This window comes from Lycium ferocissimum, chromosome 4, assembly GCF_029784015.1.
Source record: "Lycium ferocissimum isolate CSIRO_LF1 chromosome 4, AGI_CSIRO_Lferr_CH_V1, whole genome shotgun sequence".
Lineage (NCBI taxonomy): Eukaryota > Viridiplantae > Streptophyta > Magnoliopsida > Solanales > Solanaceae > Lycium > Lycium ferocissimum.
The window spans coordinates 42,126,039-42,270,217 of record NC_081345.1 but is presented as its reverse complement, the minus strand read 5'-3'; the positions used below and the strand labels follow the sequence as shown (position 1 = coordinate 42,270,217).

The following is a 144,179-nucleotide window of genomic DNA, read 5'->3' as shown; positions in this document are numbered from 1 at the left end:
CCTTGAAATAACAAGAACAAGAAGAAATAGGAGGAATGGTTTCATGATACTATTAGAGAGCTGCTGTTTTCTAAAGTCTTAGTTAATATTATTGTTGCACAATTATATTAAAATGAGGATGATGAGAAAGATTGATGTGTCATTGTGAAACAAGTATGTGTATTTATACACATGAAATCTGAAACTAAGCAGTTTTTTTGTCTTCTACAAACAATCAAGTCTTTCTTCTCGTAGCAAGTTTTCTTGTTTGTGGAAGCTCTGACCATTGACTGTTTAGAGTTACATAGAAACTTACATAGGAAATGAATTTGTCTAATAAAAAATTAATAAAAAGTTTGAAGTCACTCACCTTTTTAACCATTGACTTATAATTTCTCACACGCATAAGCTAAAAAGTGTTACGTATTTTGAGGATTCATTCTTGATTTTGTTGGAGTTAGAGCCCGTTTGGATGGACTTATGGCTTTTGACTTATAAGCCAAAAGTCATAAGTTAGAGATTTTTGGATTGGCTTATTTCTATAAGGCATTATCCGTATCATTAAAAAAAAAATAAGTTGGGGTAGTCAAATTTATTTTTTTTATAAATTTTTCGGCTGGTAGTCATAACAAAGTCAAATGGGCTAAATTATTTTTTGAGCTTATTTTAAGCACAAAATGATATAACACAAACACTCAAAAAAAAAGCTGAAAACAGCTTATAAGCCAACTTATAAGCCAATCCAAACGGGCTCTTAGTAATTCTAAGTAATTCTAACTTATGATTTTGGTTTAGTTTTGTTGTTTTGGCTCAAAGACAAATGCTTAAAAACACTTTTTTATTTTAGCCAAACACTACAAAGGTGCTTAAAAGTTATTTTTGGCTTAAAAGACCTAAAATAAGCCAATCCAAACAGGCTCTTGTAGGTTTGTTATTAATACGCTTTTGTTATAATAGGACTTGAACTTTTTAGATTTTTTTTTTTTTTTTTTTTTTTTTTTTTAAATTGATTACATAGGGGGTAGGGGAAGGGAAATGGGGAGGGAATTACAATTTCTATATATTATATATATATATTTTTGAACTGTTATTTAAATGATTTTGACTATTGACTGTTGTGGGCTTATACAAAGAAAATTTGAGAATTGAATGGGTCACATAAAATTTGAGAATTGAATGGGTCACATACTTGGTGAGAGGGGAAATAAGTGAGACTCATTGAATACGCGCCAATTTGGTGATTCAAATAACAAGAAAAATGAAACCGAAAAAATACGAATGAAAATTATTGTACGGCGGAATTCATTTGGTGGCAAATTCAGGAATTTTACTAACAGATTTAATATATATGTATAAAACATTATGTTAATACTTATCTCTATTCACACAAATATGATTTTCTGGCGAAGGATAGTCAGCTAACTGCCTTTCGTTGTTTGTGTATTTAGTAAACACCTCTATAAACTTAATAGTAGAGTTGCTTCCTAACTTTCAAAAAAAAAAAAAAAATATGATGTCCAATTCTCACTTTGTGGAATTTCACTGGGTATGTTGTTATTGTTGTTGTATGATGTCCAATTACCACTAGATCTTCTTTTAGGATATAGTACATCCGTTTAATCAAATTCTACCTCTCAGGCTCAATTATACTTCAAAAGAGAGATTGATCATAACTCATATAACTAAGGAACACTACAGTTATATCTCAACACATTCAAGACGAACATTGTCTTTTTTTTGTTAGAGATGGACTATGAGTTTGTGTTACCGTCCTTTTACTTCAATTTATGTGTCTTATTTTTCGAAAAAAGAATATAATATCATTTTTTATATTCAGTAACTCTTTAATTCCAACATCTTATCTGACATGTTTAAGATCACAAGATACATTGATTATCTTGATATATTACACACATCTTTTGTTCTAGATTGTGGTCACACAATTTTTTGCTCTTCCTGGTTTTTATGCCATTTTAGCATTTAGATGTTTCTCGTAGGTCTAATTTTGACATTTTGATTTTATTTTTAGTAAGTTTTACTTTTGGAAATTGGAAAACTACGATAACCAAAAAAAGATTAATTGTTTTCAATAGAAAAAGAATTTATAAAATATATATTTTCTAATTTAGATTCTCATAAATAAGCTTTGGACTTTAGTATTTCCTTTTTTAGTTATATTCAAACTATATTCTAAATATTTGACTTTTTCTTAATAATTAGTTAGCTAATTTAAGAAAACCAAAAAAAAAAAAAAAAAAAAAGGAATTGAAAATGAAATATAAGAAAAAACAAGACACACGCCCCCACAAAGTGCACTGGAATTTTCTCTTTATTAAGCGGGAAAATAGAGATTTTTTAGTACTGGGAACTTTGCAAGTTAATGTGCAAACATCTGAAAAATGCGCTTTAACCTGTAAATATATATTCCAAATAAAATAAAATAACCTTTTCACTATTATCCAAAATTCAAACATATTGTGCAGGCACATTATTCTCTGTTAAGTATATGCATTAAATAAATAACTGTTACAAAAAAGGAATTATCTTGTGTGCAAAAATGTTAATAGTAGACACTAATTCACGAGTAGTAACCGTGGCCACACCAAAAAGTACATTATTCATGTTTAGTAGGAGGAAGAGGAGGAGCAAAAGAAACTTTTTTACTGTCAGCAAAGTTCTTTTTAGTAATCCCGCTTGCTATATTGGCACGATGTTTGTCGGTTCCTGGATTGGGTCCCAGAGTCCGAACCGGAGGACGGGGTTGCATAGACGATGGAATTAAAGGACGAAATGGAATTCTTGTTGCTTCATTTGTTTCAATCCTCGAAAGAACAAGAAGAAGAAGGAGAAAGGGTGTTATATTATAAGCTTCATGTTGATGTTGACATATCGTATACTATAAAATGATGAGAAAGATTGATATGTCGCAACAATCATAAATGGGTAAGCAAATATGTTTTACACACGAACCTAGAAATTGAATTTTTTTAATGGAGAATGAATCATAAAATAAAAGGCACTCACCTTTATAATCCTCTAAACCTAAATACGAGCTAGCTTGAAGTGCACGAATATCCGATTTTGATGCCACTGTTTAAGATATGCCTCGAGTTTATAAATTTTTTGCATGTTCACCCATTTCGAAACCACTTCAGACATGAGGTGTTTGAAGTTTTCTTCTATTAATGCATACTGAAATAAAGAATGTAAAATAGAATGCAATATACAGGCTATCCAATCTTTCACTACTGTTCAGTTGTTATATATGTTTTTGTGGTATATATATGTCGTTACCTTACGCTATAATTTACGTATGGCATTACGGCGGTCCGATTTGGACTAGCTAATCCCCTTTGAGGCCACTTATTATATTGTCACCATTTTAAAGTGTTTTTATGGTAAATCTTAACTAGTCTTGTATATAACACTTGGTATTTGGTCTAATAGAAATGGTTTATTCCTTTGAAGTACGTATGGTCAATTTGAATGTATTACTCGTACTGATCATCATATGCATGCGATGACTTCTAAGTCTTAAAGTTTTGAGGTTCATCCGAACTCGCAATCACTGCCACGTGTATCTTCTTCTCAATAAGTCTGCCAACGTTTCAAGACTTCATGCCAAAATAGAATTGAACAAAATGAAGAGAAAGAGAAGACGATATCTGGTTGAATGAATTCCTCCGCCACTTGGACGTGGCTATATAAGGTCGCGTAACCCATACGTGATGACTATTCTGTCTTGTAAATCTAGCAAGGAAAACAAAAATTACTTGACTTCTTTATTCTTTTTTTTTTCCTTATAATCATTTGGTATCCGGAGTCATTGGCTCGGATTAATCCGACTTGTATCGTGTAGGGTCCATAAAGGATGAAAAAGTTGCTTACTTGGAATATATTTTTGTTTATTTACGGTGCTTGAATTAGAAACTTTTAATTAAGGATGAAGTGGGATCCTATGCATTCCACAACATCACTCATTTACCACCTACCTATGCATATCGTCATACATAGAGAGTGGATAATAAAGAGATAAAAGGTGTTGATGATGACAAGGTTTGCAGAATCTATTCACACTTTGTGTTTGCATCAACTCAATGAATACATAGTATGTGTTGTTAAAGTTGTTATCGCTAACGGAAGTTAATTAATTAATACTCTTAGATCAATCTATCACTTAACTATATATGATAAACTAATTATATGATTTGACATAAATATTACGTACAAATAAGGTAGTATTATATTACGTCTTGTATACTTTTTGTAACACCTCGTACTTTCATACTAAACCATATCGGTAATATCCCGTAAATCCGAGTTAGATGTGAACGTAGGAAACTAGTATAAAGATCATATTTTAGCTATATGAATCCATTCGGGTGATAAACAGTCGTTTTGAAGTCAAACAAAAAAAGTGAAGTTCTTAAGGCCTTCTAAATTCGTCTAAGTCTGAGACAGTTGTACTTATGGCAAGTTTTCGGGTAGTACTGTTAGGAATTTGAGAAAACTCAAAACATGAAAGTTGTAGGCCTTTGAAATACCTTTCCAACCATATATTATGGAGCTCAAATGGAGCTCTGTGCTAGAAGTTATACCCGTTTTACTCGCGCAAGTGCTTGCGCGCGCGATCGCGCACCAAAGGCAAGATATTCTTGCACGCCGCCGCGCGGGCATAACCTCCAGGCGCGCGACCGCGCACCGACCACGACGTTTTAAGAGCCAAATTTCATTATATTCATTCCCACTTCGTTTTAAACCAATTTTTTTAAGGTAAAGAACCCTAAAGAAGTCTCTTAAGCCCCAGGACTAAGCTCTTCTCTCCCAACCTTCAAGAAACTTCAAGGTAAGCCTATTCCATGCAATCCAAGTCAATTCCAACATACGTACATGATCATTAAGCAAGAATCCATCATTTCTAACATAGGGTTTTCAAGAAAACCCATCTCAAGGTTCAAGAATTCAAGATTTTGGAAATCTCTTCAAAGCTCAAGTCTTTAATTCAAGTTTTGGAGCAACTAAGGTATGTAGAGTTACTATCTACGTGTGGGAACATCATTGTTTCTTCCCCACGCTCATAATCCATAAATTATGATTCTCTACTAAAACTAGGGTTTCTATACCATGCTTATGATAACCCTAGGTCCATGTCCATGATTATATTTCAGTATGAATTGTTATAATTCCATCATTGAGTTCTTAATATTTCTTTATGATTATTGAGAATACGTAAAGTAATCCATGAAAACCCATATTTTGTATTCCATGGGTTCTTGCATGCATGTTTTTGACTAAGAATGATTATTTCATGAATATTCTATATGTCTACAAGTTTTCATGCAATTAAATCATATAATTATTTTCATGCCATGATACAAGAAATATACATGCTAAATACAAGTTATTTCATAAAACCAAGATACAAGCTATGTTACAAGTTACTTCGTGAAATCATGATTACAAGTTATTTCACGAAAATCATGGGCTTCTTAGCCAACTATATTATGTTCATATTTTTGGGAGTTGCACAAATTACCGAGAAGGCTCAGATAGCCTGAAACTACGTAGCCACCGTAGGACAAGGATCGCTCCGTCCAGATAGGACGATACCTTAATTTTACACTGAATGGATCCATCAGGCACGATACCATCTTATATCCTGGCAAGGTATGAGAGCTCATTGGTCGCGGCGAGTAGACCGGACTCACGTACCCACGTGATAATATCACATGTCGGTTTATGAAATGCTCTCTCTACTTATCATGTTTTACTTATGTTATATATACATGTACTCATGCTCATGCTCATGTCCAGATTTTCAGTTTCAGTTCTTATCATGTTACTTCATGTCCCATGTTATTTCTTTCAGTTGCTTTACATACTAGTACATTCAATGTGCAAGTCCCCTTTTATTGCCGGGGCCTGCATTTCACGATGCAGTACGTATTTACGGACGCCGCATCCGCCGCAGGATTTGCTCGTATCGGCCTCATTGGTGAGCCCCATCTCATTCGGGGTTTAGTCAACTTTTATTTTATGATTAGTTATGCATCTAAGGTATCTTTGGGGCCTTGTCCCGCAAGTATGTTTTCCGGTCGACTCATGATAGAGGTTTCATAGACTAGACAAGTCGCTATGTTATGTCAGACATTCGGAGTCGTATAGCCATTTTGGCTCATTCATGTTATTTCCGCACTCATGTTTAAACAAGTATTTTATTAAGTATTATGACTTACTACGTTTTATAAAGGTTCATCATGCATTCACGTTATATTCCGCTCATGTTATGCCTCATGATGATTCAGCAAGCCATGTGGTTCGCTCGGTCACACGCAAGAAGGCACCGAGTGCCGTGTTTCGCCTGTGCCGTGGTTCGGGCGTGACAAAGCTTGGTATCGCAGCCCTAGGTTCAAGTGTCTTAGGAATTCTATGAAACAAGTCCGTGGGGTCACTTTTATATGTGTGTGGCGCCCACACATATAAACATTGACCACCAAGACATTTAAGATTGTCTCACTTCTTTCAACTCTAGATCGTGCAATGAGCTATGTTCTCGAAAATCACTCGGACTCGTGTGTTGTTTCCCATTCTACCGAATATGCCACGTCTCAATGGATGAGGATGATGTAAATCCAATCCTTATCGATGTGTTGCTTTCGATGGAGTCATCGGGAATTATTCTAATTCGTGCCATGCGCAGCTTAGAGCAATGAAGTAACATTTTTTTTCATCGAATTACGAACGTATCAAATGTGTAAGCGGCAAAGAAGGAAATTCGAGACCCAAGACTTGCCAAATAGTGCGTGGTGTGTTTATCGGGTTTTAGTACCATTTTAAAAACAAGTTTCGGCATGGCAAAGACACATAAGTTATATACCTTACAGAATAAGTTTATTTGGATTATCCGGCCATGGAGCTACAATATAAGGATGATAGTTCAGATTTAAGACCCTACAGAGTAACATGTTATGAAATTAGCTGCAGCAATCATAAATTTTCCACGGTAGTTTGTTATACCCCATTTAAACGGGTTAAACTAGGTACAACATATTGGTGATTCCTATATTGTTTTATTTTTTTGGAGTCACCACCTAATTGATTTTAAGGTGAATTAGGGCACCTATGTTAACTAAGGTAAGACTAACTAAACCTTGTTAATGGTCTACTTAAGCTACGATTCTAGGTAAGGGTTCTAGATTATTCTAAAGGGAAGGAGTTAGGCATCCTTTAGATCCGTTAACTACTGGTTATCCGATCAAACTTAGGTTAATTAATTAGGGCTAAAGACGCAAATATAATATTTGATATTTCAGAAAATAGTTTGTTAGTGCTAATAAGGTTTTAAAAGAAAACGTAATAATGCCGTTTAAAATAATACTTATAAATATTATTAAGGTTTTAAATGAAAATGCTATTTAGAATAAAACTCATAGAAAATATGGTAATGCACGTAAATGCCAAAAACTTGTAAATATTGCTAAGGCTTTAAATATAATGCTATTTAGAATGAGATCTATAAATGCTGTTAGACTTTGAATGAGAATAGTGATGTTATTTTAAAATAAGACTTATAGAAAAATATAATATTTTGCATAAAAAGAATATTTAGAATAAGACTTACAAATATTGCTGAAGCTTTTAAATAATAACGCCATCTAAAATAGAGACTTATAGGAAATTATAATAATTTATATAAAAAGGTTTTAAATACAACTTATAAATATTGCCAAGTTTTGAAATAATATGCCATTGAAACTTTGCAAAATATGAATAAATTTCACATAATTAGAAACTGGTAAGAAAAGATTAGCCAATTTAAACTTGAGATAAAATTACATTATATGTAGAAAATCTAGACTTATTATAAACAGGGTGCAAGAGGTTAAAATAAGGTAATCTAATTTTTTTTTTTTTTTTATGAACAGAATGCAAAGGGTGATGAATTTCTTTCTATCTTCCCGACTTTATTTAACTAGGCTCGGATAAAATATGTTTAGTTGGATAAACCTTGAAAACGATGTTTTATGAAATATACTTACATTATTATCTACATAGTAATGATGATTCGAAATCTTTAAGATAGTCAATATGAATTATGATTCCCTATAGCTTAAATATATAATTATGCCACTTTATAAATCAATTATTCTAAGAAATATAAATGTTATAGGTATTGTAAATAATTTTGATATAATGGAAGAGAATGAAACTCGGGAAATTAATTATTGATCTTCCTAACTACCCGTCACTAAAACTAAACCTACTAATCTTGCTAAGGTTCATTTAAGCTAAGAAAAATAAAACAAACAAAGAGTTAGCTGCAAAAATTGAATACACAAAATAAATGGGAAGTGAAAATATAAATGGCACAGCCCATTTTTTTTTTAAAAAAGCTGCTGCAATGGGACTGTTGTCGGAAATGGGTTCAGCCCATTTCTTAGGCCTGTGGGGACTGTTCACGCCTGTTGGGCTTTGGCCCAAAATTTTGTTTTGCTATATATATATTTTTTGCTCTCTTTGCTACGAACAGGTGGCTGGACAGAGGAGATTGCGTTGGTCTTTTAGCCCAACACCGAATGCGGAAGACGAACGAGCCCCTCGGACTCATATGCGATGGTCATGCAAAAAAAAATAAGGGAAAGGATTAGTATCTAATCAGTGAAAAGTTAAATATATAAAATATAAATTTAAGACAATTCAATAGATTATGTATATGTATTATATATTCAAGTATGCCTTATGTATACACATTCATAGGGATATATAGAAGGTTAATATTGGAAAGCTTTCGCCCCCGTCTTCCCGATGTTGCACAAGTTCCAAGGGATTTCGTGAATCCCAGGCATGGCTAACACCGGGGAGGGTTTAAGCTTGATCCATAATGACCAATCTAACCTCCCCACAAACGTATTAACTAGAGAATACTCAAGATATACACACATATGCATAATCAGAATACAGTATACTTGCAACCCGACCAAACAAGCAAAGGAGCCAACACCATAGCTAGACATGGTGAGCTAAACAAACGAACTGGGCACGCTAAACACTATAACTAGCATAATGAATTTAAACTGAACCATTGAACAACTGACACTATAGTTAAACAGAATGGACCAAACTGAACCCAAACTTAAGAGTTTAAACAACCTCAGACTAAACAAAGAAAGAAAGAGATAACTGACTGAAAACAGAACTTTTCATTTTCTAACACATACCACACGAGAAGATCTATTCAATTAATAACACAGTAACTAAAGAAAACAGCCAGAGATCATCTTAAATTAGAAAACAATCCAGCTAGACATGTGAAGGAAGCCAACCCTTGGAACAAATCTACTCCTGAAGTGAGACCAAATCTTCCAAATAATTTAACCAAACTTTAGTAATATACAGAATGTTGAGTGCACTACTCACAGTATCAAACAGAGAAATAGTTAACCTATTTCTAGAAAGAGGAAACCTGGTCTTTAGGACCAATACCTATTTTAGGATAGTTTCTTATATACACTAGCAGGGGGAATAAAATACCAACCAAGCAATCTCTTTAAGCCAATTTTGATATTAAAATAACTGGCCAAACAGTGTCATGTTTACCAGCCAAACAGACCCTCTAGCAGTACATATTTCGAGGCAAATACACAAAGAACTAATTGTCAACATCATGACAATACCATTTAAACTCAAGAGTTCAAGCCTAGCATGCATTTCTATACCCTTAAATGACATCAATAGCGGATATCTGAATTTCACAGAGGGAGAAACTTCCGAAATAAACTATCTTTCTTCAAGTTAGACTCATCCACCACAAAACAGATTCATACTTTATAAATCACCTCCCACAAATATAGGTAAACATGGACAGTTTTTTTAAGATAATAACTACGCTGAGTTAAAAGAGATGCCAATTCATAGCTAAATTAGCTTAGAACACCATATTACCAGGCTTTAAACAAACAAACCTTAATCATTCTTAAACTACCTCTACACGATTTAACTTCATCATAAACTAGCCATCAACTTAGCCTAACCCATTCCTAACAGCATCATATAAAATATAACATCAACAGCAACTGAGGAAGTTAACTAGTACTTGCTTAAATACATAAAAGACTAAACACTTTAAAACTCATCTAATAGATGTACAAATTAACCAAGCATGATTAAGCTAAACAAAACACATGAAGCACAACTAACACTTAAGACCTAAACTTAACAAACTAACACATGAACTAATAACATACTTAAAGACTAATCACGACAACAATAATTAAAACTAACCCCAAACTGAACTGGGCTACACTAAAGCGATCATGCAATAGCCACTAAACTAACATATAAGTAGATGACACTATATTAAACTAGAACAAAACCGGCTTATACTGTTAAAACTGTTAACCATACTAAACTAACCATTAATTTAACCATTAATCACAAATATTAACAAGCACATAACAGACATGAAATAAAACAAACACATAATCAAACTGAAGCAAGCTGATCTAAACACCACTCGAAATAGACATGCTTGTAGACCCGAATGTAAGCACATTGTTTAAAGGAAGAGAAATTACCTTCTTCGGGTGTAGCGAAGTGGGTTTGAGCTTCCGATCTATTTCGAACACCACGAATCAACTCGTATGCACTCGAAATCAACAGATACCAAGGTGAACCAAACAGAAAATGATGTAGAACTTTTGACTCGACACTTCGAACTACCACAACGTACTAATAAGAACTAAATTTAAGGAATTTTAGGTGGCTCAAGAACTTGTATCTTTCCTGAAGATTTCGCTTACTGAAGGACTTATACTTTTGGGGATTTTTCGATCTCCCCTCAAAATGAGCCCAGAGACGATTATTTATATCAACGGATTAGGGTTTGCTAGGTTTTTTTTTTAAAACGAAAATTGGGCGGGCTCGAATTCTTTTCAAAAAACAAACGTATAGGGGTTCTCGTCTGTCTTTGACCAGAAAATCAGAAGAAGGAGACAAGAATCATAAAAACTTTTGTACCCGAAAAATAAAAAAAGAACTAATAAAGACAGATTTACTTCACAAACAGACGAAATCCATTAAAATGCTCTCAGACTTAAAAGCAGAAGCGGGAACAGATGACCCAAATCCAAACTTTCAACCGTTGACCTCTGAATCGGATATTAATTGCCTTCCCCGAAATGGCCATGCAAGGCCTGAGGAAGGCGAAATAAGCCTGTGATTTTGCCGTTTTGGTCGAGAAATGCAGAGGAGAGAAAGAGACAAAAGGGAAGAGAGATGAGCGAGGTTTACACGAGAATGGGAGGGGGGTAATCTGTCCATGGTTAAAGGGCGATTTGGATCTTCTCCAAAAACGGAAGGGAAGGGAGAGAGGAGCAAGAGGTGCGGCGGAGATGAAGGGGAAAGAGAGGAGGTGTGGTGTGCGGCGCTGAAGAAAATGAGGGATAACCCTAGTGGTTTCCCTCTTGAAGGGAATCGGGTCGGGTCGCCCCCTTTTTTTTGGATTGGGTTGATTAATTAGACGTGGGCCGGGCATTAAACGAATGTGGGCTGATGGCTGAATTAAATGTGGGCTGATTAACATGGGCTAATGATATTGGGCTGGTTATTAACAGGTAGGGTACTATTTTAGGTGACAATGGGCTTTCTAATTCTAAATATAGACCTTTCGCGTGTTAAAATGTTATCTGATATAAAGTACGTGTCAGATAAAATCGTATGACGTCGTAATTGCCGTGCAATATTTTGAAAGTCAACAGTAAATAAAATATTGTTATTTAATTGTGCGGAAACAAATGCGATGCATGTGCATAAGATGGTAGAAATGCTGAAATGATAAAATGCAGATTATCATAATACCGGTAATGATAAAATAATAAAATAATAATGATAATAATAATAATAATAATAATAATAATAATAATAATAATAATAATAATAATAATAATAATAATAATAATTGTAGTAATAGTGGTAGTAGTAACGGTAATAAAACAACAAGATAATAAAATGTCAGTATTAGTAAAAGTCAATAATTATAATAAAGTATAAATAATCATTTCTTAAATTGCCAAAATTACTATAAATGTAAATAAATATTTAGGGAAGGCGGGACAAAATTGGGTGTCAACATAGTTTTGAGCAGGAAATAGCCTAAGAGCCAACCACCTGTAATACTAGAAAGTCTTGATTTTTTTTAAGGATATATATATTTTTGCCATATGATCTATGTACATGACTAGGAAGGGATTGATGCGATAAGAAAATCATGAGCAGACGATATTGAATTTTTTTTGTAGGGTTAGTCATAATTTATTTAAGCTTATTCGAATCGGACCTAGAGAGTATGATGTTAGTGAGTTACTACAAGAAGCAGATATTACTATGAGATAAAAGATATGACAATTCCCTCTTAGGTTATGTGATTAAGTATTTATCCCTGATGTGTATAGTATGATATAATTTTGAAAGTGTATAGGGAGTTTGGGGTTAGTTGTTCCAATTTCTCATTTGAGACAGATGAAATTTCCCTAGGTGTGATCCGTGTCTATAGTTCAGAAAGATAGTATACAACCCCAGAATAGAGTCGATAAGGAGGAAAAGTTAGAAATAACCTTATGCTTCACTTTAGTACTCAGAGAAGAATTAGATAATGTGATGCTAGCAAGTGGTTAACAGAAGCATAGTAAGTAAGTTTGAATAGATACAGTGAATTAGAAATTTTCGGCAGAGTTAGTAGAAGCACGATTTGAGTTACTTAGTCAAGTTAGCACTACTAAATGGATAACTGTCTGAGTACACCAAAGGCGTGTTAGAACCCAAAGGGTTTAAGTTAAATTTGAGGTATAGAAATTAGTGAAAGAAGAAAATCATCTAAGCAGTAAGAGAGCAAGCTACAGGAGAAGAGCCTTTAAGAGTTATCAGAAAAGAGTTTTCCTCAAGACTGACAAAGCTAGTATGCCAGTTATGTACATTAGAAACCCGTTCATTTAAGTAATCCAGTTTTCCCAGTAAGTAAGACTTGCTTTAAGTAAGCAGAAGAAATGAGTCTTCAGTATTTTAGAGGAAATTAGCAGAACCACTAGATGACCACTTATCGCTAACTCGAGAGATCCACAGGCTTTAAACGTCAGCTCTTGAACTAAGGGGGAGATCGTGCGATAAGGTGCCGATATAGATTATGTGTTTTGTAAGTTGATAGGTTAAGGGGATTATGTCAAAGGATCACAATTTCATGTAGCCAAGGTAAGGTGCGTAGAATGCAATTTTTGTCATGCCCGTTGAGATCAAGTACTAGGTAATTATGTTATGAGATAAAGTTCTAGATCGAATAGCGGGTTTTAAAGGTATAGCGGTTCCAATTTCTGAATAATTCATGCACTATGTAGTACCAATGCCCAAATGTACTCTACACATGCATAGCATACCTATCTTATGCCCTTGTTAAAGCTTTACACTCCATGTTTAAGATACAAGAATTAAGTCTCCATACGATAGTAAGCTATGCGAGGGAATGTTCTTTCATGTTTCTCACATCAGGTTGTACTCATGTCCAAGGTTAAAGACCGCATTCATGTCTCACGTATCTATCGTGCTTTTATACCCATGACCACGTTCTAGCTTCTAAGTGCTTTCCGAAAATGATGTTGATTTTGATAATGATTGAGGAGAAGGTAACACAATAGTTTAAAGACTAAGAATCCTAATGCCCACCTGGTCCTTGAACAAGGGAAAAATGCCTTAGGTAAATGATTTATTTCAACTCCAAAGTTATGCTACCTACGTTCTCACGTACTCGTGCCCACGACCGACTTCTTTGAGCATCCACATATAGAGATAGCATAACAGTTGGGTTGGTAGGTAATGAGAAGAGTAAGTCAAGATGGATGTCCTACCCACGATTCTACGTAACTCATGCTTATGTTCCTCTCGGTTTGTTTTTAAAGCGACTCGTAGCTTGGCACAAAGGATGCCATTTTCTTTTCCGAAGTACTTATGCCCGTTTAAGTTCAAGATAACTTTCTACTTATGCCTTAGGTGCTTGACGAACGAAGCATTTATGCCTATGATCCTTGCCTTCATGAGTCTTATTTTATAATGAGAGTGTCGACTTACAGTAATAAGAGTAAACTATGTTGAACCATGTCCCATTCTGTAAGTATAGCTAAGTTCCAAAAGTGATATCTTATCCATCCCCATGTACGTCTATGAGTGCCCAAGAGTGAGCCTACAATTGTACTCCACGCAAATCACGCTTATGTCTTATTAATAGCTCAATACTCATGAAATTAGGTCCGTACGCCACGATATGCATCCATGATGTACTCATGTAAATGTCAGGTTGCTCATGGTCCCATGCCCCATGTCATGCTATTCACGTTTCATGCCATATGACTCACGTTCCCATGTACGCATGTTCCACGTTACGTCCTCCATGTACAATGCACCATGTCATGTCTGTTCTCCAAAGCAAAGTATCTTATATAAATAGTACTAATAATTCCTTTTCTCTCGGTCCTCTATAATTAGCTCACGAGAATGAGCAAGATGAGCTAAGGTATTTATAATCATGATTAACAGCTAGCAAGATAATCAGAAGTAAGGTGCATTCCTATATTCAAATAGATATCTTTTCATGTGCCCTATGGTACTTATCTCGGGAGTATCCTACTCAGATTCGACGTATTCATGTCATGCCTATGCTAGAGATTTATGAACACCTATTTTAGGATCATATTCTTGTTATATGACTCAAGTCTGTCGCTTTCACATCGAGTTGCACTTACATTCAAAGCCTAAGTCATAGTTGCGCTTACATTCAAAGCCTGATTCATACTCCTATCTCATATTACCATGGTGACATACGAATGTCTATGATTAAGTCTCTAAGTATCCAAATCCTACACGCGCTTAGTATTCAACCCACATGTTGTAACAATCATGTTTTCGACATCCAGATTCCATGTTACGATATCCATTTTCACACGTATTCGTATCTCATGACAGTTTAGCACTCATGTATTCATGTCATCCAGTCTTCGTGTATTTATGTCCCATGTCATACATCTCACGCCCAGGTAATCGTGTCATGTTCATGCCTATTTCCAGTACTTATGTCATTCGTGCCTACGCATTTCTTCCAAACCCCATGTATAGTAATCATGTAATCATTCAACCAATATTCGTGTGTTCAAGCTAGCTCAGTATTTATATTAGCTACATTCAAGATCCAAAGAATCACGTTATGTCACATCATACGTATTAAGATGCTATGTGAGTTGTGTGTTGGTACTTCAGTTATTTGGCAGGCGTTTGAGAAATGTCGTGAGGGTCCGAATTATGAAGGAAGTCCTGCCATAAATTTTGTAGATTCCAAAGTTAGTAGCGATTCTTAACCACTAGTCACAAATCGAGGACAAATGTTTTATGATTCTCATTCATGTAGTCGCTACTCAGTTTCATGTTCCCCAAGTACATGTTTCCATGTAATCACGTATTTAGTTCTCATGATCCATGACCATGTTCCCACGTAACCATATCAAGCTCTTATGTTTTATGTCATATTTCCTTCATGTTCAAGTATTCAAGCCATGTCCAGTCCCAATCTTAACCACGACCCATCATTCGAGGACGAATGATCCCAAGGGATATTGTAACACCTCGTACTTTCATACTAAACCATATCGGTAATATCCCGTAAATCCGAGTTAGATGTGAACGTATGAAACTAGTATAAAGATCATATTTTAGCTATATGAATCCATTCGGGTGATAAACAGTCGTTTTGAAGTCAAACCAAAAAGTGAAGTTCTTAAGGCCTTCTAAATTCGTCTAAGTCTGAGACAGTTGTACTTATGGCCAGTTTTCGGGTAGTACTGTTAGGAATTTGAGAAAACTCAAAACATGAAAGTTGTAGGCCTTTGAAATACCTTTCCAACCATATATTATGGAGCTCAAACGGAGCTCTGTGCTAGAAGTTATACCCGTTTTACTCTGCGCGAAGTGCTGCGCGATCGCGCACCAGAGGCAGTGTTACTGCCTTCGCTGCGCGATCACCTGTGCGAAGTAACCTCCAGCTACGCGACCGCGCACCGACCACAACATTTTAAGAGCCAAATTTCATTATATTCATTCCCACTTCGTTTTAAACCAATTTTTCTGAGGTAAAGAACCCTAAAGAAGTCTCTCAAGCCCTAAGGACTAAGCTCTTCTCTCCCAACCTTCAAGAAACTTCAAGATAAGCCTATTCCATGCAATCCAAGTCAATTCCAACATACGTTCATGATCATTAAGAAAGAATCCATCATTCTTAACATAGGGTTTTCAAGAAAACCCATCTCAAGGTTCAAGAATTCAAGATTTTGGAAATCCTCTTCAAAGCTCAAGTCTTTAATTCAAGTTTTGGAGCGACTAAGGTATGTAGAGTTACTATCTACGTGTGGGAACATCATTGTTTCTTCCCCACGCCTCATAATCCATAAATTATGATTCTCTACTAAAACTAGGGTTTCTATACCATGCTCATGATAACCCTAGGTCCATGTCCATGATTATATTCTGTATGAATTGTTATAATTCCATCATTGAGTTCTTAATATTTCTTTATGATTATTGAGAATCTGTCTCGTAATCCATGAAAACCCATATTTTGTATTCCATGGGTTCTTGCATGCATGTTTTTGACTAAGAATGATTATTTCATGAATAGTCTATATGTCTACAAGTTTTCATGCAATTAAATCATATAATTATTTTCATGCCATGATACAAGAAATATACATGCTAAATACAAGTTATTTCATAAAACCATGATACAAGCTATGTTACAAGTTACTTCGTGAAATCATGATTACAAGTTATTTCACGAAAATCATGGGCTACTTAGCCAACTATATTATGTTCATGTTTTTGGGAGTTGCACAAATTACCGAGAAGGCTCAGATAGCCTGAAACTACGTAGCCACCGTAGGACAAGGATCGCTCCGCCCAGATAGGACGATACCTTAATTTTACACTGAATGGATCCATCGGGCACGATACCATCTTATACCCTGGCAAGGTATGAGGGCTCTGCTGGTCGCGGCGAGGACCAGACTCCACGTACCCACGTGGTAATATCACATGTCGGTTTATGAAATGCTCTCCCTACTTATCATGTTTTACTTATGTTATATATACATGTACTCATGCTCATGCTCATGTCCAGGTTTTCAGTTTCAGTTCTTATCATGTTACTTCATGTCCCATGTTATTTCATTCAGTTGCTTTACATACCAGTACATTCAATGTGCTGACGTCCCCTTTTATTGCCCGGGGGCCTGCATTTCACGATGCAGGTACGTATTTACGGACGCCGCATCTGCTCGCAGAATTTGCTCGTATCGGGCTATTGGTGCCCCATCTCATTCGGGGTTTAGTCAACTTTTATTTTATGATTAGTTATGCATCTAAGGTATCTTTGGGGGCTTTGTCCCGCAAGTATGTTTTCCGGTCGGACTCATGATAGAGGTTTCATAGACTAGACAAGTCGGTTATGTTATGTCGACATTCGAGTCGTATAGCCATTTTGGCTCATTCATGTTATTTCCGCACTCATGTTTAAACAAGTATTTTATTAAGTATTATGACTTACTACGTTTTATAAAGGTTCATCATGCATTCACGTTATATTCCGCTCATGTTATGCCTCATGATGATTCAGCAAGCCATGTGGTTCGTTCGGTCACATGCAGTAAGGCACCGAGTGCCGTGTTTCGCCTGTGCCGTGGTTCGGGGCGTGACACTTTTCCCTCAACATATATATATATATATATATATATATATATATATATATATATATATATATATATATATATATATATATATAGCCATAGGAATAAGAAAAAGACAGTTTAATTTGTACTCACCAGTGTTGGGATCGAAATAACCAGGATGTTATGCGGAAGCTAACATTGCGAACCTTTAATGACTATAAATTAGAAAACAAAAAAAATATACTAAAAAGGCATAATATGATTTGGTCAAGCGACATACATACTGGGAAAACTAATAGTAAAAGCATAAAACTTATTGAGAGAATAATCACCCCTAAACAAGATTACTCTTTAATGACTACATTGTGAAGGCTATTGTGTGAGAGAGATGAATCTTCAATTTATAGAAGTCCGAGACTTTTCCTCCAAGAAATGATTATTCAACTATGGAAGAAATCTTCTCCACCAAGGAATATATAATACACAATTATGGTAGAATCCAAATAAGGAAGGAGATTCAGGGCAAACCCTAACAATCAGTATATTGAAGCTCTCGTTTTATAAGTACATTAAAATAAATGAAATGATCAAAGATCCTATACAAGAATAAAATAAATGAATTGAAGATCCTAACACTGTGAGCCAAGGTATATAATCTAAGGTAATCCTGTTGTTAATGGCGCTTAATGAGGGCTAATTATCTTCATTGAGCAGCCAATTAGCTAGCTTATTAACTGCAACTTGGACCTTATGCTGTGAATACTCATTATTACTCGAAGAAGGAAGAGGAGGCGGATGAGCTACAACTTCTTTTCGACCTGCAAAGTTCCTTTCTGTAATTTGACTAGTCATAACAGTAGTAGTACGTGCACCAGTACCAGGATTAGGTGTAGGAGTACGAACCGGAGCTTTTTGCAGTGATGGTAATAAAAGATATTCTTTTTCCTTTAGAACTCTTCCTGCTTCACTTGTTTGGCTGCAAATTGTGAAAATAAGAAGTAATACTATGATTATCATACGAAGATGAGAGGAAACACTGTTACTTTGGGTTTTCATCATGTTGAATTTGTTGGGAAAAGTTGGGAATGAAGGAATTAAATTTTGATGAATTTGGTTATGAAGATGATTTTACTTTTACATATATATAAAAAATAATATATATAAAAAACTCTAATGCACGTATTTATACATACTGACATAATATAACGTGTATTAGGACTTTGATTTTTTCGCGTATAGCTAGTTTCATGAGAGGGCTTTGACCGTTGACTGATGGGCTTGGGAACGAAAATGAGAAAATTGAACTGAATTGGTCACATATTTTGGTAAAAGAAAGAAAGCAAAAAATAAAAAAAAAGAACTGGTCATATGTGAGAAACATCATACAAGCCACTCTAATTAACGTGGGAAAAAGGTAAGACAAGGAGACTCCAAAAATGAACAATAGTGATGTGTTATGTTGGAACAAGATTTAAAAGGATGTGTAATTATTTTTAGGTAGATTTAAGTAATATGCATCGATAGTGTAAATGATTTTTTTATCATCGGTGTAATTTAATCGGTTATTTATAGTAGGTTACTTCTTCATATTTTAGGTCATTATATATATTAGGCTTGCCATAAAGAGTTACGTGTTGTCATAGGTCAACTTAACCTTATGGTGTAAAAAATGTAAGTATACCGATTTAAACAAACTTTTGCTTAAACTATTAATATTCGTGTAGTTTTAAATTAATTATGTACCGAGTTTTTTATCATGATTTGTAGGTTACTAATATATGTTTGCTGTATATAGAGCTAGAATTTACTTGTAATTTGGTTCTTTAAACTATCAATATAACTTTTTTTCTAACGTAACGGATTATTACCCATATTTTGCAAGTTAATAATACATGTTTACTATAAAAGTTATTGTATTATATAATTAGTTGAACTCAAACAATATAGTAGTGGCAAATCACACGCAACTTGGCGCATTTAATTGAACAATAACAAAAATAGAAGAAAGCTTAGAAATAGATTGTTAGGTTAATTAAGGACTAAATTAATCTAATTGATGGTCTTTCTCTTTTCTTTTTGCTCACGGCCTACACTTCGTCAAAATGTTTGACAAAAGAAATAACCTAATCACGCTGTTTTTACTATTTTCAACTTTGAAAAATAAACTTTCTTTTATCAAATTCCTATAAACTCTACAGTCTGTACCCAAACACCCCCCCCCCCCCCCCCAAAAAAGAAATTAAAAAAAAAGATTTTACTCTTGAATTATAACTTAAAAAATCATGTGTTCCCCTTGAGCTTGCATGCAAATGTCGGTGAAGCATTTAGAACGGCTAATTTCAGTCCTTCCATTCGTAATTACAATCAATTACACAAATATTTTAGAAATATTATATTATTTCAAATTTCATACCTCCTTTTTTGACCTCATATAACAACATACGCAATAAGTACGAGAAGTTGCTCTAAGGTTTATTAAATTGGTGAAATATAGCATTAGTTAATTAGGGACGAAAGTAAGGTAAAAATTTATCTGGACCTGGTATTTATACCAAATTAATAAATATGTGCCTTTCACACATATATCACTTAACCGTTCATGGTTAAGCTAGTGATATGATATTTTTCGTTGATCTTTAACCGTTAATTAAGGTTGACTTTGATCTTTATTTCCATCTTAAAAAGGTACTTCTAATAGCTTCTTCGTTTTTCATAGTTCGTAAATTATTTATTCTTTGTTTTCCTTCTTCCTCCCCCCTTCTCCACAGTATAATCTCTTTTCAACTACGTACTAATATTTTGGCCTCCTCTCTTCTTCTATTTTGCTTCCTCTTCTTCCCCTCTTTTTTTCCCCATGTATAACAGACTTGATATTACTAGTTTAAAATTTGCAGTAATAGTAGTGATGATCGATAGCGAGTATTAGCGAAATTATTAGAAGCAGTACTAATACATAACCAATGCAATAAAACTAAACACACACTAAAATTGGGAAAAGGTGTTAGAAAAATATTATATTCTATTTAATATCTCAAAAATAAGTTACCATATTCTTTAATCTTTACTAGCCATTAATCACCTCACTTTCATTAGCCATTATTAAGAATATAATTATTCTTGAATTCCTAACATTGCAAAACGGTTTTATAAATTAAATCTGGTCATTTGACCAATTGCCTTTATGATCTTTTATGGCATTTATTATTCTTAAATCTTTATACAGCAAAAGATTAGAAGTTAGCTATATATATATATATATATAAACATTATGGGTTCATCTTTGGTAGAACGAAAAACATAGAAAAATATACTTTTTCTCATTTTGTATTGTTGGGTTTTCTATGAGAGACATAAACAAATTTTTCTTTATAGATTATAGTGTGCTGGGTTTTCTACTTTGTGAAATCTTTGTTAGATTCTGGCTCCTAGTTTTGTACTAGAAGAGCTTGTTGAATCTTGGAGGACACACCTATACAGGGTGAAATATCCTTAAGGACAGTGTCTTAATTGACATGCCTCAAGCTTTCAAGAATTTCTTGCAAGGTTCGTGATCAAGTATTAAGAGTTCTTTACAGTGTTCATGATCAAATATTTTCCGTAAGATTTCCAACAATCTTAAGGGTATTTTCTTACAAAAAATTGATAGAGAATAACTTAGTACAATCTGTCTAAGTTACAGGTATGTTTCTAAATTATATTATAATGGGGAATATATGTATAACTATCTAAAAGGAAAGTAGTAGTGATTTTGATTTGATTAATTTATACTTTTATTTGAGACTTTTAAGTTGTGCTTTTGATAGTAAAAATTATAATGGGTTTATTATAATAATGATGTTTTACAAGTTTGAGATTCTGTGGTAATAATTTTGATATTGGAGTATTATAAATATGTATAGAGCTCTCCTCTCGTTATATATATATATATATATATATATATTTGAAATGTTTAGACAAGGTTTATTGAACTATTTTACGGAATATAAATTATGAGACTCACTAATCATGAAGGGTGTTGTCCTTCAACTATTTATTTACACAACTATGTTTCCATGCTGTATACTTTGTGAGTAAAATGTTTTAGTTCAAAGAAAGAAAGAAAGAAAAAAATGAGATTGTCAACTATTCATGATGGATGATTTCATTTGAATGATCTTTCGTAGAAATAATATTGTTTGGGTGTATGGCAAAATATTGTCATCATGCTTAAAACATGCAGAAAAATGTGATTGGTTTAAACCTTGTTTGGTCCATTTTTGCGTCTTATAATATTGGGATTTATCATTCATGAATGGATTTGTATTGTTGGATATTCTCTGAGTTTGATGTTACTAGTCACTTACTACCATTGGCCCACTTTTTCTAACATGAAATCGAATGGAGTCTTCGCATATGTTTGACAAATAGCCAACGCACTATTGAAAGGTCAGTTATAAAGTGTATTGTTTGTGTGGAAGTTAAGTTCTGTGCTGCTTTTATATTTAAAAATTTCATGTTGATACTTGAATTTGGTAGTGAAATTGACGCTAACAAAAGAGTCTTATCATGTGAATTGTTGATTGCTGATTTGGATTCTTAAAATCAATAATGGAATTAACAACTGTTTTGTGTGAGGCAAATTAAGCCATCATACCCATAAATGTGGAAAAGATTCGGAGAAATGATAATTCCGCTAAGCGAAAATAAATTTGAATAAGCGGATAATATAATTGTTGTGGTCATTTCTTAAGTGAATCTTGTGATCACTAATGTGAAACATTGGGTGTTAGACGACTTTGGTGCTACTAAGCATCTTTGTGCTAACAAAATAATATTGTGTCACCCTAGTTGAAGAATAATAATAATTTATTTATGTTGGTGATTCAAGAATTACTCACGTTCTTGAAAAGAGAAAGTTCTTCTTAACTCATATTTGAAAAAAAATAAAAAAATGGAGTGAAGGTCTTATCTGAGTATGATAAGATCTTGTCAACCAAAGTAATATTTTTGTGATTGTTACCATAGTATATCTGTGCCAACTATTTTTTAAATAAATGACGAAAATATTAGTATTGATACTTATATCTTTTCATATTGATTTCTTAAAATATTTGTTGATGATGTCATAGGGTGAGTAAATTCTACATAATTATTTGGGTGAGGTTATATTATTAGCTTGTTATATTTGTAAATAAATGTCTTATGAGAAATTAGTAATACTTCTTATGAGTTATAAAAATATTATTCCCCTATCTTAAATTTTTGAAAATGTGGGGGTCATGGGGTCTTGCTAGAGTTATGTTGAGAGTGTTTTTTTTTTTTTTTTTTTTAAATATTGCGTGTGGTCTTTACTCAAAATGCTTTGAAAATAAAGATTTGAGAGATACCACAATTATGATGTTGATACAGTGTTGAAAACTGGATCTTTGATTCAGATGAGACAAAATTCAATAGAGGTTATGTGTTTACCCTTTGTGGGGGTGTAATAATATGAAAATCAGTCAAGTAGACCATATGAAATCTGAATTTATGGTTTGCAGTTGGCTAGTAATGAGGCTAAGATATTTCTTAGTGAATATTGAGGTTGGGATAAAACCAACGTGTCTATATATTGTTGTTGCCAAGCAGCGTTAGCTGTGGTGAATAAATAAAATTTTCAATGACAATAAACATATCCGTTTGAGACATAAAGTGATAAACAATGCTGTTGTGAGATGGAATTATTTCCATGAATTATGTGATGTCTGAGGTGAATTTGGCCAATTCATAAGACTAAAAGAAACATCGAGGGGAATGAGACTTTTGTCATTTGAGAAGATTAACAATGATGGTAACCCAACCTATGTGATTGAAGATTCCATGAATTAGGTTTGTATGGGTAATAACAAGTCAACTAATGATCAAAAGTGCACTATTAAATTATGTCTCTTCCTATGGTGTGTGAATATAGTGCAATACTGCAAGGCAAAATGAGATTGAGTTAAACTCTTAATCCAATTCATATCCTTTATAGGTGGTGTATTGCCTTACAGAGCATACTTGATGATTGGAACTATATGACTGTGGAGTGGTGCCGCTCCTATGAAATTGTGACGGATTTCTAGAGCACTCATGAATACCAGGACACGGGCATGGCCTCTTTGCGCAAAACCGCGATAACGACAGATTGTGCGAGTATAATGTGATAAAATAAGACCCTAGGCTTACAAAAGAATTCTTGATTCATAAAAGTTCTAAACTTCATCAATTGTTCTGTAAGTTTAATCTTGTTTTATTTAGGTCTAGTTCATAGTTTACGAAACACCAGATTCGACGCATTGTACTCTTATGTGAAGACCCAACAAAACTTCTTGTTTTATTTACTTTATTATTTTTGAGACATATGGGGGATTGTTAGAAAAATATTATTTTCTATTTAATATCTCAAAAATAAGTTACCATACTCTTTATTCTTTACTACCCATTGATCACCTCACTTCTTTAGCCATTATTAAGAATATAATTATTCTTGAATTCCTAACGTTGCAAAACGGTTTTATGCTCAAATATGTTATCCAACTATCGGATATGACTCATTTATGCCACTCGTCAATAGTTTGGCTCATTTATGCCATCGAACTATGGGAAATGGCTCATTTATGCCATCGAACTATAGGAAATGGATCATTTATGTCACTCATCAATAATTTGACTCATTTATGCCATCACTCGTTACCAAAATGACTCATCCATGCCATTTTTTATTAACACCAGTTTTATAATACCAGATATGACACATGACCTCCAATTAGAGGTCTACGTCATTTGATTAAACTAACCCAATTTTAAATACCAAATTAATAAAAAATCCGACCCATACACCTTACCCACCCACAACCATAATCCAGTTGGAAGTCATGTATCATATATGGTATTGTAAAATCAGCTTTAATGAAATATGGCATGGATGAGTCATTTTGGTAACATGCGATGACATAAATGAGTCAAACTATTGATGAGTGGCATAAATAAGCCATTTCCTATAGTTCGATGGCATAAATGAGTCATTTCCTATAGTTCGATGACATAAATGAGCCAAACTATTGACGAGTGGCATAAATGAGCCATTTCCGATAGTTGGATGGCATATTTGAGCCTTTTCCGTAAATTAAATCTGGTCATTTGACCAATTGCCTTTATGATCTTTTATGGCATTTATTATTCTTAAATCTTTATACAGCAGAATATTAGAAGTTAACTATATATATATATATATATATATATATATATATATTATGGGTTCATCTTTGGTAGAAGAAAAATATACTTCTTCTCATTTTGTATTGTTGGGTTTTCTATGAGAGACATAAACATATTTTTTCTTATAGATTATAGTGTGCTGGGTTTTTTACCTCGTGAAATATTTGTTAGATTCTGGCTCCTAGTTTTGTACTGGAAGAGCTTGTTGAATCTTGGGGACACACCTATACCGGGTGAAATGTCCTTAAGGACAGTGTTTTAATTGACAAGCCTCAAGCTTTCAAGAATTTCTTGCAAGGTTAGTGATCAAGTATTTTCCGACAAGGTTCGTGATCAAGTATTAAGATTTCTCTACAGTGTTCATGATCAAATATTTTCCATAAGATTTCCAACAAAAGGGAGTAACAGTACTATAGCAGTAAAATCTATAAAAACAATTTGGTAACTTCAAATAAATACTACAGTAGTACATATACTTCTAATTAATTATTTGCCTTTGCTTCTATTGTGAAGCATGATCATGAATTACATGTAAAACAATAAAATAATGAAAAAAAGAATTCGAATGATCTTGTATTATTGACAACATCTGTTTAATTACGCCTCAATATTTCCAAGTAAGTTGGGATCGACTATTTGAATATTCATTGTTCATGTCTCTCCATTTAAGATTGACCTATGCTGTCTGGGAATAATACGCGTCTGTAGAAGGACGAGTTGGTGTCTGAGTGGGAGGAGAATGAGCAACCCTACTCCGACCAGCAAAATTCTTCTCCATGACCATCGTTTTACTGGTGGCGCCGCTACTTCCAGTACCAGGGTTCGGCGTAGGAGTGTTAACAGGATTGTACAAAGACGACAACAAAATATTTTTGTTGTAATTCGTCCCTCCAACACTTCTTTCTAAAAGAACCCTAGTGGCTTCTGCATGTGGTACAAAAATGATCATGCTAATTATTAAAAAGATAGCACTAATTTGGGGTTTCATGTTGAATGTTGATGGATGATTAGTGTGGAGAATTTTTTTGATTTTGAATCAAGAAAATGTTTTTAAGAATTTATGATGGAATGAATAAATTTGCAAAATAGAGGGCTATTTATGTGCATGAAACTGGATGTGTTGGTACGTAATTAGGACTCTGAATTTCTATTTTGACGAGCTGTTTTAAGTCATGGGAAGGAAGTTTGACTGTTGACGGCTGAGATTAATGCGATGAGGATTTTAGAATTGAACGGGTCATGACCCCGTTATAACGGAGAAAAAACATTTAGAAATTCAATTGTCCACGACAACCAGTATATGATAAGAAAACATTTTTCAAAATGGGTGTGTTTCGTATGAAGAATTTTCTTCCTTCAGAAAACTATTTTTTTATTATGAAAAATAAGTGATTTTATTTTTTATTTTTTGGTGTTTAATTCAATATATGAAAAAATATGAGAAATATTATGGATGCGGGGATAGTGAGGGTGGCGGCGGCGGGAGGAGGTGGGGTATTGAGTTGTGGAGAGGAGACAATCAATAAGGAATTTCATTTATGAAACTTATTTTTCTTACTTTCTAAGAAAATCATTTTCTCATTTTTAAGAAACTTATATTTTTAGAATAATTTTTTAAATTTTTACCAACAAACGATAAAAAATTGAAACTGAAAAATATTCTTTTTATGCCAAACACACCCAAAATAAGTTTTTTTTTTTTTTTGATTTGTTTTGGTTGTTAAATTTTTCTTTTCCTCAAAGAACACATTTTTAAGCAAAAGTATAAAAAAGGACTAGGCTTACTTTAGGGCCGAATAGCTTGGAGTCATTTTTCGACGAAACTATTTCCGCTCATAAATTCATTCATCGATTCTTATAACTAACATTTAAATTAATCATTGTCAATCATTAATATCAAACAAAACATTCATCAAAATATTATCTGATTAGCTAATATTGTTATTATTTTTTAACAAGTATTTGAGCTTTCTTTGCCCCTTTTGTTCATCCGCAATAAGGATTTTGTGCAATAAATCAACAGTTAGAGGGTAACTCCCTGATAGAGTATTTGAACTTTCCAAATGATGACTTCATTTTAATTTTAAGTTCAAAATTTTGGACAAAATTTAGTGCAAAACTATCATATTTGTGCAAATCTATGACTCACATTCCATAAATACAACGTGTAAATCCCTTTCTGGAAATGTAACTTGTAATTTTTTTTTATATATAAATCGCGTTCGGCCACCTTGCCACCCACTACAACTAAATTATCACTCAAGTTAAACGGGTGCTTGTTGCTGCACCACGAGTTGCTCAGCAGACGCTAAAACACAAGTGTTTTGTATTGATTGAGAAAAATGAATTATACTTGTATTGCGGTATCAAGGGTGGCTCAATAAAATTATTGGCCTAAAGTCAATTCTTAATAAGAGACCTTAATTTTTAAATTTTTTTTTATATATACATATATATACAAATATATGCAAAAAGTTAGTATCATTTTTTTCATACTTGTTGTTTATAACTAGTTCTCAGGAGGCCCAGGCTTAACTCAGGATATAAAAGTAATTATTTTAATTAGGGAAAATTACGTGATATAACGATTTAAACCTACTAATTATTCGTTTTAGCAATACTTTTAATTTATTACAAAAAGTAGCTAGCTTTTTATTCTATAGTAGTTTGACTCTATGTATGTATGACGGCCAGTGTGTCTGTGTATGTATATACGACGGTCAGTGTATGTAAGTATGTATGCATGCATGCATGCATGTATGACTATATGCAGTGGCGGAACTAGAATTTTTACCAAAGAGTGTCAAAATATAAAAAAATAAATATACGACGAAATTAAGGGGTTCAATACATAGTATATATACATAAAAAAGTTCTTTTACATATTTACACAGTGTAATTTTTCGGCGAAGAGGTGTCACTTGATACTCCTTGTATGCATGTGGCTCCGCCACTGACTATATGTACGTATGACCACTAGTGTATGTAGGTATGTATGACATGTTTGAAAAAAAAGGGATAAGACATAGAAACACACTAAACTACATGGTGAAATTGCCAACTACACACCTAAACTAAGTTAGGGGTAAACCTAGTTATGATTTTCATATTATTTACCATACCCTATTCACTAATTACCTAGTAAGGAAAGTAACTTAAAACGCAGTGCAACACGCGCGTATTCAAAACTAAAAAAAGAGGTCTAAAGAGGTATTTTTTCTAAATTACTCTTAATTAAATAGTACTCATCAATTTAATAATTTTTTTTAATTATGTAAAAATCCACTTCTTTAAATAAGGATAAATTTGAAGTGAGAAATTAATACTTTTCTTAATTATCAGTTCACCAATTTGTTTGCCGAAGTTTTCTCTGTAGTTCAAAACATGGATTCAAGATTCAAGCTCATCGTAACAACCTTTTCAGTAATACTGGTACCAATATTAATACAGTATTTGTTACCAAATTTGCTATTTAGTTCATGACAAAAGTACTTTTTTAACTTTGCTACTAAGAAGGTGTACAAATCTGTTTTTGGATGCCGACGTTGGAGGCGGTGGTGATGCCGGTGTTGAGAATGAGAAGGAGCCGTGGTTTTAGAATTCGAACTTTTTTTTGACCCGTTATTAGCTTTCGACAATTCTTTTTGGTCAGAATAACAAGATTTAGATTCTCGAGAAGGCTTTTGCCTGTACTTTTCACTCCCTTCCTCCCAATATATATGAAGGTGTTAATAGGACATGAAATTTAAGAATGAAACGAAGATTTTTAAATTTATGGTCTAAAATAAGACATAAATTAAAATCTTTGAGTTTATAACAAACATATGGAAGTTATGTTATTATTAATACTGGAAGGATCAACTCAAATTAACAAGATGTTAGCCATTTGCAATATATTACCTTGAATTTTGTGGTAAGAAACTTTATTTATTAATATGAAGTTTTGATTAGTTTGATTCAAGGTCTAAAATATTTCTATTGTTAAAAAAGAAAAAAGAAAAAATCTTTCTTTCATTCTTTTATTATAAAGATTTTTTTTAACTCCATATTTCTCTACAAACTCCAATATTTTCTAAGCAAAAATAAAATTATAAGTTTACTATTATTTTTTTTTTTGATGCCCTGAAATTATGGGAGCCTAAAGCAAAGGCTTTACAAACTTTACTCTTAAGCCGTTGGGTGGTATTTGAAAACATATATTGAGGACGCCTTAAAGCGCTGATATCATTATGAATATACAAACTAAAATTGTCCAAAAATATACACGCCCAGTTGAGATAAGATATGATTGGATCACGATGCCTAATTAAGGAAACGATCTAATAAATTATACCGAGTAGTTGGATCAGAGTCTCTTAACATAAAAATGCATGCATGGCTGCATGCGCGAGAATCCACCAATATACATGTGATGCGTGAACTTGACAATTAAAATATGGGTAAGGGAGCATGGAATATATATAGTAAACTACAATAATACTTAAAGAGTATTACATAGCTAAGTTAAGGAATAATTGATCATGTAATGGCTTGTTAGGATCTCATATGATAGGCCTTTATGACTCCACCGGTAAATAAACCATTATGAGCATATACATGTGACACACTACTAAGAAAAGTATTGTAGTAGCTAGCGGAAAAGTGGTTTTTTGGTACAAATAGATTTATCCCACCCGACTTACAAAGTACTATACGAGACTTACAGATTGCATTTGCATATGCTTCATATAAGTACTATACTTCCTGTATCCCGAAATGCTAGTCATGGTCTGATTCCCAAAAGTTAATTTGACTAATATTTAGAGCAAAATTAGACTAAAATAATTCGATATTTTAAAACTAAATTTTAGATATTCGAAAACTATAAGAAAAATATTATAAGTTGTAATTCATCTCATATCAATATACTATATGATAAAAAATATCTAAAACTTTTGATCAAAATTCATTTATTTGACTCTCAAAAAGTGAACGTGATAAGTATATTGGGACGACGGAGGACTAGGAGTACTCATTATTAGAATAATTAATTAGTTTACTTTTAATAACGCATCATAAAATTACAACATTATATTTATAGTAGGTAAACTTACATAAATAACTACCTTATTGTCCCTTCTTACCATTCGTAGCTACCTTTTATATATTCGCGTGTATTTGACAGTGTTTGAGTGTACATTTTTGCTGTATTTGAGTGTACATGTTCACTTGTATCTGATGTCACATGTATTTGAACTTTATTTGAGTGTCTTGTATCTGAATGTATATGAAGTCAAATACATTCAGATACAAGACATATGAGCCAAATACATACGACTGGGTTTGAACCTGGGCGGGCAGGGTCAGAGCCACATCCAATAATCACTCCGGCCACAAAAGCTTGATGTATTTTACAAAATCACTGTAGCTACTAAATATAAATAAATTAAAAGATAGTTATTATCAATAATTACCTCTTAGAAGTAGTTATGCAAGTAATTATAAAAGTAACTAGTAAGGATATGAAAATCAAGATTTGTAACGTCTATAATGGGAATCCCATGCACACGGAGAAGAGAAACGAAAGAGAACCACAAGAAACACAAGAAAATAGGCCAAGATTTCTCCAACTCCTATTTCTCAGCGTACAGTTTTTCGACACGATGATTGTCGCAACCATTCATCGATCATTCCACGAGATCATCAAAATTAATCTCTATAACGCCGATCAATTAAATTTACCTGTCTCTATTAACGCCGATCACTTTATTATTATAAATACATCTCTGTTACGGCCGTGCCTTTTACCGGCGATTTTTTGATATCTGGAATTTTCATAATTTTTGCGACCAGTTACTTAATTTTTCTAGATGCGTATGACGTGGAGACGAAAACATTGATTAGATGTACATTAGCCTTAATTTTCTAGGATACAAATGGTGAGTCTTTTTTGTTTCTTTTTTGGTGCAATTGTAGTGGCATTATGTTTGTTCATTCTGTATTTTGTCATCTGTCTCTGAATACCATGAATTATTTGAAAAAATCGTAATTTTTTATGAATTTGTGGAATTCGAGTAGGGAATATAAAGAGAAAATAATTAGTGAATTTTACAATAGTTTGAAAGTAAAAAAAAGGAGGATTTCGGACTTTGTAAGAGGGATTGAGGGATCTAGTTACACTCCATTAAGATGTACTCTAGTAATTATATTCATTTGAATTCAGCATCAGAGGATGTATTCTTTTCTAGTTATTCCCTCCGTCCTAATTTAACTGTCTTAGTTTAACTAATCACGGAGTTTAAGAAATAAAGAGAGACTTATGAATGTCCTAAATTAAAGATGTATATAATGTACTAAAATGTCCTTATAATCTTGTGGCTATAATCTTGTCATGTAGGATGTTTTAGTTATCAACTTACTAAATATAGAAAAAACTTTTTTTTGGGACAGATAAAAAAGGAAGTAAGACACTAAACTGGGACGGAGGGAGTACTTTTTTATAATCCAACAGATATACTGATCCAGTAAGGGGTGAGGCTATGCTGAGTAAGGGGGGAGGCTATGTTGGGTAAGATTCGCTGCAGTTGAGTAAGTGGGGAGGCTATGTTGAGTAAGGGGTGAGGCGGTGCTCAGGCTTTTGCTAAGTTGGATTTAAAGAAGTCAAAGCAGGATAACTAGTGTGAAATTGTCCTTGGAACTCTTGTGTGTATGTGATGCAAGTGAACATTTACCAAAGCCTTGTAAAGTTCGCTGTCCTGTTTTTATACGTAGGGCATATTTAACATTCTGGGGCTACAAAGTAGTAGTTATTAAGCCCTTAGCATTTTACAACAGTTGCTGATTTTATGTCTGAATGTCAGTTTAGATGTGTCATCTTGGTATATCCATAGATCGTGCAAATTATATTCTCTTTTTATAAGGATGTGAATTGTGAAGTACTAATTCTTTTCCTACAGTAAAAAAGAATCTTAATTATCTATGCAGGGCATTCCAGTAAATATCACTGTAGGTTCTCATGTGTGGATTGAGGATCCATCAGTTGCTTGGATTGATGCACAAGTATTAGAGGTTAACGGACAGGAAGTTCAGGTTCAGACCTCTGATGGGAGGACGGTATATCAAACGCTTTTACATTGAATAGTATTCATTCATTAAGTTACTCTTGCTTTATTTGTTTTTCCATAGATAGCATCTTATTATGTACTCTAGACTCTAGACTCAATTATGTGACCAAAGTCTAACTTAACTGAAAAGCTGGTTTTCCTACAGCCTAATTGATTAAATTTCTAAATTGACTTGAAATATAGTATCCTGATGATGGAATTCAGAATGTCTTTCAAATACTAAGAATCCTAAGTATCTAATTCACTAGTCTCCTTTGAGTTATTGGTTTTTATATCTATACATGACTCACCTGGTCTTGTTTGATGCAACCTTAGGTAGTTTGCAACTGTATGGTTTTTGCGGCTTTCATACCCATATGTATCCATTTTCTTCATTCTGTACTTGAACTGTATTTTCATTTCACCCTTCTTTCCACAAATATTGGCACATTCTTTTAGCTATTCTTTGTTATATTCTAGTGGTAAAAGAAAGATTTACTGTAGTTGTTCTAATTTACTGCCATCTAACTCTCTAGTTTTCGGCTAAGAGCCCGTTTGGATTGGCTTATAAGCTGTTTTTAGTTTTTTTGTTTTTTTTTTAAAGTCATTTGGTTACTAAAATAAGTTAAAAAATAATTTGGCGTATTAAAATAAGCCTAAAAAATAATTTTTTTTTATTATCTAGAGAGCCAAAAAAAATAAGTTAGCCTCTGCTTATTTTAAGCCCATCCAAACAGGCTCTAAGCCACATTGACACGATCCCAATTGACAATACACATCTCTAACCTGGCAATGACCTGGCTTTGTGATGTTGTACATTTTCATTTCATTTCTTCTAGGTTGTAGCAACTTTATCAAAAACTTACCCCAAGGATGAAGATGCTCCCGATGGAGGAGTGGATGACATGACTGAACTTTCATATCTGCATGAGCCTGGAGTCTTACATAATTTGGCAACAAGATATCAACTTAATGAAATCTATGTAAGTTTATAGTCCGATGCTCAAAATTTAATTTAATTTAATTGATGTTCAGTTTGGTGAATGAAATGGTTGAAACTGCAGCTACAGATGGCTTTATTATAATATTATATCATACTCTGACATTATGGCAGACATATACTGGAAGTATTCTTATAGCCATTAATCCGTTCCAAAAGCTGCCTGATTTATATGATGGACACATGATGCAAAAATACAAAGGAGTACCACTTGGTAAACTAAGTCCTCATGTCTTTGCTATTGCTGATGCTGCTTACAGGTACTTCTATATACGACTTCGACTCCATATATTTCTCATGATAAATAATTCTATCGTAACTGAAATCTTGAAACTGAATTAGGGCAATGATCAATGAGGGTAAAAGCAATTCTATATTGGTTAGTGGTGAAAGCGGTGCTGGTAAGACTGAAACTACTAAAATGCTTATGCGCTATCTTGCCTATTTGGGTGGCCATAAAGGCACTCAAAGGCGGACTGTGGAACAGCAAGTACTGGAGGTAAGCTAAATGCAGATTTGAACACTTTTACTTCTTAAAATAACAAGGGCAGGTAGTTAGGAACTTGTACTTTCCTTTGAGGCTTGAATTCTGCACAATTTCAGCTATATAGACATATAATTGCATGACATGAGTGCATTGTCTAATCATAAATAAGAAGAATATATATGAATATGCAACATTATGTTTGCTTTACCAAACAAAAGAAACATGGTATGTTCTTGAGGTTATAGTTATGTGAAAGCGATGGAATGAAATTGGCCTGAATAGAGTGGAATAGATACAGAGAATTCATAACACTCCAACTAGTTAGGTTTGATTGATTAATTGTTGGAGATGTGAATGCGTGGAAAAGGAAATGAAGTATCATATTCACATAAAATGCGGAGTTCGATATAGGATTAAGCCAAAGAAAATGATATAAGGTTCAAAAACTGTGAGTAATTTTTTGAAATAAATTCAATGATTCTATTACTTTAATGAAAAGTCATATAGAATACATATAAAAAAATTATATTGGAAAAGAATCTGTGGACTTGACGTAAAACTCACGAACTAAATAATTTATAAGATATACAGTGAAGTTTTTGAATGCCATTCGTCAAGAGATGAAATTTGGTTTAAATGAATTTGCTAGTAGCTTTCTTAATTGAAAGTTTGTAGAGGGGTCAATGCGTATGTGAACATTTTGTAGAATTTTGAAGGCTTTTGCATTTATTTGAATTAAACGATTTCCAAGAGGCTCTGTTTCATATCTAAACAGTCTAAATCATGTGGACTGGGCTTCAAAGTTCAAACTGATAGGTTTCTCTGTCTATTTCTCTTAGAGCCTTCTCTATTGGTTATCTTATTCTTTTAACTCATGATTGTTATATCTCCAGTCTAATCCAGTACTTGAAGCATTTGGCAATGCCAAAACAGTTAGAAATAACAATTCAAGGTGAGATACTGCTCTACACATGCTCCCAATAAAAAAGTTTTGACTCATAATTGCTTCAACAATCAGTTGAAAATTTTTGCTTCTGAAAGCAACTTAGACTCTGTTGTTTACAGCCGTTTCGGTAAATTTGTGGAGATTCAGTTTGACAAGAATGGAAGAATATCCGGTGCAGCTATTAGGACGTATCTCCTTGAAAGATCTCGAGTTTGCCAAGTTTCAGACCCTGAACGGAACTATCATTGTTTCTATCTTCTCTGTGCAGCACCCCAGGAGGTAATCTGCATCAATGTTATTCCTTTTTATATCTTTCATCTCTTCGGTTAGTTTTGATTGTCACAATATCCTTTTGACAGTTTCCCATTTTTAACAGGAGATCAAAAGGTATAAGTTAGGCGATCCCAAATCATTTCGCTATCTCAATCAATCAAATTGCTATGAACTAGTAGGTGTTAATGATGCTCATGACTATCTTGAGATAAGGAGGGCAATGGATATTGTTGGAATTAGCGAGAAAGAGCAGGTAATTCTTTAGTTGCTTTTATCTGTCCTGCAACTCTCCTTTCTGATTCTAAGAAGCTACTCTGTTTCTTCTTCAGGAGGCAATTTTTAGTGTTGTGGCTTCTGTTCTTCATCTTGGTAATATAGAGTTCGCAAAGGGTGATGAAATTGATTCATCAGTTGTGAAAGATGACAAATCTAGGTTTCATCTTCAAACTACTGCCGAGCTTCTGATGTATGTTCTGCCCTTCATATTTCACTATTCTTCCTTTGCTCTTTCTTTCATTGAGTTTTTTATTTGATTTAATTCTTCTATCAGGTGTGATGTTACCGCACTGGAGGATGCCCTATTAAGACGTGTAATGGTCACTCCTGAAGAAGTTATAAAGAGAAGTCTTGATCCTGAAGCTGCAGCCGTAAGCAGAGATGGCTTAGCTAAAACATTATATTCTCGGTTATTCGACTGGTATGATTTCTACTGTTACATCCAGATTACCGTGGTCTTATCTGTTACATTCACACTAATAGCAAATTCTTTCTACTGTTCACAGGTTGGTGGACAAAATAAATAACTCCATTGGGCAAGATCCTAACTCAAAATATCTAATTGGTGTTCTTGACATTTATGGTTTTGAAAGTTTCAAAAGTAATAGGTAGGCACTGGTGCAAAAACAAAACAACTAGTAAATGTGATGTCTTGCATTTGACTCTTCTAACTTTTATTTCCAGTTTTGAACAATTCTGTATTAATTATACAAATGAGAAGCTGCAGCAACATTTTAACCAGGTATGGTAGTTGAAATTCTATAGAAGCAGTTCTGTGCGTTTTTGCTAAGCACAACTAAGCTACTGTGAAATTTGTCTTTTTTCAGCACATGTTCAAGATGGAGCAGGAGGAATACACTAAGGAAGAGATAGATTGGAGCTATATAGAATTTGTGGACAACCAGGATGTTCTAGATCTTATTGAAAAGGTAATATCATTTGGTTTATCGTGATTCCTTTTCTTCTCATGTATACAAATATATCTGTTGCGCATTGTAGTTGTCATTTGTCTATTATTCCATTGCTGCATGAGCAATGAAACTTGTGCAACTAATGCTAGTACTAATAGTTGACATGGATATTTATTTGGTCAGAGTCTTCTTGGCTTCTAGCTTTCTGAATACTATTGTACACGCCTGGGCAATACTCATAAGTCATAACCTTGAGAACAAGTTTCTAATTTTACATTGTTAGAAGTTGAATATGTTCATATCTCAATATAATCCTAGTATATGTAAAACTCCAAGTAGTTGGTTAATGTTAGAATATAATCTGTGTTATGCATTTAATATTAGAATATAATTTGTGTTATGCATTTAATATTCATGCAGCAAATTAAATGGAAAGATTCCCAGTTAAATAATTGTTGAATTAATTATAGATATGAATCTGTTAGGATTTAAAATCCTAAATCCGATTTGTGAATTAAAAGGGAAGATTGGAGGGTCACAAATTTGGACCATACCAATCTCCTTAGAACCTCTACGCCGTGATGTAGCAAGAATAAATAACACACACGTTTATAGTGGTTCACCCTCGATATACGTCCACGTTGCTGCTGCAGATCTTATTAAAGAAGAAATATTACAAGTGTTTACAACACTCAACCTCACAACCCCAATCCCAATTACACTCAAGAATTTTTTACTAAAAATTCTCTCAAAGACCTTCTCTTACTTAGGCCTTTCACTAAGAGTATTTCTCTTAGATTTTTCTCTCTTTGGGATGTGTTGTCTTCTTCAATTTGGTGTGTTAGCAAATGAAAAGCCTTTCCCTATTTATAGTGTGAGATGAACCTATTGATGTCATTGGTGACTCAAGCAAGCACTTGACAATTTGCCAAATACAAGGAAGATGTTTTCTTCCTTAAAACAAGCTTCCTCAAAACAAGAAAGTGTTTTTGAGGATGGACCCAACAAATCTCCCACTTCAAGACTAATTTTAATTTGTCTTCACACTTTGATTTCTTTTCTGAGACACATCTTGATTAATTATTTTCGAGTTTGCAATATCCACTTCCACGGATTCTTTTCGCTCGTAAATCGGGCCGACAACTAAAATACGTGCAAATCTTGTCCATTTTAGTTTGTCATTGAAGTATACGCTGATCCTTCGACAAATCGATCTCCAACCGATTAAGAGAAAGTACTCTTTCCAACCCATTAGTTTGTGATAGAAATCCCTTTGCGAAATGACCTTGCTTTATAATGCAGTTGATTGATAAACCCATTTGTTTTGCAATGATCCTTTGGCAAGAGATTTGCCGAAGTCCATCTCATCTTCATTGCAGATCTAATTCATCGACTTGATTTTCAAGAATGTGTTGAGGGATGGAGAGTACTCCGTGAATCGAGCCGATCTTTGGATGATCTGGCGTAGAACATTTGTTCTCTGTATCGTGTGCAAAGTCCCTGTCGGAAAAGTCCCCTCGAATCGACTATTTCCGATTCCTTGTCGATTACGAATTTTTTTACAACTTGTCTTTGTACGGTACCTCTTGGTACTGATCAAGACAACATTCCTGCATTTTGTTCATCCCAAAATCGATAACACCGCGCTGATAAAGTAACACTTTTGATTTTGGATCAAGTGAAATCATCATTATGAACATATGATAATAAACGTAACAACACGAGAAATGAAAGATTTGCAACTCCGGACTTACCGGAATTAATTCAATCCAAGAACCGACGGTCCTCGGTTAATTAAGAAAGCCGCGGTATTGATCGAGGTCTTGGGCGACACAACGTTCGTTCATTCTTTCATTCCTACTCCATTTTTTGTTTCCCGAATAGTCTTCATCATCTTCGCTGATTCCATTATCGGCACAATACCGTTTTGAAATCACCATCAATGTATTCTCCGCCATGTCGGACCTCAAACACTTCAACTGGGGTTTGTTTCATTCTCGACCATGAGAATACACTAAACACATCGGATTTATTTTTATAAATAAACCTTCGCACGGTTTGAATCATCGCACGTAGTTTGATCCTCGAGGGGGAACTCCCCGCATTTGGACCTTCGAAATCGCTTTTGTTTCCGAATACGTATGAAGGTCCACGTTTTAGAATTAAGCCATTTGTCACCAACAGCTTCATCCCGAGAGCTACCACAGGACGACTGGAGGCTGGAAATAGCACCTTTCGCCACCTTCCAAGACCCGTTACAAAATTGAGATCATATCCCTCATCATCACCCGGGGTTTCTTTGGAACATGTCTATTTTGTAATCTTCCACGAGGATCCATTTGACATAAATTAATGTCTCCGGAGTATGAATAAAAGATTCCCGCTTTTATGAAAGACGTCGATAGATTTTCTTCCGTGGCGGCGTGTTGTGTTGCCTTAGTACATGCTTTTCGTCTATTTGACCCCCGCCATTCCTTGACTTCGATTTTTCCAAATACAGTACCAAATTTCCGTTTTCAACATTAAAAAGCGAGTAACTGTTTAAATAGATCCCTAACATCGTTGAACTTTATGAAAATTACTAACGCTCTCATTTATGGAAATTAGAAAATCAATTTTTACGAATTGATTTACAATGGTATTAATTCATTTACGTTGCGGCAACACGAGCATTTTCCATCATCTTTACGAAATAGTTTCTTCAAGAAATACCTTATTATTTACCGGGCGTTTCTCATACATATCGACAATACCTTCATCATATCTGCGGTGTCTTTTCCTTTGCCAATATTTAATTCTTTCTCAGGTTCAATATAAATAATCTTGAGAATAAAATCTGCTACCATCCCGATGCCGTGCGTCGTACCATCTTCGCCTCCCGTCGTTTCTAAATCACAACACACCTTTGTTAGGATTTAAAATCCTAAATCCGACCTTGTAAGCGATAAATTTCACACGACCCCAAATGCTAATCTGTAGACAGAACCTACTTACGCCGCGATGTAAGCGAAGAATAAATAACACACACGGATTTATAGAATTCTATCCACGTTGCCATCTTATTAAAGAAGAAATATTACAATTATTTACCTATCACAACCCCAATCCCAACGACACTGAAGAATTTTACCACACAAAAATTCTCTCACTTTAGTTTTTTATTTCTGCATTTTTCTCTTCGGGATGTGTTGCTTTGTGTGTTTAGCAAATGAGAAAAGCTCTCCCTATTTATGGTGTGAGTAACCTATTGATGTCATTCGAGCAAACGAAACGCCAAATTGCCGAATAAAAGATGTTTTATTTCCTAAAACAAGGGAAGTGTTTTATTACTCAAAACAAGGGAAGTGTTTTCTTCCCTAAAATAAGGGATGGACCCAACAGAATCAAAGTAATTTCTATATTTATGGTAAGTTATTTCTTATATAGTTTAAGTTACATGTATAGCTTTAAGTATCTTTTAACTATTGTGAGTTTGCTACTTTTTTTGGGTTTCACATTTCTTTTCTAAGACACCTTGATTAATTATAGTTTGCACCCCCTTGGATGCTTCCATAAAATAAATCATTTCACCTATTAAAGAAAAGTACTCCCAACCCATTAGTTTGTGATTGAAGTATAGTTGATTGATGGAAAGAGAAGTATCTAAATTTTCAAGATAGAACAATTATTACGTGATGCATTTCATGAAAGAGCTTAAATGAAAGATTTGTTAGCGGGACGCTGGCTAGCCTTTGTCACATTGTGGGCTTCTCCTTACTGGTACTTTTTGGCCTATAATATCACGGTTTTTTGCAAACCATGGCAGAAATGGTGATAAGTTGGAGGACAAGCAGGTTGGACGCTAACAGGAGGAGGCTGGAAAGACAGCACCCTTTTCTGCATTTATTGGGCTATTTGGAGTATGAATAAAAGGCTTTTAAAAGAGTCGAGAGTTGATTCTGTGTTGCAAGAGTTCTCTTTTGTTCAATTTTGTATTTTTGTTTAAATAGGAAGATCAGCTTTTTATGGATGATTAGATAGATTTTTGGGAGGCTTAGTACATGCTTTTATTATTTAATTTTTCCAAATACAGTACCAACTTGGTATAACTTTAATAAATATTCGAATTATGAAAAATGTATGTAAAATTAAATTAAAACTAAGGAGCATTATTGACATATGAAAACTTAGGCTAAGGTCCAATATTTTGTTCTTTATCAGTAGTATAGAGAATAGCTGTCATGCGGTCCAAGAACCCTCCGTCTAGTTGACATTTCTTTATCTGAATTCATGTCCATGGCCATATCCTATCTCCCGGATAAACTCTACCTGTGTTTCTCTTTGCTTTATTCTTTGTAACATTGTTTAGGAACTCATCTGGAATCATACCTTTTAAGGTAAGCAAATTAAGAATCTGAAACTAGAACATTTAATATAGGAAACCCCTCATACAATCCGTAGATGGACTCTTTTTATATACATATTTCAAAGAGTCTGTGCAGTCTACCTTACCTGCAGTCTTGCAATCTTCTTATTGTTTATTCTTAGGAGTATCTCTGAAGTTTTAAGTGAGCTCATATTCAGCAAAAGCACCATGCTTTTGTTAGCTAGACTTGATTACCTTGGTTCATCCCTTACCAACACTACTCTACAATCGTAACACTTTATTTAAATCACTGTACCATGGAAGTGGCATATCATGAATTGACTTGTATTGCTGTTTACAGAAACCTGGCGGCATCATTGCTCTTCTTGATGAAGCCTGGTAAGATATGTAACAAGTCATTTTAGCTGTGGATATTATGCTGCTGTTGTGGCCCTACAATTAGTGTCTAAATGCTTTATATGAGCTCCTGAGAAAGAGAGGAATGATCTAATCATGTTTTCTTTGAAATGGACTTTTCCAGTATGTTCCCCAAGTCAACTCATGAAACATTCTCGCAAAAGCTTTATCAGATATTCAAGACCAACAAACGCTTTATCAAACCAAAATTGTCCCGCACTGATTTTACCATTGCTCATTATGCTGGAGAGGTAATATGACATTTTGTATTTTCTTAGAACTCTAGTCAATTGCTTCTATGGTGTATATGGAGCCTTATTGCTACTTGTTTTAAATGTTTTGTTTTTTTCTCAACAGGTTCAATATCAGTCTGATCAATTTTTGGATAAGAACAAAGACTATGTTGTTCCTGAACATCAGGATTTGTTAAGTGCTTCTAAATGCCCATTTGTAGTGGGCCTTTTTCCTCCTGTTTCTGAGGAGTCAACTAAATCTTCATCCAAATCTTCCAAGTTCTCATCCATTGGTGCTCGTTTCAAGGTAGTTACTAACTTATATACTTCTTATGAAATTTGGTAATCAATCAATCAATTGAGCATCAATAGCAAATTAGTTTGATCGGCTATATGAGTCCACAATATCCTTTCAGCTCCATTCTGTTTCATCCCAATGCTTAATAATTTGTAGATTAAATCAAATCAGGGTTGTAAATTGGGGGGGTTTTATAACTCTCAACACTGTTCCTACATGAAGTACAAATCTCTAAGCAAACCAAAAAGACTCCTGACAAACACGAGACCTAATGTAAGTGCAAAAACAACAACTAAGGCCTTAATCACAACTAATTGGTATTTCATATATGAATTGTTTGTTTCCATTGTGTTATGCTATAAGCTAAGTCCTCATGTATGTTGAAAGATTGTAGGTTTTTTTTTTAGACAACTTCCCCTTGTGTGATTTGAGGTCTACCGTCCACTTTTAGTACATTCAATACAATATCATTGTACCACAGTTGCAACCAGTATGTGTGAAGGCCCATATAGGACATGACCAGACCATCTCTGGCGACATTCTATCAATTTATCCGTTGTGTTCTACTTGCAATCTCCTAGTTAAGTATCTACTCATTAAGGAATATTAGGTATAAAAGTGCGGGGATATGGTCGTTCTAATCCTGTCTATTATTGTATCATTGCATATCCATCTTAATTCTGCGATTTTTGACACTCATCTCGCGGATATGGTACACTTTAGAGTCCAACATCCACTCTCATTAACATTGCTAATCAATAACCATAATAAACTTGCCTTATATTCGGTAGGTATTATCCTGTCTCATATCGCTATCATATCATTCTCCATTTCAACCATCTAGTTTTAATTCTATGTATTACTTTATCCATTATGTCCTCTTAGATTTTTGTGATCTAAGAATATTTTTCATCAAAAAACTAACAGCCTAGATCCTAGTATTTCTTTAAATAGATGAAAGAATCTAATTGTCCAATTTCACTGTTGCAGTTACAACTCCAATCATTGATGGAAACTCTGAATTCTACAGAACCTCATTATATCAGATGCGTGAAGCCTAACAGTCTTTTGAAACCTGCAATATTTGAGAATGTTAACATTATGCAGCAGCTACGTTGTGGTGTGAGTAAATTTCACATTTTCTTATGCAAAATTTCTTTTAATTCTTGAATTAAGTGCTTATATTTTGTTGATTGAAGGGTGTTCTAGAGGCAATTAGAATTAGTTGTGCTGGCTATCCTACGCATAAGACATTTTCTGAGTTTATGAATCGATTTGGTCTTCTTGCTCCAGAGGTCTCGGAAGAGCAGTAAGTACTGGTCTTGTTCCTGATCCCTCTCCACCCCCCCAAAGAAAAGGATCTTTGTGGTTTCCCCAAAAAGTTTGGTTATTAGAAGTCTGACTTCTTGACTCTCTGCTGAAATACTATCTTGCTTTAACTTGTTTGTGGGCAGTGTTGATGAAGAAGTTGCGTGCAAAAAGATACTAGAAAAGACGGGGCTTGCTGGTTATCAGGTTGATGTTTATCTTGCTATTTTAGAAAACTAATTTTATTTCTTAAAAATCGAGTTCAATAGTATCGAATTATTCACTTTTATGTGTACATAATTTTGTGCCATTTCATTCAGTGCTCTTTGTACTGTAGGGGAAATTTAAATTTCCTTCACCATCATCTTGATGAATGTAGCCCAATCCTTAAAATTTATACCAATTTTACCTACCTTGCAAGGCCTACCTCAGTTAAAAAGTCTCATCTGTCAAGTAGCAAGTTCGGATTTTTAAATAAAAGTTCTTTGTCTTTTTTTTTTTTTTTCTTTCCCTTTCTTGTTGCCAAAAAAAAATAAAAATAAAAGGAATTATGGTCATGCACTTCGAGCATGTCGGATAAATTGTTCTCAATATCTAGACTACTGATATTCTCTGTTTTACTTGCAATGATTGTATGTTCTTTTTCTGATAGATAGTTGCATATACTTGAGCATTGCTAGTAAAATTTGCTAATCCTATTACTAGGCGCTGCTGATATCTGTAGTTGAGTTGATGTTCAGAAAAGCTCTCCACAATATTGTCATTTACATGTTACAAGGAGCATTTTAAGTTTGATCGTTCTTTTTCTTTCATTCAAAATAACTTCCCAAATTCATGAATCGAGTTATTCTTCAGATAGGGTTGCTATAATTGTTTTGCAGATTGGAAAAACAAAGGTTTTCCTGAGAGCAGGGCAGATGGCCGAGTTAGATGAACACAGAGCAGTAAAGCTATCCGCTGCAGTTAAGACAATACAAAAGGAAACTAGATCTCATATTTCTAGGAGATATTATGTTTCTTTGCAGAAGGCTGCAATTTGCTTACAATCCTTGTGTCGAGGTTTGTTATTATTATTATTATCTCTTTGCCCGGTCTATCTCACATTGTGGACTTTGTTTTGAATGTTAGATGTTTTACCCATGTACTAAGTTTCATTTTTTCCACTTACTGGGGCATTTTGGTAGCTTAATCATGTAATCTATTGCTCCCTCAATTCCTTTACTATCCAGTTAAATAAAAGGAATTCCATTAGCGAGTTCTCCCCTTGTACATTGATCAGGTTGCAACGTGTTAACAAGAGAATGAATTTTATTTTAATCTTAGTATATTCTCTATTTTCCACATTAGGGAGAAGATGAGTAAAGATAAACCAGCTTGAGTGTATTAAAGATGATATTTTACAGGATATAATGAGATCAAAGAGAGATGGAGATGCTATTTTTTATTGATTGTTCAACTTGAATCAGTAGGATAGCTTTAAAGAACTCCATACATCTGTGCATGAAGATTTTAGCTACTAGGCTACACCTAGTAGATTTAGGCCTACAAAAGTGAAGGATGCCATGAAAAACTCGAGGATTTAAAAAAAGCATGTGGTCCAGATGATATCCCTATAATTGTTTGAAGGTTCCCTGTTTGAAGGTCAGAGTAGTATGGCTTACCAAGCTAGTTCATGCTAACAAATCAACTTTGCTTTCATATCTGTACTGTCATTTTTTTTTTTTGGAAATGAATAGTGCTTCGAGGGAGAATCGAACCTGCGTGGCCTCTATCTAAGAGGATGCCAGAGCTGACTGCTTGCCACTGAACCAGAGCCCATTTTTTAAAACTATCATCACTTTCTTCTTTGGACATTCCTAATAATATAATCAGTTGGACTTTCTTTCCTGGATAGATACTTCTTGTTTCTCAGAATATTTATTGTTTTTGCCTTTCACAGAGTTTCTAACCATTAATTAGATTTCCCATAATGTCCTTTCATCACATGATCTAAGGGCTCTTCCAATGTAATTTGGCAGCTTAGAATGTAACACAAGTGCTCAATTAGTTATGATAGTAATACCATCACTCTGACATCCTCCTCGTTAGGTGCTTATACTTGAATCACTTATGCATGTTTCGTGGTTGTAAAAATGAGCACCGCGGAAATAATAACTGTATATTCACGCTTTTTTAGAACTGAACACACATTTTGGAAAAAGCTTTTTCCCTAGTCTACCATTCCTATAGGCTGCTCAGTTTTTCTGCCTTCAATAAATTTATGTGCTCACTCTGTCATATGCTTCAGCAAGGTTTGCTTTCAAATTGTATGTCACCTTGAAAAGAGAGGCTGCTTCTCTCAGAATCCAAACAAAGTTTCGTGGACATTTGGCCAGAAAATCCTACACCAAACTTAAATTAGCAGCCATCGCTTTTCAGACTGGAATTCGAGTGGCAGCTGCACGAGCTAAGTTCAGATATGAAAAACAAACGAGGGGAGCAGTTATTATACAGGTTAGTTTATTGGGTATTATGTATTGATTCAGAGGCCTTACAAAGTTTGTTCCCAAGTGTTGACAAGATAAGATATTTGCAGGCCTATGAGCGTCGTCACAAACTCTTTTCATACTATAAGAAGCTCATATGGGCATCAATCCTAACACAATGCAGATGGAGGGGAATTGTCGCGAGGAGGGAGCTTCGCAAACTAAAGATGGTAACTTCTGGATTTCTATACTCTTCTAGAACCTGTGTCATATTTTTCCACTTTCCTTAGCATAGCAAAGGAGTCACTATTTGAATGAGCTGGATGATCTACATGCTAGATAGGGCTTGATTACTGAAGTGGTACACGGTTCACTTATTTGCTACTGTTCTTTACATAAGAAAAGTATATGAAGGGGTTGTTTAATTACTTCTCTGAAGGTTTTCGTGGAAAGTAACAAGTGTCTATGAAGATCCTGTTAGTGAACCTTGTGAACATGTGGTTAGAATGCATGAATGAGTATTAATAACAGATCAGAAGTATTCATATCTTTTTAATATAGGAACTGTACTAATTGGAAGTACATCGCTTACTTTGAATGTTAAAATATTTAAGTGCAAGTGGTCACGTCGGGTAAACACAGGTATGCACATTGTAAAGCATGCGTTTGAAAGAAAATCAGGCGTAAGTCATTAGTCTTAGCTAGTGCATTCTCTCTATTCTTTTCCAGTTTCATTTTGGTTTCATTTTTGGTGACATGATCATCCTAAATTTCCTGCTGCGAGAATCGGGATTGGCTTTTTCTACGTGAAATACAGAAGAGTGCGTCATAATTGTTGCTTGAAATTTGATTGGTTAATCTGTTGAATGTTACAAATATGTTCCTTAAATTCAATGGATTGCTAAAATACATTTCAAATACTTCAGGCTTCAAGAGAAACAGGCGCACTTAAAGAGGCAAAGGATAAGCTTGAAAAGCAGGTTGAAGAACTTAGATTGCAGTTGCAGTTGGAGAAACGTCTAAGGGTGATATACTTGTACTAAGCAGATAAAATCTTTTTTTCCCTGCACTACATTTGTTACACATATGGGGATTTTACTTGGATAGCATTAGTAAAGTAAGATATTACCTGAAAGTTTAAACAGACTTGTCAATTGGGCTTGTGGGTTACTATGAGTTTTAGATTTTGAGAAAGTTGAACTATTTGAAGCATTTGGCAAATCACAAATAGAAAAATCCCTTGCAGATGGAATTGGAAGAGGAAAAGGACCAGCAAATAGCAAAATTGCAGAATTCATTGCACGACATGCAAAGAAAAGTGAATGAAACAAATACAATGCCCATCAGGGAACACGAAGCTGCTCCAAAAGCAATTGAAGGAGACTCTTCAATTGTTGAAAAGAAACCAATAGACTCTTCAATTGTTGAAAAGAAGCCTGTTCCAGTTGAGGATGACGAAAGAATTGAAGCTTTAACTGCGGAAGTGGAAAATTTAAAGGTATGAACAGTCAGCTCATTGAGTGATCCCCACACCTTTTCAGCTTCACACCCTAAAACCCTAAAATGAGCAGAGAAGATATAGAAAAATAGGTGAAAGCATTCATCTTTTTCCAGTTACATATGGTTGATGTTCTCATGCTTATACGTATTGATAGGTGTTATATCAAAAAGAAAAGCAGCGTGCTGATGATTCTGAAAGGAAAAGTGCTGAAGTTCAGGAATCAAATAAAGAGAAGTGCCGGAAGTTAGAAGAAACTGAAAGAAAAGTTCAACAACTTCAGGATTCTGTTAACAGGTAGCTTTACTCGAATAATTGGTACCAGATTTAGTCCTTTCACCTTGTAAGAACAAAGATCACCAACTTTTGAGTCAAAACAGTAATGCTTCTTAAAATATAATTTGGCGGCAGGGAGGATTCGTTTTGAACCATCTAATACTGAAATCCAAACTCGAGAGTTCTATTTCTGAATGAAACTACCGGTTGTTCTTTCTACCAATTTCATGTGAGAGAGGATTGAATTTCAGGAATTAACTGCAGAAATTAATCAGGATTCTTTTATCAAGTGCTGACATCATGTTCTGCTTTTAATTGTCCAAATCTCATATGAACCTTAAATAGTTTACCTTATTATAATTGAAAATCTTCTGCAATTAAATATTTATTTGACAAAAAGAGGATAAATAGGAATCAAAGTGTATCAAAAGGAATCCAAAGATTGTGGTGGAAGGGGGGGGGGGGGGGGGGTTGGGTTTCAATTTACAGAAATCTAGGTAATCTCTTACACATGTAGGACATTCATAAGTCCAAAACATACAAGATATCAAAACCAATGAATTTGAAGAATAGAGTTCTCTTTCAAAAATCTGCTTTAGATAAAAGTGTTAGTTACCAGTTTGATTCTAAATATATGACACTATTTGAGTTAAATATTTGATTTGATTATAAATGAAATGATGTTATTTGAGTTCAATCATTGATAGATTTCTGTAAGCGGTTCAGAGGCATCAGATTGCTTAACTTCGTTTGCTTTAGAACTGCTTCTCATGGCAAAATTCTCAGCCAAGATAAGAATTGGCATATATTTATGTTAGCTTATAATATACACATATAAGATAACATAAACAAATTAGTCTTAATATCATATTTTCTAGATATCTTTTACAAGGAGTGCTGCTTGGGATGCTATACTCACGGCGCATAACCTGAGGAAGAGGGAATGCATCATTATAACCAGTGTTGTATGTGCAAGAAGAATTGAGAAGACACCAATCATTTGCTCCTTCACTCCAACTATGCAACAGAACCTTGGACTATGGTGCATTCTTTGTCCACTCTTGGGTACTCCCTAGAACTAATGCAGAAACTAGCATCTTGGAGGATAAAAGTGGGGATAGAGAGGAGGAAAATACGGAGGTTAGCAACCTTTACATCTTTTGGTTAATATGAAGAGAAAGGAAAAAGGGATGCTTGAAGGAGTCGAAAAGCACATGGATAATCAAGAGCTTATTGTATCTATACTGTCGGTGTAAAGAAAGCATTCCATTATGTATAGACAATGGAATGGATTTTTCAAACACCTTCGAAATTCTTGTAACTTCGGCATCACCTTGGTGCATATTAATGAAATGATTTATTTGATTCATCAAACGAAAAGAAAGAAAAATGAACTACTGAACTACTCAGCTTGGACGATTTCTTATAACAAACTAAATTGGTCATAACTGGTCGAATCATTGTGGACTACTTGATGGAAATGATAATTTAAACATGATCAACTTCCTGTTTTGCAAGATCGGGCTGGGGATCTAAAGGGTATATTGGCAATTATGTTGGGAAGTTTCTAGAATTTGTCAAGTTCTCATGGTAGGTCTTCTGGAAATTTTACGAAGTCCCAGATACAGGTGATATCTTGGAAACACTTGAAATGGATGTTTATTCACATGAAGAATTATTTCTCTCGTCATTTTCCTGGCTACTGTTGCATTAGATTCATAAGCTTTAGTGTTTGTGATGAACTGCTAAGTCATATTTGAAGCATCCTGTATCTAGAAAAGTATGCCTTATAGATGATTCATTTGCTATCACTCATATCTGTGGCGTTGTGAATCAAGATTGGCGGTGAAAGGTGATGAGTAGCAACATATATCAAGCGATACAATGTCTTTTTTTTTTTATTATTCGTACCTGCTTTTTTATTGTCAATAGTATTTTCTTACTTAGGACTAGGTTTTTTTGTTGGAAGAAGAATTAACCATTTTTTTATCTTCTTTCTTCCTCATGCATTTTCAACTTGTGGTATCATAGCTTACTATAAATGCATATTTCTTTTGTCTTTTTTATAAGATGCAGCGCCTGAGAATCCTCTATAACCTTCTATATTTAAATTGGGGTCTCCTTCTTGTTGTCCCTTTTGTTGTCATTGAAACTTTGGATCATTGGATGTGATCGTAGGATCACTAGTGCAATTGATCCCACCAGAACTCCAAATCTAAGCATTTTTTAGCAACAGTAGTATATGAAGGGGGACCCCTTGAGAAGTTAAGTGCTGCATCTTCCTTCGATAATTGAAACAAAAGTTTGCATCTTCCTTCTCCAACTAAATATAGAAAAATACTTGTATCTTCAGTAGTTTTGCCTTAATCATATAACTCTGAAGATGTTAGGTCTTACTGTAGTCGGGGATCCATCTGTTGGTTGTTGGCATTTGGCAACATATAACTTTGAAGATTGTTCTTGTCAACAATCTTACTAATAGAGATGTATGCTGATTATTTACGGTCTGGAGTTCTACATGCACTCCATAATTTTGTTGTTGTTTTTAGTTTGTTGAATTATATGAAGCTTTCAAGCTTATTCATTGGTGCAAAGGAATCCATCAAATTTCATGTCAGAGTTACCTCTGATGCTATTGATCCTATCTTAGAATTTAATGGATCAGACTGCCTCAAATCATTGATAGCTTCAAGCTGGTCCTTTCTGTAAACTTGCAACCTCCCAGTAAAAGACAACAGAAAAAGATCTTTTTGTTGTCCGTTCACTTTTATCTACTTTCTTAGTAATAGAGAAGATTCTCTTCGAGTCTTCGTTCAGACCAGAATGGAGTAGCAACATATAACTATATTTATGGCATACTAAATTTTCCTTTTTTTGCGTTCTTCTCTTCTTCCTCTTTTTTCGATATATTGTGTTTTTGTACTTCCTCTCCCGTTGCCCACTAGCATTTTCCCTTCTACTGAGGAAAGAAAGCAGAAATGTTTATCTTGGGAAAGATGTTTCCTTTCTAAGCTCTAATAAAATCCTTAGCCAGCTTATTGGTATCTATTAGCTCTTTTTCTTATGAAGTGCCCATTTTTTTCAAGTGATAGCCTGTTCCTGCTTTTATGTTGAATTAATGGAAACCTTGTGTGAATGTTTTTATTTTACGGAGGAAATCATTTTTGAGTCTTTGGTGAAATGGGATAATATCACCTAAATCTTTAATTAGTGACTTCTAGAATGCATCTCGAAAAGAGACCGGAATGAAAACAAGGGAAGGTATACTGTACTAGACAAATGGGACTAAGAATAAGTAAAGATAAGTAGGGTCATTAAGCTTTCAACCCCTTGGAAGACTTCTTTAAGATTTTTACTATAAGTTGGAGTTACATCTTATAGCTTCCTTTTTAACATTAGAATCTCGTGTCATATGACTAATACTAGATATGATCTAGTGTGCCTCAGGATGATTTACAAAGATATCAGACCAATTCTCAGAGCTGAAAATGATATTACGTCCCTCCTCCAGCCACAGTTCAGCCTCAGAAGTCATTTCTAGAGGTTATCCGGATGATGCCACATCTGCTTCAGCTGATGCTATGTCTACCAACTTTGACTTCACATTTCCAGCTCCGGGTTCGACTCCACCACAATTTTCTTCCCCCGATCCTCATGCTTTCCAACTTATGGTTCAGGATCTGGCAGCAGCTGAAATCTCAGGTCAGTATAGTGTCCCTTGGGTGGATTGAGAAATTTTGATAGTTCTAAAGTACGGCAAAATTTACCGAGATCAAACAAAGAAAAGAGTACCGGAACGTGCACCTGCAGAAGCAAAATGAGGAATTAAGATTCTTTCTCCATTTAGTAGAAGTCTCCCTTTCGTCCATAGATATTGATAGCTTAATCGTAGCTAAATACTTTGTTTTCTTTTACTTTATGGGTAAACTGAACCTGCTATAGAAACTTGTATTATATATCCTTTTTTTTCTCTTGGTTGGTTGCATTGTGCAGGTTCTGGTAACTGGGAAAATGACCGGGAAGGGGTATTTGATGACTTCTTCTGATGGAAATCGCTCTTCAATTTGTTATATCTCCATACACGCTATAGAGATGCTAACCCTAGACGGATAGCCTATGTGGCTCTTAGCACGCATCTCAACCAAATCTAAACAACTACCTCTGTACAGTAACATTCAGGTATAGTTTCTCTCAAACAAAGATTTCATTCTGGTATCGAAGTTTTTCCATTAACTACTCTCCTATGTCCTGAATTTATGTGCGATTAAGTAGGTAATTCAAGTAAAATAGTCAATTGAATGTAGACATACAAGAGCTGTTTCTGAAGCCCACTGCTCTCCATGAGTTAGTGTAATTCCTTTTGGATGCAAAACTCTTAAATACCCTTTTGTTGTATGGCTCCCAATATTATTGCGAATATTTATATTAGTAACGATTAATTCAGGTTAATAAAATGTTAGTCATTTGTTTTTAATACAATCTGTTGGATGGTGTGTATAAAATTTTATTTACTAATATAAAGATTTGAGTAGTTTAATTCAAAATCTTAAAATATTTCAACTATAAAGACTATATAGTTTTTTCATGATCTAGATCATGCGACAGAGCCAACAACGTAGGAAAGTTTGTTCCCGATTCTATCTTCTCATTAGAACTGCGTTTACGCTAACAAAAAGAAGAGTTTCAGCTAAACAGGAATGTGGGGTCAGCTCCGAGAGTGGATGTTAGGCTGATGTCAACCGCCAATGCGGGGCAGAAAGTAACAGATGGCACTCCATAAAAGCAGCATTGTCTCATTACCTGTCTCACGCTTTCATCTTTTATATCTTAAACACTCCGCAAGATATGAATGTTATGCTTCATCCAATTCCTATTACAGGCTGTTATATGTTGCCCATATTCCTATTGTTTTCTTCCTATTCTGCATCTTTGTCCCCCTCTCTAATTAGGTCTTCTGATGGTGCTGGCAGGATCAATTAGGGATATAAAAGTTTGGCCACAGACTTGTTATCACATCGAGTTCTTACCCAGCACAAGATTCTGAGCATAGTTTTAAATTCAATTAACAACTTCACATAAGTAGAATTTTAGCTTTTCTTTCTTTCACTCTATAAGTAAAACCACATCTTCTAAGAATGTCGCATGAAGATGAAAAAGAAGCATATCCATAATTCATTTGAAGTTAAGTTCTGCCAGATTGTACCATCATTTTAATGAAATCAGCAATTATCAACTTGACAGCACTCTTTGGGACAACAACAACAACATATCCAGTGTAATCCTACTTGGGGAGGGTAGAGTGTACACAGACCTCGTCCTACCTTGAAGGTAGAGAGGTTGTTTCTGATAGACCCTCAGCTCAAGTAAGACAGCGCTCTTTGGGAAGGAAACAAAAACTCTAGTGGGTAAGAATTGGTCAATTTATGGCAGGCAGAGATTCTGTTAGCCATGAAAAATAACTGGAATTTCTCAGTCTATCCCCGAAGAGAGGTCTTCAATTTGTACTGTTACAAATATCTAGGGTGTTAAACATACACTAAAAATAAAATTTGGATATTAAACAAGTTTGTAGCTATATTACGTTGTGGGCACTGATTGCTTCACCTACACATGCAATATGCATAATGTAGCAGTTGCAACTGCTTCTTGAAACATCTTTCCTTTATAATTAATTACTTCAGTGTCTTAATGATGTCTATATAAAAGTCTCAAGTTCAAATTATAGTTGATTACAGGCATGGAGAATTAAATTATTCAAATAGTCAATGAATGTTAATCTGTTTACAGTTTATGGAGTACTCATTGAAATGATTTCTTTGCGACTATGTTTAACATAGTTTTCCCCTGCTGACGCTGGTAAAAAGGATTAGAAAACACTATTTAACTTTGTCCCTCGACTGTTTTCATGGTGCTTTGTTTACATTAGTTCGTACTAATACTATTATGCTGTCATTTTTCATTTAAAGCAAAATTATGAACTGGTCTATATCAGTGTATGATCGCAGATTTATATCTTATCTTATTATGGATGTACTTAGTTATATTCTTTAGATACTCTCCTTCACCTTTAAAAGAAAACACACTTAAGCCGTCATTTCATCCATTCAGAATTGTCTTCTAAGTATTCTCGGCTACTTATTATTTTCAGCTATTAGGATCTTAAGTGACGCTTCCATCCTTTTCTTGTTCTTTATGTATTGGGTTCCACCACCCATTACCCTCCTAAAGCAGCCATGTTTTCTTCTTGGTTTGAACCATTAGTTTGGAAACTCTCCAATAACAATTGTCAATGCACCAAAATCATTTTTATTATTGATATCCTTGAACTACAAGATGGACATCTTGAAATAGTTGAATATAGCAGGATTTAGTTATGGACAAACTATTTGTCCTTTTTCAATAGGTTGATGAAAAGCTGACCAACCTAGATTCGGGAAAGAATCAGCAAGCTCTGTCAATGGCTCAGAACAATAGATGCTGTTCGGATGGTCCAGATCAATTATTCAGGTAATCCTGGGCAAAGTCTTCCTCATATTTGAATTTAGATTCTTTATCTTGCTTACTCTTACCCATTATGTGATATTGTTAGAGGACTGGAAGCAAAGTGGTCACATAGTAATTCAAAGGCTTGCAGATTACGTTGTCCTTCGAGTATTTTGCTTTCTTGTTCTATCGGTTAACTAAGAACTGGAATTTATAATAGGATCAGCATAGCACATCACTGAATTCAAGTGCTAATTCAGAGGTCGAGGGAAGACCGCGAAAATCACTTAATGAGAAAAGGCAGGAGTACCAGGACTTGCTCATTCACTATATGGCACTGCACCTGCTTGCACTATCTACAAGTGCCTTAGGCAGCGGCGGTCATTTGAAGTTGCGAGGACCCAGTATATTTGACAGTACAATACAATGGATTGGCAAGCTATTTCAGGTAGGAACTAAAGTTGTTAGAATTTTGTTATGTCCAAGAATTCATACGATTGAATAAAAGCAGGTTGCTTTTCCTTGTAAATGTGGTTATTAAAGCCTCAAGAAAATGATGATATATTAGCCTATTGGCTAGCTGACATATCCACTCCGTTGGTGCTGCTGGAACATACATTGAAAGCTGGTGTACTGCTGGGTAATACCTCACAGGCAGTCACATTGGCTACTGTATTCCATAGAATGACACAGGTAATATTTACTAGGTTTGAACTTTGGATTTTATCATTTAGCATATAACTCCCTCTGATGATAATTTTTTTTTCCCAGAACTATCATGGAACCCTTCAAGGTGTAAATCTTTCTCCCATTGATGGTGATTCAGCTGGCGTGCTGGATACCTGCGCCAGGTTGAAGGCAAATATCTAGCTTTTCTATTTGATTAGCAGCTAACATCATAAGTAGAAAAGATTTATAGACTAATCTGTGATGATTCTGCTTCTTGGATTCTGCATCTAGGTTCAGCAGATTTACATTATTCAATATAATTCTACAAATATAAAAGAGGACTTTAGATGTGAGGTTACCTGAAGCATTTTGATTTATTTCAATGATTGATTTAGGCTTCAAGATTATCCAGACCAGACATACTTAATGAGACTGCAAACACACTCGCCAGTGCTGCTAGTCAGGAAATTTGAGTGCTCACTGGCAACATGTCAAGAACCTTGCTATCTATCTGAACATGATGAAATCCAATCATGTAAGAGCTTCATCTAAAAGTTTGTTATTCTTCCACACTCTAATTTATTTTCTTGTTTCTTGCTTCATAATTGCGCGCTGATTTGACATTGTCTCTTGCACTTTTAGATTATTTGCTGTTTAACTATATTATGAATTAACTCATATCATCATGCCCTGCAATCATATTTACTGCAATATCTCTATCTGCTCTAACAAATTTTTCTATCTTCATGCACAATCAGCTCTTTTATGTCTCATTTCTTTCCTGTTTAAAAAATTACTCTGTTGTTCTCCTCTTTCTCAACAAGAAGAGTATCTTTCACACATGTGAGAGGGAACTGACCTGTTAGTGACAGACTAACCCTGCTTGCTAGGAACTTTAGGTGGCGCAATACCTGGCTAACATTTGTGTGAAAGAAGAGACACTAGAGAAATAATTGACAGAGTGTGTGAATACAATTGTCTTACCCTCTTAAAAATATTTTGCAGGTGCACCTTACAAAGTGCATAACTGTCTATTCATGATGCAATATATTTGCTCTTAGTATATCTGTATACACTTAGCTATTTATGATTAACTATTCAAAACTCCCCCTCAAACAAGTGCATACACGTACATACCAAGCTTGCTAGCTATATGACTAATTTAGGGACTGGTGAAGGATTTGAGTATTATGTTACATGGATTTGTTTAGGGTACACATCTGATACGGGTGTGTGTAAGTACTCAAAACGGGTAGTTTTTGGGAATGTCTAGTTTATTTGAAGGATCCGCACGTCGGCACAAAGTACCCACACCTTTATCACACCCCTTGTACTATACATCAAGGCCAATGAAGGATCTATGTAACAATTGTGAACATATCTGTAAGTTGATCATTTGGATTCAGAATAATTTGTGAGGATGTCTCTGTTTAAACAAAATGGACCTTGGACCTAACTCAGTCCGAAGAACTTGAGTAAAAATTGTCCTAAATCAATATAAAGAGACTACGACCTATATTCTTAATCAATGAAGGACTTTACAGAGCTGGACATCTAGAGTATAAATAGCATTATATGGAGCCTAACACTGAGTAACCGAACATTTGGGATAGGTTTGACTCTAATCTCATGTTAAAAAAATGGACTTTGGACCTAACTCAATTCTAAAAGCTAGCTCATGAGGTGAGAATTGTTCAAGACCATATGAAAGAGACTACAACCTACAATTTTGGACCTGGGACTATGATAGTCTTCAGAGAGCATATTTCTCTTTGATGACATGACAATTGATTTTTCTGTGTTTAGTTTGGAACACCGTATTCAAAACGATACGAAGAGCGGTTTTCATAGCGCAGGTCTCACCAAATATCAATTCATTGAGAAATTGTTTGGTCCATATTAGTTAGTTTCCACAACCATAGCTTGATATTCTGCCTCTACATTAGATCTAGCAACTACTTGTTTCAATCACTTTCAATCTCTGACTAGAACACAATATTCATTAGTAGAGAGTTTATCTGAAGATGACCCTGCCCAATCTGCGTCAGTATACCGACAGTCTTTGTTTAGGAAATGGCATACATCCTGATCTTAAATCAGATGAGTGCACACTTCAGAATTCCAGATTAATCTTTCCCGCGCTTTCTTTTAGTAATTTACGTTGGTTATGTGGATATTGTGTTGTTTGACTGTCCATCATTGTGATTGAACTTTTTTCCCTTTCTCTAATTTAAAGCATTTGATTTGATTCATAAGCAATTCTTGTTTGTGCACCAAATTCTTTTTCAGGTTTATAGCATAGCTGACAAGTTGCAAATTGTGGAGAGACCAGATGCGCTTATAAACACCTGTGAACTTTGGAATGCCTGTATATTTAAGAGAGAACACTATAAGCAAAATTTTGCCACAGAATTTTGCTAGTAACACACCGAGCACAATTTTGCAGCAGAATCAAAAGTTCAATAAACAATCAATCAACTAAATCTGTATCCAAAACTAGTTGAAGTAAATTTTATAAATCCTCTGTATGAGTTTAGAGGATTCGTCATAATTTAATTATTTTTACAGTGGGCTATCAGACTACTTCATTCCTCATCCTTTATCTCTGACTTGAGAAAAATAAAGACGTTGTTTGTACCAAATTACAGATGATTTGGTAGAGTGCAGCAGTTAAAGATCTGTCGCACTGACAATAACCTTTGTATATGGTAAGACTTTGTCAAAAAATCAACCTTAAGCAATACCTTAAAAGGATTTAAGTTAATACATATTGTCAGTGTAAAATATGTTACACCACCAGTGTGATTTAACATGTTACAATATGTTACCTGGCAATTATGCAACAATTACTTTTTAAATAGCCTGATTATGTGAATCCCCGGCACGACCAATTCATAAAACTCAACTCGTTCTTAAAACCCTTTCCATCTCTTACAGAAAATGCCATTCGAAAACCAACAACAACAGCTTTATTCATTTTGTTTGATTGTCTTGTATTTTCATTCTTTTCAACCACTTCAATTCTTTTTGTCTCCTCTTAAAGTCAAAGGGAAAAAATACAATACCATAAAATGTTAAGTTCTACCTAGAAATGGTTCAGAGAATAAAAAATTGAGTTATATATAATGCCAGTGTAAAAAAAAACACATCATTAATGTAATATAACAGGTTATCTATCATTTATTCTCTACTATGTTATTTGAGAATCTGTCAAAAACTCTTGACTTATTAATTCACAAACTTCAAACTCAATATATATAGGAATGAGACAAAACGTTTAAATTCAAATGAATAGGAACAAAGATCTTCGATAGAATTCAATCGACAAGATAAGATATTCATAATTTTTTTAAGTGTCTTTTAAAGGATAAACTTTTCAAGTCGCCATAATGAAAATGAGCTCAAAAAGGTTTTATAACAAATTAATTATGCTGTACACACCCTTGATTTGAATTACTATATGATAAGGTCATAATCATTGGCTCAAAATATATACTACTTAGCATTTTTAAAGCTAATTAAATATATGAGCACTTGCTAATTATGAATATTACAAGTGTGCGTAAACAAAGCTGGCCTGCAAGAGAGAGAGAGAGAGAGAGAGAGAGAGAGGGGTATTGCATAAGATCGAAGTATTGCTATCATGTCACTTAAAAATTTATAACAAACATATTCCATAACAAACTTGGCTATACAACCTGCAAATGTTAGTACGTAACCTATTATAGTAGGTAAAACTACATAAAAATCTTTTTTAATATTAGTGTGTATAATTTAAATTCTTTTCCAACTTGATTATGATGCATCTGAGATCATAGCTTTTATCATCGTTAGTATCATTAGTTCCATTACCAAAACTTTTGCCTTTTCATATTTGTTCCTCAGGAGCAGCCAGTCAGAACACGTACTCTGGAGAATTTCTTTTCAAAAATATTTAATATGGTGACACCAAGCTGTGATTGTACGGTGATTGCAACTGGTAATGACGCCATATATAGGATGTGTATTTGTTTAACCTAATATAAAGGAAAAAGAAAACACTTCAATGCTTATGAACAGACAAAAAGAAGCTACAAAACTGCAACATTGATCGAGTCATTGTTTTATATACAATCTCCTGGAGTCCTGGTCATGGAGGAAGCTTCCTGTCTCTTCCAAGAACTTAAATTAGGATTTAATTTATATGCATCGATAATGTTACAAAAAAAAATTAATAGCTGTGTATAACTTGTTGCAACAACTAACAAATAAGCTACCTTATTTTCCATGTAATTAATTATACTAAGGCTGAAGTGGTGAAAACACCCCTAAACTTGACACATTTTCGTACTTTAGCCCCTGAACTATTGACCTTCTTAAAAACACCCCTAATCTTGGCCAACTCAATTTAAATTCACCCCGTGTTAGGACACCTCAGCGACGTGAATCCACGCGCTGTCCACTTGGCATGTTCTTGCTATACCATGTGGCAACATGGGGTGAATTTAAATTCAGTTTGCCAATATTAGGGGTGTTTTTAAGTGTGGCAATAGTTTGGGGACTAAAGTAATAATTCGTGATAAGTTTAGGGGTGTTTTCACCACTTCAGCCTTATACTAGCTAATTATGGACGGTTAACTTATCATTATCTTTTAAGTAACCTAACAATTAGCGTAAAAACTTATTTATACTCTCATTGTGTAAAAATTAATCCCCTTTGATTTCCAAGTTTGCATAATGTTAGGGGGATTTAATTACTAGGATGGAGATCAGTGGAAATTGATGAAGAGCTAGCCTAAGTCAAGTCGTTGGAACATTTGTTTGTTTTGTTTTGACACTCCTTTTGAACGGGGTTCTAAAGTCCCTCATTCAAAATATTAACGATTAATAAAATGCTGAAATACAATAAGAAATAATATCAACATTAAGTAGCAGTTCAAAAATTAAAACTGCAATCCCTCAAACAAGTTAAACAAGTAACTCTTATCAATAATACAACAAGGAACTAGTATGACACTGAGCAATTAATTTAGTAACTATAACACTCGAATAAATCTTAACATTTCTGGAGAATATCCATTCAAGCAAATACTTCCTCCCTTTCATATTTGACGGCAATCTTTGACTAGACACAAAATTTACAAAAATAACGACTTTGGTACATGAATTATATAAATAAAACATAGTATAAAATTAAGTATGGCCATTAGAAATCTAACAAAAAATAGGAAATTTATGATACAAAGTTTTCAAATATATAAATATATATCAATCCCTATAAAATGAGAAAAACTGTCATATAAAACGGACAGTAAATAAAACAAGAAGTTCAGGAAAACCTCTTTAGTTTGTAGACAAACCTAATGTGTGGAAAGTAGAACAAAAGATTAATAATCTCACTTTAGATACTATTATTATATGTGTACCGATAGAGTGAGCATTTTTTTAAACTAAATAGCCGGCGTGGAATTACAGACTAGAGTCTGACTTCTCTCCATATTTTTAATTTCAAGAGAGTTTTAGTTTCAAAATGGTTTAAGCCCTTAATTTTCCTATCTCCCAAATATCTAGCTTCAATATCAGATCAAACAATATTAGCTACATATAAGCTTGATCTTGAATTATTGGGAGTCTTACAAAATTTCTTTTCAAAAATTTTAATCTCCTCGTTCTATATAATTTTAATTTCTTTTGACTAGGAAATTGGCTTCATAGATGAACTCCTCAAACGATCAAGATGTTGTCCAACAAGAACAAGATCACCATCAGCAAGAACAAGAGCACTACATGGGAGGTGTTGGCAGATTTTATGAGTGTGTGTTTTGCAAACAAGGTTTCAACACAGCTCAAGCTTTAGGTGGTCATATGAATATTCATCGAAAAGACAAAGCCAGCAAGAAAAAACCGAGTCCTACTCACACTTTGCTCAGCTCCAGTAATAAGCCTGATATCCAGAACAGCTTATCAGGTGAGTCGTATCTAAAGTTTAAGTTTAATAAGTTTCATGTTCTGAATTATTCTTTGAAAAATATGTATTCGAAATTGAATTTAGTAAGTTTTCAATTTATATAGTATTAGGGTTTTTTTTTTTCTCATACACATACAATCAGTAGTATAATTATCTTTTTATGAAGGTTGTTCAACTGACCTTCTTTCAATCTTTGTGGCTCCACTGCTGCTTACAATTTTACAACAACAACAACATACCCAGTATGATCTCACAAATGGGGGGAGGGTGGTATTACGCAACCTTACCCCTACCTTGTGAGAATATATATATATATATATATATATATATATATATATATATATATATATATATATATATATATATATATATATATATATCGAAAACAGTCTCACTAATTTCACAAGGTAGGGGTAAGGTTGCGTAATACCACCCTTTGAAAAATATGTATTCGAAATTGAATTTAGTAATTTTTCAATTTATATAGTATTAGGGTTTTTTTTTTTCTCATACACATACAATCAGTAGTATAATTATCTTTTTATGAAGGTTGTTCAACTGACCTTCTTTCAATCTTTGTGGCTCCACCGTCGCAATTTTACAACAACAACAACATACCCAGTATGATCTCACAAATGGGGGGAGGGTGGTATTACGCAACCTTACCCCTACCTTGTGAAATTAGAGAGACTATTTCCGATATATATATATATATATATATATATATATATATATATATATATATATATAAAAAAAGTTTTTAACACATTGTAATTTGTACTTTTGAAATTATGGTTCAACATTAAGTATTTGTTGAAATTTTTGTAATTTTTTACTTGTATTTTTGTGTTGTTGTAATTATTGGTTCAGTTGAACTTGTTGTTGGTAAGTTGCGTATGCCTATAAGTATTAAATTATACAGTATCATGGGCGCTGATCTCTCTCTCTTACACACAAATTTTTCGCTTGTATATTTATGTTTCTGAAAAAACTTATGGTTTGTAAGTTGCATTCTCCCCTGTGTTCTATATGTGGTCATCCAAGTAAAAAATGATGAGTTCAATCAAATAATCTACCTTCTAACACTATAGGTTCGCCTCTGCAGGTTCTAATCTTAGATGTTACAATAATGTGGCAGAGGCACAATCAAGTTATGCTCCATATTTTCCGTCATCTGCATCTACCTCTACAAATGGAGAGTTCTGCTTGAATCACAATAGAAGCAGCACTCGTATTGATCATCACAATAGGCAATGCTTGAATTTAATTGGAGAGGATTGGGGCATGAACTTAAGCTTGCAATTTGGTGAAGCTGCACATGTAATAGAAACTATGGAAAAGAAGAGTCAAGAAGATGATTTGGATTTGGAGCTTCGACTGGGCCATTATCCTCGGTAAATGACAATTCATTGAAATTTTATCTCTATGAGATCGTCATGTATCATGCCTAATTAGTATGTAGATTTACAAAGGACTAATTGTACAGCTGAGCTGAGTGTCTTAGTAACTTCATGAGCAAAAGCATTAGTGTCATTTTCATATCTTTATGGTGCTTTGTTGCATTATAACTCTATACACACATAAAGCTTATTCATGTATACCGGTAAGTAATTTTATGTTATATAGTGTGTATATGTTTTATTTCTTCAATAATATTGACCCTATTTCATTAATCTGTGTTAGTTAATACTTTATGAGTTGTGTACATCTGGTTGCTATTTCTACTAGCCCCTTATTTTTTATTTTTCACCTTTTGATACTAATGCAAGTTCCTTGACGTATTATGCGACCAGCCAAGTATTATTTGATTTAAGTGAACAACTTTTCATGAAATGGACATAGATATGATGATTAGCTACTATTATGTTCTCAGTCTCACAGTAAATTTAAGAGGAACATGGGATCGGATCATCAGAGTACATGTCTTGCATATTTTGCTTTGCTTTAGTCTACATGCATGTATACATAGCATAGATAGCGACATGTGCCGCATTAGCTCAGCGCCCTCATATACCTAATTATGTCTTCAACAATTGTGATGTATTGCTGGTAGTTGAACTCTGAAAGGAGATCTACTGTGCCATTATAGATAAATCCCGCATTGGAGTGGCATGGAAAAGATAGACGTGGTGAATTCAATATTTAAGTGTTGAGTTGCCTTTTATGTTAAAGCCAATGGGGACAAAATCGTGAGGCCCAAAAGCCATTAGGTAGCCCAAATTAAGTTACCTTGACTCGCTCTACGTCGTTACAAATGATGTATATTAGGGTCGGTGCCTCCCCTAGTACGACGATGGGTTAAATTTAAGCAAAAACGGTGAATCCCTAATACGGGTGAATGGTTGAACTCAAAATTATGGGGGTTTGCTGTGAAGCTTGTCTTCGACTAATCTCATGTTGTAATGGGTGGGGAAATTAAGCCATATAAGTGCAAGTTCTTGATTCAACGGCTGGGCACCATTTTGGTTTAAAACTTGAGGGAATAAACGGACCCAAAAGCCTTGAAGTGCTCAAAAAGATCGAATCAAAATGAACAATAACTTAACAGTTGAACCTAAGTCATTACATTACATAGATTCTCCCTGCCTAACTATTATGAAGATATATAATTAGGGTATTAGGAGCGTGACATTTTTTTCTGTATAGGTTGCACTTCTGTAGGCGAATTTAGTTTAGATAATATTCTTCGTACGTACGCGTTGGTGCAAAATTTGAAACATCCTACATGAATATTAAGGTTCGCCCATCTTTTATCAGTAAATAGTACTTCCTCCGTCCCAAAAAGATTGACACTTTTTGCTTTTAGAGAGTCAGACGAGTTGTTCTTTTTTTTTCATATGTCTTTTAAATATTTTAAATTATTAATTATGGTGACTTATAGTACTTTTTACTTAGTTTTCAAATATGTAAATCTTATTTTGAAAAATTTAAAGATTCTATGTCCTAACAAACGATCAAAATTAGAAAGTTTGTCTCTCGAAAAGTGAAAAGTGTCAATCTTTTTGGACAGTGGGAGTACTTTACAATCACCTCAACACTGGGAAGTGGGAACCCTAATTGAACAAAAACACGGTATGTACATGCCACCTTACTTATTTGCCTTGACTTGGTCGGACTGTTATTTAACATAGAAAAAGAAATGTTCCATTTGGCCTGCAGTGACACAGACAACTAATAATGTTCGTATTTATAACCTATAGCTATAGTAATTTATTTGTCTCTAGGTCCAACACCATGACTTGACCAGAAAGCCACACGGACTTGACTTGACCAGAAGTTAAGTTATACTTAGAACAATTTCGGAATCAGATTTTTCAACAAGGAGTTAGGGTTAAATATTAAAATCTCACACCCCCATCGTGGGTAAGTCAATTTTGTATTTCTTTGACAAACTAGTTCAAGATTTTTTCTGGAAAACCGAGGAAATAATTATATTAGGAACATTGTCATACACTCCCCGTTTATGTGTTTTTTTCCCTGCCCCATTTTTTTTTTTTCCTCTCTACTTTATTTTTCACTTTGTAGCATGGTATCTATTTTCCTTCAACTTCTTTTGGTTTTTGTTTTAAGAAAACTATGAAATAGTTCATAATTAGATCAACCGGAACGTCTTTTTCTTTCTTTTTATTACAAAGCAACGAATTTTCAAAAAAATTGAATTAACTTTGTTCCAATGTACATAATTAAACTTAAAAACACAACACCGGTGATAACCTAGAAAAATCAAAGTTTAAAAGCCTCCCTAATGAAATATTCAAAAAACAACAATCCTCGTAAATATATCGATACATACAAATAAATACTTTATAACAGAACTCTACAATTCAGTAGAATTAATTAAATCATAATATATATACATTTGCAAGTCATTGATTTTGCATTTAATTTCCTATCTATCGATTGCCCATCTGGTTTCCTATATACTAAAGAGAATGAAATCTCAGTTAAAACTTTCAGAAAGCTATTTTCAATAGTTAAAATTCTATGACTTGAATTATTCAGTACAAAATGCACAGCTCCAGACGTCATATTTAATTTATAGGCGCCAAAAAAAAAAAATTCAAGCACAAAATCAAGATAGGAAACCCGTTTAAATGTAAAATACATTCTTTTGAAAAAGGCAAATTCATTGTGTAAGAATTTCAGTTTATTTTCTATTTTGCAGCTTTGCCCTACTACCTGTCCTGACCTACTTCTAATTTTCTAAAAATGTGTTTTGACCCCACCCCCCCCCCCCGACCTGCACCGTTAGGAGTTTGCCCTGCCCCGCCCCGCCTTACCCCAATTGCCATCCCTAAGGAGATTCACATGTAAGAAAATAAACGCAAAAGTCAAGGAAACTCAACAATTAGTATATATACGTTAAAAAAAGTGACCTATATCTATACATGATCGATGAGGTAACTTCTCTTGATCTACAAGTTTAACTCTTTCATTCTTTCAATGTAGACATACTAAACGTTGAATTCCTTGACATCTTCAATAATTTTTCTTAATTTACAAATGGAAGTTATCACCCGTTTGGTTTCTTCCCCCTTTTATAGATGGGAGTTTCCTATGTTGGAAGCCTGATCAATGAGGTAACTTCTTTCGATCCACACCTACTTAAAGAAGCAAAATGTACATATAAATTACCATGATTATTTAGACAGCTTATATGAGACAAAACATGAAATGAACAACTAATTGCTAAGTTAATGACTGAATGTGGTGATATAAAATATCAACTGATAGCCATGTCAACAAGCACCAGTGGTCTAGTGGTAGAATAGTACCCTGCCACGGTACAGACCCGGGTTCGATTCCCGGCTGGTGCAAAGATGTTTTTGCTTTTCTTACTTGCTTGACCTCATTTTTTATGCCAATATGTATAGTCCAGAGCTGTAACTTTCATACCTTCTTAGCTAATAGCTAGTAGGATAGTAAACCACAAGTGTAAATATTCTTTGGCTTGATTTGGTATCAAAACACCAAAAAAGCAAAGAAACAGCTCATGTTAAGCAAACATAATCAAGGCAAGGAAAAATAGATTAAATAAAAAGGACATGCATGATGTTAATTACCATCTTAAAATTTATCCAAAATACCAGCAAACACTCCCTTTAAACTATTGAAAACAAATAGAAGTTCAATGTTAATGTGTTGTGCTGTCCTGCTGGGTAAGTGAAGTGCAGGCAGCTAGGACTGGACTGAAAAGCAGTTCAAGCCCAATAGGCCTATAGAATAATGGGCCGGTCTTGGATCGGTCTAACCCACTTGCCACATCCAAATGATTTACAGGATCTTCATATTTTTAGCCAGGTGACCTAAAAGAATAGGGAAAAGGACACACATGGCCATCGGGCCCAAGCTATTGGCAATCGGATGACCCAAGAAGCTTATTAGACATTTTTTAGCCTTTTTAAAATAATTTCATTTTGCATCCTTTATTCAACTAATTTCAACATATGTATAGAAACCGTATCATTGTTGTATCGAAAATGTATCGTACATATATAGAAACCGTATTATTGTTATATAGAATGTGTATTCCTACAATATGTGTTTAGAAAATGTATCATTGTTAAATAAATTTGTGTTTAATAAATGTTAAATCAACATATACTTACTAATTATACACATATCATACAATTATTATACATGTTTTGGAGATTTTTGAATGCTCAATCAACTCATACTTACTAATTATACACATATAATACATGTTTTGGATATTTTTTGAATGAATTTTTTTTGTCTGCCTTTAGTGACGACTTTAAAAAAATCTAACCATTTGTAGTGAATGACCTGTTGGGCTAGCGCTTGGCAATAGGCCGAACGGTCAACTCGCGACATTAAGCCCAAACATGGGCCAAACAAATTTCTAATGGTCATGTAGTGTCACACAAGTTATATAGCAATATGTTGATTGTATATTATATACTGATTTATTATAAGTTGTATTATATATAATGGTCATGTAGCGTCACATGAGTTATTGTATAGTTAGTTGATGGAATAGTACTTAACTAATGTAATGCCAAAAGACCCGTGTGTCCTCTTTTTTATAAACTAATGTAACTGCTCTCTTCCTCTCGAAGGAATGTCGAGGTTAAAATATAAGATGCATTTTTCCTAGACGAAGTTACTCCATATTTGAGCCTCTGAACTGTTTAAAATTCATCATATGAACAAATGGAAGTATTAAAAGTCAAATAAAGCTGTCGGTAAGTTCTAATCCGCGTGTCATTGTCTTATTAAAGAAACTAAAAGTCCAGAAAGGAACAAAAAAGAAGCAGCAGTTCCCAGGTGCGGCGATCGGCGGGGAAAATACTTAACAAATAAACATGGACAAATTATTTATCTTCCTTTTAAAAATAAAACGTAACCGTTCATTTTAATAACATGACAAATTACATAGGCCCCGCCACCCCTCATTGTTTATCTTCCTCTCCTAACTACTACTTCCCCGAGCAGAATTTTCGAGTTCAAATTGAGAGAAATAAACAATTTCTTCGTAGGAAACATTATTAAAATGGCTTATCTTCTTCACTTGGAACTAATATACTAATGGAGAACTCATCTAGTCTAAGAATAAAAGTTTAAGGCAATCATACAGTACTATAAAAATGGAACAATATAAAATTGCATCATACCATTGACTATCGCATAAGCCACTAATATTTGTCCCCTTCAAACCCTACACATAGACCTTCCATGTCCCCTCTTTCACACTTATATAAGACTTTCTCCAAAAAATCCACCATTAGCCCACCTTTACATTTCATTTCTTCATCATTTCCTAGTGTACTCGTGCACCCCATTAATTTCCCTTTTATTTATTTATTTTTCTATCTTTCTACCTTCTTTTAGTTTTTCTCTATTTGGCAATTGGCTATGGCTACTGGGACAGGGTCACCATGTGGTGCATGCAAATTTCTAAGGAGAAAGTGTGCTCTTGATTGTATATTTGCACCTTATTTTTGCTCTGAAGAAGGGCCTTCTAAATTTGCTGCTATTCATAAAGTGTTTGGAGCAAGTAATGTGTCTAAATTGTTGCAACATGTCCCTTTGGATGATCGTTGTGATGCTGTTGTTACAATTGCTTATGAAGCACAAGCTAGGATTAAAGATCCTGTCTATGGCTGTGTTGCTAATATCTTTGCTTTACAGCAACAGGTACTTTATCTTTAATCTTTCAAAGTTTAATTTAGTTAGTTCTGTGAAACCCTATATATGTCATATGTGGACAGTGTAATTTTTTTTTTTTAATATTGTCATGTTACCTAAATGATAAACTAACTAACCGCGCGCACCTGTAGAAAATTGAATTAGTAACTTTGCGATTTAACTTTCTGATAGTGTAAAAGGATTTTTGCATGTCTAAAAGATCAGTATATATTAAATGAAGTTAGATCATCCCTTTAAAAATTTATAATTAGCTAGTGTAGATTAGACTGATCATAGTGTAAAAGAATTCGATAACTAGTTCATGCATCTAGTTTGTTTTTATTTTTATTTTTATCTTGTTCATTCCATCGTCTAAAGCCCTCGCTCCACTCATTTTTGAACTTCTAATCAGACCTGGCTGAACTTGGAACGACATAGATCAAAGGGTCGTTCATTAGCCCTACTAGTCAAATACAGGAAAAAGAGGGATGGATTTCGAACTTGCTTTTTTAGGTCTCAGGCTAGCTTTTGTTTTGTGTCCTTTTTCATATTTGCATTTGTATTTCCTTAAAACCTTTGAAGCATGAAAGGGATCAACTTGCAAAAGATAGATTCAATTTAACCAAATTCTTGTTAATGGGAAAATCTCTCTCCAACTAGCTAATTAGAATGATTAAGAAATAGGAAAAGAGGTAATTCTTATAATTGGCCAGTTTTAATTATGGCTAGAAAGCATCAGTATGTAAAACAATTTCCTGCCATCATTTACATCCTACTCCATGATACTAAATAAACAAAAATGCCTGCATAGATAAAAACAAAATGTTTCAATGGGTCATTTTTCAATTAGTTTTCTAGTTTTTAGGGAAATTGATTTATTTATTTATCTTGATATATTTGTCAGGTAGCTTATTTACAGGCTCAACTGATGCAAGTGAAAGGTCAGCTAGCACAAAACTTTATCAATTCAAACAATTCAGTGAATGCTTATAATAATCCTCATTGGAGCAACAATATGGCTTTAAGTGGACAAATGGCTCCAGCTAATCCAAATTATAATAATGTGAAGTCCAACTCATCACCACAAAGCTCATCACTGGAATCTGCTGATCATTATAGTGATAGCCATGGGATGAATATGCAAGACATACAAAGTTTAGACCATTTCTTGGAGTATCAAAATTATACAAGTAGCTAGGAATTAGACATTTTCACAAACAAGAGCTTGGGTGAACTTCAAGCATTGGCTTTTAGGATGATGAAAATTTGTATCTTTTTTTTGTTTAATCTTTATTGGATAAAGTTACTCAATAGTTAAGCTAATACTCCCTACCCCAATTTATGTGGCACTATTTGATCAGTTTAAGAAAGAAAAAAAGACTTTCGAAATTTGTGGTCCAAAACAAACCTTAGATATTTGTGTGGTTGTAAATCATCTCGTCAAGTTAAATTGTTTCTATATTTAGAAAGGAGACATTTTTCTGGGACAGGCTAAAAAAAAAGTATGACACATAAATTGGATCAGAGGGAGTAACAATTAGTAAGTATCTAATGAAATAGTTATCCGTGCAAGTTGGTTCGGACGCGGTTAGAAGAATGAGTCCTCTTTCTTCGATCAACACGTTCAGAGTGGCCTTCCCTATCTCAATCATCATTCGTATATATAAGCAACGCAAAAGAAGGGTACAAAATTAAGTCGCTTGTTCTACCTCATGTTAACAAAGTCTAAAATAGTCATGTTTTCCACTTCGAAAGATTTGGCTCAAAATTAAATAAACAATGTGAAAGTGTGGCCTAACGATCTGCATTTTGCTTAGATAATGTAGACATCATTTGTCTTTTATGACTTATGAGAAGAAAAAGACTTAGTTATAATAACTTAATTCTTCTAATAATAGGTTTATTTGAAAAAATGATTGCATCTTGAGCTAGGTAGTATACCCTTTCTTTCAGAGGTCTACGTACTGAGGAAGTTTGACATTATATTCCTTTTCATATTTATTTATTGCACCTTAATCTAGTAGCTACCTGCTTAATATTGCAGGTGGTATGTACTTGTCATTCTACCGACGAATTTTCTATAATAATTTGTGAATCTAAATCAGTACATTAAGTTCTCAGATAGAACAAATGCGCTAGCAGAAATTTTTCAATTGGAAAATTTTGTCGGATTTTTTGGTTAAAAAAAAAAAAAAAAAAAAAAAAAAGGTGGCATGTTACAGTCTCACGATTGTGTTTCATATTCAAATAAACCTTATAATAATAATTAGTCACACAGGAACTAATACACAGCCCAGACTCTTACATGAGCGACAGAAAAAGAAAAAAGAAAAAAAATCGGCGAAAGAGAGCATGCCACACGGTAGATTAAAAAAAGAATTGTTTGAAGACGAGAAGCTATAATCATTGTGTTGAAGGCAAGCACACGTTGGAGGTGAGAAGTGTCTGCTAATGTCTACTAAATCAAAGGATCCACTAATTACCTAGGGTGAAAGTTGTAATTACTCCCTCTGTTCACTTTTACTTGTCCACTTTTGATTTTTTACGTTGTTTAAGAAACAATGATTAAGATAGATATTTTACCACAATACCCCTATTAACTAATACTTAATCTCAATAATTGAAACCCAAATTCTCATACATAATTATTAGAGCAATATAAAGTTCCACGGTTCACATTAAGTTTTTATAGATACTGGCACTTTACAACTCATCCATCTTTTTAGTGCTTCAAATTCTTTGGAGCCAAACAGTAAATGAAGAGGTTTGTGTCAACGGTCAATCCCAATGCTATGCATTGGTTAAGTAAAATTGACCATTACAATTTCTAGAAGTCTTGGTAAATAAATTAAGGTTAAAATAGAAAAAAGAAAATTGTCTTATCTTGATATGTGAAAAATGATAAGTAAAAATAAAAATTTATTTTAGGAATAGTCGACAAGTAAAAGTGAAAAGACGGAGTAATTAAGTAGGTTTACCTAACATTAAGTACTATTTTTAGAATTTTAATACCGTAATCATAAGCCATTGTAATCGAATTCTCAGACAAGATGTCCCCTTGATTGACTGCAACTTTTGTAAAATGATCAACAAATTTAATTAGCTCTAGCTTAGGCGAAACCAATCTTCCGTGCAGCATTAAGGTTTTGTTTTTCCTTCCAAACAAATTTAAGTTTTTAAAACATGTTTAGAGATGATAAAGACGGATTTCTATAAGTTGTTTAGTATAGACTCCATTAATTGAACTTAGAAAAGTAATTATTCCTTGAAGCCATTAGTTAAATAAGTAGATTATGGGTGGGAGGCTTTTGTTGACTAGCATTCAAGTTCAAGAAGACAAGGTCTTACCAAATGTTGCAATAATGATCAAGAAAAAAACTAAAAGGAAAATAAAGAAGTGCGCTTTCACAAAAGTGAAGCAAAGCAGGGAGACAAATTTGTCTAGTAGGAAATGAGCTTAGAATAGAAGAGAGAGAGACTATCACTTCATCATCTGGTTGGTCTTGCGCCCTTGCAGTACAAGACCAAAAGTAACATACATTAGCATGTTGTAATATTCAAAGTTCAAAAAATCTTGGTTAGCCATTTGGGTCATTTATGGATGGCTTTTGACCGACTATATAACATATGACGTGGGTTTCTCTTTTATCCTATTTGTCACTGCCATTTTATTGGTATCCAATTTTTTCTTAAAAAAAATATTTATTTATTTCAGACATGCTTTATGAAGTTAAATACAAACAAAAATGATTGAACTTAAATCATATATGCATGAACTTCAAATTAATAATAATTGAAGTTCTGGCAAAAATGTCTCAACTTTAGCCATATGAAACTTCAGTAAAAAAAAGTTAGGCTTTATCAAGATTAACTTCAGATATTGCTGTTGGGTTTAATTGATAGGTTGAATGGGAAATGGAGGGAAAAGAAGTGGAGGGAAAAATGAGTTGTTCCCTCTTTTATGAAATAAGCATTTGTCCTCCGTAGGTGGTGGAAAGAAAAGTTCTCCTACTTAAAAGTAGAAGCACTCCTTCGTGTTGCTAAAGGGTCAAGAAGAGGGTCTCCCCTCGCGCCGTCGTCGTCGCTCGGCTTTGGGTTTGGGTTTGGTCAAATGATCTGATTGATTGATAATCTTTTTGGACCAAATTTCCTTTAATTTTAATTATTTAATTAATTAAAGATCCTGACCCGCGACCCGACCTGTTTTCTTTCTTTCCCGGATTAATTTAAAACATTTCCCTCCGTTTTTCCAACCGAATTTTTCTGAAAGGTTGCAAACCTTTTCCCAAACAGGCTATATATTTCTGTTGATCCTCAGAGTTTTTCCTTACGAAAATTTTCTGATATTCATCTTCTTCCTTCTCTGCACTTCTTAAAAACTCTCGTGTGATATACTACCTTCGAGTGATTCGTAGTCACTAGAATTTGTTGTACCGCTATTTTGGTGAGTAAATCGTTCTATCCTAGGAGGAAAGATTCCAAAACCTCAGATACATTGAGGGGAATAATTTCCTTAAGGACACACTGTGAATTCAGTGGGCTCGATTTGGTTTTCCATATCTTGTTTCATATTATTTTTCGGTTGTTAATTTCGTTTTCTACGGTTTTGCGAGAACCGGACAGTATTCTCGTTTTCATTTCGGGAATTAGTCTAACTTCTTGGTTCAAAGTATTCTTTGCAATACAGATTTAATAACAATTGCATGTCTGAAGTTGCTCTGAAATGAATAAATGTGCAAATGTTATATATTTATGCCATAACTTAAACAGTGACCAAAATCGGGTATCTATGCACTTCCCCATAAATAGTACTCCCTCCGTCCCATAATGAGTGTCACCTTAACCAAAAAATTTGTCCCATAATAAGTATCACCTTAGGAAATCAAGACATAAATTGACTAGTTTTTTCCAATTCTACTCTTAAACAATAAAGTAACATCTAAATGATGATTGAAAAAGCCACATAGTAACTTGATATTGTTGGATTCCCAATGTCAAAAGGTTTACTTCTTGTGCATGCTCTAATCAAAAGGTAAAAATAATTTATTTTTATTATATAGGGGTAATTTGGTAAACTTCACATTGCATTATTGGTTTATTAATATACGTGTTTTTTGCTAAGGTAACACTTATTATGAGGCGGAGGGAGTATTTATGTAACATTTAAGGGCAGTTGGTAACTTTCCATATTTTCAAGAACTACAATCACTTTCAGAAATGGTATAAGAAACAGGAGTTTAAAAGCCCCATTAGATTCTGATGTTATAGCTATTCCTCTATCGGTCGTTTTCTCGCTTGTTGTGATTGCCTTTTGGCTATGCTTGTAATAGCAATACAAGTATAAAAGAGCACTTCTATTGAAAAACAAGAAGATATAAGTTGAAAAAATACAGGAAGACGTCCTCGTATTATGGTATCACCAATCGAACCAACACTACAGTAAAGAAGAATTTATAAGCTGAAAATTACAACAATTCTCATCTCTGAACCTCGGTTATGAGATTCAAAACAGTGGCGAAATAGGCACTATGCCACTTGAGCTAAAATTATTACCTTCAATATTTGAGGACAATGTAAATGTTTCACCTGTAAAGCAACTGACGAGACCATTATTTTTTTTCTTTTTGGTACGAGACAGCTTGCACGCACCTCGACTATTCTAGAGGGTAGCAGCAAGCTCCCGCCACTGAACTAATGCGACCATTATTTTACACGGGCAGAGCAAATATCTGAAATTTATTCATCGGAAAACAGCTTCATCGCTTGAACCAGGCAAACCTTTAAGAACATCTCTCAATGCATAATAATGGCTATCACACTTGTGGTCAGAAATTATGTTATTTGATAGCAAAATCCTCTGAAAATGCTCCCCTGAGTGTCTCTTCCAAAGTGTGAAACATTCCGTGCTGTTACCTTTGCTTCTTGCATTTGCATTCCTCTTCAAAATATAAAGAGTTCCGGGCACAAACAACTCAACATCCCCTTCCTGTTTCACAATAGAAGATGTATTGCCTTTGGAGTTCGAGGTATTAGGAACACGTGGAACCGTAGACCCTGTATTGGTGATATTAACATGTGAGTATGTTGAATATATTGAAGTAGGATGGAATCGAGAAAATGATAAAAATGGCCCCTTATGTTTGATAGTAGGTTCAAAATAGTTCCTTAAGTATGCACTTTAACAGTTTTGATCCTTTAAGTTTGCCAAAAGTTAACACTTTTAGTCTCTGTAAAATATTTACCGAACTATATAAACATCAAGAAAGTCTCATCAAAATTAATACGCAACACATAAAAACTACACTAGACACTAAGAAAGTCTCATCAAAATTAATACGCAACACATAAAAACTACACTAGACACTAAATAAGATATAAAAAGTACCTAAAATTACACCTCAAAAAGCTGAACCACTAAAAAAAAAAAAAAGAACAGCCCGGTGCACTAAGCTCCAGCTATGCGCGGGGTCCGGGGAAGGGCCGGACCACAAGGGTCTATTGTACGCGCAGCCTTACCTTGCATTTCTGCAAGAGGTTGTTTCCACAGCTCGAACCCGTGACCTCCTGGTCACATGGCAGCAACTTTACCAGTTACGCCAAGGCTCCCCTTCAAAAAAAGCTGCACCACACTCTATAAATAAATTATAAATAGCAAGAACTAAAAAAATTGTAGCTCTAAATGCGAGTTTTCACGAATTTTTATTTTTTTCATAGTTCTCGTCAAATCTAATAGACAGAATTCAGTAAATATTTGACGGAGACCGGAAGTGTTAACTTTTGACAAATTTAAAGGACCAAAATTATTAAATGCATACTTAAGGGACTATTTTGAACGTACTATCAAACATAAGGGACCAATTTTTGTCATTTTCTCTCTAGACTCAGACAATCCAAAGGCCCCAAAAATTGTCAAAGAGATTGACAAGACATTGGTATGATAGAAGCATTTGCAAGTGTAATTGAAACGTAGGTTAGTAAGCCATCCCAGTGCTCATTAACATACCAGAGTGCTTAGTTTGGCCACGTAATTGAGCATAATCAGCAAGTCTCCGAGCTACATCTTGCACAGAAGATACGACCTGCTTTGCATTTGTAAACAAGTCTACGACACCTCTCCAGTCTTCCTTCTGAAGAACACTCACCCTATACAAGATAAAGAGAAAAAACAAAAGGTCAGCGAATGTGATCTCACTCGAATCATCTATTCATTTCTATAATTTTTTCTTCGATATCTCTTCATGTACATACATAAAAATGCTTATTTCAACACACAGCAAAGATAGGTCTCAAAGTCACTCTGCACTTCCCCCGAAGCATTTCCTCAATTACTACGCACTTCGTTGTGTTTTTTTTTTTTTTTTTTTTTTTCCGTTTTTCTATGTGGTGGCTACTGCTTCCTTTTTTCAGACTGCTCTATCATGACTTATTCGCTTTCTTTAGTTTCGTTTTCATTTTGCTTTAAACCACTTGTGCTTATCTAACCTTTTCTCGTCGTGTTTTCTCTTGAGCCGAGAGTATTTCGAAAACAGCCTCCCTATCTTCCGAGATAGGGGTAAGGTCTGCGTACATTTTACCCTCCCAGACCCCACATTGTGGGATTTCACTGGGTATGTTGTTGTTGTTCTCTGTAGCAAAAGATTCTCTCTCTCTAGCTTATAATAAAACATAAGATTCACATACCTCCCTATGCTAGAATTCACCACAGAATCAATTTTGAACTTCTAAAAGGTAAGGATAATAATAATTCACGGTTAACATATGTATCAAAACTAACCCCCCCCCCCCCCCTTTTCACCCCACACAAAGCACTAAAAGGAAAAGGAAATAGAAGAGAAAAGCTACTGCATTAACAATTGCAGACTTTTCATTCTTCATCTGTTTAAATGGCATCTGTGTCAATCCAGCCAAAATAAGCAAAACTCCATTCAATCCAAACAACATATAAACAAGAGCCAAAAGACTATTCAATTCCTATGTATTTTCTTTTTCAAGTTAGTAGAACAGTTCACAATACACGATTGATAGAAGTATATTAGACCATTCAACCAAAAACTTATTTATTCTCATAACTGATGGAAAAAGAACCAAGCATACTACTACCAAACATATAGAGCGTTACTGCATGATTATGGTATGGAGTTAGTGATTGGTTCCAAAAGTGATAACAAAGGGAATAGCAGATATATTAGCAGTCTAGCTTAAACATCGGAGATTTTGAATGACCTTAAAGACCAAATCTAACGGAGTTTTGGCGTATTGTATATTCCATGTGTTAGGAGATGTAAGCAAGAAAGTAGTTGTTATTAAGTCTTAATTTTATGAATAATGGGGGAGGTGGGGGTGGGGGAAAGGCAAAACACCATTTTGCAGCCCTATTAATTGTTACTCGTATTATGTCCTAAATGAAAGTCATTCTGACTTTCATATATTGTAGCAACTAGCAAGAAACGGTTGATTCTAGAATTTTTGAATTACAATTGCTGAAAGGAAACCGGAGAAGAAATAACAGCAGGAATGAGATACTGAAATATAACCTATTAATTGCATGATATGCAAGTACATTTGTATGAATCCCAGGACCATCCCTAACATTACATTTGCTTACCAGTTAGTCTGAAGAATTTCATTCCTAAGTCTCGTGAGTGAGGCGGTACTTAACCGTGGAATTATATCATCCTGCATTATCAAGACATAGTGGAATTCCATCAATCAATCAATATACACCTTAATCAAAACCTAGCTGGAAAACATAGTAAAAGTTGATGAAACAAAAATCTGATAAACACATTCTGTTATGGATTCATTATTAAAATATCTTAAGAAGAAGGGAAAAAAAAAAAAAAGAAACTACAAAATGGACTTGTACCAGTTACTGACCTGCATTACCACTGTTGTGACATATTCAGAGCAACTTTCGGCAAGTTCTCTAGAAACACATGGCGGCGTTGCATATCCCACTGCTGAAACAATGTCAGGACTAAAACCAAGTTCTCGGACCGACATATTTCGAAGCATGATAGCCAACAATGAAGCTGTTGCACCTCCAAGGGAATGACCAACAAGCCTTAACCTAAATCCCTGTAGATGAATTAGTCTTGCTGAATGGGCATATAGAAGGGATTTACATACACATGAAAACTAGTCCGCAATTTTAATTTTTTTTTTTTTTGATAGTTGTGGTGTCCTGGTTAGCTAGCACGCGCTTCAACTAATTCATAGGATACCTGTCACCTCCCACAAACAAGAGGTATGAGGTAACTCTGCCCACCAATAGGACATAAAAATTTCTTTCCTCATTGGTAATTAGTGTAAAGAAAACAAATTGCAAACGAAAAGATGTCCACCTTGTGTTTCTCAAGGCAGTTCCTTATGGTGCCCATCTCGTGAAAAAGGAACCAACGAGCAGCCTCAGCAGTTCCAAAGTGTGTGGAGTAACCCTCAAGCGTGATTTCTTCATGACTTGAAGATACAATGTCAGTTATAAGATCATATACTGTATGAGTTCCACGAATTCCAAGAATTACAAGCTTTCTCCGTTTGTCAATTCCTATATAATATCCAGGCCTCAACACACTGGAATTCTTTATGAATTTGACAACATTACTTTCCCGGAGCATACAATTCCTTGCAAGAGCTGTAGTGCAATCTTTATAAGCACCCTTAGCCAGTTCAGTGTGGTAGATGAGATCTTGAACCTAATCAGAAAGGCTTATCTTATTAAAGTCACAAATAGCAATACGAGAAAGTTAATTTTTAAGGTTCTGGTATTTACTATCAAATCAGAGTGTATCTGTTCACCCTTAACATCCTCAATAGGACTGGTGGATGCTTGCTGAAGATATATGAGATATAGGCCTATGGTAAGATCCGTGAGACTCCAATCCTGAAGTCCCAATTTACTACGTTGAATGCTGGCAAATATCTCCGCAAGAGATTTATTGGTCGGTGGAAGTTTGTCTCCGTTTCCATTTCCTGCAAAGAATTAAATCAGCCTCCTAAACTTGAGATTGAATTTGAATTACAGTACAGATTCAAACCAATGACTTGAATTTATCCTGCTTCTGAATTTATTTTTTAAAAAAGCACTGCCTCCTTAATGATTTTTAAGAAGGGTCTGCATGTCAACAGATTCGAGAATCAAAGATCTCTTCGACTGGTTTTCAGAACTTAAAGCAAGATGTGAATTCATTTTAATCAAGTAGCCATGCCAAGTTGATTGAATCCATGCATTTGAATCCATTTGTTTTAGAGCTTTAAATACAATTGCAACCACATTGTTTAAAGTGACAGATGAATCCTAAACATCCTATATGAAGTCTTAAGGAGGTCAAACAACAGAGAAAATGAAAAATGGTCCGATATATTTGAGGGTAGGTTCAAAATAATCCTTTAAGGGAGTTTGGATTGACTTTCTATAAGTAGCTTATAAGCTAAAAGTCATAAGTTGGAATACCCAACTTTTGCCTTTTGGTTTATTTTTGTACTTTATTGACCTAAAGGTAAGTGCTTAAAAGCACTTTTTGTCTTTCCCAAACACCACAAAAAGTAGAAAAGACAAAAAACACTTAAAATAAGCAAATCCAAATACCCCCTTAACAGTTTTGGTCCTTTAAGTTTGCCAACCACTTTTAGTCTACATCAAATATTTACCGAACTCTATCTGTTAGATTTGACGGAAACCGTGGGAAAAAAATTAAACTATAAACACCAAGAAAGTCCCATCAAATCATAAAATATGAAACAAAAAAACTACACTAGACACGAATAAAATATTAAAAATAACAGGAATTACAGCTCAAAAAGTTTGCATCAGACTCTCAAAGTAAATTAAAAATAGCAGAAACTACAAAATTTGTACCTCTAAATGTGAGTTCTCACTAATTTATTTTTCATTTCCCGTCTTACCTATTCTTTTATCAAGTAAAAGTACTTTCATTCATAATCATGGCCAAAACGAAATCGGTTGTATACAAGGGATTTACCAAAGATAAAGAATCTACAAAATATGATTCTCTACAAACTCCACCCATCCCAACTAGGAACTTTTTTATTACACCAAAAGAAAATAAGGAAGCGGAGACTGCTCCTCAACTGAGAAAAAGTTTGACTCTATTCCTTCAAAAGCTCTCTTGTTTCTCTCACTCCAAACTACCCACATCAATGCAAGCGGAACCACATTCCAAGCCCTTCATCTTCTCCTCCTCCTCTCGCTCTTCCAGCTGACCATCAGCTCTTTTAAGCATTACCCAAGAAATGTTGAACCACCCAAACATAACCCACAATGTGGAAAAAGATGGTCCACCCCCTCCCCCGTCTCCTTGCACATGTAACACCAACTGAGCAAACAACCTTTCTCTTTCTAAGATTTTCCGCCGTCAAAATCACTCCTCTAGTGGCTAGCCAAGTGAAGAAACGCACCTTCCTGGATACACTTGGAACCCATATTGCATTACATGGGAAATCAACCTCCTCCAGAACCAAAAGTTTCTCATAAAAAGACTTCACTGAGAACGCTCCATTTCCATTATTTCCCACAGCCCACCACCACACAGTGGGATTATCCACCGGATTGAATTGCCTATGAAGCAAATCTATCAATCTTTGAAACTCGTCCACTTCCCAATCTTGAAAATTCCTTCTAAATCTCAAATCCCAAAAAGTCTCTCCATCTTGAATCCCCCTAATCTGTTGAATTGTCAAATCCTTTTGGCAAGATATTCTGTACAAACTCTGAAAACCATCTTTCACATACAATTTCAAAAAAAAAAAAAAAAAAAAATATGCTCCCACACCAGTTGTGTCCCCAAAAATATACACTCCTCCCATCTCCGATCTTGAATGAGATAATTTTCACAAAATTATCCCATCGCTTCATGATAATTCTCCACAAACCACAACCGAAAGGCAAAACGGTATCTCTAGTTTTCCAGCCCCGTTCCATAATCCCATATTTGTCAATTATCACCCCCCTCCTCAAAGCTTGTACCTCCACCCCGAACCTCCACATCCAATTACCCAATAAAGCTTTATTAAAGACTTTTAAATCCTTAACTCCTAAGCCCCCCAATTTTTAGGAGATGTGATGATCTCCCACCGCACCAAGTGAAACTTCCTTGATCCATCCGCCGCATCCCAAAGGAAATGTCTTTGAATCTTTTCCAACTTATTAGTGACCCAAGTTGGAGCAAGAAATAGAGACAAGTAGTAAGTGGGAATATACTCGATAGTGTGCTCTTAATAAGCACTTCCTTCCCACCCTTGGACAAATATCTTTTCTGCCACCCTGCTAGTCTCTTCTCGACCCTCGAAACAACTGGATTCCACACTGTAAGATCCTTGTTCAAGGCACCTAGTGGTACTCTGAGGTATGTAGTCGACAAAGCACCAACCCTGCAATTCAAGACACGAGCAAGCGACCCAATGTCATTCACCTCCCCAACAGGGATAATCTCACACATCCTCAAATTAATTTTAAGTCCTAATACCGCCTGAAACCAAGTGAGAACTTGGCCTATATAGTCCAACTGAGTCTCAACTGCATCACAAAAAACCAAAGTATCATCCGCAACCAACAAGTGAGACAACGATATTGTCCCTACACCCCCAACCGCCGCATCAAAACCCTTCAGGTATCCCCCAGGACAACTCTATCCATCATCCTGCTCAAAGCTTCCATAACCAAAATAAACAACATGATAGAGGGTCCCTTTGTCTCAAACTCTTCGAGCTCCCAAAAAACCGCATGGGTTTCTATTCACCAACACGGAGAATCTCACCAAAGAAATGCAAAAATAGATCCACTTCTCTCCAAATCCCATTTGAAACAAGATGGAATCTAGAAATTTCCAATTCACATGATCATATGCCTTTTCAAGATCAAGTTTGCACAACATGCCCGGTACTCCTTGCTTTCTCCTTGAATCCACCACTTTGTTTGCCACCAACGCTTCATCCAACACCTTCTTAAGTCTAATGGAAAGCACCTTACAAATTGTAGATACTTCCCACTAGACTAATAGGTCTATAGTCCGTCATGCTCGCGGCTCCCTCCTGTTTAGGAATGATGACAATAAACGAGATCCACTCCGTCTTATCTAACAGATAGTGTTCAGTAAATTATTTGATGGACGCGAAAAGTGTTAACTTTTGACAAACTTAAAGAACCAAAACTGTTAAATGTCTTAAGTGTACTTATGAGACTATTTTGAACCTACCCTCAAGCATAAAGGACCATTTTTGTCATTTTCTCTCAAACAAACAGGCAGAAACCACAGCAAAAATTGATTCATATAAACATTCACAGCAACAAACAAGTTGAGGAATGCCCCGGTTCATTCTAAATGTCACAAAAATGACATTGGTGGTTCACTGTCTGCAATATGCTACTGTAAGAATTGTTCTTTGTTTAATAGATAGTGCAGCAAAAAAGGTTGGGAGAAATGATTGAAATTTTCGCTCTTTTAATTTTAATAAGCATAGAGGGCTTTAAATAGCCAACTTAATAATAGAAAATCTGCAGAATAATTTCAAAAACCTAAATTATCTCAACAACCTAATCTATCTACTCGAAATTTAATTTTAAATGAAGTAGACTCCTCCTTCAACTAAACTACTTATTATTCTAGTAAATCAGCAATAACAAAAGAAATTTTCAACAAGAATGGAGCATCATAGGGGAAGATCGATGCCTTGTAATAATGGAGGTTAATCGAACCTGTTGACAAAGCCCATCTGCAGAGTTGGACCGCGGGCTCAACAGCTTTAGACAGCCAAGCTAGCTCTAATTTCCACTTATTATCATTAAAATCATCATTGTCAAGATCATATTTACTACGCCCTGGACCATGCGTTATGCTCTTTTCTTCAGGCTTATTATGCCCATCTGTGTTTGAACTATTTGATTGACACCGGCTAAAAATATTGTAGACAAATTTCTGATTGCCCACCTGTTTCCTCGATATACCAATGCTGAAATCTGCCAGACAGAATTACAAATTATCTTGACAGTGACTCAAAAGATAAAAATATTCTAAATTATGAGAATAAACAATGAAATACCATGAGAGTTTTATCTATATCTGCTTTCAGTAGCATGCGGGCACACAATTAATTTCGATTCAGTAACCTTTACACTTACCCACGAGTCTTAGGATCCGTTTGGCCATAAAAATTATTCACTTTTTTCCGGAATCTTTTTTTTTTCACTTTATTTGAAAATCAGCGATTGGCCATGAAAATTCCAAATCCAACTTGAAGTTGCATTTCAAATTTGGACAGCTTGTTTTTCTAATTCACTTTTCACTTTTGAAGTTGTATTTCCAATTTGACAAGTACATTCAAGCATGAACATTATTTCGAAAATTCTTTGCAAAAAAGTATAACCCAACACATCTCTAACTTTTTTGAGAATGACCAAACACATCTCTATCTTCAACTCCAAGACTATAAATTCCAAATAAAATGAAAAATATTTAAACGCCGACTTACTATGTTTTAAGTGTCATTTTCTTTTTCTAAGGATCAAAAAAAGAAATAAGTATGTAATGAAAATCTTAACTTTGGACCATGGATATTATTCTTATGCATAGCAGTAAAGATGTCCATCTTTCTTCCCCAATTCTTCTGTCAGCTGATTTATCTAACCAAACAGCAACCAATCAAATGAATAAACTATGTGAATCCTCTATACCCATTCAGCTCTATTTGGGTGAATTCAGCCACCAAACATGATAGAATTGAGAAAATGAAACCCCCCAAAAACTTACTCTTTATATATTCAAACTCTATGCTTTCACAAAGAAGTATGCAATATAGAAGAAATGGGTTCATCCTAAATCACATAAAAAATCAGGGGTAGTTAGACTGACCTATATTCTTGAGCAAGCGCTTCAGAGATTGATTAGCCATTCAATTTGGATGAACCCCACAATAATGTGCAAGAATGAAGATAGAGAAAGAGGGGAAAAGGAAAGCTTAGTAGTAGTACTAAAGAAGGGAACTTTGCAGCAGATTGGGGCGGTGGAGTTTCGACGCTGCACTTAGGTGCGGCAAATTGGCCAAATGGTCAGTAATGGCACGCACGTAATTGTTGCTAGCAGTACATACAAACATTTCGAGTTTAGGTTCATTTTCGTCCCTTAAATATTACCATGAGCATATTTAATCTCTTATCTATGGGACTAGGTTTATTTTGGTCCCTTAAATATAACATTAAGCATATTTAATCCCTTAACAATGCTAAAGTGGGGCACTTTTGGTTCCCCTAATAGAATCTGTTTAAAAAGTAACGGTGCTAAACTCATGTGACACTCATGTGACTTGTAAGAGGCTAAATCGATCGGACAAAAGTATTAAACTCATTTGCCTTTCTCCCCAACTTCATATGAAGAAATACTTCACCAGAAAAAACTCTAGCCTCTCTGTAGAAAGCTTCAATTGGCAAGAAGAAGAAAAAGTTGATTCTTTAAAACAGGCAGAAACTTTATCTAATATATTGAAATTTGCATTCACATGCTTCCGGAAAAAATTGGAGTGTTCCACCAATTCAGATAATTTATAACAGTTGTTGAAAAGAATTTTGATTTTTTAATATTTAACAAAAAACACTTTATATTCACATGCTTCCAAAATAAGTGGAACGGTTCCATGTGTCTTTGTCGTATTACTAGTTTAAGAGTTGGTTACCAACTATATGATCCAAATATTATGAGTTGCTTTGCTAATATCTTATATGAGTTGCATTTTTTAGAGAAATGCCATTACTCGCTTTGCATTTTGTCCGATGGGTTTAGCCTTTTACGAGTCACGTGAGTATCACATGGGTTTAGCACCGTTACTTTTTAAACGGGTTCTGTTAAGGGAACCAAAAGTGCCCCACTTTAGCATAGTTAAGGGAATAAATATGTTTAGCGTTATATTTGAGGGACCAAAATGAACCTACTCCCATAGATAAGGGATCAAATATGCTCAGGGTAATATTTGAGGGACCAAAATGAACTTACTCCCATAGATAAGGGACAATTTTAACCCAAAACTCCAAACATTTCAATGGGATCATTATAAATAAGTAAAGCAATTAAATTATTTATTAAATATTTAACGGAAATAAAAAAGGGGAAATTTCATAAACCTACAATTCGCTTGACTTACATTGCAAAAATATAGTCCAAAATTTACATTGCAAAAATATAGCCCAAAAACACTTTTATACAATGTTATACACTTATATACAAAAGACAGGTACATTATGTATATAGGTATATGAAAGTGTATAATGTGTAGGTATATACATCAAAAGATATAATTATTCAATATCATACACGAAAATACACCCTCATACACAATTATATAATATTGTATGAGTGGGTATAAATATAGATCTGGACTGGTTTTGAATAAGAATTGTACTTTTATATAAGACAAATATATTTTATGTATATAGGTGTATAAAAATGTATAATAGTGTATAAGAGGGGTGTATACACATATATACACTATTATACACTCACTACCTATGCACCTATTAGTTTCTCCACCTCCGACGACTTTCCCACCGCCGTAACTTCATCTCCGCCACCGCCGATGCGGAGCTTTCTTCCATCACAATAACTGAAAGTGCAGACATTTGACCAGTCTCTAAGTTGGATCTCCATGAAGGAACTTGCCGACGCGACCCGAGATTTCTTGCCGGAACTCATCATCGGCGACGGGAGTTTCAGGATGGTGTACAAAGCGAAGCTCGACTATGGCGACTCGTCACTGTTAAAAAGCTCTCCGCCGATGCTTCCCAAGGAGTTTCAAGCAGAGGTGGAAACCTAACGCGGGCAGAGAGAGCGCGGGGGAGAGAGGAGGTGGGTCATTTTTTTAAGATTTAAAATATGGGTCAATTTTGATAGTATTATTATCCTAATTGATATACAACGTAATTATTCCAATAAAAAAAAAGCTCAGAGTATACTTTAGAAACTATTTTAAATCTATCACCAAATATAAGAGACCATTTTTATCATTTTCACGTATAATTTTCCTAGTTATATTTTCCAGGATAATGTGTCATTTGGTTCATAAACAAATTAAACGTAAATTAGTAAAAAATAGTTAGATTCTAAATATGTTTTTGTTTATTGAAAAATAAAAATAATGATTTGACAATGATGATATATTCTAGTCATTAGTGATTTTAATTCTTTAAGTTTGTCAAATATAAGTACTTTTGATTTTTATCCGATATTTTTTATCGAACTCTAATTGTTAAATTTAACTAAGATAGTGATAATAGCAATTATTTAATCAAAACTCACATTTGAATTATAGTATTTGTAGTTTATATTATTCCAACATTTTTAGTTTATATTATTCCATCTTTTATCTATTTCTAGAGTCAGGAATAATTTTTTTAAGGTGCAATTTTTGTTATTTAGGTGTATTGAAAGTATAGAAAATAAGTCTTACAATTGGCATTTCAAGTTCATTGTATCTTTCTCCACCTTCAACACACCTCATCTTTATTCCCAATCTCATAGCCCCAGTCCCCACCACCCCATACCCATTCCCCTACGCACCATCAGCACCTTCATACATCTTAGGAGCCATTTAGACATGATTTTGAAATCATGATATGAAATCAATTGTTTAGTTGAAGTTTTGTTTGGACATGCAATTTGAATTTCTTAAGTTATATATTTCCTCTAGATATAAAAATCTCACAAGTTGTAAAAGCCATCAAAATTTTCTCAATTCTTATACAATCTTACCAAATGAGCAAATCATAATTCATAACAAAATTAATACCAGCTAGAAAGTCTTTCTAAAAAATACAACATCAATTGATCATATTTTAATTCAATAAAAAAGAAAAATTGTACATTAATTGTAGTGTAACTACTTTTTAATATAATTCTCGCACATGGTTAGTAAAAGTAAATTTGTTATAAATATTCTGCCAACTTGCATATCTTTTTTAAAATTTGATATAAATGGTGGGTAAATATATTTACTAACTTATGGTTTTTTTAACAAAATATAAACTTATGGGTCAAGTTTTATATTTTAAAAAAAAATTGAAACCATGATTTGAAATCTCAAATCATACATTTTTGGAGAATTTGGAATTTAAAATCATGATATGAAATTTAAGTTGAAATTTTGTGCAAATTGCATATACAAATCCTGATTAATAATATTTTTTGCTTATAACAAATCCATTTTTTTTGGAACTATTTTTCAAAGAAAAATATTTTCCTTCGTACCGTACACACCCTTTAACTGATTACTGACCATGAAATTAAATAACGAATTAAAGATTTATCATGCATACTAAAAGTATACAGTATTTAGAAATTTGTGATTTAAACCTTTCATTATATATTTGAATACTATTTCTTTTCTGAAACATATCTAAATATGTCATTAATATTACACGAGAATCATAAAAAAAGAAAAAAAAAGAGAATCTCAAAAGAAATTCAAACTGTCAAGTGCAGAATCTGTCTAATTTATTCATTGGGTCCTTAAATTTTAAGCATTTTCACAAATGGCAAGTCAACGCATACACACCCACATGGGCCACGTGTTTGTTCAGCTACAACAGTAAACTCATTCGTGCATCTTCCAGCAGCTTAAACTTATTTTCATGGCTGCCACTGCTGGTTATGATTGGGCTAAAGAAGTAGAAGAATTTGAATCCACTAAAGCTGGTGTAAAAGGTCTTGTAGATTCTGGTATCACAAAAATACCAAGATTCTTCATTTACAAATCACCATCAAAACTCTGTGAGAATGGTGAAATTCAGCTGAAAATCCCTGTTATAGATTTGCAAGGAATTGAAATTAACAGTGTTAGGAGAAAGGAAATTGTTGAGGAGATTAAAGGGGCAGCTAAAAACTGGGGCTTTTTTCAAATTGTTTATCATGGGGTTCCAGTTAGTATTTTGGATGCAATTCTTGAAAGTACTAGAAGTTTCCATGAACAACCTAAGGAGGATAAAATGGAGTGGTATTCTTCTGATAATAAGCATAAAGTTAGGGTTTTTACTATTAATGGATCTTTTAGTGAAACCCATGTGGCTAATTGGAGAGATGCATTAGCTTGTACTTTCATTGATGGTTCATTGGATCCAGAAGCTATTCCTATCATCTGCAGGTACAATTTTTATCAAATTCACTACTATTACAATGAAATTGGCCCTAATACAATTATTAGATATACAGTTAGACTTCTCTATAATACGTAAGTAACAACCACATAGGTGAATCCAGGATTTCAAGAGGATGAGTTCACCTTAGAATTTTTTTTTAAAAAAAAAATACGCAAAAGTGCATTTAGTAGGGTTTGATCTCACAACCTTAACGGATTAAAGGTAGCACATAGCCAGTGCTCCATTCGGTCTAGTTTGAGCATGTGTTCCTTTAGTTAATATTAGATATATTTTATGAAATATATACATAATATACCGAGTATAGTCGGGTAACCGTGTGTTCACGTAACCCATTTTCTATACCTGGATTCGCCCCTGAATAACCATCCTTTATAACAACATTTCACTGTAGAAGCCAAAAAATATCCAGACAAACGAGACCCTTATAGAGAGGTTTGATTGTAGATGATCTATGGCATATTCTAATTAGTTTGTAGTAAATACATTCACGTTCGGTCCTATGTTTTCCAAGAGTCTTTTATTGTCTTGTTAGAGATAGTGATTTATATGCCAGTTACAAAATATAGCTAACTTCTAGTTCTTTTTATTGTGTAATATTGGTTCGAGATGAGTTTAGATGGAGTAGCATGATTAGTGAGAACTAATATAGCTGACCCTAACTTGCCTAGGACTGAGACATAGTTGTTGTCGATCCTTAGTAGGCTTTTGGACATAAAAATGTGATATTTGAAAAAAAAAAGTTGGAAAAGGGTATTTGGAAGTTGAAGTTGTGTTTGGACATGCATTTAACTTGAAAAAAGTAGAAGTTTTTTGAGTGGAAAAAAAGTTCACTTGAAAAACTGGTCAAAACCATTTGTTCAAACTTGAAACTCATCTTCAAAAGATATTCAAAAAATCAATTCAATGTATAACCAAACGCTGTTTCGAAATTTTCTTTTTGAAAAAAATTTCATGTTCAATAGGACCCTTTGAAGTATCTTTTTGTCTGTACTTTTGACTCTGGACACCAAAATGGCCAAATGATACTGTCATACACACCTGAATTATCCTATAAGTCATCTCATTGATCATAGTATAACTATAAGTGAATAACTTATCAAAAAGAAAAGAGAAAAAAACTAGAGGTGAAAGATTGGAAATGTCATCTAACTACCATAACAAGGCTGGCCCCTCTTTTAGTAGACTATGCTATAAATATTCATGACGAAATGAATGTCAGGGTCTTTCTTTAAGTGTTATTAACTCAGTGGCGGAGCCAGAATTTTCATCAAGGGGATTCAAAATATAAAAAAGTAATAAACACGAAGAAGTCAAGGAGATTCAATATCTACTATAAAATAAAATTGATCTTGTATATAGAGTGTTATTTTTTGATGACTTGCCCTTCTAGCTCCACCCATGCTATTAAAGTATGATCTGCTTTGATTTCTTATCACAAATGGAATTTCTGCGTATGTGTTGTTGTATCTGTATTTTCTGTCTTGGATGGCTTATTTCTTAACATTAAAAGTTATCACTTGACCTTTAAGAGATGCTAAAACAAGATATTTTTATTTGGGCCATCATCTTGATGTATACTCTAATTGCGCAGAAAGGAAATAATGGACTACATGGAATATATGATCAAGGTCAGAGAAATCCTCTCAGAGTTACTTTCAGAAGCCTTAGGGCTAGGCAGTGATTACCTTGCAAAGATGGATTGTCTAAAAAGTGAATATTTGACATGCCTTTACTATCCACCTTGTCCTGAGCCAGAACTAGCCTTAGGCACAATCAACCACTCAGATTCGACCTTTCTAACTATGGTAGTTCAGGATTCTAGTGGTGGCCTCCAGGTTCTTCATCAAAATCATTGGGTCGATGTGCCTCCTATACCGGGCGCTCTAGTAGTAAACATTGGAGACCTTATGCAGGTAATTTCTGAGAGTACTGTCAAGTCTGCGACATCTTTCCATTTGCAAGTATTTTAGAGGAGAAAATAATAAAACTGGTCCCTTAGTAGGTTGGAATTAGTCCCTTATGTATTACAAGCAGATTATAGTCCTTTAAGTTTGCCAAAAGTGAACACTTTTGTCTCCATCAGATATTCACCAAACCTTAAATTTTAATCGGCACTGTGGAAAAAAAATTAACCATAAACACTAGAAATTTCCGTCAAAATAAAAAGACGCAACATAAAAAACTGCAGCAAATACAAAATAACAGAAATTGCACCGCAAAAAGTTACACCAGATACTAGAAATAGACCAAAGATAACATAAACTGCAAAATTATACCTCCAAATGTGAATTCTCATTAAATATTTTCTATTTTCATAGTTCCGGTTAAAGTTAACACCAGAGTTTAAATATCTGATGGAGACCAAAAGTGACTGCCCAGGTGATACTTAAGGGACTATTTTGAACCTACTATCAAAGATAAGGGACCATTTTTGTCATTTTCTCTATTTAGAGTTTAGTACAAGATTTCAAAATGTATTTTGCAGCTTATTACTAACGACAAGTTCAAGAGCGTGGAGCATAGAGTATTGGCTAGACCTGTTGGATCAAGGGTGTCAGCAGCATGTTTCTTCTTCCCCAGATCTGAATGTATGTTAAAGCCATATGGACCGATCAAAGAGCTTTTATCAGAGAAAGATCCTCCGTTGTACAAGTCAGTCTCGAATCTTGAATATATGGCCTATTACCAGAAGAATGTACGAGAATGTACTTCAGCCCTTCCCCATTTTAAGCTGTGAGTTAAATATAAATTCGTTGCTAATTTTACATGGTAAGCTTGAATTTCTCTCTTATTGTGTAAGGATACGTTGTTGTATTTACTGTGGAGTTGAAGAAATCTCTATGACTTTCCGCCGGTGTTACTTCTTTAATTTTTCATTTATGTTTCTCTATTTCATTCTGCTCTCTAAATCAAGTCTTACTTGTTTACCGGGTCAGTACTGATAGAATTAAGTGTGATTGACTCTCATTCAACTCTGCTCAAGGCCTTGATCTTTTTTTTTTTTTTTTTTCTTTTCACGAGGCCTCTAAACCATGAAGAAGTTAAGCGAACAAAATATGCTAACCTTGGCATTGGTACACCCAAACTCGCACCTATTTTAACCCTTAGTTACAGTATCTATTATACAAGATATGGGAAATTCACAAGCATTAGAGATATATATTCATACTGACACTGAAATAGTCAATGCTGCAAACTAAGCTTAAGACTGAAATTGGTAAGGGGTGGTTCTCCTCCTTTAACATCTCTTTATGTAGCTGCTAACAAAATCCTTGTACACGAAACTTCCGTAAAGAGGAGGACTATTGGACTCCTTAACCATTGCTGATGCAGGTTTTGATGTAACTCTCACTACAAGGATGAATGGAGCGAACAACTGTCGTTCGAACTACATGAGCATTTGTAACAGCTCTATGGGCATCACTCTTTAGCTTTCCGTTACTGATTACCTTTAAGACCCCCATGGCCATGGTCAGAACTAGCTCTACCAAGAGAGAGAAAGAAAGACCAGGAGACCATTATCAAAAAAAGAAAGAAAGAGAGATTTATATTCCATTAAAGGTCCGAGTTGAGTTTTAAATGGAGTACATAGTCAGTAAGGATTCATATAGCCAAGTAGCCGACCCCAGCTTGCTTGGGTTTGAGATACATAAAGAGGGTTGTTGTAGTTTTAGCATCCAACGACACAATTTGGCTTTACACTTTGGTTAGCATAATATATGATATAATTCTATAAAGCACCCTAATTGAGAGATATGCACTAACTAAATTGTCATGAATGAGAAATGACCTGAAATAATCCATATTCTTGGCACCTTTAACAATATTTTGGACCAATGGTCATTGATTGAGTTCTTCCTGAAGATCTATTGCTGGAATGATCTTGCATTGGGATAGTTATCTTGCCAGGTCTTCTATCTGGAGTTAATATATAAGGACTGGCACAGATTGAAATGAGATTCTCCAATATTCAATGGTTTCAGCTTAACAGTGCAACTCTAGCAAATTGGTATGAGAGGAAAATGATTTCCTCTTTCAGGTATAAACATATTTCATTAATTAAGCCTTCAGTATTATCATTTTTTAATATTTCTCCTTTCAATTATTGACCTTCACTAAGCGTCTCGGGCTTTGGTCTAGTGGTAAGAGCGCAACAAGTGATGTCTAGGCTAAGTGTATGTCAGGGCTGACTCTCGAGCTTTCTCACTTATATCTAAAGAAAGAGCTGGGGTTGGCAAGTAGAAACAAACTTGCAGTGCATTCCTTGTAATGGAATCTGATTCCTTTCAACTGCATTCTGTTTGATTAATTGAAAGCGAAAGGCTGAAATAAAATGTGGCAATTTGGCAGCAAGAATCCAAATATGCAAGCATCAAATCCTTTATTTCTCCTTAAACACCTTAATTGACACCATTAACCGTAACAGTAGTAAGATTAGATTTAGATGTGCAAAAGAAAGTACTCCAATAAACTACTAGGAGTAATTATTTTTTCTAAAATATCAAATATTTTGGAATAAATTAAGCTTACCAAGAAGACTAGTATTTGGAGCCCGAAGAACTACTACTCCCTCCTTCCCAATTGTAGCGCGTAAGACCATTTGATTTGATTTTAGCTAGTTTAAGAAAGAAAGACTTTTGAAATTTGTGGTACAAAACAAAGCCTTAAATATTTGTGTGAGCGATCAGAATCATCTCATAAAGTTTAAATTGTTTAAATACAGAAAGGTGAAATTCTTTTTTAGACTGATTAAAAAGGAAAAAGTCTTGTATAAATTGAGACAGAGGGTGTATTTTTTTAAACTTAGCGAGTAGGATAAAGATAGGAGTACGGATCGAGTTGGTTTGTGAGTAGCTTAAACTTTTAATAATCGAATAAATATGCCAACATCTCTCAGTCTAACGTCAAAGCCGTGCGAGTTGTGGAAATTTTCTTTTCTATTCTCAAATCATTATGGGAATCAAAAATCAGTTCGTCATCCTGAAATTGAGTTCTCAGTACAAAAGAAGTTTTTAATGTATTGTCACCTTATAGTCATGATCATAACTAAGTTTATTCCTCACTCAACAACAGGCAACTTTTCATATTAATTTTGTCAGTACTACGTGTGATCATAATATCATAGACTTAGGTGAATTCTTTGAAATTGTGCAACTTTTCATAAGGAAAATAATCTTGTGTCAAGCTGGTGCAAAAATGTCCAATCTATGCCTGAAAGTTACATTTTCCCAGCAGATCAAAGACCTGGAGAACCTATTGTTCCTTTAAGTGGTATCAGTCCAATTATAGACCTCAGTGAAGCTGGAGGACATGACGAAGCTGCAACACTTCAGCGAATGATCAAAGCCAGTCAGGATTTCGGGTATTTTCAGGTTTTCTAATTTCCCTTCTTCTTTGTGTTTGCCTCCAGAGTTTTACTTCTATACATTGACATTACAAAAAAAGGTTTACACTATCAAGTCTACAGGTAATCCTCCAGAATTAGTAATCTAGAAAATAAGGCATGTTATGAGTGCTATATAACGAGTTAAATTGCAGATAATTAAAGTCAGTCGAGATTTTGGGCCTTTTCAGGTTCTCTTTCCCCTCTTCTTTGTGTTTCCTTTCTTATACTTGACAATATTAGAAAAGCTCTACACTATCAGATTCACATAATTGGCCACAGTTAGTAACCCGTAGAACAAGGCATGTTACTTTCTATAACTGGTTAAATTGTAAATAACTAAAGCCAGTCAGGATTTCAGTTTGGGCATTTTCAAGTTTCTTTCTCCTTTTCATTGTGTTTCCTTCCGGAGTTTAACTTCTATGCATTGACAGTATAAACAACATCCTACGCTATAAAGTCCACTGGTAATCATTCATAATTAGTAACCCGGAAAATAAAGCATGTTACATGGTATAACTCGTTAAATTGCACTAATAGGGTAAAAATGACTTAAAACATAGTTTCTTACTTCGGATATTTGAACGTTGAGGAGAAACATACGTGATTGTTGATCGTAGGTTTTGTGAAAAACAGGTGATCAACCATGGAATTTCAGAAACATTATTGGAGGAGGCAGTAGGTGTGTTCAGAGAATTTTTTAACATGCCAGCTGAAGAGAAAGCAAGCTACTACTCTGTTGATCCAAATAGCAAATGCAGACTCTACACAAGCACTTATAACTATTCCAATGAAGATAAACATTACTGGAGAGATAATTTAACACATAATTGTCATCCTCTAGAAGATTACTTGCCCTTCTGGCCTGAAAAGCCAACTCGTTATCGGTACTTTCTTCAGTCTTTTTTTTTTTCCTTAGTTTTAGATTGCGTGCTGTTATACTTTCTAGCTACTGATACCATTATTGTTAGCAAATCATCCCGTATTTTCGCTTGACCTTAATGGAGTTACAACATGGATTAGATAGCTTTGTACCTTATTAAAATGTTGATACACGCGGTAGATTTCATGTGTCAAAATATGCCGGGAGAATTTCAACTTTACCCCTCTACTTTGAAAATATAATTAAAAAATAGAAAAGATTAAACTTGCACCTCTTTCGGAAGTATTTTTAACACGTGGCAATAAACAATCTACATAAGATTACAACCTAGTTCAAAGTTCCAAATCCATGTTGAGCTCCGTCAATGTGAAAGAAATACGAGATTTTTGTTTTTGGGATTTTCCACCTGGTTTCTTGGATGCAGTACCCGCATCGAGGCCTTGATTAATCTGGAGCTGCGTAAGGACCATTTAATGCGCTCTCTAGCTACAAGGATTTTTTCCATATGTACCCAGACCTCGAACTAGAGACCTCTAATTAAGGGTGTAGAAAATCCTAATTGGTGATACGAGAAAACCTGCTCATCATAAGGGTATCAACAGCCGAAAAGTATAACGTAAACATAGGGTAATTTTAAAACATAGTCCAAAGTAGAGGGACAAGTTTGACCTATTCCCCCCTTTTGTTGTCTAATGTTATATGGCAGTTGCACTGAATGATTAATTTGGTCCGTTCTACTTGATTTGTTTCCTACATACTAATTTCAGAGAAGTTATTAGCGCCTATTCAACTGAAACAAAGGAGCTGATCACAAAGATTTCAGATGTGATTAGTGAAGGATTAGGACTTGAAAAGGGGTATTTTGGAGGTGAATTAAGCCAAGTTCAAATGCTATCTGTGAACTATTATCCTCCATGCCCCAACCCAGATTTGGCACTTGGAATGCATAGCCACTGTGACCCTAACTTATTCACAATTCTACATCAAGCTAATGTTTATGGCCTTCAAATCTTCAAGGACGGTAAATGGTCTGGTGTTTAACCTCTTCCTAATGCATTTGTGGTCCTCATTGATTGCCAATTACAGGTATTCCCCTAACAATGAACTCTTATTGGTTTTCCATCTGGTATTGGGTATTCGCTTTGGGGTCCATTAAGCGTGGGGAAGTCCCACTTTAGGGGGAAAGTGTGCCTTACAAAATGAGATTTTATATCGAGGGCTCAAACCTAAAACTCTATGGAGTACTTAATTATCACTCTACCACAACTTTGGTGTTACTATCAACGAATATTGCAAGAATATTTTGACAGTTCATGCAATTTAACCGGTTCAATTTTAGTTATCTACTATTTGTCATGTTACATTGGTAGGGAAAATACCTCTTATTATAAGTCAACTTAACTTGATGGTGTAATATTAAATGCATTGTACGGAACTTAAAGAAAAAAGAGAGAGAAGGCCATTTCAATTAGCTTAGCACATTTTTAATTAATAAAATTGTGAGTGTTTGTACTCCTACCACTAAATTTTCAAAAAACTGACGGATTTTTTAGTCTGTAAACCATGTTTACTCATTATTTAGTCTAAAAGAAAGAAATTTATTTGGTACTGTTACTCTTCTTTAAAAGAAATACAGTATGATAAATTTATGATAATTCATCGGCTCTAAAATCCTACAGATCTATTAATTGAAATCAAATATTTCCCAATTAGGATTCCCCAATAGTTGAAAGATCAAAGCACAATTATCCTTATTGTATAGAAGAATTAATTTTCCTTCATATTTTGTTACGAATTTTGACTTACATAGATTGACAGTAATTTATTTTTTGTACTATCAATAGATTTTAACAGATAACTTGTCCTATGTTTTAGATTATCAGTAACAATGAGCTAAAAAGTGTCATTCATCGATCAATGACAAACTCGAAAGAAGCTCGAATCTCTGTGGGTACTTTCGTAATCCCTTCTTCAGATCGTCACATTGAACCAGCAAGTTCTTTGTCCAAAAAATCAACAAAATTTCCACTATACAAGGCTTACCAATACAAGGAGTTCTTGCACACCTATGCATCAAATAATGGCGATTTTGAAGCTGTCCTTCAGTTTTACAAGCTCTAAGCTTAATGGATTTTCTATATAATAATATATTGAATAAAATACAGGTTATTACGTACCTGGCTTTATGGTATTATATTGTGTGAAAAAATATTTCTACACAATAGTATGTTTCTCTTGCTTATATATGGTCATGTTGTGTGCATCAACGTTAATTGAAACAACGAGAGAACGGGATCGTAAAATTGATGCTGCTGATAAAGATTTTGGTTTATTCTCTAGATAATTTCTCATGGACTTGGCACAACAAGCACATGGTTTCTTCTTGATATTACATTCTATAGCCAAAATATGTTCCAAAAAGACATTTTTAGTGCAATTGGATGGATCCCTAAAGCTAACACTATGATTGCAATTCAAGAAGTTTACAAAATAACCAGAGCCAAACACTAAATCATGTTTGCTTTGGCCATTCCTTATAACCGTTGGACTCAACCCAACAATCGTATCGGATTTGTTGTCCTGTACTCACTAATGTTCTTTTTTGCGAATTTTGAATCTAACTCGACCACATTTGTCATGCCATGGAATATCGGCTCCATCGGGCAAATTAGTGGCAATGTGGGTGCTTTCGGGTTCTTGTATTACCCTGCTGGTATAGGGCTGAAGAATTCTCTATTTCTATTGGGATTTAATTTGTTACTCCCTATACCGTCCCAAATTTTTGATATCGACACCAAGTCAACGAAAAACTTTAAAAATAAATTTAATTGTATTAACTCAATATTTTAAGATTTAAATTTATATATTTGAAAACTACATAAATCAGTCTATATATCGTTTTAAAAAATACATTTTTTTTTTTTTTTTTTTTTCAGTTTGAAGAGAAAAGTATCTTTAAAGCAAGGCTGAATAACTTTTTGTATATTGTTCACTTTAATTCAGATATCGCCTGGATGGAAGTCTCTCGAAAAAAAAAAAAATTAGATGATTTCAAACTTTTTGTAACCGCTTGTCAAATCTACTATACTCCGCAGTATAATCGTGCATGGTTTCATGCATATGATTCAGCTTTATCAAACACGTCCTTCTCATGTTTGAATTTAATTTTTTTATATAACCCACACACGTGGAATGTTTTTTATTTTTTTTTACTTTTTGGATGACGGTGAGCTTTAATTTGAACTCAAGACCTCTATCTGTTCTAATGGTATGTTGAAGATGTGACCATCTCATTTAACAACTTAATTGTTAATTAATAGATCACGCTTTTAATTACTTAATTATATTATGTTTCAACATATTTTGTTAAATTCTTCAATTTTACGGCATTTATTTTCAATTTTCAATCAAATTGACATTCACGTCATTACCTTGGGATTTTTCCCATGAAATAGTATTATCATCATTTTAGAAAATATATACATAAAATACTTAGTTTTTCGACGAAATTTCACGCCAATTTCACGCGGAAAATCGAAAAATGGGATAAAATTCGCCATTTTAAAAATCGGCTCCTTTTTATGTGTGTGTTGATTTCAATAGTTATCGTTGGTCAAATATATTTCTAAAAATATAAACGACGTCCGAGCGCTCAGTTATGACCATCTAAGTCGGACCCCTCCCCATAAATAAAAAATTTTGGCTCCCTATATTTTAAATTAAAAAAAAAAATTCCCCCCCCCCCCCCCCCAAAAATTAAATAGGCTAAATCAAAAATAAAAAATAAAAAATTTAAACCTTAAACAAAACTTACATCCAAACTCCTTTTCAAAAAAATGACTATTAACAAAATCTACGAATATTAAAAAAAAAAAATGAATCCTATTAAAAAAAAATAAACAATGTTAAAAAAAAATTGTGGGCCTATATTAAACACCATGCGTATCAGCACACACACTAATATAATAAAGTTTTAAATACGGACAAAAACTTTTTGTTATATTAATCGTGCTTTGAACACCTTTTTTCAACCCCTAAAATGAATCAAGCAATATATATATATATAAAAAAGAGTTAATCTCATATTAAAAAAATAAACAATGTCAAAAAAAAATTCGTGTTTGTATTCTAAAATACTAATATAATAAAGTTTTAGATACACGATTAATAAAATGAGTTAAACGAAAAATATTTACTAAAAAAAAAAATGAATCCCGTATTAAAAAAAAAAAACAATGTTAAAAAAAAATTGTTTTAGCCTCATATTAAACACCATCCGTATCGATATCACTAATATAATAAAGTTTTGAAAGGAAGGCATCAGCCTTGCTATAATATTAATCTCTTCAAACATAGTATCCCAAAACAAAAAAAATATATATATATAAAAAAACTTTAGAGTTAATCTCATATTAAAAATAAACAATGTCAAAAAAAAAAGTTCGTACTTTGTATTATTCTTAGCAAACACTAATATAATAAAGTTTTAGATACGTGAGACAATAAAATGAGTTAAACGAAAAATATTTACTTTTTTAAATTTAAAAATAGAAGTTCTTCATGGCCCCGTATTAAACACCAACCGCATTAAAAAAAAAAAAAAGAAGAAAAAAAGTGGAACCCACCACATCCAAACTCTTCTAAAAAAAATGTTATATATTAAACAACAACTAATATTAAAAAAAAAATGAATCCCATATTGAAAAAACAAACAATGTTAAAAAAAAGTGCTTAGAAAATCAAACAATTAAATCAATAATGATGGATTCATTGCACATGCGTATCAACCCATGCTGGTATACTGAAATTATTCTCTATTTCATACTTAAAATACTTATATATTAAAATAAGATAGAATTTAATTACTTTTTCATTTTTCCTTACTCTAATAAATGTGAAAAGAGATTAATGTCATAAAAGAAAAAATAATATTAAATAGAGATCAAATAATTAATAAGGTAAATTAGTGAAATTCTAATTCTAATTGACGTTTTCTTAAAAAACATGTAAAAAATAACATGACAAGTAAAATGAGTTAAACAAAAAATATTTACTAAAAAATAAAAAATAGAAATTCTTCATTTAAATAGAAAATCAAATTTCTACTTCGTTTCATCTTAAACATATAAAATTAATATAATAATTTGAATTAGAATTATCCAAATCAAATTTTGATAAAAAAAATTATATGTATTACTTTACTATTACTACCGTATAGAAGAGCCGGTTTATAGAGGCAACATCGCCATCCGTAATTCGGTCCCTATTTTTTTTACTTAAGAGTAAAAAAAAATCCTTTATATTACCAACTCTTCTAAAAAGTAGATAGAAATGTTTTATTATATTTATTATGTTTACTAAAATAAATATACTTAAAATATATATATTTAAAAAATAACATACAATTTAATTACTTTTTTTATTTTTATTCTTACTCTAATAAATGTGAAAAGAGATTAATATCAAATGAAGATCAAATAATGAATAAGATAAATTAGTCAAATCTAATTCTAATTCGCGTTTCCTTAAAAAACCATGCAAAAGACAACATGACAAGTAAAATGAGTTAAAACGAGAATATTTACAAAAAATTAAAAAATAATTTTTTTATATAAATAAAAAATTAATTTCTACTTTGTTTCGTTTCAAACATGTAAAATTAATTTAATAATTTGAATTAGAATTATCCAAATCAAAATTTGATAAAAAATAATAAGTATTTTACACTTTTAAATTAATCGAATTAAAATTAAAGTATCAACCGATGCTTAAATATTACTTATTATTTTATCTTTCAACATATTTTGTTAAAGTTTTCTTTTAAACAAATCTTCTCTTTTTCAAAAAGTATTAATAAATTTTCGTAGCAAACACGAATAAAATAAAAATATATAGCACAAACTACAATATTATATTAATCGTATTTTGAATATAGTATGTATATATATATATATATATATATATATATATATATATATATATATATATATGGACTACCTACATGTGTGTGTTGATTTCAATAGTTATCGTTGGTCAAATATATATACATAATAAAATCGTGTGCATGGGCAGTTTAGGAAATGGGTTATGTTTTGTGGATATTTTTTTTAATTATTTGATTTTTTGTGGTTCCTGCATGCATATGATTCAACTCTGTCAGATAATTCTTGATTGTCTTCAATTCGTGATTTTTGAAGTATGTGCTTATTTCACGTAAACACATCCTCTCACGTGTGAGTTTGATTATTTTTCATGAACCCAAGCAAGTGATTTTTTTTAACTTTTGGATAGCGATGAGATTTGTTCTGATGTAATATTAAAAATGGATGATCATCTCATTTAAAAAGAAATATTCTTAATTACTTAATTATGTTAGTATGTCTCAACGTACTTTTAAAATATTCTTCAAAATTGTATACTGTAAAATATATCCTTTCCCAAAGTCCTTATAGGAGACCCGAGCACATCTAGCTAGCTTGTCCCCTTGTCAATCACTATACTAACCCCCTGTTTGGTCATGGAAAATTGTGGAAAATGTTAAAAAAAAACATGCATTTTGAGCAAATTAGCAGACCATGTTAAATACTCGAAATATAAATGTTAAAAACGAGTGGAACGAATCTAGTCTGGTCAAATGAATAATATAACAGTATTGCTACTATATATTTATTGGGAGTAGTTACTAGGTCTATTCTTTTGAAAAGATGCATACTAGTGTTAGACACTTGTGTTTATACATAGCAAATGTTAAAAACTAGCGCAATGAATCTAACTGTCTCAATTTATGTAAAGATATTTAACTGAACGTGAAATTTATGAGCAAAATGGAAACTTTTGTGGTCTAAACATAAGCCATAAATTTTTTGTGGCTATATATAAATTATTTTATTAAGAGTAAATGTGAAGTTTGAAGCTATATGTTACTGAATATAAACATATGTCATTTTTTTTGGAATTAACCAAAAAAATAGTGTCACATATATTGGATAGAGAAAATATTATACAATATCGCAAAAATACTCAATGGAGACCTTTCAACAATTCAGCGACTTTTAGCAAATGGAGACAAACTTGAGATTATATTATGTCCATTAAACTTTATCTCAAATTCACGTACAGATATTACATTAAATTATTAATAGAAAAAATCCACCAAAAGTTAGACTTGTTTATTAGGATGACATTGAGACATCAATTAAATAAAGTACGTACAATTAAATAAAGTACGTATGTAGTTACGCAATAACTATTTATTCTCTTGAAACATCAGTTGAAAAATATAGTATCCTAAATATGCCTTCAATCATTATACGAGGAAGAAATAAATTATCATATCATAATTCTGATTTAGTGGGAGTGGGTAAAGATTGTCTTTTCTCTAGGCCAGTTGTTTTAAGTTTTCTTTGAATTATAATAGTATAATTAAGGTAGTTCAAATCTCACAGTTATAAAATAAAATACTTCATGTGTATGATCTACAGAAAAGAATCAGGGTCCTACGTGAGGGGGCGTGCTGAGACGTATGTAACTAAGAAGTGATCTCTTCAAGGCTAATTTAAGAAAATGTCCAATTTTAGGCAATCATTTAGATTTTATTTGTTCTATTATAAAAACATTGCAAATATAGCCCTTGAGAAATTATCTTTCAAGACAATGTTAGGCTCTTGTCTAATGTTAGTTCATATATTGCTCCAGCTAACAGACAAAACATTAAAATATGGTATAATGTTTGCAATAAGTTATAAAATATTAGACTGTAGTCCAACGTTTTCTCATAAGATTTGCAGATTGTTCAAAAGGATTTATAAATTGTGGTCTAAAAAGTCATAAGTTGCATGAGAATTAAAAAAAATATATAGTCATTTGCTAAACATTTATCCCAAAAAGGGGCAACATGTGAAAATTTCACTATCTCTAACAACTTAAGCTATTAGATATAATTAATGCTACAATATTATTTGTAAAAAAGTTGCATACCAACACTAGTAGGACACACCTGCGTTCTGTATTTTATAGTAGTAATTATTTTGTCGATATATCTCGCAATAATCTGAAAAGACGCATACCAACATTTTGCAGTACGTCCGCAAATGCTAAAGAGTGAGTGAAATGAACTTGATCTTATCAAAGATACAATCGTATTGCGAGTATATATATGATAATACAATAGCATTTGAAAGAGATGCATAGCAACGTCAGATCAGTATATATGATTATTATCATTTATAAATATATAAAAAAAAAAAAAAAAAAAACGAGAGGAATAAATCGAACATGTTCAACAATGTTACACTCCCTCCATCCCAATATATGTGATAAAATTTAGCTAGACACAAAATTTGAGAAAGAAAAGAAGACTTTTAAAATTTATGGTTAAAATAAATCATAAATATTTGTGTGGTTATAAATTATTTTATATAAAAAGGGATCAAAATTTTAAGTTAATTTTTTTTAAATATAAAAATATATTACTCTTTTTGGACAGACTGAAAAGAAAAATGTATCAAATAAATTGGGAAAGTATAATGGTGTTGGAAACTTGTCAACGACAAAATCTCTGAACAGTTGGTCAGTGGCTTTTTACTTACTATATTAAAAATAAATAAAAAGTGGCTTTTTAGAAGCTGTAAAGGTGTGAAAAAGCAGAAACATTTCGTACTAATAATGGAGGTGCTTCATTATAAAATGGCTTTGTTTATTGCCAGCCTGGTCCACGTGAGAGATTTTTTTTTTCTTTAAATTAATTGTAAATTGTAGATGAACAATAAAGATCATTTTCTCAAAATGCAAAAGCAACTTAGAACGAGGTCCGATATGCATGATTGTTTATTTTCATGAATAAGTTAAGGGTATAGTTAAGCGTTTGAATCAAAAAGTTAACTTTTTTCAATCATATGATTTTGAGTGTTTTGTGTTGAAGACTTAAAGTATAAATTAAAAATTACACTATCCGTCTCTAATTAAAGCTAGTTACACAAGTGAACTTTGTTAAGGAATTTAGAATTGATAACCTATCAAATATGGTGACACGTAAAAAGGATAAAATTAAATTGATAATGTAACTTTTTTACGCTATTAGGATATATAAAAGGATTTGAATCAAAGATTTTATTTATATACATCGATTAATTTTTATACATGATCGTGTAAAAAAGTATTTTTACACAATGAATGTATTTTAATTGCTTATGATATGTTGTTTACTGCTAGTTTAGCAATAACTTCGAAGCAACTCGATATAATTTGTGTAAACTTTTCTCCATTATCAGTATATAAAGAAAAACTTGAAAAGGGGCGGTTAAATTATATATGCTGGAAGTGTATTTAATTTTTTAACATACTCTAATATCGTTCATTTTGGGTCAAGTTCGTGCAATTTTTCCTAAAATGCCTCAAACCATTAAGTCCATTTCTACACTGTATATATGTAATTTTCTTTATTTATTCCTTGTTTTTTCAACTGTTAATATAAGAATGTGCTCGTAACAAAGAGTAAAAAAATCTTATACCATATACTCTTATATGATATATCACGGTGTATTTTAACATAAGACATGCACTAAATTAGAAGCAGAGCTGAATATTCTTCAGAATAATCAAGTTATTAGTATGTACTCTGCGACTCTGCCCATCGTTGGTTTTGAGACTGTCAAATACAAGTAGGACCTCTAAAATCTTAGTCCTGTTCCTTAGAAAACAAATTCAGTATTTTGGTTTCCAACAGGTGATCCATACTTGTATTTGGCCCCGACTAATTTGAATTTGGGCCACATAAACCCAATTTAAGGGCCAGAAGAAGTGCTCCCTAACTTTTAGTAGGTACTGTACATGAGGTTGGATATATTACATTCAGGTTCATTTTTCACACTACTAATATATTTTAATTGTCACATATACAAACTATAAATATTTTCTGACACTATTAGTATATGTTAATTATCATTTTAATTTGGTTATCAGTTAATTAATGCTCATATATTAGTTGAGTAAATTCATAATTTATCTTATAATTGACCTAATTATGTAAAAATCTTTTGCCCGCTGGCGCGTAGAACCTAGTTTCTTTTAAGTATTATGTATACCAAAGTTCCTGGTTAAGTTGTTGTTTTGTTGGAAATTTGAATCCATATTTCGTGCATGCTGGCTAATGTCGACGCTAAAAGTCCACCTATTACGATGTAAACGCGACAAATCAATAATTGTCACTCTTAAGTGTTTTTCAATGTGAACACATTCTGCTTCTCTACACTATAAAATGGAGCAAACTATAGATAAAATATTTCATAATTTATTGTTAAATACTTAACATAAGTTTTAAAAACAAAACGTGTCTAGTGCATGCAAGATTGAAATTACACGGAAGTTATCTGCAATAACAACTAAAGCGTGATTGGGTAAAACAAAAAAGAATTACATTATGAATATATATAGATTAAATTCAATCAATATAAATAAATTAAATTCCATGATCATATCGAAAAATAAGATTAAAAGATATCGACCTTTTTTTTTCCTTCAATTGTGACGTGTAAACTCAGCAACACGAACTTTTACAGTGTGATGAATTATAGAAATTCCGGCAATTAATTACACTTGTCCATTAGCTTCATATATGTGGAGACAAAATGCGCAGGATTAAAACGAGTTATCTGAAGCAAACTTTACTTTACTTTATGGACTTAGTCGTATCATTTTTTCTTTCAAAAACAATTTTGTCAATATTAGCTTTAATTAGTTGAAAAAAATGGGTTAATGACCTGATAAACGATAAATTTTCTTCACATGTGCAGTTTTGAAAGTAGAATAATTCCACTGCTGTGTAATTTTTGTTATAATTTAAAAATATGCAAAACTATAAGAGAAATGCGATTTAAATGTGTTCTAAGTTAACTAAGATAAATAGACGATATGGAAGATAACATTTGCTTAAAATCGTGTTGTAGAATTAAATTTATACCGCATTTCCAAAATGTAATTTATAAGTCGCAATTTCATAAACGTAACTTGTAAATGTAATTTCAAAACAGCTATAAATCGAATTTCAGATATCTGACTTGTAAATATGATACTTGTAAATCCATTTTAGAACCACGAGTTGTAAATCGCCAACTTGTAAGTTAGATTATATTTTCAAACCTGTAAATCGTATTTCAGAACCGCCAATCGCCAACTTGTAAGTTAGATTATATTTTCAAACCTGTAAATCGTATTTCAGAACCGCCACTTGTAAATTGCGTTCAAAAATACGACTTGTAGATCACGCGATTTCTAATTACATTTCAGAAGAGTAACTTGTAAATCACATTTTATAAACGCGACATTATAATCGATCACATTCCAAAATCAGGACTTGAATTAACTAGGTGACAGAGTATTTAGAACAAAATGACTTCGTCATAAGAATGTGTTTTCTATTTCGTGAAGGTATCTTGTTGTTTATAAAAATATCTTTCGCAATTTAAATTAATCAAATATTAGAGTATATTTTCTTGTTAAAACATAGCAACTAGTGACATGAGATCCAACCCAGGTGAAATCATACAAGACCAAAGCTACAGAGAATGTGGAGTACTCATACGACTATTACCATTTGTATGATTTGGAAATTTACATAGATCACCGTCATGCTAGAAAAGAAAGAGCAGACCCCATTGAAGATGAAAGTGAGGTACAACAAGGTCATTTCTGTCCACCACCCTTCTCACAGAGCTGTGCGTGGACGTTACCGCTCATACAGCTCTCAGTCATTTTGAAGAGGCCCAACCTAGCCAAATGTAGTTGGATTTTAAGTCATGCAATGCAATCATGACTTAACTAATTAATCCGGATTTATTATTCCAAAATGTTTACTTGGGTCAATATGTGTTGCATTCATATTCAATTTTTATTTTTTCAACTTCACACCTTAATTTTTTCAAAGATTTGCTTTCGAAAATTAAGTTTAGTAAGAAAAATGGCGTGTAGTCAATTTCAATACGTTAATAAGAAATTCAATGAATTCTAATAAAAAATAAAGGCAGCCCAATTAAATTAAACAGACCTTAATTTTGTCAAAACTTAAGAGTTATTAAGTCAATGAAATTTGTGAGATTTTAGATTGTTGTAGAAATTTTTAAAAATAAAATGAAGTAAAATAAATGTGTACAACATGAACGTAACAGCTAGGTAATCGCGCCTTATCTTGATTATGTGAAGTGGACAGCGTTTTTGGCAGTAGGAAAAAGAACATCTTTAGGTTCACTTAAGTATCTGTTTTGTCTTTTTTGGTAGAATATGTTGTCTCTCTCCAATAGATGACAACAACAACAACATACCCAGTGAAATCCCACAGTGCATGGTCTGGGGAGGATAAAATATACGTAGACCTTACCCCTATCTCGAAAGATAGAGAGGCTGTTTCCGAAAGACCCTCGGCTGAAGAGCAAACATGATGAGAAAAGGTTAGATAAGCACAAACAGTTCAAAGCAATATGAAAATGAAACTAACGAAAGCGAAAAAATCATGATAAAGTAGTTTGAGAAAAAAGAAATATTAGCTACCACAGATAAATACGATAATTGTGGTACAAGGAACAACATATAGTTGCACGAATCAAAGGACAGGAAAATGAAGATCAAAACTGTGACTACTAGTACGACGGGATGTAAGGGACTACCTACTAGCATTCTACCCTAATATGAGTTCTTCTAGCCTCTTATCTAAGGTCATGTCCTCAGTAAGCTAGAACTGTGCCATGTCCTGCCTAAATACCTCTCCCCAATACTTCTTCGGCCTACCTCTACCTTTTCTGAAACCGTCCATAGCCAACCTCTCACACCTCCGCATTGAGGCATCTGTGTCTCTCCTCTTCACATGGTCAAACCATCTCAGCCGCGCTTCCTGCATCTTGTCCTCCACTGATGTCACTCCCACCTTATCTCGGATATCTTCGTTCCTAATCCTATCTCGCCTGGTGTGTCCACACATCTATCGCAACCAAATGTAATTAGTACTGTACATAGACAGGTGCAGATGTAGCTCTCATACTGCAAGCTTACGTTAATTCAATATTTTTGTCGACGTAAAATAAATCAGAAAAGCCATAAAAAAATTGCCAAATATTATACAGAGCTAAAACCAAAATTAGAAATAAAATAAAGTTTGGTGCTAAGTACTTAAAATTTAAATCCTTAAAACTATAAACATCATGTAATATTGTAATTAATGGCATATACATAGACAGTTGCAAATGTAGCTATTATATTGAGAGTTTATGTGAATTCAATATTTTTGTCTACTAAGATAAATAAGAAAGCCATAAAATTTTGACAAATATTATATAGAACTGAAACTAAAATTAGAAATAAAATAAAATTGGTGCTAAGTACTTAAAAAAATAAATCCGTAAAGTATAAATATCACTCACATTTTGAATGCGATTGCAAGATTTCGCTTCCACCGTAATTTGTGATTTCCTTTTCATTATGTTATCTTCAGCCATGCATAAAAGAAAAAAAAAATTAAAACAGGTTGTTAGAATCTAGATGGAACAATTTTGTCTCTAAGTTATTGGCCATTGATTTTGCCTCGAATTGGTAAATTTTCCTCTTATTTTTGGAAAATAAAATATTCGTGCATGATTATTGAAATTAGTTATGAATTGAAGGAGTGTCGTAATACCACTAGAAAAGATGAATGGTCACTGCCATCCCACTAAATTTTAAAAATGGCACCACTAATTTACCGGACAGCATGCATTGAGTTGTCGATTGTACATAGTTTTTGAAAGTTGAAATTGTGTTTTGGCATGCATTTTACTTGAAAAGAAGTTGAAGTTTTGTAAGTAGAAAATTTCAAAAACTTGAAAAACTAATCTAAACCACTTTTTGAAACTTAAAAAATTACATCTTCAAAAAATGTCCAACAACTAATCACTTTTTATAACCAAACAATGTTTTCAAAATATTTCCTTTTAAAAAAAAAAAAAGTTTTTTTTTAGCCAAGCAGGATCTAATGATCCAGTAAATCTCAATAGTATCTTGGATCCACTGGCTGCTTAGAATTTTAATGGTTTGGATGTATCCAAGTTATTGTTTGTGTTTATGCACACCCAAAAAAAAAAAAAAAAACAGCTAACAGACTTTTACATTAACATTGTTCCCAAAGAAATTGTGCATCGATGAACCATAAAAAGAATAAACAATAAAAAATGTTAATATTTTTAAAAGTCCCACATCGGTGGGCTAAATCCTTCTCTCATATATTAGCTTTTGAGTTTGAGTTAGGCCTAAAATCCATTCTTTACATGATATCAGAGTCAGACCCGCCCAATTCACGCACCATATGTTCGGCGTGAGGCAGGGACCTGCTCCACTTCTTTTCATGCTCTGATCTCCATGTGGTAGAACCCAACGAGCGTGTTAGCTTTGATTATTTTTGTGAAAAATCAAATGAACCCAAATCATTAAATCTTGTGGGATTAAGCTGGATATGTATGTTCTTGTAATGTTGTTGTGGCTTTTATCTAGGATACTATTGAAATTTATTGAACCATTAAGTACTAGACTTGATCCTCTAGATGGAGCTTATTGACCAATTGACTATTATTTTCAACACAAAGTATAGATATGTGTGTATGCATATTGAGACGAATTCAATATTTAAAATTTATTAGTTCGATCGAGTTTGATTTTCTATTACTTTACAACTCATTTGATTTACTAGGTTCAAATTCAATTATTCGGAGCTAAAACTATGTCGTGTGAACCCATAATTACTTACTACTATTGAGATAGACCACTAAATTAAATTCTAACCAATAATTTTATAAGTACGATGCATTTAGTGTTTCGAAACTCTATACTTTGAACTAATCAAATATAAGTTCTAGATTCGTCTATAGTTAATGACATTCCCAATCCTTATATTTTCTCTTAAAAATACACAACAAGCATTTGAATTCATTGATATGGCGTAACGGTACGAATTAAGAAAAAAGTATTTATTGATGTGCAATAGATATAAATGTGCCGGACCATTTTTATCTTTGCTGTTAATTACTACCATTGATTTGTGATGTAGACGCGTCATCTGTAATATAGACAATACTATTTTCTGGCTCCACCTTTAGAATTACAACATTTGGACCACCTTTTATCAAGGTTGTCTCCAAAGTAGTAGTAATACTTTAAAATTAGGGAGGATTGTTACATAATTTGTGTTTAATTTATAATATCCGTATAGTGGAATTATCCCACATTGGAAGGCAAAATAAATTTGAAGGCAATATATAAAAAAACTCCATGCTTTTAATTCCATTTAAAATTAAATTAAAATAAAATATGAATTAGTCCAAGTCAAATCACAGTGATTTGAAGCACTTGTTTTGCATTACTTCAAGGGCTCAATTGTATGAATATATACTTATTATGTTTCAAAATTAAGTAAAATGACAATTTAAAATAGTATGTTATCAACTTTATAATTGCAGGCCTTCTTTAGAAACTGCCACTATATATATATATATATATATATCTACGGTATCTGAATGATCATCGCTGAAAGAAAGATATAAAGCTTGAAACTCAAATAGAATTAAGCCTTTAAACATGCACATGAGTGTTTGTTGTCAGCCCGGTTTTCGAAAAGTCTTATTCATATTTTCTAAAATAATATACGGACGATGTCACGTGAAGAATGCTAACTTTTTAACGGTTCAAAATTGTGCTTCAACTTTGTCTTTTTTATATTTATTTTTCCAACAGCCATTACCATTGATTTACGATCTGTATGAATTCTTATTTATCTACTCTCCGCGTATGGCCAGAATATTTTGCACATGTTGAATTTGCTTGTGGAAGGTACTTCTTCCAACTCAATTAGTACATGGTATTTGTGTTTTAATTCTTTTGATAATATAACACTATTCATAATAATGTGAACTTCAAAATTTTAAAAGTATATTGAACAAACTTTTATGTAACACTTTATGTTTATTAAATTAACTTTTCAAAATGAGGCAGAGAAAACATATTAGTGGACATTAAAGTCAGAACGCGTCTGATTTTTTAATTTATAAGCTGGCAAAATTAGTTTACGATCATAGATCTGCCCATTTACAAATTTGGTAGACATTCGAAGAGCGTATAAGACAAAAATAACTAAAAATCATAAGTTGGTCATCTCCAACTTATATATATTGAGCTTATATAAGTAATTTTAGTTTGACAAAAATTTACTATTTATTCTTAATTTTTTTCTAAATTCTCAAAATAGTTTTTCCAAAACAAAACAACAACAACATACCCAGTAGAATCCCACAATGTGGGGTCCGGGGAGGGTAGAGTGTACGCAGACCTTACCCTCACCTTGAAAGATAAAGAGGTTGTTTCCGAAAGACCCTCGGCTCAAGAGATACTTTTAACCTAAAACAAAACCTAAACCTAAGTTAACCTAAAACTTCCTCTTCATTCCATATCAGTCTTTCATTCTTTACCTTTTAAAGATACTTTTAAATTTAAAAAAAAAAAAAAAAGGATATTTCACTCATGATTTAAAAAAAAAAAAAAAAAAAAAGACTTACCACCTTTTTTCTTTATCAAACACATTAAGTACTTATTATCATTTCCAATAGTGTATCAATATATGTAATTATTTATAAAATTAATGTCACCACTTGAAAGTACTTATCAACACATAATACTTATCAGCTAATTCAAACAAACTCCTAAAACAAAAACAAATAAACTGTTTGTATTACGTGTAAATCCGGGAAGAAGAAATTGATATTGGATTCCCATTAATTCATGCAATAATCCTTTGTCGCACCACCAAAGGATGTGGTGTGGCGGATGTGAGTCCTCCCTTAACAAGAAGTTTCGGGTTCGAGCTCTGAATAAGAAAAAATTCTTGATAGGGATCGCTTTTCCCCAAATGGGGCTCTACGCAGCGCGAAGAAAAAAAAAATCCCTTGTCGCATCTATGGCCCACTGTGACCCATCATCTTAATTATCCTGTTCAAGTTCAACTTTCATTATCTATATAACATTTCAAAATTAAGCGAAAAATTTATATTATCACTAATAAAAGTTTTAAGTATTATAGTAATTCTAGAGTAACAAACGAATATACTTTGGAATCCCAAACATTTTGTCAGATAAAGTACAGCAGGGGCAACTGATTGAGTAGTACTCCCTCCGTCTCATATACGAACGTGTTTATTGCCAGTTGTGGGAAGGAATTCACTACACTATAAAACAATCAATACTCCTTGTGTCTTAAATTATTCATCACTTTTTTATTTTACATGCTCTTTAAAAATATTAATTAAAAAGAGTATTTAACTAACTTTAATTATATTTATGTCTAAGTTATAATATTCCTTCCTTAAATATTTACTCTATTTATGTGTACATTCCATCAAAAAATTTATAAAGTCCCACTAAGGGTAAAATGAGAAAAAAAATAATTAATTGTGCTATGGACATCTAAAATGACAAATAATTCGAGATAACTATTTTTAGTAATCACGACAAATAATTTGAGATGTATATAGAAATAATTGTATTCGATAGAGATAATTAATTTAAGTTTTTTTTTTTTTTTTTTTTTTTTTTTTTTTAAAAGGAAACTGTTGGGCGTGGCGAACGGAAGATTTTTGGGTGCAAATAGGGAAGTGGGGTTCCTCTATTAAGGACCATCTATTGATCTTAATAACTAGTCGCGGCTTCCCATTACCTACATCCTTATCATTTCTTCTACCCAATTTTCGTACCACTCATTTAATATTGTGAGTTACTATATGGTCTATATTTATCGTGTTAAATTGATCTATAACAAATTTATTTTTAGTATAATATGTAATTTACCAGTTCAATTAGATCAATGCTTCTTATATAGGCTGTAAAAATATATGTCAAAAATAGAGATAAGGTCAGCGTATATCCTACCATCTTCAGACCCCACTTGTGAGATAACATCGAGCATGTTGTTATTGTTGTCGTAACATATAATTTTAAAATCATAAAACCTAAAATTAAATGCATTAAATTTATATTTTAAATCCATCTCGAATTAATTTTACATATCGAGCCTCATATAAAATGGGTAACCTATTATATGCACCTCGGTACAATCCAAAGAGTCAATTAAGAAGGTTGAGAGTCATGAGGTTTCACATTCAAATTCCCACGAAGAGAAAAAATATCAAACTTTTTAGTCCTATTTATCTTAGTCTTGACGGATAATTTGGTCGCTATAGTCAATAAAAATAACTTGTATACAAATTAATTTACTTATCAACTATTACACAAATTAAATTACTTTTGATGATGAGTGTATGAGTTAAAAGTAGGACCACAAACGTGCCAAATTGCGACCCTTTCGTTAAACTTTTGATGTACATATTTCATCGACAGGGGCCATTAACGTAGGACCACAAACATGCCAAATCTTTGTACTGTATAGATCACGTGTTAAATAAACATTCTAATTTATGTGATCTAAAGTAAATCTTAAACATTTATGTGGATATAAATTATTTTATTAGGGATAAAAGAGAAATTTTATATTTAATTGTTTCTAATTATAGAAATATGACTTTTTTTTTAGGAAAGACTAAAAAGTAAAGTTAGACACAAGTACTGCTATTACTGTTTGCTACATATTTCTAGTCGAGGTGCCGGTCTATAAAACTTCAACCAACAAAAAAGATTGGGGAATTCAATAGTATTTACTATATATACATAAAAATAATTTTAATTTTTAGCGTCGGGGAGATTCGCCCCTAGTGGAACCCAACAGAGCAAAGCCCGAGCCCAATCTTAATCGAGCTATGGACAGAACTGTGAGTCCCCATGAGATCTACTTGTTCGTCCAATAATACTAAATGAAGTAATAATATCATCATATTGAATCCAATATTTTAAATCAATCTATTTTCGAGACATTAATTGTCACGTCGTCAATGCACGCAAGAATCATGCATTTTTTCCAAAAAAAAAAATGGAATATTACTTCTACTGTATAGTTTCACTGACCCTCCCACTGAGTCCTATTTATATTACTCCATCAGCTTCATGTTCAAAGTGAAAAGATAAACACAAAACAAAAACACAGAGCAAATAAAGAGAGCAAATATATATAGAGAGAGATAAACTAAGACTATTATTGAACAGATAAAAAAAATGGGGAGATCTCCATGCTGTGAGAAGCTAGGATTAAAAAGAGGTCCATGGAGCAAAGAAGAAGATGATTTACTCATAAATTACATTAATAAAAATGGTCATCCAAATTGGCGTGCACTTCCCAAACTTGCAGGTACTAATTTTACTTGTGGTCCTCACCGGCAATATTGGCTTTCGTCTCCAAGACGAAAGCCAATAATGCTGAAGATGTTCTGTTACTCATTACGTTTAAATCCTGAATATATTTGTGTTTAAAGACTTCATTGTGCTTATTTTCAGGTCTATTAAGATGTGGAAAGAGTTGTCGACTCCGATGGACTAATTACTTGAGACCTGATATTAAGAGAGGGAATTTTACTCCTGAAGAAGAAGACACCATTCTCAAGTTGCATAAAGTTCTTGGAAATAGGTAGGTTTTTTTTCTTTTCTTTTATTCCTTTTTTGCCTAATTTTTTCCATTGATTTTGCAAGTGGAAGTACACAACAAATTAAATAATAGAGGATGTGGGTCATGAAGAATGTAGGAGGTGATTTCTAGCTTAGAATAATATCAAGGGCAACGATGCAAATCTACCCTTAACTTTGGCATTTAGAGCAGATATGCCACTCGTTAAAAAAGCGGTGCATATATACTCGTGTTGTTACACAAATGTTGCATATATATATATATATATATATATCCCTTCTGTTAGACAAATGGTGAAAATATACCCTTTTCGCTGCCAGAATTTTTTGAAAAATCATTTAGCTTATATCTTTTAATGAAGAAAATGTCACGTGGCTATAAAAAAAATAAGTCTCCCATTTTTTTAATAGACTTGTTGTTTTTAAAGCCACGAGGCAATTTATTTTTCTAGTGGGTTATCTCGTTCGTTTAGAAGAAAATATCTCCCTGGCGTTAAAAAAAAAAAAAAAAAAAGCCTGCCCATTTTTAAAAATGAACCAGACCCGACCCACCAGAAAAAAAATTATCATACGGCTTTAAAAAAAATAAGTCTACCAAAAATAAATAGGTTCACTTTTTTTTTTTTTTAAAAGTCACGTGATATTTTTTTAATTAAAGAACAAGCTAAATGATTTTTTTTAAAAATAAATTATGTCAGCAAATAGGGTTGCACCATTTGTGTAGCAACAGGGGTATATATGCACCATTTTTTTAACGAAGGTATATCTTCTCTAAATTACAAAGTTGAGGGGTATATTTGCACCTTTTCCCTAATCTCCATAATGCTCGATCATAATCAGAGGCAAATTTAGAATTAAATTATGATGAGTTCAACATTTAAAGTTCTTAGCATATTAAACTCATTACATTTCTTAGAAATAAATTTAATATTTATCAAAGTTTAGTATTTTTTTTTTCCGCACGTCTATGTAAAAATTACTGATTACAGTTGAACCCATCGCACACACTTGATTCGTCTCTGGACAGGCTTAAAACCATAGTAGTCCCAAACACAGTTTATGGAACATATTATGATAGAATGGCTCAATAAAAATGTTTGGTTTTGACATGACAATTTTTTGCAGGTGGTCTGCGATTGCAGCAAGACTTCCAGGAAGAACAGACAACGAAATAAAAAACGTTTGGCATACTCGTCTGAAGAAGAAAATGAATGAATCTCAATCTGGAGAAACACCAGAGATACAAGAAGAAACAATGGAAACATCAAAATTCGAAGAAAACTTGAACATACATTCGAAGCCCGAAAATTCTAATTTGGACATACATTTGGAGCCCAAAAATTTTAAGGATAATTCTGAAATATCAAGTCCTAAAATGAATCCCGAAATTCAGCAACAACCAAGTTCTTCCTTATGTTCATCATCGTCGATATCATTGAGTGAAGATTCATGTTCAAACACAACTGCTACGAGTTCACTTGTAAACGAGTCAAGAGATCAAATAATGTTGGATAATTTGCTTGAAGTTGATGACGATTTCTGGTCCGAGGTACTATGGGCACCGGTCGATGACTTTAATAATAATGACAATAATCTTGATTTGTCATTAATGGAGGAAAATTACCAGATTAATTCAAGCTTGAACGATAACTGGATTTGGGATGATCTTTTTTCAAGATCCAATGAGTTGATGTTAGAATTGCCTGAAATATGAATCTTGGATCCGGCTTGTAATGAAGGGCAACTCTTTTTTGGATGGCTTAGTGACAATTGGGAAGGACAAAAGTGTATGGCATAACATTGATGCTTATGTGTCTCTGTTTCATTTGACAGAGAGCTAAAGACAGCATTGTTGTCCACACTTCGCTTCATTCTTCTCCTACAGACTAAAAAAGAAAGAGTACCAGCATAAAAGGGATGGAAGGAATATCATAGAAGATTTAATTAGGAAAACATACTCGACTCTTACAGGTTGATCCACTTGGTTCAACTGTTCGTCAAGCAGGTCATGTTTGGCGAATCATTTTAATGGTTTGGGCCCTTCCTACTCTTCTGACATAATATTGGAGAAGATGCCCGAAATTGCAGATATGGAAAAAGTTATGCATGTAGACATTGAAACATTGCATAATGAAGACCTAAAATAGCTGCTAGTAATATGGATTTTGGTTTATTCTCTAAACAATTTGTTCGTAGACTTGGGCTTCAGTTAATTGGGATAACAAGCACATGGTTGCTTCTTGATATTGCTTTTTATAGCCAAACTTCGTTCCAAATTAAAAGGACTTTGTTAGTGTAATTGGATGGATCCCTAAAGCTAACACTATGAATGCAATTCAAGAAGTTTACAAAATAGCCAGAGCACAAACAGCAGTTCATGTTTGCTTTGACGATTCCTTATAACCTTTATACTTAACCCGACAATCGTATCAGGTTTGTCGTACTGTACTCACTGACGTTCTTTTTTAGCGAATTTTAGACCTTAACTCGACCACATTTGTCGTGCCAATTGAGATTTTCCCGGCTAGGTTGGCTCGATGTGCCACGGAATATATATCGACTGCATCGGGGAAATTAGGCCAATAGTGGGCGCTTGCGGGTTCTTAATTAGATTATGTCTCAACTTTGTTAGATAGGAGTGTCCTTCAATTTTCTTTTACTTTCATATATCATTTTTCTTTAGTATAGTGATTCACATGGGGACATGCTAGATGTGATGTGTTATTTTATAAAGACTTTGGAATAGGATCTTATCAAAGGCAACATATAAGTATCTGCTTTGAAAATTTTGAGGCATTTTGAAAATGCTGCAAATATACCAATGTTAGATACATCGCCAGTGTACAAAAAAGTTACATCGTCAGGTCACATTCATTTGTTGTAATACGCGACTTGTTTTATTTTCAAGATTACAAATTTCATATTTTAAGAAAACTTATCCGTAAATATCATTTGGATGATCAAATAGTGTAAAAAAAAAATTTATACTATAATATACTAGCACTATATATAGTATCGCAAAAATCCTCAACGACAAGACCTTTCAACGATTCAGCGATTTTAGCATATGGGGTCAGTTCATTAGAGTTTATCTCAAGATCACATACAGATTACTTTTTTAATAGAAAGATTTCACCAAAGTTAAACTTGTTTATTAATTAGGATGACCTGAGACATCACGAACTAAAAAGAGTACGTAGTTATAGCTATTCTCGATCTTGAGACATATCCGATCCATTAAGAAATATAGCATTCCTAAATATGCATCTAATCATTGTATGAGGAAGAAACAAATATCATATTATAATTCTGATATAGTGGGCGTGGGTAAAAGATGTCTTTGCTCTAGGCCTATCACAACATTAATTCCAAAAAGGTTCTATATATATTTCGATCTACTTCAACAAAGGTTTGTCCCAATTATTGCCCTACGTACCTCAAAATATGTTTACGTACTTTTTCTTTAATTTGATTTTTTGGTTGATTCCGAATACCGATTTAGACGCTTGTGTCATAGTAGTAAATGTTAAAAACGAGTAATTAGATGAACCTGATCAGCTTATCAATAATAGAACAGTTTTGTTATAAACTTAATAGGATATGTTGAGCCATAATATAATTAAGAGGGTGTTTGGAAAAGTTTATAAGCTAGACAAACTTAATTATCAACACTTGTTGGCTTATTGACACGTTTGATAAACATCAAAAGTGTTTCTGGTTTGACCAAATTTTTTACTCAATTTATTCCTAATATGTTTTGTAATATCCATTCTTCCTAAAATATAGATTTAATTATTTCCCGTTTATATTTCTGTCATTCGTAACTTTTTTATGCAGAAAATACTTTAAAAGTTATATCTTTTGGAAATAGCTTGATATTTCGATCATTTTAATAGAAAAAGTGTTTATCAATCACTTTTAACCAAACACATTAATTTCTTGTTATCAGTTTCTAACAAATTTATCCTAACACGTAATTACTTATTTATACCTATAAGTGTTTTTCACACATGATGCTTATCACCTACTTTTAATCCGCCAATATGAACGGGCTCTAAGTAATTGAAAGTCTACTCTCTCTATAATATAAGTTATGCTTTTAGGTAAGATGATCACACAATTTAACATGATATCAAAGTAAGGAAGAGGTCATGGGTTCAGTTCAAATCTCACTTCCACCGAAAAACAATGAAGGTTATTTCACGTGTAAATGGTCACACATTCAACAGTATAATATTATAATATTATTTCTAAGGTGTATAACAACGTTACGTTAGTGAGTACACTATTTTATAATTCTTCTGTTGATATATCTCGCAATAATCTAAAAAAAGATGCCTTACACAGTATTTTAATTATAGTACGGAAATGATTTAAAAATGAGTGAAATGAACCTAATCTTATAATTAATACAATGGTACCATTGCTACTATAACAATATAATAGCTTTGAAAGAGATGCATAGCAACGTATAAGACACTTAATGAATGTTAAAAACGAGAGGAATGAATCTAATATGTTCAACAATGTTATAATAGTGTTGGAAGATTGTCAAAGACAAAAACTGTGAACACTTGAGTGCTAATAAAGTAAAAGGTAGCTTTATTTGCTGTAAAGGTATGAAAAAGAAAGAATATATATTTCGTACTAATAATTGAGAAGAATATATATTTCGTACTAATAATTGAGTTGCTTCATTAGAAAACGGCTTTGTTAGTTTGTTTATTTCAGCCAAGTTAATTTTTTTATTTAAATAATGCGTTAAAATAGAAAACTAATTTTTCGAATTCTTATGAACTGTAGGAGAAATGTAGAGCCTGTTTGGATGGGCATAAAAAAGGCAGTGTATAAGCTGTTTTCAACTTATAAGCTACTTTTTTTAAGTTAAGTAAAACGGGCCAAATTATTTTTTTGGGCTAATTTTAAGCACAAAATGACTTATAAGCTGATCAGTCAAACGCTCAAAAAAATAAGCTAAGTCAAACAGGCTCGTAATTGCTCTCAAAATGTAAAAGCACTCAAAATGTAAAAGCAATACACGTGGTCCGACATGGATGGTTATTTATCTTTATGATAAGTTAAAGGAACGGTTAAACGTGTGAAACGAAGAGCTTACTTTTTCAGGCATATGATTTTAATTATTTTACTCGAACTAGAAAAAGTTTCTTTTTTGGTCATGAACTATAAAAAGTTTCTACATCATCCGTCACTAATTAAAACTAGTTACACAAGTGAATTTTTTAAGGAAAGTGGGGTTCCTGTAAAATAGGGTAAGTCACACGTTATAAAAAAAAAAATTACAATACCATCTATAGTTACCTATAAATGCTTTCGAAGCAATTCGATAAATGTATAAAGTAAAATTTTAAACAGAAAATTTATTTAAATTAAATTATATATACGCCAGAAGTTTACTTTTAAAAGGTGTACTGGTGTAGTGTGTTGCCCCAGCCCCTAGTGTATTACCAATTTTCTAGGAACCGACCTTACTTAATTACTTTACGCACCTTCAATAGGTTTAATTTTGAATCAATAGTGGGAGAAAATTACATTACCAGTATATAATATTACTCCAGGTTAATTCAAATAGGACATGATTTATATTGGAAATATTGATAGCGTTCGGCTAAGTCAATCCGAATGTGATATTATCTGTTTTGGATTAAGTTCGTAAACATTTTTTTAAAGGGCCTTATACCGTTAAAATATTTCCTACATCTTGTGTATACAAAATAATTTCAACTATTAATGTGAAGTTGTGGTCACACCCAATAAATAGTATAAAAAATCTTATGCTATACATAAGAGTGTATTTTAACTTACATGCAGTCAGAAGCAAAAAGTCAAGATTTCAAGTGATATATAATAACTGGATTGTAAATCAATATAACATAATGATTTTTTAACATAAATATATTGTTCGGGAAAAAATTACTGAATTCGATCAAATTCTCTATTTGGACTTTTAGCTCCGCCACTACATGTACTAATTAGAGCTTTGGAAGTGGCAGTGGCTATTGCAAGTACTGATTCTTCCGAATATCCCTCTATATAATTCCAGTTATTAGTACTATGCGTCTCTTCCCATCGTTGGTTTTAAGACTGTCAAATACAAGTAGGACCTATAAAATCTTGGTCCTTTTCCTATAGAACACAAATTCAATCCATACTATTAGTATATTTTAATATGTTATAAAATGCTAGTTACCATTTTTATTTGGTTATCAATTAATACTCATTATTTCAATTAATCTATATTTATTTTATAATTGACATGATTGCGTAAAAATCTTTTTTTCTGACAGAGCATAGAACCTAAACTCTTTGAGTCATTTGGTTGGAAATAAGTTATCCCGGAATTACTTATCATGGGATTAGTTATCTCGGAATTAATTAGTCCACCCTCCCGTAAACGAGCCCTCAAAGTATTATGCATGCCAAAGTTCCACGTTATCGTTTTGTTGGAAATTTTGAATCTACATTTCGTGCATGCTGTTTAGTGGTTAATGTCGATAAAAATCCACCCGTTAAGATGTTTAATTTAGTATGGAAACTAGAAAAGCTATTGAAAATTATGTACATAAAATCATATTTCTTTGTTACTAGATAAGTCATTTTTCTATAGTTATTTACCAAAAACTATTCTTACGGATTTTGTGAATTTTCCGGCACACAACTCTCAATTTGTCATTTATCAAAATCCACGTGACCTTAAGGATCCGTTTGGCCATAATAATTATTCGTTTTTTTGGAATGAATTTTTACTTTCTTTGCAAATCAGTGGTTGGCCATAAAAATTCAAAATTCAACTTGAAGTTGTATTTCAGATTTGGAAAATAACTTATAACTCACTTTTCACCTTTTGAAGTTGTATTTAAGTACATTTAAACATGAACATTACTAAAAGATATTCTTTGCAAAAAGTCTAACCAAACACAACTCCATCTTCAACACCAACTCCATAAATGTATAGTAAAAACGCCAACAAAAAATTCCAAAACAAAAGATTGCTTTCTCACCCACTGGTCTGTTTAGACACGTAAATTACACCAAAATCCATGCATACTATTTCTAGGCTGCTGGTTGAATATGGCCACAGGCTAGCTTGCTTGTTTTCTTTTACATAATGGAAAATTTTGTATGTGAAAGGCCACCAGACCCGTGATTATTACATCTGCAAAACAACATGAAAATAAGACAATCACGTCTCCTTTGTCAGCTACAAATATTGCAACAAAAAAATGATTTTTGGTTAATTGGTTACCAATATTAAAGGAAATAGTATGGACAACTCACGTCCATATCAATATCAAATTATACAATTAGGTTTGCGATAAGACCATACACAAAGCATGATTGTAGTGGTTGGGTGCATGTCAAGTTGTCAATCAAAATCAAAATATAATGTAACTTCATTGATGGTCACTCTTACTTTGTTGCACTAAAGTTATTAAATTATTTTTTACAACAAATAAATCACTCAATTTTCCTTAAGTATCACGAAAGTTATAGTAAGTATTTTCGTCACCAAGAAGTCAACAACCTTGCCAAAGTATTAGGATAAGCCAGTATGAAGAAACAAAAGGGACGTCTTACAATATACTTGGGCAGAATTGAATGACTTTTAGGTTACAAAGAAAAATTTTGTGACTTTGTGATATAGCAAAGTTTAGTGATATTTCTACTATTATAGAAGAGCGGGTTGGGCATTAGATCGTCGTCCACTCACTCTTCTATAATAGTTAATTAAAAAAAAATGAAGGTGGGGTCCACATGAAAAAGTAGGAGACAATTGCAAAAAATAAAAATAATAAGGTGGGGTCCACGTGAAGAAGTAGGAGACAATTGCAAAAATAATAATAATAATAATAATAAGGTGGGGTCCACGTGAAGAAGTAGGAGACAATTGCAAAAAAAAAAAATAATAAGGTGGGGTCCACGTGAAGAAGTAGGAGACAATTGCAACAAAAAAAAAAAAGAGGACATTTAAATAAGGGAAAAGGGTCAAATATACCCCTCTACTTTAGTTTATTGGCTAACTTTGGCCTCCGTTAGCCAAAATAGTCAAATATACCCTCCCGTTACAAGTTGGGGCCAAATATACCCCTACCATTAGCAAAGTTTCAAAAATACCCCTCATTTCTAATATATTCCCGCATAAGAAAGTCTAATCATCAGAATTGGGTGACATGGACGCCACATGGCATTTAACCTATTCTATATGGTGCTTACGTGGTAATTTTTTAAAAAACAATCTAGAAAATTGATTTTTTAAAACAAATACAACAAAAATGGCTTTTATTAAAAATGCAAACTCTTTTGTTTTAATAAAACCTGTTTTTTAAATAAATATATTCTAAAAAATTGGATATTTTAGTTAAAAAATCTGGAAAATTATTTTTTTTAAAATCTGAAAAACAAAAGTTTTTTTTTTTTTTTTTTTTTTTTTTGTAAAAAGTGTCCTAATTTTTTTTAAAATCTGGATTAATTTTAAAAAATCTAAAAAGCTGATTTTAAAAAAAATCATTTTCCAGATTTTTTAATAAAAAAATTCAAATTTTTTATAAAAGCCATTTTTAACAGATTTGTTTTTAGAAAAAATCAATTTTCTAGATTGTTTTAAAAAAAATTGCCACGTAGGCACCACATAGAATAATTTAAATGCCATGTGGGGTCTATGTCACCCAATTCCAATGACGAGACTTGTTTATGTGGAAATATGTTAGAAATGAGGGGTATTTTTGAAACTTTTCTAACGGTAGGGGTGTATTTGGCCCCAACTTGTAACGGGAGGGGTATATATGACTACTTTGGCTAACGGAGGGCAAAGTTAACCAATAAACTAAAGTAGAGGGGTAGATTTGATCCTTTTCCCTTTAAATAATGATAATAAGTCCAGAAAATGGTAAAGGTACGCTTAGAGAAAATTTAAAGAAGAGAAATCTGGGAAAAAAGAAATAACGATTTAAATTGAGCACAAATACCGCTAAAGAAGTCATAAAACCAAAAGATTTAAAACTTATACCTCTAGGTAAGGATAAAAATGCACTAATTTTAGACACATACGTCTCACACAAATAATGAGGAATAACATCAAGAAGACGAAATATAAATGGTCAAGAAACGTATACACATATTTTCTTAAAATGATGAAGTTGGTCTATACTTAAGAACTTAAGACTATAACATATGCTAATGCATGAAAGCGCTTTTCAGTGTTGTTGAGTAGAAAGAGATGATGGCATGAAACTTGATAGGAGAAGGTGTATTTCAAATCTTGCAATTGGGTAACCAAACCAGGAAAGTCATACATGGAAGAAGCGGACTAAATAAAATAATTTATTGATATTTTCAATTAATTGAATTATAATACTTTCTATAAAAATAAAAATAAAATAGGACATTTAAATAATGATAATAAGTTCAGAAAATGGTAAAGGTACGCTTAGAGAAAATTTAAAGAAGAGAAATTCAGGAAAAACAAATAATGATTTAAATTGAACACAAAAACCGCTAAAGAAGTCATAAAACGAAAAGATTTAAAACTTATACCTTTGAGTAAGGATAAAAATGCATTAATTTTAGACACATACGTCTCACACAAATAATGGGGAATAACATCAAGAAGACGAAATATAAACGGTCAAGAAACGTATACACATATTTTCTTAAAATGATGAAGTTGGTTTATACTTAAAAATTTAAAACTACAAAGCGTTTTTCAGTGTTGTTGAGTAGAAAGAGATGATGGCATGAAACTTGGTAAGAGAAGATGCATTTCAAATCTTTCAATTGGAGAACCAAACCAGGAAAGTCAGATATGGAAGAAACAGACTAAGTAAAATAATTTATTGATATTTTCAATTAATTGAATTATAATATTTTCTTTAATAAAAATTTCATAATTATATTACTAAAAGGTACTCTCTCTGTCCTAATTTATGTGACATAGTTTGACTAGGCAAGTTTAAAAAAGAAAGGAAAGATCTTTGAAACTTGTGGTCTAAAACAAGTCATAGATATTTGTGTAGATTTAAATCATTTCATTAAAGATAAAAGGGGAAGTTTCAAGTTAAATGATTTCTAAAGATAAAAATATATCATTCTTTTTTAGATAGACTAAAAAGAAAAATGTGGTACAATTTTTTGTGTTGAGCCCGTGCTTATCATCTAGTTCTTGTTACAAAAAATAGTCTGTTGACATTTTGTGATACCTAAAAGTTGAGTAAATTTTTTTTTTTTTTTAACAAAAAATAATTTTTGTACTTGGTGCAATGATAATTAACTCGGTAGGATGGCTTTTTCAAATGTAATATATATTTCTTACATTAATATGTGATTATTTGATGACTAAATATTTTTAATAAAACGATACGACGAACCGTGAAAATTCCAACATAAATACGGAGTATATTATAATGTGTGGTGTTATTATTTTCCTTCAGCAACTTGGAGTAATAATATTTTCTTGAGACATGTGGCAAGTATCAACAAGAGTGGATCTAGTGTGATGGATATGGATTCATCCATGCTCAATTGATTTTGATCAGATCTTATATATAATTAAAAAGTTCACTAAATTAGTACAGATTATAGATTTCACTCAGTTATTAAAAAAAAAAATCATAAAATTTAAATTTTAAATTCGCCTTTGAGGTACTGATACCCCATTATTGAGGAATACTGAATACCGCTATTAAATCCTCATGATGGTCCTCCATGGAGACAATTATTTGGAAAAGATTGCCCACGTTTTAGAAAGTTGATTTTTTTTTTGATCGGTTACACTTTGCATCCTTGGTTTTACAGCTTTTTTCGATTTCTTTTTCTACAAAAAGTAACCTTGTGACATAATATTTGGGGTGCAAATCATTTTCATCCCCCAGGTTTGACTTAAAAATCAAACACATCTTTCAAGTTTGAACAATTGATATTTTCATCTCCATCTCAACTTTCGACCATTGATAGGTCATAAAAAGGGCTAAAATATAATTTACTAATATTATAAATCCCCTTAATTAATCATATACATTTTTTTTTCATAATTATCATTTCTTCAAATTGGATTTGACAAAAATGGATTATTTTATAACCAAAAACTGATTTGACAAAAAATTGGAAAATATATTCCCAAAAAAATATACTATTCATGACCAAAGGCAATAACATTAGTCAACGTGAGCATTTTTTTATTTTTTTTTTATTTTTTTTTTTAACATGAGTAGTCAACGTGAGCTCACAAACTAGAAATGATAATTATGAAAAGAATGTATATGATTAATTAAGGGCATTTATTAAATTCAAATATTAGTAAATTACATTTTAGCCCTTTAATGACCGGTCAACTATCGGTTAACTTACCGGTCAATGGCCGAAAGTTGAGATGGGGATGAAAATGTCAATTGTTCAAACCTGGGGGATGTGTTTGATTTTTAAGCTAAACTTAGAGGGTAAAAAATTATTTTCACCCAATGTTTGGGACAAGTTGAATGACTATACACATGAAATTTCGAAGGTGACTTAAAAAAGGGGTGTGAAACTGTGCAAACACGACAAAGCAATAATTGCCGCTCCAAATGTTTTTCAATGTGGACACATTTTCATTCTCTGAAATACTATAAATTGGATTAAGCTATAGATTAATATATTTCATAATTTGTTGTTAAATACTTAACATAAATTTAAAAAATAAAACGATTTTTTGTTTCAAGACGTAAAGTACATAAAAGAGCGTTTTAAGTCTCTATTTTTATTAATTCATCCAAAAGATATCGAGGCACGAACATGGACAACCATGCCTATCGCTATTAGTGATCAGCTACATGTTTGTGAGATAAATTTATATATATTAAACGTGTAAGAAACTTCTACTCAATTAGATCATTCAAAATTAAGATACTTATTTGTTGAAAATAACACAGAGGTTATCTATTAAAACATCTAAGGTAATTTGATAATACAAAAAAAAATTACACTTTCAATATATATAAGTTAAATTTCATGATCAAATATCGAAAATTAAGAGTCTCTTGTCTCGTGTAAACGCGACAACACGAAATTAATATTTTGGGATTCTAGAAAGTCAGCCAATTAATTGCACTTGTCCATTAGCTTCATTTACGTGGAGAGTGGGAGACCAAATAAATCGATGCGCATGATTATCACGAGTTACCTACTTACCAGCAACAATATTTACATTTTTGACGTACTAATGTATTTTTTTCTCTGAAAAATAATTTTATCAAAACGTATTCTACTTTTGAGAGATTAGCTCGTTGTAAAAGAAAAGTTAGTGACCTGATAAATAGATTTTTTTTTTCCCCCTAAAATGTGCAAATTTGATTGGAAAATTTCACTAGTGCGTAATTTTTTTGAGAATAAAAAATATACAAAATATACATGTGAAATGCAGTTTGCATGTGTTCTAAGTTAAGGGAGATAACAGGCGAATTTGGAAGATGCATTAGCTTAACAACATTTCTGAAACGCAACTTGTAAATAGCATTGAAGAAACACGACTTGAAAAGCGATATATGTAAATAGCAATTCAGAAGGGACACTTGTGAATCACAATTCTGAAATGCGATTTACATATTGCTCTTTTGAACCGTGATGTACAAGTTGCATTTTAGAAATGTGATTATAATTTTAGAAGGCACATTTTGAAAATAAAAATCATTTGTAGAAGGTTCAATGTGAGATAGAATTTGACAATAATTTTGAGTTTAAGAGAAGGATAAAGTATTATGAACAAAATGACTTTGCCATGCAGAAATCTAAGCGCTATTGCAGGGCCTGGAACTAGCTTACACTAAAAATCTATTTCCACTCATAGTGGAAGTCGATAATCAGGTATTAGTAGAACACTTATTATAGCTCACACAAATACTCTTAATGACTGCAGGTTCCTCCTAAACGCCAAGGAGAATGCAGCAGTTCAGCACATCTTTCAGGAAGCCAACAAGGTGGCGCATGAACTCGCAAAGTTTGGACTGAATGCTGACAACCAGATTTTGGGAGAACAAACCTTTTGGGATTACCCACCTACTATGTTTATTCTACTTACTTTTTCACCTTTGCACATTCACTTTTTCTTACACTTCTTTAACTTTGTTTTTTATCAAAAGATTTGCTTTTGAAAATAAGTTTAGTAAGAAAAATGGGGCATGATATGTTAATAAGAAATTCAATGATTCCATATGAAAAATAAAGCAACCCCAGTTCGAAAAAAACAAAACCTTAATTTTTTTCAATAACTAGAATTTATTAAGTTAATGAAATATGAAATTTATGAAATTATAAAGTGTGTTAGAAATTAAAAATAAATAAATATGTATAGCATGAAGCAAAGCAAAATGGACAGCGTCGTCGGCAGTAGGAAAAACAACTGTAGGTTCAATTCGTATCTATCTGTCTCTCTCTAACATACACCAAATGTAATTAATTGCATATAAATAGACAGGTATGCACGTAGCTCTCCCGCTGCAATCTAATATTTTCGATAGAGAATATAAATAAAAAAAAGCCGCTGAATTTTTAATAAATATTAGAGCTGAATCCATAATTCAAGAAATACTATAAGTTTGATGCGAAGAATTTTAAAAATTAAAACTCATTAAGTATAAAATCATAATCCGACTTTGCATTGATACTTCTCACATGAATGTGTTTGCAGAGCTTCGCTTTCCACCTTAATTAATTTGTGTTTTTCTCATTATATTATCTCAGCCATGCAGAGTTTCGCTTTCCACCTTTTATTGAGTTTCTACCTTAATTTTTTTTTTTTTAACCAAAAGATTTGCTTTCGAAAATTAAGTTTAGTAAGAAAAATAACGCGTAGTAAATTTAAATACGTTAATAATAAATTCAACTATTCCTAATAAAATAAAATAAACCAAAGCAACCCCAATTCGATTAAAATAAACCTTTTATATTTTAAAACAGAATTTTTTAAGTTAATGAAATATGAAACTTTTGAGATCTTAGAGTGTCGTAGAAATTTTTTCTTAAAAAGAAAATGAAAGTAAAAAAATGTGTATAACATGAACCTAAAAGCTTGTCTTGATTATGCGAAGTGGACGGCTTCTTTGGCCGTTGGATAAACAATAACTTTAGGTTCAAATTTCTTTTTACGAAATTATCTCTCTTTAGTAGACACCATATGTAATTGATTTTACACAGACAGGATGTAGCTCCGACCGACTATGCAACACGCTACTCACATCTTGAATGCGTTTGCAGAGTTTCGTTTTCCACCTCTATTAATTTGTGTTTCTTTTCATTATATTATCTTCAGCCATGCATAAAAGAAGAGATAAATAAGTGGTTAGCGCCTAGCTAGCTGATGCAATTTTGTCTATAAGTTATTGTCCATTGATTGTCCCTCGAATTGATAGGTCCTCCTATTATCTTTCGAAAATTAAATAATCATGCATGATTAACTATTGAAAATTAGTTATGAAGGAGTACTGTAATACCACTAGAAAATATGAATGCATGCCCACCGCCGGCGAACTACATTTAATGGCACCATTAATGGGGAAGGATCAGAGGCGGATCCAGAATTTGAACCCAACGGGGTCATTATTATCTTTAATACGTCAATTACTAGCGACAAGTTAGGCGCGACTATTAAAAAACTTATTGATTACCATAGCAAAGTACAAACTTTAATATTATCAAATATAATTAATTTGATACTAATATAACAAAAGTACGTCATCAACTCATATTTGAACTCGACACGTTTTCATTTGAAAAGTAAACACAAACCTGACTTTTCAAGACCTTAATTTGATTGTACAAAATCCCAGATTTTAAGAATATGATAAGATTTTAGGGCTTAGTATAAGATAATCCAAATTTTACTCAAATTAAATCTATAAAGTTATGTATTCCTCAATCCCTAGTAATTAAATACTATTTAATAGTTACATAATAAGTAATTTGTATTAATCACTAAAAAAGAAGGGAAAGCTTTACCGTAAGAGAAGTCCGATCATTGGCTCAAATTCGATTGCCGGAGAAATTAATGAATATTGACAATAGATTCGACTATGGGTGAGGTCCTAACTTAGTGATTTGTGAGAAACTTGATAATGGAAAAAAATGGAAGAAGGGTTTGAGAATGGAGAGATCCAAAAAAGTTTCTTTTTGCTTATTACGTTGGGAAAGGATGAGTGGGAAGTGGGAAAATATCTTTTGAAATTTGGGGCTTTTGGATAGAGAAGAAGTAGGGACATACCGGATGCTACCCGATCCTTTCCGGGGAAGGGTCTGTGAAACGAGCCTCTCTTCTTCGTTATTGAAATGGCCAAGACCGCTTCTCCGAGAGTCCGTGGCCGTCGATCCGGATAGCTGTTGTCCCGAGTGACCGTTAGTCCGAATAGCCGTTGCATGAGAGCCACGCGTCTGTAGCGTCCTGCCATGGTCAGCCACCAACCATGCGTGTGTCAGACGGCGCCGTCAGTCTAATCCCACCAAATCCGCTCAGAGCTGTCCTTGTTATTATTATTTTATTGGTTCACATTGTACAAAGCCCATGGAGGCAACACTATAAATATGGGGCATCCCCCTCCTTTGCAGAGGTTGGCTCCTTGATGTTCTCAAAGAATACTTGTAATAAAATAGATCATATATATACAATCTTTCCTTCAGTTTCTAATTCGGCCAAGGCTGTTTTGTTCAAGTTTATAGTGTGATTTAATCCATCAAGTACTCCATACTGTCCGTACGCGATTATATTCGCAAACAAATCGCCACTATTAGCCTTTTCACTAAAGAACTCTTGAATATATACTCTCTCCATTTCATACATACCAAGATCCAAGCACATATCCTATACCCACTTACAAATTCAATTGATTATCCGATTTCGGGGTAAACAGTTTGGCGCCCACCGTGGGGCTAGGATAATAGTTCTTAGTCTTGATTTTTATCAAACTCACCTATGGCTGACGTCGGACAATCTGGTCACGTTAATAACACCGAAATTGTGGCAGAAAATGAGGGGAGCGAACCACGGGGACTACCAAATCCGGCTGACCCGAACCCCATTAACTCGAGGGAGGGGCTCAATCGACAAAACACCGTGGATCAAGAGAATGCCGCCCTACCGGCCACTGATCCTCTAAGAACTCATAACTCCGTTACATTGTCTCGGACCCAAAGCCAGAGGGAACCGGAGGCACCAAATGACGGCATTAACTTGCGTCTGATTTTCGAGATGTTGCAGGAACAAAGAGCAGCAATTGCCGAGCAAGGAATGGCGATTGCCCGGTTGCAAAGTGAACAAGGGGGAGCTGGGCCGGAAAAGGCCAAGGGTACAGTGGAAATTGGGAGGAACGAGCCACGGATGGTCGAGAGTAATGATTCTCTGGCCGGTTCCTCCACCGAGGTCCTGAAGATGCTTGAGAATTTGGCAAAACGGGTGGATTCGACCGAGAAGAGAGTCGAGACATACAATTCTCGGGTGGACCAGATACCGGGGGCTCCACCTTTACTGAAGGGGCCGAATTCGAAAAGGTACATCCAAAGGCCTTTTCCACCAAGCGCGGCCCCGAAACTGATCCCGAAGAGGTTCAAAATGCCCGACATCCAGAAGTACAACGGCACCACGGACCCGCACGAGCACGTGACCTCATATACTTGCGCCATAAAAGGCAATGATATGGAAGAAGATGAAATTGAGTCGGTATTGCTGAAAAAATTTGGGGAAACTCTGTCGAAGGGAGCGCTGACGTGGTATGATCATCTACCCGAGCACTCGATCACTTCTTTCGAAATGCTGGCTGACGCCTTCGTAAAGGCACACGCCGGTGCCATCAAGGTGCAGGCCCGTAAGGCCGACATCTTCCGGATAACTCAAAGGGACGATGAGTTGCTAAGGGAGTTCGTGACCCGGTTCCAGAGGGAACGGATGGAATTACCCCCGGTGCCAGAGGAATGGGCCGCACAAGCCTTCACGAAAGGGCTCAACATGCTAAGCTCGGTTGCCTCGGCCAAGTTGAAGGAGAATTTGCTGGAATACGAGGCCGTAACATGGGCCGATGTCCACAACCGGTATGAATCGAAGATTCGGGTAGAGGATGATCAGTTCGAGCTCTCCCCGATAAAGTTGAAGGCGGACAGAGGTTTCGAGAAGCCGAGGAAGGGTTATGAAGCAAAGTCCGAATCGTCTAAAGAAAGGTTTCGGCCATACTCGCACCCGGAGCGATCAAATTCCAGGTCGGAAAAGCCAAGAGAAGGCCCGAGCCATTTCTCAGGTCGAGGTAGCAAGCTGGACGCGCGCCCGTTAAATAGCCGGGGTCTCTCGTTCAGAAGCGATACCGGAAGTTCAGCCAGCAATAAAGGCCCTCCAAGGATTTCGGAGTACAACTTCAACGTCAGTACCTCGGATCTTGTCTCGGCCATCGGTCGTGTCCCGGATGTGCGGTGGCCGAAACCACTGAGGGCAGATCCTGGGCAACGGGATCCGAGCATGGTTTGTGAATATCACGGGACCCACGGTCACAAGACTGAAGATTGCCGCCAGTTGAGAGATGAGGTAGCCCGGTTGTTGAAAAACGGCCACCTCCGAGGTCTATTGAGCGAGCGAGCCAAAAACCATTATAAGGAAAGGGAAGGTCATCAGAGAGTCGAACCAGTTGAACACCAGCATATAATCAATATGATAGTCGGGGGTATTGACATCCCTCGGTTTCCGGTAATGAAGCGGACAAAGATTTCCATTGTTGGGGAAAAACGTACCCGAGACCGTTTACCCGGAGGTTCCATCTCTTTCAACGACGGGGACGCAGAGGGCATCATTCAACCGCACAATGATGCGTTGGTAATTTATGTACTTATCTTTAAAACTAAGGTTAAACGTATTTTGATTGACCCAGGTAGCTCGGCCAACATCATTCGATGGAGAGTGGTCGAACAGTTAGGACTGCTCGATCGGATCGTACCGGCAACCCGGGTACTCAGCGGGTTCAACATGGCAAGCGAAACCACGAAAGGGAGATCTCGGCTTGCCCGTGAACATTGAAGCCGCCATTCAACAAACTTTGTTCTACGTGATCGAAGGGGACATGAAGTACAATGCGCTACGGGGCGGACCTTGGATACATAGCATGAGGGCGGTACCTTCAACGCTGCATCAATTGCTGAAATTCCCCACCCTAGAGGGAGTGAAAACCATCCGCGGTGAGCAGCCCGCAGCAAAGGAGATGTTCGCCGTAGAGGAATCAACGCCCCGGCCTAAAGAACCGGCTCACAAAGAAGGGGGTATAACCGGAGGGGAAGCCCCCCAATAGCAATCAAAGAGTACCGGGGCGGATCCGGTGTACGGAGAGGATGACTTCGGGATACCCAGGTCTTTTGTCATGCCGGACGACTCGGACGCAACCAAATCAACCATAGAGGAACTGGAGCAGATCATCCTGTTCGAGTTCTTACCTGACAGGAAGGTATACACAGGCACGGGGCTTACCCCGGAGCTCAGGCGCAAATTAATTGAGTTTCTTCGAGCTAACGCCGATTGCTTTGCATGGTCGCATATAGATATGACAGGTATATCACCAGAAATAGCATCGCACAGACTCAGCTTGGACGAGAAGTTTTCCCCGGTAAAGCAAAAAAGGAGGCCCATGGCGGAGACAAAACACGCCTTCATCAAAGACGAGGTAACAAAGCTTTTAAATATAGGTTCCATCCGGGAGGTAAAATACCCGGATTGGCTTGCTAACGTGGTGGTGGTGCCCAAAAAAGGTAATAAACTTCGGATGTGTGTCGATTATAAAGATTTAAACAAGGCGTGCCGAAGGATTCATTTCGTTGCCGCACATCGATCGAATGATCGATGCCACGGCGAGCATGAAGTGTTAAGTTTTCTCGATGCTTACTCGGGTATAACCAAATCCGGATGCACCCGGAGGATCAAGAGAAAACATCCTTCGTTACCCGTTATGGGACTTACTGTTATAACGTCATGCCTTTCGGATTAAAAAATGCCGGTGCAACTTACCAACGCCTAGTTAACAAAATGTTCGAAGAACAAATAGGGAAAACGATGGAAGTTTATATTGATGATATGGTTGTTAAGTCCCTGGAAACAGAGGACCATTTAAAGCATTTGCAGGAAACCTTCGATGTGCTCCGCAGATACAACATGAAGCTTAACCCGGAAAAATGTGCCTTCGGGGTAAGGTCCGGCAAATTTTGGGCTTCATGGTGTCAAACGGGAATCGAAATCAACCGGACAAAATCAAAGCCATCGAGGACATCGAGGTTGTGAACAACATAAAAGGGGTGCAAAGGCTCACCGGAAGAATAGCGGCGGCGTCGCTTCATATCGAGGTCCTCCGACAAGTGTCACCGTTTCTTCTCCTTGCTCAGAAAGAAGAACGACTTCGTTTGGACACCGGAGTGTCAAGAGGCTCTACGGGAGTTGAAAAGGTATTTGACTAGCCCCCCTTCTTTGCACACACACGAAGGCGACGAGCCGCTTTTCCTCTACCTAGTTGTCTCCAAAGTAGCGGTAAGTGGCGTTTTGGTCGAGAAGAATCGGTACGCAATTCCTGTCTATTATGTGAGTAGAACTTTGGGGGATGCGGAAGCCGGTATCCTCATTTGGAAAAGTTGGCATTAGCATTGGTAAGCGCCTCCAGAAAACTCAAACCTTATTTTCAATGCCATCCTATACGTGTAGTGACCACTTACCCTTTGAAAAATATCATGCACAAACCGGAGCTGTCCGGTAGGTTAACAAAATGGGCTGTAGAAATTAGCGGTTACGACATCGAATATAAACCCCGAACGGCCATCAAGTCCCAAATCTTGGCCGACTTCGTGGCCGACTTTGCCCCGGCTATGGTCCCCGAGGTCGAGAAGGAACTTCTGGCGACCTCGGGAGAAACCACGGGCATTTGGACTGCGTATACGGACGGGGCCTCGAACCTTAAAGGTTCGGGGCCGGGAATCGTCCTTAAGAGTCCGGCCGGGGATATCATTCGACGATCGATTAGAACTGCTAAATTGACTAACAATGAAGCGCGAGTATGAGGCTATGATTGCAGGTTTGGAGCTGGCTCGGAGCATGGGAGCCGAATTCATCGAAGCTCGATGCGACTCGCTCTTGGTCGCAAACCAGGTAAACGGTGTTTTCGAGGTCAAGGACGAACGGATGCAGAGGTACCTCGAGAGAGCCCAAGTGGTACTTCACCGATTTAGTGAATGGACCGTGCAGCACATACCGAGGGAACAGAACAGCGAGGCCGACGCCTTGGCAAATTTGGGATCCTCGGTCGACGGGGAGGAGATCGACTCCGGTACCACAGTGCACCTATCAAACACGGCCATAGGAAACGGACATGCCGAGATAAACACAATGGGCCTGACTTGGGATTGGCGCAACAGGTACATCGACTACTTGAGTGATGGCAAGCTCCCGAACGACCCAAAGGAATCGCGGTCATTAAGGACGAAGGCAGCCCGATTTTGCTTGGTAGATGGTCAATTGTATCGACGATCTTTTCTCGGCCCCCTGGCTAAATGCTTGGGCCCCGGCGAAACGGAATACGTATTGAGAGAGGTCCACGAAGGAACCTGTGGCAACCACTCCGGTGCCGAAGCTCTGGTCCGAAAAATCATCAGGGCCGGTTATTATTGGAATCGGATGGATGAAGACTCTAAGAATTTCGTCCGAAAGTGTGACGGGTGCCGAAACACGCCCGATGATCCGCGGCCGGGGAGTTACGCACTCGGTGGTCTCACCACGGCCATTCATGAAATGGGGAATGGACATCGTGGGCCGTTACCACCGGCACCGAGTAAGGCCCGTTTTATTTTGTTTATGACTGACTATTTCTCTAAGTGGGTTGAAGCGCAGGCCTTTGAAAAAATCGAGAGAAAAAAAGTCATCAACTTCATATGGGATCACATCATCTGCCGTTTCGGCATCCCTGCCGAGATAACTTGTGATAACGGCCCTCAGTTCGTGGGCAGCAAGGTCAACAGTTTCCTCGAAGGTTTGAAGATCAAGAAAATCGTATCAACCCCGTATCACCCATGCGCGAACGGACAGGCAGAATCCACGAACAAAACAATAATCCAAAATGCGAGGAAAAGGCTTGAAGCATCGAAGCACCATTGGAGAGACGTATTGCGGAGGTCTTTGTGGGCTTACGAACCACATCCAAATCAAGCACCGGTGAAACTCCATTTTCGTTGGTTTACGGGGCCGAAGCCACTTATCCCCGTAGAAGTCGGTGAACCGACTCTCCGTTCAGGTATACCACCGGGGAGTCGAACGAGGAAGCCATGGCTGTGAAGCTTGACCTCGCGGATGAGCTACGCGAATGCGCGTCTATCCGCATAGCGGCCCAAAAGCAGAGAATGGAAAGATACTACAACCGGAGATCGAGCTTTCGGCACTTCCAAGTCGGGGACTTAGTGCTTCGAAAGGTTACCTTGCACACCAAGAACCCCAACGAAGGAAAGCTAGGTCCGACGGGAGGGCCCGTACAAGGTAACCGGTATAACGGGCAAAGGATCGTACCGAGTTAGAGTCGATGGACGGGCGACGTACGCGCGATAACTGGAACGTGGCCCATCTAAAGAGATACTCTTGCTAAGGTATGGCCTCCCCATGGTCTCTTGTTAACTTTTTTTTTTTTCTCTCTTTTGCAGAAAGTCAAGAGCGGGGCAAAATTAGGATCTAGATCTGAAAACGCGTGTTGCACTCTTTTCCTTAGTACGGTTTTGTCCCGAAATGGGTTTTCCGACAAGGTTTTTAATGAGGCAGCAAGTACAACGCGTTACTGAACAAATGCGAAGAACGTAACAGCACTCACCCGACCTCAAGGCTCGGATCAGTGCTGGGGGAGTACCATGCCCACGCCGAAGATGACACCAATCAAAGCAGACGGGAAGACCCAACATTTGCTACGGCAAAACAAAGGCCCGGCTACCGGTCTTAGCCTCCAATGTAAGGACCAAACGATCATAATGAATCGTGTCCCATCCAAAATTTGCTACGGCAAAATAAGGCCCGGCCACCGGCCACAGCCTCCAATGTAAGGACCAAACGATCACAACGAATCGTGTCCCATTCTTTACACTTGCTACGGCAAAGGAAGAAAGAGTCAAAAACTCTCATATATACAAACGTTTTACAAAAGCAAAATTGTCAAAAGCTGTCAAAGTCAGCAACTTCCTGTTAAATTGTACTCTACAAGATAGCAAAGGCAATCGACCAAAAACTCGATAAGACCCCCAAACGGGGGCCACTTTGTTAGCCAAGGCCGCCACTTTGTTAGCCAAGGCGAAAAGACACACCGGCCACGAAATAGAGCCGAAGGAAAATGTCGATTCTAATAAAACGGTCCTCGAAATTCGGAGACAACCGAACCCTCGAAGAATCGGACAAAATCCAAACGGGCATGATGAATCAATGACCACGAGTCACTTGTCCCGAAAACGGACCAACGATCGCAGCAAAAATAATGACAAACATTCGAACGAAGAAGCAGGAAAGATGCACTTTTCATTTATACAACGGATGTTCTTTACATCAAAAGAAAAATAAAAGTCCCATGAAGACAAAAAAATAAAAAGATAGATGCCAAAGTACTGGCCCTACACTATCCGGCATGACCGGAGGAGGATGAATGTTCGGACTCTGTCCGCTCGGAGTCGTCTGACTCGGACCCGAGTGCACGGTTAGCCCTATCCTCCATCCCTTTGGCCTCAAGTATCAGGGCCGGAAGATCCTCGATGCCGTGCTCAACTTGCTCAAGGGTGAGACGCCGAGACTTCCACTTCTCGTACTCAGCGACAATAGCGGTATGAGTCTCGGCCGCCTCCACTCTCTTCCAAGATTCCTCCAAATCGGCCTCGGCCTTGGTCAGTTTGGCTTCCAAACGAGCCCGGTTTCCCTCGAGGTCATCTCTCATATGGTTGGCCGCATCCAGCTCGGCCTTAAGGCTGTCATTTGCTTTAATCGTCCCCTCGAGTTCGGTCCTAATACCCTCACATATCCGGGCCCGCTCCTCGGCTTTCTCCTCGAAAACCCTGCTGCGCTCTTTGAACAAAGCAGCCTCAGACTCGAGCTGCCGGTTCCTCTCAGACAAACCCGTAGCATCAGCCTTCACCGAATCCAGCTCCCCCCGAAGTTGGGAAACCGTGGCCTCGAGTTCATCCAACCGCACAGAGAATTGGGTTTTATCCCGGCTAAGAGCGATCTTGTCGGCCTCGAGGTTCCGATTATAATCGGTCATGGCAACGGATCACTCTTCAAACGACGGTTTTCCTCGCTTGACCGCGTCGAAGCTCGGGCGAAGGTTGGCCAGCTCGGCCGCCCGTTTTAATTCTCCCTCCTTCTCCCGAAGAAGATGTTTATATTTCTCTGTCTCTCGGCCTTGGGCATCGAGTTGGCCCCGGAGATCGTCTATCTCATGTTGGGCACGGGTGAAGGCCTCGTTGACCAGCACCACGCTCTGCGGATGAAACAAACCGAAAAACTTAGGTGAAGAAAAGATGGTATTTTGAGAATAAAATGAGCAGAAGTGGCTAAAAATCTTACCCGGTTGCCCGCGTGCATACCCTCGTTAATAAGGCAACGCCGAGAGACTCGGCCATTTTGCGTACGTCCGAATGCGAGGTGAGGGGACGCAAATAGCTCGCCACGCCCACCGGACGAGATAAGAAGCTACGGTCCTCGGGGACGGTGACTACTGCGATCGGGTTCTCCTTGGCTCCACGCTCGGGGCCGGGAAAATGTTCACCAAACTATCCCTGGCGCCAGACTCGGAGGCCCGATCGGCCGGTCTCGTGGCCCGAGGAATAGGAAGATGACCGAACCCCGCTGCTTCGCAAGTAGCGGGAGGAGTCCCCGAGAACATATCGTCAAAGTCATCTACACGCAAGGACGGGGTGGATGAACTTGGAGCAGCCTCAATATTTTCGGCAAAGGCCAGGGGCTCCGCAGCCACGGCAGGCTCATGCCCGGGAGACGGACGAACGCCTGTAGGGGCTTCGATCTCCGGTTCTACAGCTGCCCTTTTTCCGGCCTCAGCAGCAGTCGCTTCTCCGGATCTTTTCCTTTGCAGGGGAGCATCTTCCGAAGAAGTTTCGCCTGAAATGTCGACAAAGTCAATCGACCGAAGAGGAACCGGCGAAAGTATTTCTTCCGCACCTGAATGTGGAGAAGGAACAAACGGACCTTCGCCGATAGAAGGAAGGGGCGGAATGGAGACCGCCTCCTCCGGTATAGGGGCTACGGAGGGGACCGAGCGGACTCTCTGAATGATTATGTCGGGCTCGGCCTCTCCCCTTGAAGGCCGGGCAACGCTCCTTGCCCTCTTCCTTTTTGGTGTCGGCAACTTTTCAGAAGTCCTTTTCCTTTTTGCAGCATCGTCAAGGACACGAGAAGAACCCGCCGTGTCAAACTCGGATGGCGGTGCAGGACAAGCGGTTCCCGATTCAGGCCTCGGGGCCACCGAACCCTTGGGCAGACCTGAAAGACAAAAGCAGTAGTGAAGGTTGTGAGTTCAAAGGGGCCATGGGCAGGGCAAAACACAACAAAACATAAAAGGGAATAAAAGTATTACCATGGTTTTGCGCCACCCACCGGCCGCGGGATAGGTGAGCCCATGTTCGATTCTCATAGGGGTGCTGGCAGAGGAGCGCAGTGACCCATTCGCTCAGATCGCGAATAACGGGAGGAACGTATCCGTTGGCTGAATAAAAGCAAAGAGAAAGCAATAAGGCAACGAGATCGAAGAAGGGCAAGAGAATGGCTAAATGCGTAAAAACGATTGCCCAAAAGATTCGAACTTACGCTTATCGTTCCATTTCTCCGGGAAGGGCATGTAGCCGGCGGGGATGATATCCTCGGTTTTCACTCGGACATATCGCTCTAACCAGCCCCTGTCCCGGTCTTCGTCCATCTTCGAAAAGAACGGGTTCCGGCTGCGCTTAACAAGTTTTATTACACCGCCCCGGAAGACCCTCGGGGAGTACAGGCGTATCAAGTGGCCCAGCGTAAATTCCTTCTCGGCATTGTTGGCTAAAAACCGGAGACAGGCAACGACCCTCCAAACGATTGGGCCAATCTGTGCCAAAGTCACACCGTAGGTCCGGCACATGTCGAGAATGACCGGATCAATCGGAGGATCGATTTTGAGAGTAAAAGGGTAGGTATATACGAACAAGAACCCTTCTCGGTGATCGGTGATAGATTCGTCCGGGCCCGGTGCAAAAACCCTTACCGGGCGGGTGTCCCATCCACAGTCGGCCCGGACTACATCGAGTTTCTCCTCGGTAATCGATGAGGGGTATCGCCTCACGTCGTATCCCCTGTCCGAAACAGAGGACGGCTTGTCGACCTCGAGATCCTTGTTGAAACTGAACTTGGCCGGTATAATATCCGAAGCCGTGAGCTCGATTCTTGCCGGGGAAACAGTCCGGAACCGGTGACATCGGTGGAGCATCGTGGGAAGTAGATTCAGACATCTTGGAAGTATAAAGAAAGGGGATTCGAATGTAGAACTTGAGGAAAGTGAAGAAAGGCGGCAAGTCAGGAACGGGAAGAAGGCAATGCTCGAACCAAAATGCTTGAGAAGATGATGACAAAATCGATTCTTTTTTCACAAAATATGAAGCGATGGATCGAGCGGCAAATCGATTGTTTATGGAGAAAACGAAAGAACGCAGAAATGAGGAGGAGTTGGAGAAAAACGAAGCATAAAAATGGTAAAATGAAGGGGTAAAGGGCCTTATATAGGCGTGGAAGAGGAACGGTTACCGAGGGCGACCAATCAGATTTCGCCACGTGCCCCGTTATTAATGAGACGCGACTCGAAACGGCGGCAAAAGGCGGTTGACGGGGAGCGACCATTCGGGAAAGGACGCGTGGCCAATAAAAGGGGAAACGTTACGTATTGGCTCCCGCCAAAATGAAGAGATAAGAACGAGATGGCCGAATCTCCGGTTTCGAAAGTTATTCACTCCCCGTTATTCCGATGGATCGGCATGACGGGAAGTGAGGGGCTATCTGTATACGGTGAAAACCGGATATGGCCCAAACCGGGGATAGAGAAGAAGTAGGGACATACCGGATGCTACCCGATCCTTTCCGGGGAAGGGTCTGTGAAACGAGCCTCTCTTCTTCGTTATTGAAATGGCCAAGACCGCTTCTCCGAGAGTCCGTGGCCGTCGATCCGGATAGCTGTTGTCCCGAGTGACCGTTAGTCCGAATAGCCGTTGCATGAGAGCCACGCGTCAGTAGCGTCCTGCCATGGTCAGCCACCAACCATGCGTGTGTCAGACGGCGCCGTCAGTCTAATCCCACCAAATCCGCTCAGAGCTGTCCTTGTTATTATTATTTTATTGGTTCACATTGTACAAAGCCCATGGAGGCAACACTATAAATATGGGGCATCCCCCTCCTTTGCAGGGGTTGGCTCCTTGATGTTCTCAAAGAATACTTGTAATAAAATAGATCATATATATACAATCTTTCCTTCAAACTCTTGTATATACTAATTCGGCCAAGATTATCCGCTGTTTTATGTTCAAGTTTATAGTGTGATTTAATCCATCAAGTACTCCATAATAAAACCCACCTGATTGCTCCGTACGCGATTATATTCGCAAACAAATCGCCACTATTAGCCTTTTCACTAAAGAACTCTTGAATATAAAAAAATCAAATGCATCCAGGACCATTAAAACTCTAAGCAGACAAGTGGCTTTTATCCAATATACCATTCAAATTTATCGGACCATTAAGCAGGGCGGAGCTGGGACTGGCTTTTGATAAGGAGATTTTAAAAGGTAAAGAGAATATCTCTAGCTAGACTCACCCGCAACAATGGGCTAAATATTGTGCCCTTCAACCACTAAGCTAAAGTTTATATTGTGTTAAGGGGATACAAAACTTTATATTTATGCATAACTAAACAAATTAATCTTATATATACAGTGTAATGAAAGTGGTCAGTTGCACCCCCTCTATTGAATCACATTTTATACATTTTTTGATTTGGTATAAACACCTATTATATGTAACTTTTACCGTTTGTATGTTGCTGTGAACGTAATAAATATAATGTGTCGTGCTATGACCATTGATTTGCGATTTGGACGCGTCATATGTAGTATTTACGGAAAATAGACATAAATATCTCTAGCTCCACCACTAGAAATATAAGTTTGGACCCCCGTTTATCAAGGTTGTGTTCAAAGTAGAACCTGTAATACTCTACAAATTAGCAAGGATTATTACATAATTAGTGTTTAATTTGTAATCTATGTATAGTGAGATTATAAGGCAAAAACAAATTTGATTGCAACATATAAAAAAAAATACAACAACATACCCAATGTAATATTAGAAAAATAATATTTTTATCTAATATCTCAAAAATAAAAGGACTATTTCTAATGTTTTTATTGGCTTTAATACAAAAGACTTAATTATACTTTATTAGCCTTAATGGTAGCATTTCATAATGGAAAACATTTGTCCGTTGCCAAACGGTTTATAAATTAAATATGGTCATTTGACCAATTGCTTTTATGGTCTTTATTATTCTTAAATATTTGTATGGCAGAGATATTAGAAGCTCTAAGTTGATATATATAATACATTATCGGTTCATCTTGGATGAGTGAAAAAACATAGAAAAAGTACTTCTTCTCATTATGTATTGTTGGGTTTTTATGAGATAAATCTTTGTTAGTTTTACGGCTCTAGTTTTGTACTAGAGAGCTTGTTGAATCTGGGGGATACACATCTTATACTTGGTGAATTATCCTTAAGGACGTTACCTTGACACGCCTCAAAACTTTCAAGAATTTCTTACTATTTCCGTGTTTTGTACAACAATTTACAACAATCTTAAGGATAATTCTTGTTGTCATGAAGCATGGAAAATTTAACCTTATTTTGTCGAAGAAAGTCTTGTTTATGTTCTTGATGATTTTGATACTTTATGGTGTATCCAAGAGTGAAGTGTACAAGATTAGTGACGTGATCGGATGGACATTTACTTGTTCTTTGTGATTACAAATCATGGATGGGCAAGTAAAAGCTTGTTGGTGTTGGAGTTTCTACTCTTGTTATACTTTCAACTATAATTGTCTTTGCTAAACTACTCAACTTTTGGAATTATGCTACTAAAGTAGGTAAGTATATCTCTACTCTTTTTAATGAAAATAAACATGGTTACAAGCCCAAAATTATTAATAGAACTTTCAAGGAAATTTTTGGGAAAATTGACAATCCTCTTTGAATCAAAAATTAATTTGGATAAAGTAGATGATATTATTTTTGCGGTCATTTCCCGAGAGAACATTGAAATCAATATGAGTGATTTGGGTAATAGACTGCTTGGTGCTACTAGGCATATTTGTGCCAATAAAAATAATTTTATGTCTTACACCCAAGTCAATAGAGAGAAGAATTTATATATCTTGGTGATTCAAGAACCACTAAAGTTCTTGGAAAAGGAAAAGTTCTTCTTAAACTCACATCGGAAAACTTTGGCTTTAAGCGAAGTATTGCATGTTCCTAATATCCAAGCCAATTTGGTCTCTGTGGGATTATTAGGAAAAGCTGGGGTGAAGGTTTTATTTGAATACAATATGGTTTCTTTAATAAAAAATAATGTTTTAGTGGGCAAAGGATATTGTAACCATGGTTTATTTGCACTTAATGTTTCTCATGTTGTGAATGGAAAAAATAGTACTTCTGCTTATTTGATTGATTCTTTTGATTTATGGCATGCTAGACTTGGACATGTTAGTTCATCTTATATTAAGAAAATGCATTACGAAGGACTTATTTCGAATGTTAATTTTTCAAGTATTGATAAGTGTGAAATTTGTGCTGAGGCTAAACAATTTAAGAAATCACATGCTTCTGTGTTTAGAGAATCTGATTTATTGGATTTAGTGCACACTGATTTGGGAGATTTGAAACAAACTATGACTAGGGGAGGTAAAAGATATTACGTCACATTTATAGATGACTTTTCTAGATATACAAAGGTATATTTGTTGAAAAATAAAGATGAAGCTTTTGAAATGTTTTTGTTGTATAAATGCGAAGTTGAAAATCAATTGAATAAGAAGATCAAAAGAGTAAGATCTGATAGAGGTGGAGAATATATTTTGTTTAATGATTTTTGTGAAAAGGAAGGAATTATTCATGAAGTTACTCCTCCATACTCACCCGAATCGAATGGAGTAGCTGAACGGAAAAATAGGACTTTAAAAGAAATGATGAATTGTATGCTTGTTAGCTCATGTGCACCTGACAATCTTTGGGGTGAAGCTATTTTATGTGCTTGTCATTTACAAAATAGAATTCCTTACAAGAAATCCGGAAAAACTCCTTATGAATTGTGGAAAGGTTATCCTCCTAACTTGAAATATTTGAAAGTGTGGGGGTGTCTTGCCAAGGTTATGTTAGCGGACCCTAAGAAAAGAAAAATAGGGTCCAAGACTTCTGATTGTATGTTTGTTGGTTATGCTAATAATAGTGCTGCATATAGATTTCTTGTAATCAATAGTGATGTGATTGAACGCAACACGATAGTAGAAACAAAAAATGCTGAGTTTTTTGAGAATATTTTTCCTTTAAAGCGTGATAATATTTCTCATGTTCCTATTTTTCAAAAAGAAAGTACTTCTAGTGTTCTGTTCTCCAAAATGATTTTGAAAATGAGGATTTGAGGAGAAGTAAAAGGACAAGGATAGAAAAATCTTTTGGTAATGATTTTTTCACTTATATTGTTGATAATGATCCTTTAACTTTTCTTGAAGCAATTTCTTCTCCTCATGCATTTCATTGGAAAGAAGCCATCAAATCTGAAATAAACTCCATTTTACAAAATAATACTTAGCAATTAGTTGATTTACCCCCGGGATCTAAACCGATTAGTTGTAAATGGATTTTCAGAAGGAAATATAATCCTGATGGTTCTATTGATAAATATAAAGCTAGACTTGTTGCTAAAGGCTTTACTCAAAAACAAAATATTGATTATTTTGATACTTATTCTCCTGTGACTAGAATTTCCTCTATTCGTGTTTTATTTGCATTGGCATCTATTCACAAATTATTTATTCACCAAATGGATGTTAAAACTGCGTTTTTAAATGGTGATTTAGAGGAGGAAATTTATATGGAACAACTTGAAGGTTGTGTAGTGGCTGGTCAAGAAAATAAAGTTTGTAAATTAATAAAGTCTTTATATGGTTTAAAACAAGCTCGAAACAATGGCATGAAAAATTTGATCAAGTTTTGTTAAGTAATGATTTTACTTCATTTGAAGTAGACAAATGTGTTTATACAAAACTTGTTGATAGTCATTGTGTTATTATATGTCTTTACGTGGATGACATGCTTATCTTTGGTTCTAATCTTGATATAGTAAATGAGACCAAAAAGTTTTTGTCTTCAAATTTTGACATGAAAGATATGGGAGAAGCAAGTGTTATTCTGGGCATGAAAATAATTAGAGACAATGATGTTTTGATTTTGACTCAAGGACATTATGTAGAAAAAATTCTTAAAAAGTTTGAAAATTTTGATGTGGTACCTGTGAGCACTCCTTTTGATTCTAATAGTCAATTGAAAAAGAATCATGGAGAAGCAGTTTCTCAAAATTATTATGCTCAAATTATTGGTAGTTTAATGCATTTGATGAATTTTACTAGACCCGATATAGCTTATGCGTTGTGTAGATTGAGTAGATATACTCATAATCCTAACAAAGATCATTGGAATGCATTAAGAAGGCTCTTGAAATATTTGAGAGGTACAATGAACTACGGTATTAAATATAGTGGATTTCCCGCTGTACTAGAAGGATACAGTGATGCTAACTGGATCTCAGATTCAGATGAGACAAAATCTACTAGTGGCTATGTGTTTACCCTTGGTGGGGGTGCTATAACATGGAAATCAGCCAAACAGACCATAATTGCTAGATCCACTATGGAATCTGAATTTGTTGCTTTGGAGTTGGCTGTTAATGAGGCTGAGTGGTTGAGAAACTTCTTAGCAAGTATTCCAATAGGAATAAAACCAACACCTTCTGTGTCTATGCATTGTGATTGTCAAGCAGCGATAGCTATAGCGAAAAATAAATCTTTCAATGGGAAAAATAGACACATACGTTTGAGACATAATGTGATAAAGCATATGCTAAGAGATGGAATTATTTCCATAGATTATGTTAAGTCAGAAATGAATTTAGCAGATCCTCTGACTAAACCTTTGCAAAGGAAATTGATAACTGAAACATCGAGGGGAATGGGACTTACTATGTCAACTTGAGAAGATCAACAATGATGGTAACCCAACCTATGTGATTGGAGATCCCATGAATTAGGTTCATATGGGTAATAACAAGTCATGAGTTGATCGAAGGTGCACTATTAAAATCATGTCCCTTCCTATGGTGTGCGACTATAGTGCAATATGCTGCAAGGCAAAGTGAGGTTGAGCTATAAACTCTTAATCCATTACCATATCCTTTATAGGTGGTGTATTGCTCTGCAGAATACACTTGATGGGTGGACCTATATGAGTGTGAAGTGGTGCCGCTCTGTGAAATTGTGACAGATTTCTAGAGCACTCATGAATACCGGGACACGCGCGCGCCTCTTAGCGCAAAACCGCGATAACGACAAAGATTGTGCGAGTATAACGTGATAGAATAAGACCACTGGCTTACAAAAGAATTCTTGGTTCATAGAAGTTCTAAATTTCACCAATTGTTCTGTAAGTTAAACTTATTTTATCTAGGTACGGATTCATAGTCTACGGGACATCGATTCGACGCGTTGTCTTTCGTATGTGAAAACCCAACAAAACTTCTTATTTTATTTCTTCTATTATTTTTGAGATATATGGGGGATTATTAGAAAAATAATATTTTTATCTAATATCTCAAAAATAAAAGGACTATTTCTAATGTTTTTATTGGCTTTAATACAAAGACTTAATTATACTTTATTAGCCTTAATGGTAGCATTTCATAATGGAAAACATTTGTCCGTTGCCAAACGGTTTATAAATTAAATATGGTCATTTGACCAATTGCTTTTATGGTCTTTATTATTCTTAAATATTTGTATGGCGGATATTAGAAGCTCTAAGTTGATATATATAATACATTA

The 144,179-nt window shown here is 34.6% G+C and overlaps 8 protein-coding genes, 1 non-coding gene and 1 pseudogene across 11 annotated transcripts in view; 8 read left to right on the top strand and 2 right to left on the bottom strand.

The window, feature by feature from the left end:
- The window catches only part of LOC132054067 (extensin-like), a 708-nt gene extending 663 nt beyond the window's left edge, over positions 1-45 (bottom strand). The window contains exon 1 of the mRNA XM_059446138.1: positions 1-45. This exon is cut by the window's left edge and continues 663 nt beyond it. Coding sequence (XP_059302121.1) covers positions 1-45 — 45 coding nt within the window.
- A 31,859-nt stretch (positions 46-31,904) lies between these two features.
- On the top strand, positions 31,905-47,779 carry LOC132053055 (myosin-9-like). 2 transcript variants are annotated; one of them, XM_059444862.1, is made up of 25 exons: positions 31,905-32,039; positions 32,869-33,012; positions 33,144-33,289; positions 33,372-33,528; positions 34,410-34,468; positions 34,582-34,741; positions 34,839-34,988; positions 35,065-35,201; positions 35,286-35,432; positions 35,518-35,619; positions 35,696-35,753; positions 35,839-35,940; positions 40,629-40,666; positions 40,809-40,935; positions 41,042-41,224; positions 42,206-42,337; positions 42,415-42,524; positions 42,670-42,730; positions 43,405-43,582; positions 44,811-45,016; positions 45,099-45,218; positions 45,915-46,013; positions 46,235-46,486; positions 46,644-46,783; positions 47,641-47,779. In XM_059444862.1, exons 1-25 carry the CDS (start codon positions 31,905-31,907, stop codon positions 47,693-47,695), a joined length of 3,198 nt encoding a protein of 1,065 aa, XP_059300845.1. In that variant the 3' UTR covers positions 47,696-47,779. The 2 variants fall into 2 exon arrangements, with proteins under 2 accessions (XP_059300845.1, XP_059300846.1); XM_059444863.1 differs by lacking the exons at positions 46,644-46,783; positions 47,641-47,779 and having other exon boundaries at positions 45,915-46,024; positions 46,235-46,402.
- Positions 47,780-50,329: 2,550 nt separating this feature from the next.
- LOC132053056 (myosin-9-like) lies at positions 50,330-56,626 on the top strand. Of its 2 annotated transcripts, none has more exons than XM_059444866.1 (8): positions 50,330-50,464; positions 50,756-50,941; positions 53,166-53,269; positions 53,506-53,693; positions 53,789-53,938; positions 54,017-54,096; positions 54,310-54,449; positions 56,204-56,626. In XM_059444866.1, exons 3-8 carry the CDS (start codon positions 53,248-53,250, stop codon positions 56,209-56,211), a joined length of 588 nt encoding a protein of 195 aa, XP_059300849.1. In that variant the 5' UTR covers positions 50,330-50,464; positions 50,756-50,941; positions 53,166-53,247; the 3' UTR covers positions 56,212-56,626. The 2 variants fall into 2 exon arrangements, with proteins under 2 accessions (XP_059300849.1, XP_059300847.1); XM_059444864.1 differs by having other exon boundaries at positions 53,466-53,693.
- Positions 56,627-59,400: 2,774 nt separating this feature from the next.
- LOC132054730 (probable transcriptional regulator RABBIT EARS) lies at positions 59,401-61,498 on the top strand. The gene is made up of 2 exons (XM_059446699.1): positions 59,401-59,861; positions 60,967-61,498. Exons 1-2 carry the CDS (start codon positions 59,609-59,611, stop codon positions 61,257-61,259), a joined length of 546 nt encoding a protein of 181 aa, XP_059302682.1. The 5' UTR covers positions 59,401-59,608; the 3' UTR covers positions 61,260-61,498.
- A 3,109-nt stretch (positions 61,499-64,607) lies between these two features.
- TRNAG-GCC (transfer RNA glycine (anticodon GCC)) lies at positions 64,608-64,678 on the top strand. Its single transcript has one exon. It is a non-coding gene; the product is annotated as a tRNA-Gly (tRNA).
- A 1,950-nt stretch (positions 64,679-66,628) lies between these two features.
- On the top strand, positions 66,629-68,581 carry LOC132054729 (LOB domain-containing protein 16-like). The gene is made up of 2 exons (XM_059446698.1): positions 66,629-67,019; positions 67,915-68,581. Exons 1-2 carry the CDS (start codon positions 66,738-66,740, stop codon positions 68,206-68,208), a joined length of 576 nt encoding a protein of 191 aa, XP_059302681.1. The 5' UTR covers positions 66,629-66,737; the 3' UTR covers positions 68,209-68,581.
- Positions 68,582-72,398: 3,817 nt separating this feature from the next.
- On the bottom strand, positions 72,399-82,114 carry LOC132053053 (uncharacterized). The gene is made up of 8 exons (XM_059444861.1): positions 81,878-82,114; positions 80,725-80,985; positions 76,783-76,982; positions 76,355-76,705; positions 75,888-76,088; positions 75,616-75,686; positions 74,014-74,153; positions 72,399-73,064 (listed from the first exon to the last, which is right to left on the bottom strand). Exons 1-8 carry the CDS (start codon positions 81,915-81,917, stop codon positions 72,751-72,753), a joined length of 1,578 nt encoding a protein of 525 aa, XP_059300844.1. The 5' UTR covers positions 81,918-82,114; the 3' UTR covers positions 72,399-72,750.
- Positions 82,115-85,440: 3,326 nt separating this feature from the next.
- On the top strand, positions 85,441-89,015 carry LOC132053052 (1-aminocyclopropane-1-carboxylate oxidase homolog). Its single transcript, XM_059444860.1, has 3 exons — positions 85,441-86,150; positions 87,758-88,079; positions 88,652-89,015. The coding sequence occupies exons 1-3, from the start codon at positions 85,642-85,644 to the stop codon at positions 88,901-88,903; spliced, it is 1,083 nt and encodes a 360-aa protein (XP_059300843.1). The 5' UTR covers positions 85,441-85,641; the 3' UTR covers positions 88,904-89,015.
- Positions 89,016-91,373: 2,358 nt separating this feature from the next.
- On the top strand, positions 91,374-94,707 carry LOC132054066 (hyoscyamine 6-dioxygenase-like; annotated as a pseudogene).
- Positions 94,708-111,497: 16,790 nt separating this feature from the next.
- Positions 111,498-114,245, top strand: LOC132053050 (transcription factor MYB13-like). Its single transcript, XM_059444858.1, has 3 exons — positions 111,498-111,729; positions 111,876-112,005; positions 113,127-114,245. Exons 1-3 carry the CDS (start codon positions 111,597-111,599, stop codon positions 113,713-113,715), a joined length of 852 nt encoding a protein of 283 aa, XP_059300841.1. The 5' UTR covers positions 111,498-111,596; the 3' UTR covers positions 113,716-114,245.
- Positions 114,246-144,179: the final 29,934 nt, after the last annotated feature.

Coding starts and splice junctions, on each gene's coding strand:
- LOC132053055 (XM_059444862.1), top strand. CDS start 31,905: ATGCAGGGCATTCCAGTAAATATCACTGTAGGTTCTCATGTGTGGATT. Junction 33,290..33,371: donor ATTGCTGATGCTGCTTACAG/GTACTTCTATAT, acceptor AAACTGAATTAG/GGCAATGATCAATGAGGGTA. Junction 35,202..35,285: donor ACTACTGCCGAGCTTCTGAT/GTATGTTCTGCC, acceptor TTCTTCTATCAG/GTGTGATGTTACCGCACTGG.
- LOC132053053 (XM_059444861.1), bottom strand. CDS start 81,917: ATGGCTAATCAATCTCTGAAGCGCTTGCTCAAGAATATAG. Junction 80,986..81,877: donor GCGCTTGCTCAAGAATATAG/GTCAGTCTAACT, acceptor TCTGTCTGGCAG/ATTTCAGCATTGGTATATCG. Junction 73,065..74,013: donor TGGCCAAACTAAGCACTCTG/GTATGTTAATGA, acceptor TCACCAATACAG/GGTCTACGGTTCCACGTGTT.
- LOC132053052 (XM_059444860.1), top strand. CDS start 85,642: ATGGCTGCCACTGCTGGTTATGATTGGGCTAAAGAAGTAGAAGAATTT. Junction 86,151..87,757: donor GCTATTCCTATCATCTGCAG/GTACAATTTTTA, acceptor CTAATTGCGCAG/AAAGGAAATAATGGACTACA. Junction 88,080..88,651: donor ACATTGGAGACCTTATGCAG/GTAATTTCTGAG, acceptor TGTATTTTGCAG/CTTATTACTAACGACAAGTT.
- LOC132053050 (XM_059444858.1), top strand. CDS start 111,597: ATGGGGAGATCTCCATGCTGTGAGAAGCTAGGATTAAAAAGAGGTCCA. Junction 111,730..111,875: donor TGCACTTCCCAAACTTGCAG/GTACTAATTTTA, acceptor GCTTATTTTCAG/GTCTATTAAGATGTGGAAAG. Junction 112,006..113,126: donor CATAAAGTTCTTGGAAATAG/GTAGGTTTTTTT, acceptor AATTTTTTGCAG/GTGGTCTGCGATTGCAGCAA.
- LOC132053056 (XM_059444864.1), top strand. CDS start 53,237: ATGCTGTTCGGATGGTCCAGATCAATTATTCAG. Junction 53,694..53,788: donor GGATTGGCAAGCTATTTCAG/GTAGGAACTAAA, acceptor TGGTTATTAAAG/CCTCAAGAAAATGATGATAT. Junction 54,097..54,309: donor GTGCTGGATACCTGCGCCAG/GTTGAAGGCAAA, acceptor TGATTGATTTAG/GCTTCAAGATTATCCAGACC.
- LOC132054730 (XM_059446699.1), top strand. CDS start 59,609: ATGAACTCCTCAAACGATCAAGATGTTGTCCAACAAGAACAAGATCAC. Junction 59,862..60,966: donor TATCCAGAACAGCTTATCAG/GTGAGTCGTATC, acceptor TCGCCTCTGCAG/GTTCTAATCTTAGATGTTAC.
- LOC132054729 (XM_059446698.1), top strand. CDS start 66,738: ATGGCTACTGGGACAGGGTCACCATGTGGTGCATGCAAATTTCTAAGG. Junction 67,020..67,914: donor TCTTTGCTTTACAGCAACAG/GTACTTTATCTT, acceptor TATATTTGTCAG/GTAGCTTATTTACAGGCTCA.